This window comes from Agelaius tricolor, unplaced genomic scaffold (genome assembly GCF_023055355.1).
Source record: "Agelaius tricolor isolate 1412-34295 unplaced genomic scaffold, bAgeTri1.0.p SCAF_1, whole genome shotgun sequence".
In the NCBI taxonomy this organism is placed as follows: domain Eukaryota; kingdom Metazoa; phylum Chordata; class Aves; order Passeriformes; family Icteridae; genus Agelaius; species Agelaius tricolor.
The window spans coordinates 104,279,498-104,402,364 of NW_027269261.1; the positions used below are offsets into that span (position 1 = coordinate 104,279,498).

The 122,867-nt window shown below is 37.0% G+C and overlaps 1 protein-coding gene across 10 annotated transcripts; it reads left to right on the forward strand.

The window, feature by feature from the left end:
• Positions 1-14,025: 14,025 nt before the first annotated feature.
• FUT9 (fucosyltransferase 9) lies at positions 14,026-119,416 on the forward strand. Of its 10 annotated transcripts, none has more exons than XM_071446006.1 (4): positions 14,026-14,216; positions 87,359-87,452; positions 89,705-89,862; positions 110,316-119,416. In XM_071446006.1, the coding sequence occupies exons 3-4, from the start codon at positions 89,820-89,822 to the stop codon at positions 111,401-111,403; spliced, it is 1,131 nt and encodes a 376-aa protein (XP_071302107.1). In that variant the 5' UTR covers positions 14,026-14,216; positions 87,359-87,452; positions 89,705-89,819; the 3' UTR covers positions 111,404-119,416. The 10 variants fall into 10 exon arrangements, with proteins under 10 accessions (XP_071302107.1, XP_071302089.1, XP_071302117.1 ...); XM_071445997.1 differs by lacking the exon at positions 14,026-14,216 and adding an exon at positions 15,399-15,442; XM_071445988.1 differs by lacking the exon at positions 89,705-89,862.
• Positions 119,417-122,867: the final 3,451 nt, after the last annotated feature.

The window sequence follows — 122,867 nt, forward strand, 5'->3', positions numbered from 1 at the left end:
TCTGTTTAGTTTAGAAATAATTGGTTCTTAAAAGATTTTCAGTTTTCTATTTATCAGATACACGAACGTATGTTTATGCATACACTCATTTTATAGTAAGATTGTCATTTGTACTTTCTAAAGAAAGAATTCTGATTATTTGCCACAGTCAGAATTCTGATTAAAAGGAAGCATGACATATCAGAGTCTTCATTGCTAAAAGTCACTTTATTTTCATTTTTCATAGATAAAGACTGAGGCCAGTATGGGCTGACTGAAAGCATGGCCAGTGTTTCTCATAATTACATTTAAAAAAGAGCAAGTGCTTAATATTAAATTACTTTTGTTTTCCTTGTAATATTTTTTACCATTTTTTGCCGAGAAATAAAACCAGAAAGGTTTCCAACCTTTGACCACCACCATGCAACTAAACCATAGCACTAAGTGCCACATCCTGTTGTTTCTTGAACACCTACAAAGATAGTAATTCTGTGCTGCCCATTCCAGTGCTTAATCACCCTTTCAGGGAAAAAATTCTTCCTGATGTCCAGCCTGAATCTCCCCTGGTCCAGCCTGAGGCCATTTTCTTTTGTCTTGTCACTTGTTGTCTTTGAGAAAAGGTCAACCCCCATAAGCAGTCAGAATCAAAATTGTTATCAGATGAGGGAGAATTGGTGCACTACTGGCAGGACTAAAGATTCCCAAAAGGAATGTCTCACAGCAGAAAGCCTTTTGTTCTGAGAGCCAATGTCTCAAACTGGGTATTGTAAAGAGAGAACATGTTATATCTTCAGTAATGAGACCCATGAATAATTTCTCTGCGTGTAACTGCAAGGCTTTTTCTCTAACTTCTTTCATCTGGAAGGCTGTGTCTGGGAATTGTTTCTAGCACAATTGTTTCCTCTTTGTACCTGCAGCACTCTGGGCCCTCATCAGAACTGAGCTGCTACAGGTACAGTCTTTATCTCACATTTTAAATGCTGATCCTAAAAGAGAATTTCTGGGCGGAAAAATAAGTTCAGGAATCAAGAACAGGGATTTTGGTCAAACAACTGCTTCTTCAGGCATTTAATATTTAAATTGCCTCATGAAAATCACATAAAGACCTTCCTTTTTGTCAACAAAACCCCTATGGTACTTAATTACTTGATTCTGGGCCTCAATGAACAGTTCTATGTTTCTTTTGTGCCTACATCTCAGTGTGACTCACAGGTATCTTTACTCTTCCTTAGCTGTGGCACTGTGCTCTAGAGCATATGCTCTAACCACATGGCATAAACCCACAGGAGAAGGCACCCCTGACCACTCAAAAGTTAACATGTTCACTTTGTACTGATCTTGAGCCAGAAAGACTGCACTTAAATTAGTAGACAAAAAGTTTGAGCATTGGCTTGGAGTAAATATTTAAAGTATTTACAGAAATCGTGTCACAATCACCAGAGATTAATGTTAGCATTTCACATCATATCCTGCAGCTTGATAGAAAAGATGGAATGAGAAATGGGGGTCGAAATTTCCACCCGCTCTGTAGGTGGCTTAGCCCTTTACACAAAGTTCAGTATGTAAACCTGGGAAAGAATGAATGAGTGCACAAAGGTGTGTCTATCCAGATTGAATTTAGGCTTCTTTGTATCATTGAAGCCAAATTCTTCACTTCAGCAGCTCCTCCTAATTACCTTAGAAATTTTGTGCACCGAGTTTTGTGAATCCTATTTTGAACTACCTTTCTGGTCATTAAAGTATTTCTCTAATCATTGTGTGCAAATTGTATTTACCTAACTTGTGGCTGGGGATGCTGATAAGTAGAACTAAAGAGGCAGTTTGCCTCACTGCTGCATTGAACAAAAATTTCCTGAGTCCAGGCCCAAGAGATTATCATTAAGCAGGAAAAATCCTTTTGATAAGCTTGAATAAGTCCTTTCCCAATTAAAATATATAGATATTAAAAAATAAGTGTTCACATTGCTACTAATAGGAATGTAAGGAAACAAGAAGAACAGTAGTTTTCTGAATTAATAAAAAAATTTGAGTTGCACAAGAGGCTGTATGAGTCCAGTATCAGCCAAACACATATTTCCTTATTTCCTTTATTCTTCTGTACATCACTGAGATTTTAAAGTAAGTTATTTCTGGAGGTTGAAAGGGTTTTCCTAGTGATTAACAACAACATAACTTTGGACGTATTCCAAAACTATGGCAACTAATAGATATCTTTCACTATCTCAGTTATGCTCTGAGCTTTTGAGCTAGCTCAATGTCTAAAACATGCTCTAAAATACTGACCCAAACAATGCAGTTTAAGGTGAACCTTTTATGACTAGTATTACGCTTGCCAATAACTAAGTAGTAAAGGTAAGTGACATCTTGAAATTCAATTTATATACTATAAAAAAGAAAGGAAAAAACCTTCACCTTAGTACATGGTACATAACTTTGCCCAAAAGAAGTTTTATTCTGCTGACACTTACACTAAAATAAATAAGTAAAGAAATGAAAATACTAAGATAATCAAAGAGTCATCATAAAATAGATCAAAATCATATTGTGAATATATTTATATATATTCACACAGTACATACAGTAGCTGATTATGAAATAGTAATGGAGTGAATTTTAGCACTTCAGTGTCTGTCAGAAGATCCAGGACATAGGTCTCTGTCACAAAGAGACAGTCCAGAGACTGCTTCAGATGAGTATCTGGCCTATCACACTAATGTGATGTGATGTTACATGTCCAAAGGAACAAAAATAACTGTCACAGAAAGTTGCCAAGGTCATTTGACTCCCTGCTGGAATTTGTTTCAATAAGTTGAGAATGAATGGAGTATCAAAAACTCAGAGATGACTTAAGAAAATCTAATTACACCCAAGAAACTGTTGACCCCTCCTGTTATCAAAGCATAAAGATAAATTCCCAGCTACCCTGTGAAACCTCCCTTATCAATATTCTGAGGTAGGATAAAAGGAGGCTCCTATTGAGTAACTCCTCTGTCACTCTTGCTTCAGTCCAGCACAAATAATTTAATACAGAAAAAAAATAACTGATACTAGCCACAGAGCCACTTATCTTTGATTACCCTACCCATGGAGTGGTTTAGAGTTTGAACTACATATGTTTGAGTTTCAAATTAATCTCTGGTCTCCCTGATCAGCAAAACTGCCACCCTCCCATCATCACCATCCTTGGCTTTTGGCATGTCATTATTAACAATGGTGGCTCAAAAGCTGTCATTGAGTATATTTCTGGTAATTTCAAACCAAGCAAAAAGTCCTTTCTATGGCTGTATCCTGAGTAGAGAGATATCCAATCAGCTCGTAGAAAATGCAAAGGAAGGAGTGTCAAATTTTAGACAAGCTTGAAAAAATTTAAACCTGATTTTTGTACAAAAATGCCTCCTGATTTGGCTATCAAGCAGAGTAAAGCAGAGCTTAATTGTTTCAGTGTGAAGTAATGCAGTTCTAAGGTGAACCTTCATTTAGTGCATCATTGTTCTGTGGTAAAATGGTGATCTTCTGTCAAGTAAAGGGATTTGATTGGAAACAAAAAACAGTAAAATGAGCAGAAGATCCAGATTAAAGCTCACAAAGAACAGATAATGTTCAATGAATGTGGTTAACAGCCTTTCTTTGACCAAAACACCAGGTTTGCATTTCCAAAATGTATCAGAAAGCATTCTTCAACAGCCAGGAACCTAAGCTATTTTCATTAAAGCTTCATTTGTGATATGAATGCTTTTTGTTAAAATATGTTAAATGAAGAGAAGTAAGTGTTATTTTCAATCCTCAAAAAACCCCAAGAAATTGCAAAGCTATGCCACCAGTCCTTCCCGTGAACAGATTTAAGAGATGCCTGCTGAATAGTTGTCCTCAGACTTCCAAGTCTCTACATATATTGACAACTTCTTCATAAGGATTTATGATATGTTTATTTCTCAATAATCACTGCCTCCTTTAAATCATGTTTTATTACTATCATGCATACCAAAAGATTGATTTACAGAAGATATCCTGGTGATAGTGGAGCCCTGGAAAATGCTAAAGATAGACTTTGAAAATGTTAGGCTTTGTGTTTTCTCAGATCACTGCACCTGCGTAAGCAGTATGATAAATGATATAATTGTTAGATGTGGTGATTGTTTAGTAACTAAATATAATTATTGTATAATCATAAGAAGAATCATGAGAAACTATGTTAGAAACTTAAGGGGGAACCATGAAAGCTATGTTTAGCTGAAATCTGTGTATACAATAGAACAATATAAGTTTAATAATTAACATGAAAGTTATATAACGATAGAGTATAAAACACCTTCACCTCGAATGTATGGCCAGAATCAGATTTGGGTGGAAACTACCCCAATTCCCAGAGCTCTTAAATAAAAAGCACCGCATATAATCGCTTATGTGATTATGTGTTTTTGAACGCTAACACTGGTGGTGTTCATGTAAAATGTGTAAAATGTACTTCTTAATGTCCCTGTGTGCCTTCTGCAATACCCATTCATTACACAGGAGCAGCAAATGTTGCATATGCTGTATATTGTTACAGTATAAGATGGTGTACAGTCAGTGCCATCAGCTGGAAAGTGTTTGATCTCTGCTCAAAGGTTTGCTAGGGATTGTGTGATCCTCGGGGATTTTACGGGTTCGCCAGATTTGAAATACAGAGACATTTTACACAGGGCTTTGTGGTGCCTGCTGAGTGGTTTTCTGCAGGTTGCATCAATTCACTACACTAATCAACAGATGACAGTAAACAAGAGTCATTTAATTACTATTAAAGACCACTTTCTCCCTCTGGATATGAATGAGCAACTGCCAGTGGCTTTAAAAAGAGGTACTAATCTGAACCTGGGATCTAATTGGTTTCACTGCTAGTCCAAGAACCTAGATCATGTTTTCATGTGTCTGTTCATGGCTCCAGCAAAACTACTTTATCAAAACTCTCTATCAGCATCCTCATGGCCTTATGCCCCAAATGCAGATGTTTTCACATACTGAAATAGCCTCAGCATACTGGAAGGTTGCCATCAATAAAGAAAACTACTACATTCCACATGCAGCCTGGACAAGGCTACAAGTGTGAAGATTGCTGCTGCTGATCCTCCAAATCAAAGTCTTTGCAGGAGTAACACGCCAGAACTCTGCACATATTGCTCAGTTTTCCCCTTCTAAAATGTTTCAGTGCTGGTGGAAGTCTCTATAAACCCTTAAACACTGTGGTTGACATGAAAAGGTGGAGCCAGAGACTGCCCACACCCTGACAAGCAGGAAACCACACAGATGCACCAGCATGGCTTACACCTCTTCCTGCAAGTGATCCTCCTTCTCTTGGTCTCATGGTCCAACCTGCATTTATCTAATAATTTATAGCAAAGCTCGGGCCAACATTAATGATTAACCAAATCATTCCTTAGAGTCATGAATTTAGGCAAAAGAAAAAAAAGGAAATTAAAAAGCCAATCTAGTTGGTGAGATGTAAATTCCATCTCGCAACTACTGCAGTAGGACTTTCATTCTTGGAAATTCTTAGGAAATTATTCAACAGTAGGTATTAAAATATTGGAGAGCTCATTATACTTTTAAGATTACCAGCTATATTTGATTTCATGACTGGTACAACCCAAAGAGCTCTGAAAGTGTATCTTTACCATGATTAGTATGTCAGGCTCAGGAACACACATTTTGCTCCTCACCATTGGTAGTAGCCTAATCCTAGACCAGCTGTAGCCTGGTCTCCAAAGACTAGATTCACCTAATCTAATTTTAGATTCTAAAATGAGATAAATAGTTGTCAAGTACATGCAGTATCCCCATGGCTAGCAACAGATTACAGGTTTTTAAGAACTGCAAGGGCTCAGGATGGAGTTTTTCTGACTCTTCCTGTCTACTCTTGCCTTTGCCAGTGAAAAGGTTTATTCCAGCTTATGCAGTTGAAACTGCAATTGCCTAATGACCAAGTGGACATCGCCTAATTTATTTTAGCCTTTCTTAGTTTTGCATAATTTTGTGTTACAGCACTTATTGCTGTTATAATGTTGATAAATGTCCTGTAAATAACAGATATTGGTTAGAGGTAGCTATTCTGGTAGTTATTCCAAGTAGAACATCTATGGTTCCAGAAAAACAATGTGGTGTAGAGCAATACAAGTGCACAGAAACGTGGCTGGAGCACAGAGGCTTCAGGGCTCTGCACAGCTTGCCTGTTATCCACCTCTGAGCACTAAAGGAATGAAGCTCCTGGAATGAAGCTCCTGGAGCTCAATGAAACTGCTTTCAGGAGTCACCAAGAGCACAAGTGGTGTCTGGCATATACAATATACACCATATAGAATTAAATTTAGAAGTAATTTGAAATTGCAAGTTAAAGAAGAAAGACCTAAATGTAGGATTTCTTGGAAAGCCACAGTAGGCCTAAATTTACACTTGCCTGAGGAGGAAGAAACTACCAACATCCCTCTTGTCATGGCAAAGGACTTGAGATGCTGAGTGTTCAAGTAATCTGACTATTGAAATAAAGAGGAAAAGCAATGGCACACAGTGACTGGGTGGGGTGGGGGTAAGAGTTAATGAGTAAAAGATAACTTAAAAGAAAGAATTTTTGTAAGTTTTCGACCCAAGACATATGGAGTCTGATTTATAACAGTGCTGAGTGTTCACATCTAAAGGCAAAATATACTTGACCAATGTTGTATATATACAAAGTTCTCCAGCAAACCTAAGTATTGTGACACTAAGGCTACAAGGGTGATATATTAAAATATTATATTAATTTATATTTATATTAATTAATATATTCAGGTACCAAAAATTGTGCCTATAGGGATTTTCTCAGAAGACATGAGAAATTAAATCCTTTACACCCATGAGTCAGGGTTAGCATATCCTTAGGCTAATGATATCTGCAAATTAATTTGCTTACCTACGCTTTTAAAACTTAAAAAAAAAAATCTGTCTCTGAATATGTGAAAGTTAGGAGTTTGAATTTATATTTTTGACAGGGCTGTCAGGAAGAAACATCAAACTAAAGGCTTTGAAACACTCAGAAAAAGAGTGGGAAAGCTATCAAAACATCCTAGCACCTGATCATGGGCAGGTTTACTCCACAGTAGAATGGATAATGCAGAAAAAACACAGCTCAAGCTACAGCTAGTCAGGAAAATCAAGCCTGTGAAGAGAATTTTGAGGGACAGGATATGTGTTTTTCTTCTATTTTCTTAAGAACCTGTAAGTACAACTAAAAAAACTTATGAACAAATGTATGATATCCTTAAGAAATTCTTCCAAATATCACTCAGCCAGAGTGACTTCAACACCTTGAGAGACTTATTGTCAGGTTTTCTATCCTGATTCACAAGCTACTTAGGTGTGTCAAACAGAAGTTCAAAAGGCAACTTGATGACAGTTCATAAGAACTCAGAGGAAAAGACTTCAGATTTTTGAGACACTTTAATCTGAGAGACAGCATCATAAAAAGATTCAGATTCTGGGTAAGTTGAAGATAGAAAAGTAAAAACTGGGGAGAAGAGACAGATTTTAGGAAGAGCAGTAATTAATCATTGTTGCAGCTTGCCAAGGTAAGTGGAAAATTTATCATAACTCAGTCTTTAATTCAAGATTGAATGATTTTCTGAAGGATGGGAAGCAAACAATAAATCTTGGTGCTAGATAGCAAAAAGGAAAAAAAACTTCCTGAGGGAGAATATTTTCTGTCCTGTGACATCCACACATCCAGGCTAAGTCCATGGCACCCCAGGCTGCCTTTGATGATGAGCAAGAGGTGGACACATACCACAGGATCTACAGCATGCATTCACTGAACTCAGTATGGAGCACTTCTCTTTTGGCCTTGCAGTGTGCCTTGGGGTTTTGTTTTGATGTTTTGGGGTTTTTTTGTTTTGTTTTGGCTTTTTTGGTTTTGGTTTTTGTTTTGTGGAGTTGTTTTGTTTTGCTGCATTTTCCCCCCAAAATTAATTACAGGTAAATGTTATGAATCCTTTTTTTCAACATTATATATCTGCACTGTTTCTTAATATGCAGAAACTCAAACGCTGTCCTAGACTTCTGTTCTATCATGAATTGAATAAAAAACTGATCAAAGATTGAGGAAAACTACTGTCTAGTGTGAAAATTGTTTACATTCAAGAATATACAATGACATTCTTGTTTTTTACTTCTGCTTGCATTTGCCTTCACTGTCTTTATTTCCAAATATATGCATGTTTTAGATGTTCCAGAGACTATATTCCTTATCAGGGGTAATATAAATAATAAGAATAGATTTTATAACAGACTTTCCTCCCCCAGAATTAAAAAAAAAAAAAAAAAAAAATATATATATATATATATATATATATATACACATGTAGAAGTAAAAGAATATGAGCCACTAGTTTGGAAAAGTTTGCATTATTTTATATCAACCATAAATTTACATGTGAATTGGATGTTTCTAAAATTCAGTGAAGCCTAAAAGATAGTTAGGAAGCCTTGACAGAGAACAAGTCATTCTAATTGAACACTCCCTCAGGGATATTTTAGTCAATTAAGAGTGGTCATAATTGAGATGGTAGCAACAGAAGATAGGGGAAGAGAAGGTGATATGGGAGTGCCACTTCTCTTCCAAATTTATCAGTTAGTTTTGCAAGAGACATTTCCTTTCTCCAGAGACGTTTCCTCTCTTACATCCCTAGATTATCACAACAGTAATTCTGCAAATTAATACTTTTTTTTTTTTTTTAATATTCTGACTCATCTTGTGGCTTGAGGTTTAGTAGAACCTCCTAGGTTTTTGGAACATGTTTCCTCCGGAGAGTGAGTTAAGCTGGAATATTGACATCCAGTGTGACTGATCATGTTTTGAACACACAAATGAAGTTCTGGAGTTTGTAAATGCTCAAAATACATTAATTACTGTATGGATTTTATTGAAGTGGGTCTTGGTGGAAAAAAATTAATCATTGTGCAACTTGTTCTTCAATCTTACACACTCAAAAAAAAAAAAAATGGAAACTTTTCCAAATGTACTTTCTTAAAAGTTTCAATCTTTGTGCCAGCAGATTTTGTCTCTATTGTTTCTCTAATGATTCATAAAGTATACAAGTGATATTATCTACTTAAATTCAAACAACGTAATTCAACTTTCTCTGCAAATTTGCAAACAATATTTAAACACTAATTTACCATTATCTGTCATGAAAACCTTTGACATTATGTATACTGGAAGTGGAGGTTTCCTAAGCTCCGAATTCTTTTTCACCACATCTCCTGCATCTCCAGTGCTCAGCACAAAGGCAAATCCCTCTGTGGGCTACTAACTTTGGCTTGTCTACATACACAAACTTTTCACTGCTGCTTCCCACTCCATTGCATATTTTGTCAATATCAAAGGGATCTGAGGCTTTCCATGTGTCCCAGCTGTCTAGCCCACACGATTATAGAATTTGGAGCTGATGCATTGTTGTTATTACTAGCTACTGGGTGGAACTATACGGTGGAACATGATCCTATTGTCCTAATTACTGTAAAAAGTGAGAACAAATGATGGTTTGTGATTCCAGGTACCTCATAGTCCTTCCAGACAAATGAGAGAAGACAGGAATCTAAGAGAACAGTGCAAAAGAAAGAGTCAGGTTTATAATTAATTTTTAACAGTTGCAACTGATACTGAAGAAAAACACTGAGAGAATAGAGGATTAACTCTCACATGGGCAAGAAGACTTTTAAAGTTTAATATGTCCCTTCAAGGACACTGTAAAATGAGTTACTATGGAGTTAAATGTCTGTACTTCTCTCCGTTAGTTTGGTCACATGTATAGAGATCAGCCTGTTCTAGTGGAAAATGTCCCTGCCCAGCCCAGGGAGGGTTGCAACAGATCTGTAAAGTCCCTCCCAGCCCAAACCATTCTATAATTGTCTTTATGTTTCAAGTAGAAAACATGTCCATTTTTCTAACTGTAGGCTCTGCCCAACCAGACTGGGCTCTCACATGAAAAGGCTGTGTTTCTATTCCCTCAGTGTTAGCAGTAAAAATGGCCAGACCAGCTGGGTCCTTGTTTTCTTCCAGTGATGCACTCAATAACAGTTACTATATTCTGCTGCCAGTTGCAACTTGAAATTCAGCTATGCCTACATTGCAGACTTCTGTGGGCATAGCCCTGTGATCCACTGATATGGAAATGTCTTACAGAAGCTCCTCTTATAAGCATACCCACAACTAAAAAAGAAAAGCTAAACAAAACAACCCACAAAAACCAGAGCTTTTAGCTGTTAAGTTTGTTCAGCTGCTTAGCTTGTTTAATTCAGAGGTGATCAAATAAAGTATGCAGTACATAAGTTTCACAAAAGAAGGTACATCCTTATTTAGAAAGAGTTACTACTATGGCACATTAGTGTAGGAATAACTTTAAATCATTCCTAGTGAAGACATGGCCCTTAATGAAGAATTCTGTTGGTGATACACAGAACAGACAGAGCTTGCAGTGTAGTTCTATTGACTTGGTAGCACTGGGTAATTTTCAAAGAAATTGGTAGATTCTTTGTTTCCAAAACCACCAGATTTAACACTGAACTAACATAGAAACAAATCTGTTGAAGTTTTTTGTGCTCCCTTTTCCCTGTATTAAGCTTCCATTTAGTGTACCACCACTGAAATATTTATATATGAAGTATCAACAATATAATACTGGTGCACAAGATAAGAGTCAAGGCAGGAAAGAGGCAGGAGAAATCTATAATTAGATTTTTCTCAGTGCATCCATCTTCATTTATCCAAGAGGCCAAAGTCATTATTATTTACTCAAGAATCTCCTTGGAGACTAGAACTGTAAAGATCTTCTGCATATTATGAGAATCTGTAAGCATTTTGAAGCTCCTTAGTTCAATTATTTGTCCCTTTTACACTTGATTAAAATGGGAAGGAAGTTATACCAGTTGTATACCATATGTTTGGTTTCTGATTCTATCTTCCCTCTCCTGAGTTGTTCCTGTAATAGAAAAGGGGTAGCTGTATTTCAATTCTTCTCTCTCACTTTTTTCACCAGCTGCTATAAGCTTCCCTGTAAAGGTTTTTGTGTTTGGAAAGAGAAGATGACCAAATTTGTTCAGAAATTCGTGACAGAAAGTCTTAACTAGAATACTTGTAGTTTTCACAGCCATCCTTTGAGCTCAGTGGAGTTTGAGGCTTAGATGCAGCATGGTCCCTTTAAAGATAGTAGTACCTCAGACCATTCTGGATTTAAGAATCAAGTCCTTGCTTTGTCTTGGCCTGATAGAGCAAAACACTTTTTCAAGTCCTATGAGTCATAGTGCAGAGGCATTTAATTTTAAATTTTAAATCTGATTATCCTGTATAATGTGGAACTGCTGCTTATCAAACAGCTTTGGTTAACAAAAATGGTACTATGCACATACCCAAAAACAAAACCCCAAACCCAAGCCCAAAGCCAAACCCAAACCCCAAAGCACCCTACTTCACAGCAGATTACTTATTCTTAATCTTGGGCAAATAAAATTTCCTGTGAATAAAAGAAAGCAGTAATATAACCTATTATCTACATTTCCATATAGAAAATATTTTAGTTATTTATTTATTTTATTTTCTCTAAATTAAAGACATTAACAGACAGTTAATGTGGCTAAAAAGAGAGACTTAAACCACTCAGAGTGTGTTCTGAAAGCATACAGTTCTTTCTCAGATTCAATTAACAACATTGTGTGTTGTTTGCTAAACTTAATCAAACCCAAAGCCTCACTCTGGGTTCAGTTCTCACGGTACAACCCAATTCTGGTCCCAGCCTAGGATCCTACTCCTTGTCGCCAAGTTTGCAAAGTGCATCAAGCCCCTGTGCTCGTCAAGGTCATTCAGGCTGATTGCATAGCTCCAGGTGCTGGCATTGGGCAATCCAGGCACAGAAACAGGGCCAGGCCTAAGGCAAGCCATGACTAATGAATGTCAAGAACAGAGAGCCAAACGGTGATAGATTTTTAAATGATGCACTTAACCCCTAATCAATTGCAAATACTTAAATGCACACAGGACTCCCACAGGCATGGGTTCTGGATCCTTTAAAATAAATATGGACAAAAAGAGGAGGCCTATCCCTGCAAACACTGATGGGATTAACTTTATGGAAACAGCACCAGTGGAAGAGCACACATTTAGGTACAGCATGTAAGAATTTCAGTAAGCTCTTAAATATTCTTCCTTTAAAAACAACTCGTGTAAATATTCAGATCATGTTAGATTAAAAATAAATAATTTTCTTTTTTTACATGATTTTGATAAATAATCTACTTTTACAGTTGGAGAACTGATTGAGAATGGAATTATTTCTTTTGTTTTATTTTTGTAATATTGTTCTGTTTCTTTTGACCCTGACAGTATCGTGCTTTTTTACTTTAAAAATATCTATTAATATCCACATTTCCCATTATGTGGGTAAAACCTATTACTGTGCTCTCAGAAAATATTTTGGAACCTTCAGACAGAAGACAGCATGAGTGTGTTTCCAGTCTAAGGTGGCAAGCTCAGCAGCCAGCCTTTGCAAAGGCAATTTATATAGCAACACTATCATCACAAAAAGCTTACATTTTATCTTCAATGAGCAAAAATATTTACTGCAATTACAATGGTTTTATAGAAGAGATGAAACCCAGTATCTAAGACTAAACCAGTTCACTACAATGACTTTGAAATGTAAAGGTTAATATTTGTATTCTTCATAAGCAAAATTCTGCTATAATTTAAAAACAGCTAAATCATTGTACATAAACATAAATCCTTGCACAAATATATAAAGAGCATGCAAGAATCTGAAGCAAGCCCTGTAATTTCCTGAAGAATTGTCCAATTGCCAACAAAATAATTTTGGTGAAAAAAACTATTCAGTGGGCACATACAAGCTTGCTTTAATGTAAGCTAAAATTGTAGTCAAAGATAGGAGAGCTAAAGCCATTCATCTGAGGAAAGACAGGACCTCAATGGTTCATTTCCTATTCTGAATCTCAGTGAAAAAAATGTGTACACTCAGCCTCTCATTTCTCAGGAATGACTCTAACTACCAGACTACTATTGTATTGTCCCTACTGAAGTCATTCATCAGCAGAGAGCAAGTGAGAAACAACAAAAAAAAATCTAATTATATTAAAAACTACATGAAATATTTTAAACTCCTATCTTAACTATGTTAAAAAATATAAGCCAATTCCTTTGCCTCTCATACTAGATAAGATGATGTCATTATCTATACAGAGCCCAAATCTTTCCCACTGCCCTATCTCCCTTCTCTGACTACTTCCATTTCTCTTAACAGCCTTGATCCTGTGCTGGAGAAGGCAAAGAGGAGGGGTGGAGGGACAAATACAGGCAAAATAGTAAAAATCTGCAAGTTAGAATGGTGCTTAAATCTAATCTCAGGACTGAGACCAGAGAAGAAAAGCACACTGAAAGATTAATTTGTTGAGTTTCTTTGCAGGCTGCAGTGGTTCAAAATGAAACATTAAGTTCTTCTCCTACTGACTTTAGTGATGCCCAGAGCTGGACCTGTAATTTCCCTCCCCTTTCATTTTTGTATTTGGTAGCTTGGTTGAGGCTACAGCAACACAAGACATCCTCCAGCCAGGGGCTGTAACCTGCCTTCTAGTACATATATTTTGCCAACAGCTGCAGGGAAACAGAGACAGGTCCCTGACCTTCTCTCAATAATCTTATGAAAAAGATGCATATTTTAGTACCTTTTCCTGCTCCCTGGGAGTAATTTTTCTTGTTCCCAGGGAGTTCTCACTAGAATAGCTGCACTCAAAAATACCTTCACACCAGCAGCAAGCTCACAGGGGTTTAAACCAATTCCCACCATGGTTATAGAAATATTTGGATTGTCTACAGTAAATTTAGGGTCAGGCCTCTCTTTCTGAATAAACCTGCTAGAAGACCAGACCTACTCTCTAAATGACTCTAGCCCTTACAGCAAATCAGCAGTTTGTGGAGCTACGTGGAAATCTACCCAGTCTCTCTCTTTCCTGGCTTCACAAGTGGGAGCTGTTGATACCTGCACAGCTCCTGGTACAAGGCAGAGCAGAAGAGCACAGTAAGTTAATCCACAAGCCATTCAGAAACGTCTAGGACAGAGACAGTGACACCAGGGAATCATATGTCTGCACTGAAAATCGAGTAAATTGTTTACTTGGAGGGTTGATGAGAAACGTGCAAATGAACCTCTGAAGCAACTACTTGTCAGGTAAGGATACTAATGTGCTCTAATAAAAAGCAGAATGTTCTCATCATTGCAGTATCTTTTCCCCAAATGTACTTGCAGCAGTTTATCAACATTATATAATGCAGGGAGAGTTCAGGACGAGGATAAAGAGTTGATAGGCAGCTTTTGGTGTGCTTGTTTTTTTTTGACTCACTTGATTCATAGGTCTCATCTTTACACAATGTGCTTTGAGCTGTTTTTTTCTTTTATATTTAATGATCGGTATTATTTTTGATCCTAAATAAACATCCAGGAAATCCTTTAGGTTTCAGGAGGAGGCTTGAAAGACTGCTTTTAAAAACTAATCTAGTGTAAGGTTGGTTTCTCATACAGTCAATGATTATTGTATTCTATGTTTCTCCCTTGTTTACCCCCTTTTTCCCTACCACAGAACCGTTTTTTCCTCCGGCCGTGTAGGGAAAAAAAAAAAAAAAAAAAAAAGAAGAAAGGAAGAGCAGGAGAGCAGGATAGGAAAGCTCTAGCAGTGCTTTTTCTTTAGGGATTGTGGCGGGAGTGGGGGAGCGGGGCTGGGGATCTCCTGTCCTTCAGAGGAGCAGGTCGCCCTTCCCGGGGGCAGGAAGAGGGAAGGGGGAGTGTGGATGCCCGCGGGGGCAGCATCACGCCTGCCGTGCCCCGGGGAGCTCCGGGGACACCCTGCGGCGGAGAGCGCGGGGAGGGGACCGCGGGGGGACGGCGGCTCCGCGGCCGGGGAAGCGGAGGGGCTGAGGAATGGCGGGATGGACGGATGGATGAGGGATAACGGGTGGAGGGATGGAGGGATGAGGGACGGAGGGTGGGAGGATGCGGGATGCAGAGATGAGGGATGGAGGGAGAAGGGGTAGAAAAATGAGAAAATAAAGGCTAGGGGACGAGGGGACGGAAGCGCCGAAGGACAGAGCGAGAGCCCGAGCTTCCCAGCTTCTCCCCCTGCGCTGCGCGCCCCCGCGCCGCTCCCGGTCCCCCCCCGCTCCCCGCTCCGCCGCTGCGCGTGCCCGCGCCCGGGGCTGACTCTCCCTCGCATCCTCCTCCGGCGGCGGCGACGGCGGCAGCGCCGGGGATGGGCAGCGAGAGCGCGCCCAGGAGCAGCCCGGGCCCCGCCGCTCGCCCCTGCTCCCGCGCCCGCTGCTGCTCCTGCCCCGCAGCCCCCCGCGCTCCGGGGGCAGCGCCGCCGCCGCCGCCGCGCCATCCGCAGCCCCCGCCTCGGACGGGTGAGTGACCGGGCCCGGCGCCCTCGCCCCGAAAAGCACCTGCCCTGCATCCCCGCTCCCGCGCCTCCCATCCCGGAGCGGCCCCGGGGGTGAGTGCTGGGGGAGCGGGGCCGCGGGGGAGGCTCCGTGCTCCCGCCCTGCCCCCGCCCTGGGGGAACGGAGGGTCCCGGCCCGGCCCGCTCCGCCCGTGCGGAAGGTCCGCGGGGCAGCCGGGATGTCCCCGCCGCTCCGCCGGGATGTGAGCAGCGGGGCTCCCGCCCTGCTGCCCCTCCCGGGCACCGCTGCCCGTTCCCAGGGGGATCTCCCATGGACGCCCCGCAGCGCCGCTCCCAGCCGGGGCCAGGAGCCCCCGAGCCCGCACCCCCGGGCGCCCGGGGCGGCTCGGAGAGGGGGCAGCGCCTTAACTTTTGCGAGGGACCCTTTGGAGGTGGGGAGGGAGGACCCAGCTCGGCAGAATCGGCGGCTGCCCCGGAGTGGCCCCGGAGGGAGGCGGCGGAGGGTCCCGGTCCCGGTCCCGGTCCCCCTCCCGGAGCCGCGGCCCTTCCTGCGGGGCCCGGGGGCGGCTTCGGGCAGGGCTCAGCGCTCAAATGGACTTTTCTAACACTCCCTCCACCGGCATAATTAAATAAATAAAGTGACGGGGGCAGGGGGGTGGCGGTGGAGGGGCTGGAAGTCTCCGCTTGCTCTTCTTTCGCTGCCCAGAACCGCGAGTGCAAACGGCGGGATGCTGTCTCTGAAAAGGGTTTTCTGGTTTTTATGTGACATGATGCACACGGCTGGTGGTAGCTAGTATAGTAACTATCTGTATCCCAATAGTTCCCTGTCGAAGGGTTGTTATGGCAGCAGCGGTCCCCGATGCTTTTTTTTTTTTTTTTTTTATCTCTGGCACAGGGTAATGTTAAAGACCTGGAAACTGCCTTAATTCAAAAGGACAAGAAAAAAGAAAAAAATTATCAAAAAGATAAATAAAGCAGCCTCGTGCCTCTTTGCCAAATAGACAGCAAGTACAAATATAAGATTCACACTCAATCTTCACTCCCTTCTCCAGAAGCGGGTGCTGTGATAACGCTAATGACTGGAGGAGGCTGGGGGAAAAATGTCTTCCCCCCGGCACCTAATTCCTGCTTTTTGCTAAATTTTGTTGTAATTTTAGCTTGATTATGGCTTGTGCTTTTTCATGTGTTTCACTGATACTTTTTCATAGTGTTGTTTCTTACTTGCAGAGAATTTCTTTAGTCCTGCTTTACACTGGGTAAAGGGATTCAAGTGTTCTCACATACAAGTAAAGCACATCATTTGAAAAATCTTGTAACTGTAGATTTTGCTTTTCTGTACAAGTCACAGGATGAAAGTTTTCTCCTTGTAATGCAGAGAGGAACCTCTATGAGAGTCATCTGAATGATTTCAGCACATCTTACCTGCCACAGCTGGTGGCAGTTTGAAACAATAAGATTTAAATGTTATTATGGAATTAAGTTTCTCTATCACCTTTAATGGTCAGCCTATTCTCAGTCAAAACACACATAGTTCTAAGGGAAACACTCTGATTCTGATATCAGTTTAGTCGGGTTTTTTTGGACACAGTGTTTAAACCCTGAAACCATTGAGGATGGATGTTAAAACTCATAAAATTGGTAGTGGACTGTACTACTTTGACATTTTTTACTCTGCACTTTTGTAGATACCATTTGTTGTCTTTTACCAGAGTTTGCTTGGGTAGAGATTGGGCAGTAAATGATAGGGACAGAGAATTTTTTGTCCTGGTAGCTCCTGCATTTTTATTTCCATCAGAATATTTGAAGACTGATATTGATATTGCAGAATGAAATGTTATTGAATTGTGATATCTTGTTTCCAATTGTACATTTTGAAATGTTTGGCTTATCAGTAGGAAAGCAACACAAACATGTCAATGTTTATTTAAGGATGAAAAAATGCTATCCCAGGATGATTCATGTGTAGAAACAGGCTAGATTCAGGTTAAATAAGTGAACTAAAATAATGTAGATCCATAGTTAATTTTCACTGCTAATCATGAAAACAGGCACTCTTATCTTCGAGTTGGAATTTAGAGATGCTGGAAGAGAGGAAGAACAGCAAAATACATATATTTAATGACAGACAGAACTCTTGAATAAACATCAAGTATTTCTGAGGGAATGCAAGCCCATTTCGTAGTATAACCATCGTCATGATTCTGATCCCAGCTAACTCAGTATGAGATTCTCCCCAGGCACTGCTGTGAGCAGAATCAAAGACAACTCTGCTATCCATTTTTGAGGAATGGGGACACAAAAAGATCATTTGTATTTTTCCCCATTATCATAGCTGGAAGGGTTTATTTTGTATCTCATATGGAATATTCCACACTTTACCCTCCTAAGCAGTAGTCAGGCCTACAGCTCTTACCTGCCCGGACAGCCCAGCTGAGATAATTCTTGTGAGAAAGAATACACGTTTTGCTAGGGGCAGCTATATTGTGACCAAATAATAGTCATGTTAACTGGAAAAAGGTTTGACTTTGAATGATATTTTCATATCTAATACCACTAAAATTTCATATTAGGGAGTGGGAATAACACATTTCTTAAAATGGCATTATTTGCTTTAAGGTTCTGACACGAAAGGACTAGATTAATTTAATCAAGATGAAGGGTAGATGTTTCTATCTTTAGTGATTAAAAATATCCTTAGTGGTTTAAAAATAACTTTAAGTCATAATGAAGAAAAGACAAATTTGGACACTCTGAAAAGGGTTACAAATAAAGTTATTTGATTCAAATGAACCAACAGATTGCACTTATTTAACACTAGACAGTAGTAAAATGGAACAAAAAGGAAAGCTGGCAAAACCAAGACATCATGGGAAAAGCACAGTATAAATCCTGAAAGAGTTGCAAAAATTGCCCAAGAGACTCCAATGTTGACTGTTTGAGTCCCTTATGGGAGTCAAATGGAAAAAGCCCCATTGACTTCAGTAAACACTAATAGCATGAGTGTATGCTAAGAGAAGAGATGGGTATTTCAACTAAATACCACAAGAATTCAGAGTGATAGTTGCTGAAATCAGATTAGAAATGTATGGGCTTTCTTCAGGTGGAATGAAGTCCTGACTTTGCTGAGAATGAATTGGAGGCTTGCTATCTATTTCTCAGGGCCAAAATGTCAATCTGAGAATTATGTTTCAAGTGACTTTTAAAAAACGTGGCACATGATAGTTAATCTGCTTTTAATTTGTGTGATATTCTATTAAAATGATGTTACCTTTGCCAAGCTCAAGTTATTAATTAGTTATTGGTACCCATTTTCCCTTTCTTTTTGCATTTTTTAAATGTCAGTTTTGCAGAAATGGCAAGAAATACAAAACAGTCTTCCTGCAAGACTGCACTTATAAGCCGAATAATTCAAAGCCTGTACCGTCATAGTGCAATCAAATTTTTAATATGATGCTGTCAAAGTCATAAAAAAAGAAAATCAAATGTGACATCATAGAAGACAACCTATATAACTGACACGACATCCAAATGTTTTAATTTCCCCACGTTCTATTTAGTGGTTAATGAAGATAGACTTTTCTTTCTTCCCTCTGAGGAAACTCCTAATACAAGATATTAAATGTTCATTAAAAAACTACTTTATTTTCATATAAACATATGCAAGTTTTGTGAAGATAAGTCCTGAGCATAAAGGAGATGCAATCGTTTAAGAGATAATGTAAAGCCTTCCCTTGGAAACAGAACTGAGATAATTTTTGGATGATGAAAAAAATATTATCAGACAAATTTTCTATAAATGGTAGGTATGATCTCCATAAACGACATTTTATTAACTGCTCCTAACTATGGATGAACCTCTGTCTAAATAAAGAGACAAAGTCACCCTTGCCCTCAAAAATATAGTCATTTCTTTCTGCTGGAAGAAACATTTTTCTGCTGTTTTTCTCCCTAAATTAAGTATAACTAATGCCAATTGAAAGTACAAAGTACTAGATTACCAGAATTGGAAAATGAAACTCTTTTTTCAGCCAGCCTTTGTGGGGCACAGGAGGCAACAGTGCAGTGTGGTGACCCCAGAATGATCTGCCATTTCAGCCTGGTTTCACTAGCTTCTTGACAAGGAGAAAACATTTGCCCACTGAGATCTTCCAGGTGCCTAAGGACCAATTTGCTCCAAGGGATCAATGTACTGAGGAAATTCGTCTGGAATGGGATTTTAGTTGATAACCTCAGCCCTGGTTGTGACTCTGCGGGGGCCCGACTGGATCCTGCAAGGAGCTAAGCATCAGTGCTTTCACAAGTGCGAGTGCCTGCTCAGGATCCTCTAAGAAATGGAGTGAAATTCCAGTTCATTTCACACAGGCCACAAACCAGCTTTCAAATCTCAATGATTTTCCACCACTACTGCATGTTGGCTGTATTTGAATCAGTGAACTAGAGGTGAAAGGCTCCAAAAATGTGATTACCAGTCCCCTGGGACATTTAGTTCTTCAAGGAGAGCTTACTTGAAATACTTATTTGTATTTCAGAGACTGGGGTAGAGGAAATGAATTAACTACACACAAATATTTTTCTTTTGTTTTAAAAAGTTTTTTCACAGATTTTTGTTTGGTTTGGTTTGGTATTTTTTATTTTGTAGAGAGATTATAAATGCCAGATATTTGATTCTGGAATACATATATAATCTATGAGCAAACAGCCTCATAGATTTTTATTTCTTTACCAAACAATGCTTCATTTTTGATTTGATAGTAGAAAATTATTTAACCATACACTTCCATACCTGGCTAAATTATTTAATCATACACTCCCATACCTGGCTAACACTAATGTTTGGAGGTTTGGGTTTTTCTCCCCATATCTGCCACTAAAAGATCAAATAAATACTTGAATGTAAAAACAAGTGTAGAGAAAATAGACATCTGTTTTTTATCATGGATCTTTATGTAAAATGGCTTATTTTGTCTAATTTAAGCCTAGTACTCTTTTGGGGGAAAAAATCAGCTTAAAACTATTGTAATCATTTTATGCTACAGTCCAAACCCACAATGTAAATAATGCTACTGAATTAAGAAAAGCCACCAACACTGAAAATGAATATTTAATTAATAATCCACCTGTTCAAAGGTCTCTTGTCTTCTCTACAGATGTCTTCTTCCTCTTAGTTTATCCAGGACAGCTACTACAGGAATTTCAAACTGAGAAAGTGTGTTAGAACTGAAACTGCAGGAAAGCCTGTTTTCCCATGCCAGTGTTAGAACAGAGGTGAGAGGCAGGGATCCATAAGGTCTAAGCTTTGAAGGTCACAATGACATAAAACATATGCTTCCTTCAAAATTATTTTTCTCTTTGAGGCAATGAGTATGGGCTTTTTGAAATATGGAATGGGGGGGGGGGGGCAATTTGTATTTGTCAAGAGCCTTTATTTTTAAAATTAAGTAAAATTAAGCAGCATTAACTCCCTGTATATTCAAGGACTTTCTTCACATGAGTCACCACATCTTGTGAAGTCAGGTACCAACAGCAGTGCCCAGAGCAGATTACTGACCAAGGACAGATGGACGCAGGTGGCAGGGAGACCATGCCAGACACCACGGGGTGAAGCAGGCTCACAAAGCAACAAAACCAGTTTTCTCTGTGACATTTCAAATTTCAAATCCCTCCCTTTGAAATAAAAGGCACAAATTTAGAAATCCTCAAAAAACAGTTTATTCACCAAAACGTTTTGGATAGAATAAAAGTTGTTGTATGTGTGTTGTAATACACATACCAGCATATCAGAAACAATTTAAATATTCTGGTTTTAAATCTTCTTTTTTTTTTTTTTCCTTTCAAACTAAACCCAGCAAAGTTATTTCAATTTTGGAAAGCAAAATTAGTGGAACCTGTATTCTGACTAGATAGGATTTCAGTAAATTTTCTTCCATGGCTTAAACTAGAAAAGAAACACCTTCCTTAAAATTAAAGTTGTGGTGAATGAAGGCATCAGTCCTAAAATTATTTGTGAGAATGCAGAGCACAGGGAGTGTGTATTCCAATAAATTGACTGATTTTGCATATCAAGTTACTCATGTGGCAAGTACTTGAATTTATCAGAATTGAGCCCTTGTTTGGCAAAGCAGTGAAAATATTGTCTTAGAGGGAGAGGGTAGAACTTTTGGTAGAAATTGAGCTGGAATTCTCCATTAAGATTATTTTTCTATGGAAATAATTCATGCTTTGAAATTAGAATTGGCATCAGTGTGGGTCAGTAACAGAAGACTACTTATTTATCTTGAAAAACAGAAAAACATAAAGTTATGCAACTTAGAATTTGAAATGGTAAATATTTTACAGCCACTGCTGCTGAGTATTGCATTTAAATTGAATAAGAGGACACCAAACTACACTTAAAACAATTAAATTATTGCCTGTATGTTATGTTTAGAATAAAATTTATCAGCCAAGCCTCTCGACCTAGGCTATACTGATTTTATGATTTATTTAAGCTGACAATAGAAGATTTTCACAAACTAGCTGCTTAAGACTGTTGTTCAGCAGTTCTAAATACCCATAGTTTAAAGGCCAATGTTTAAGTATAATGAAGTAAGATTGCTCTGACACAAATGCTAATTAGTTTCTTGCAACTACCAGACTTAAAAAAGAGTTTTTAAGCAACCTCGTTTAGATGAATGGGAAAAGAAAATGCAGTAGTATCCAACAAATGGCTTTTGGGAAGGTAACAAGCTTGCTAATTCTAGAACTTGCAATAATTAGGAGAATTTCCAGTGAGAATGTTTGCCACAAACACCTCAACCAGCTACACCGAGACAGCTGATGTCCTACATTCAGTATTAGGACTGGTATTAGAGTTGGAAGGTAGCAGCTCAGGGAAGGGATTGAGCTTCACTGCTTGGATGGTCTCCATGGCTTCCCTACAGATGCTCACCAGCCACCCTTTCTGGGCAGCTTGCCTGGTGAGCAAAGGAAGGACCAGCTGCCTCCCCAGCAGAGCTTCCTGGGGAACACAGACAAAATCTCCAATTATTTGACCTCACTGAGCCTCAGTACTGTGTACAGAGCTTCCTGACCTGCTGGACCTCCAGCACTGGCCTGCATGCCCACCTGCCACAAGCTGACGGTATTTGAGATTCAAACTAAAGTATATTCAGGGAGAAAGCTATGAGAAATTTTAAAATGACATTAAAATATTTTGGCAGTTAAAATGCATATAGCTAGAAGTATTTTTCCTTAAGGCCCCATTGAGATGAAAAGTCTTCTTTCCACAGACATCCTAGAGAAGGCAAGCACAAATGGATGAGAGCATCTGTATTTTTAAAGCAATCATAATGAAAAAAAAAATATAACAACAACAATTACATCTGTTTTAGAGAGCTTTCCAGACAATAGACATTTAAGCCTTGCATGGCAAGTGATTCCAATGTTCAATGGGAAGGAACTCCAAACTACTTGCACTGGAGTGAAACACAGCAGCACTGCAATGAAACTCAAGGCTGAGAATTTTTATACAGTCGATAAAATCCAGCATGAGCTTGAAAATAATTTAATTTGATTCAATCAATGAAATAAATAGGAAGATGGCTGCTATGTGTTTGCACATGCAAACTACAGTATGAATGAATCAACTCAATTCAATAAAAGGACAGAAGTAGAGTCTGTTACATTATCAATGAAGCACTCGGCCATTTGAAAACATTATTTCATTTATGGAAATTTTACAGTTTAACCAGTTCTCCAAAAGAACAAAAACAAATTGAATGTTTAAGAAGTGAACTTTTTTTTTTTCAGTCAGCAATTCTGCTTTAGGTCAACTAAGTGGTAGATAAATTTAAAAGATTGATGATAAAACCAAACCAATTTGTTACTTTAAAATGGAAAAAGACACTGCAGTGGAAAGGTATTTCAGAAGAGAAACCTTACAAATATACCTCTTTCAAAACAACATTTTCTTGAAAATTGCACAGCTCCAAGATTTTTTTTTTTTTGGTGTAAAAATACCAAGCTGTCTCTCATTCTTCCTAGATAAATTCATGCTTTCGATCTTTAGATGCTTTTAGAGCTTTAGATCTACAGGAATTATATAATGTCCTACTAGAAGTTACTGGAAAACCTGCAGTTTTCTGTGTTAAGGTGTATAACACCAGTAGTTTAATCTGATGGAGAGAATCACTGTGTCTTAACCACATAATTGCTTTGTGTATATATAATTCTTTAGTGTATACATACATAAATACACATACATATATAGATACACACTTACAAAGGAATATGCATATATATCAAATTATACAGATGTACATACACACAAATATATAGTTCTGTTCTTCCTGGTCTGCAATAGCAGATGATCTCCTCAGGCACCCTGCCTGGTTAAAATCCTCCACCCTGAAACTCAGCAGCTTTGGGGTTTTTTGTTTCCCAATAGAGCAATCTGCTGTGGTGAATTTAAAAAGTGATTTTTTTTCTTGAAATTTTTTGGATTTGCCTAATTGATTGGCCTAATTTGTATTTCTTTTTGCTCACATTGCTATGCAGATATTTGTTCCTTTCTTGTTGTTATAGAATAAGTAATTTTGATGTTTGTGCCCTGTTTTTGTAAGTGCTTAATGCCTTGTAATGGTTATGGATTATCTATGGTTTTCAGGTAGGTAGAAAAAAATAACTCCAGAATTATCCCTCCCTGGAGGTCAGAGAAGCACAGCTACAAATGGAAGCCAAGGCTCTAAGTTCCCAATTCCCAGCTTCAGCCATGCCTCCTCATATAGTACAGAATCAGTTAAGCATAGATTTTCCCTAAAATATGGACAACAATTTTGATGCCATGAAGGGGAGGCAATGTGTGATAATCATGGGCTATTTCACCAGCAATGAGTAAATGCTGGTTAGACTTGGGAAGATAGTCTCTGATCAGTCTAGATAGTTGTCTACTGGTATGTATACATTTGAATGTACAAAAAAACCAATCTCTCTCTATATATGAAACACATATTTTTTTAAGCTTTCTACAAACTATTGCTTCAAAATAGCATTTTCCTCCTGATTCATTACCACCTGTTTTTCTTTCTAGTTTGTTCCCTCTTAGTCATTACTTAACATTTCCTTACCCTCTGTGAAACTTTCTTCCTGCATTTTGTTCCTCGTATTTGTTTTATTTCAGTTCTTAATTTCCAACTTGTCCTTTGTATCATTTCCCCAATTATTCCTTCTTACTTAATTATTGAAAATTTCTTTTTTTCACCCTAGGGAAAAATAAATGGGGGAAATTTGAAGTTTTCACTAACAATTACCTGTGATGAACAAGAGCAAAAGCCACACAGAGACTTACAGCTCTGTAGAGGTTTTTATGCAGCAGAAAATGTGACTTGGGTGTTTTTGTCTGTATTAGCAACTAATTCAGCCCAATAGGAGCCAAGCAGTAGATCAAAGCATCTGGTATGGAGATCCTTATATTTAAGCATGATCAATATGTTTTACCACAGACTAGATCCAGTTTCCTGTCTCAGACAAAATGCTATTACCCTGAAAGTAGTTTGAGGCTATTCAAAGGACTAATTAGTTCAGAACCTTTTGTCCCCACTGCAGGTTACAGTACATTTGGTACAGACTGTAGGCAGAGCTTCCAGTTTACTTTACTTTACTTTACCAGCTGGATTACCTTGGGCATGGATTTAACTGCTCCCAAACCAAACCATTGTGAGGCAATTGGGATTCACTGCAAACCATCACCGTGTCTCCCTGTCCAGGGGCAGTTTCCTAGGTTCCCAACAACAAACTCCACCACCTTGTCCTGAAATTGCACATTCCTAACTCAGTTCTTAGCCTTGAAATTTTTATTTGCTCCTGTCCCCAGAAGATCCTTAAGTCTTCTGAATATTGAACAAGCCTGAGAACTGTAAATATTTCATTGTTCTGGCTCACTGACCAAGGACTGCAGTCAGTTACTCATTCCTTGGGCAGCTGTGTCCGGCACTAGACTAAAGAGCCATTCACCCCTACTGTGTGGGCAAATAAATACTCATTTCCCCCATTCTGATCATGGTTCCTGCAGGTGGGGCCAATGTTTTATCTCGGTACAGTCTCTGGGAGTAGCAGTGTCACAACTACAGCCAGGAATCAGCAAAGTTGAACTCAGACTGTCAATATTTTGGCCAGCAAATCTAATCACAATATCATTAGGAGAACATCGGCGCATCTCTTATCCTTTTATTTAAAAAGAAAGCTTGATTCAATTTCTTTTTACCCTCCCTCCAGTTTCTAAAAATAAGTTTACTTGGCTAACAAAATCTGAAGTCTGAACAGATAGATGCATCTCTTTTTAATCTTATACAGGTTGCTTAACTTCTGGCTGGCTAAAATTTAAAACAGACTTTGTGATTAACACTCTCCTCTGTATCAAAGTTCCTTTTCAGTGCCATGACATTACACAGCTCTCTGGGTTTCCCACTACAGTGTGTACTGCTTACCTTATGAGGGATGCCCATACACCTCATAAACACTAAAATATGGATGCTCCATCCAGCATGGGGGCAAGACATCAAAAGTGATGTGTGGATCAGTCTGCTTTTAGCTCCCTAACACTTCTTTGAATGCAACCATCAAGCATTGCAATGTTGATCTGACAGGGGCTTTGTTTATAAAGATTTTCTCTACCCTGAGTTAGACTTCCTGCTCAAAGCACAGGAGATAGATTGCTAAGAGGGGCAACCAGAGAAATCATTGAGCAGAAGGAAGAATAGCTTCAAGAAAATGTCATGGGACAGTAGTAATAGACATAAAACCTACACTTTTAAGGTACCTCCTTTCGACACTGGGGAGGTCTCTACTGTACCCTGAAAATAAATATATAAGACCAACCTGCCTTTTTTCCAAAATTATTAGAACATGCTGCTAATTGATGCCCAAATATCCAGTAATTAGAGCACTTACTACTGAGGTGGATGACCTTTTAAACACATAAACACACTCCTGAGTTGAGAAAAAAATTTCACTCATAGGCACTTTCAGGTCAGAAATGTGCCCTAGCTACTCACTGAATGGTTATTTTGGGATGAAGTTAGTGACTTTCTCCTCTTGAAACCTTGCCAATTTGGATAATTGATTAAATAGCTAATGGAGCAGGAACTTAAACCTGACCCCCTTTCTTCACAGAAGAGCAGACTAACATTGGTCTGTGGAGTGAGTTGCTTGCTATTTGGCTGAATAAATATTTAAAAGCAAACCGAATAGTTCCAAGAGGGGAAAATTAAAAAGTTGTCTTGTCAAATAACAAATACTTTCTGCTTAATAGGAACCTCCTGGGAGGCAGACAATCTTAATTCTTATACTCTCTGTAGATCAGATAAAGTGTCAGTTTCCTGAGAGGAATTTAATTTTCTGCAGTTTCAGAAAATTATCTTTTTTTTTCTTCCTCCCATGCACGTGGCATCTGCTCTGGCAAGTGTGTTCTCAGAAAAGATAGTGGTTCTCTCTGTGGGGTTAGACTGTGAGACTGCTACCTCTTGAAAACAGGTTTGGGGTCCAAGAACCTTGGCAGGGTCAGGGTTTGAGGGAGCTGGTGCATGAGCACCCTGAGCTGGGACTGTGCTGCACTTGTCTGGAGGATGGAAAGTGTTGGTGGTGTCTCAATGCTCAACTTGGTATTGAGCAAAATGGCAACTGAATCCCTTGATAGAGTTGGTAGTACATTTTAGGGCATTAAAAAGCAACACTTAGAAATACAAGAAGGTACTAATAATTGAAACATTTTGTAAATGTAACATTTTAGAGCAAGATCTTAGTATCCAGTTTGGGGAACTAAAGATCTCTCTCCTTTCAAGTAGGAGATAGAGTGAGTGATAATATAGCTTTCCATTATTACTTCACCACTTTGTCACCATTTATTGTCAGAAGGTATTCAAATGGCAAAAGCATAAAATAAGTTAATGTTCAAATGAATAAGTTAATGTTTTAGTTAAGGGAATTAGGCTTCAGATGAAACTTGATATCACTTCCCGTAAATAGTCCATTTTGACAGACTATTTACTCAAAAGGGCTTTACCAGTCCTTTACCAGTTGCTTCTCCTATTGAAGACTTTTAAGTCTTCATGGGTCCTGTGTCCCAGAAATCACCTCTGGATTAATTTGATGATTCAACTTAATCTAATATAACTATTACATTTTTATTTTACATAGGTTTCTGTAGCATTAAAACTGATTTGCTGATGTCCTTAAAAATATAATTTATTCAAATTCAGCTAGGCATTCATAGTTCCTAATGCTCCTTGAGGAATTTTCAAATTACAGATATAATTCCAGAGAAAACTCTAATGTTTGTGGTAAATCTTCCCTGATATGGAAAATGGAAGAAAACAAATCCTTGGCATTTATTATTCCCTGTTTAGAAGAAAACCTTTCTGAAGCAGGATTAAGTTGACAAGATCATTAGAATTTCCCAAATATTTATTTTGTCAATGTCTGCAAAAATATCTGCAATCTGTTGGTGGTAGGCAGGCAGTAAACTGCCTTCATGCATTGACCTTTTACAACTTCCTCTAACCCAGTACAATGTGATTTCATGCAAAAAAAAGGTATCTATGTAAGTTTTAAAAAGTTGGAAAATGTTATTTTTCTGATTATAATGTGTAGCTTCATTTTTACATGTGTAATTCTTGGATAGACCAATTATTACTTGTGTTTTTTCCTGGATTTACAGTCCAATGACTAGAATATATCTATTCCGCAATGTGTTAATCTTTCAGATTATTCTTGGGTTTATGTCTCTGTGAGTTCTGCAAAATCTATCTTTTTTTTCTGAAGCACAGATATGCCAGAATGGTCATTGTTTCCTGCTAGAGTCAAATCCTCAGCTATGGATTGAGTGCACATTAATATTTGTGGGAAAGCCAACTTTAAATATTTGCATTTCGAAATCCCTGAGTTTTCTTTAAAGTCTGTGAGTTAAGATAGAGGTGTGCCTCTGTCAGTTAAGTATTTAATTAATTTGAAAGACAGCCTAACCTTCCATATGAAGCCACTTAAATTTTAGGTTTAAGTATTTTAATCCCAGGATTTTTTTCCTCCTTTTTGTTGCTAGTAATCTGCACCTTTCTCATCTTCTGTACCTTCCCATCTTTTCTAGCACTATTCTATCACTGAGGGTCATGATCTTACTTGTAATGTTATATGTAATTGACCCAAAGTTGTGGGCCTGAAGAGGTTCAAAATGCACTCATGAGGGATTTTTCCCTCAGGTAACTTTAGCCACCGAGAATTCAGCTAACCTTCCAGAGTTCTGTAGTTAGTTGAGAGAAAGCCATCCCAAGAGGGCAATTCACTGCACTTTCTGGACCTGTCTCTTAGACTCCCTCCCTCTATAAAGGAGAGAGTCTATTTAGCACTAGAGAGGGGCTTCAGTGAGTCCCATGGAGAATATGTACCATAGAGACTTCTTTTTAAAATATGATGGCATTACTGAAGACTATAAATTATACTTCTACAAGACTTTCAGTTTCCAGTGTGGTTGATGTGTAGAGAGCAGGAAAGGAGCCAGATGAGCTTGCTGTGCCACCCCTGCAGTTGGGAAAGTGAAGGACTGTGGCACACAGATATTTGAGCTGCCAGCACAGAAGCCGTTGTGGAGCAGCACAGCTGTGTTCATGCAGCACTGCACACTGTGTAAAGAAACACTGCTGAAACCAGCCTAATTCACTGGCAGAATGCAAAAAGTCATTGGGAAATTTTTTAATAGCAAGCAGACTAGAAAAGTCCACATATTTAGCAAGTTTCTTCCAGATTACCACGTTGTTTCAGTTTCTAACTTGGTTTTGGACAGACCACCACAAACCTTCAGAAACATCTTAGATACATCTTGTACAAGCTATTTGCTGCTACAGAGTACATGCTCTCCTGAGAAGCAATGCAATCATTCCTTCATCCTCCGATTTCTACATGTATGCACATCTATATTAAAGAACATGTCAAGAAGGAAAAAAGTGAGAACATCATGATATTCAGTTCCAGAGGAGTAATTCAACTTAAATAAATTATGGAAAAGTCCTTTTGTTATTTTTTGTTAATGAATTCAAGCTGAATGCTAGTAGACAAGTGCATGTTGTTACTCCTAAATCAAAATACACAACCTAAATTTTGCAATAAATGCTTACAGTGCCCTTCCAAATAAAATTTTCTGAAGATTTTCATGATATATAAATACTTCTTTTAGAACTGCAAGACTATGGAGGATAAAACTGCAATTTTGCTGAAAGCTGGCTTTCTGTACAGTTATTATCATTTTACCAGCTGAATAGATTTCATTTAAGTTAGACCTTGTAGTATTAGTGCTTCATAGGGTTTTGCAAGAGAAAGTATTTTGACTGGATAGAATCAAATCTATGTTTGCCAAGAAAAATATCTACATTTGAATAGACTGGTCTCTGTTTTGGTTTACTACTCTTTGTCACAATATAACTCTGTTGTTTCACCTAAAAGTACTTCTAGGTCAGGAAATGACAATCTGTGTGTAAGGGGTTCCTAAACCAATCAAATCAGAGCTCAGCTAAATTTACAGCTGTCATTCTCAGCAGAGATGAGCTGGGAGCTGTCCTGCTCCCAGGGAATTGCTGGTGCTCCTCCCTGAGAACTGTCAGGACAGCCCGAGCATGTGAACCTGTACCCTGAGCTGCCTTTGCACCAGGAGAAAAGCATGGAGACAGCAGGGGTGAGATCCAGCTCTGGCTTCTTGGAGCAGAAAGCTGACTTTCATTCTTTCACATTCACATTGGTTTCTTAATGGACTTCTGATTTAAAAGTAACAAGCACACAAAATAATGAAACTAGAACAGGTTTTATAGCAGCAATATCTTTACATTGACTCTACTCCTAAAAATTCACTGCATAGTTTTCTTACCGCTTATGGGCACATGAGAGGGCTGGTGATACCTAATCTCATTATTCTGTGATATATTCTATGATTTTTTTCTCTTAATGCTCCAACTTAGAAAATTATAGCCCTGCATGAAAACCTCAAATGCCACTGGACAGGGAAAAAATAAAAAAGAGAGAAAGCTAGAAATACACACACAGTAATAGTATACTTTTTTATGCAAAAACCTTTCTAGCTACCTTTCTAAGCATATTATTGTCTTCTCAGTTCTGTTAGCAAACAGATACCATATAAAGCATTTAGGTTACACTAGATATTTTAACCTCAATGACAAAATAAATTATGAGCATGTACTAATGTGAGAAATTGAACTTCTGGATCAGAGAAATTATAATTTTCAGGTGACAGGATGAGGGTAGATAGAAGTTAATCAAAGTAATCATATCTGTAACCAGAGCATGATGAAGGATGATGTGTTTCTGAATCCTTACTTTCTAAATATCATGAATGTAGACAATATCTTCAAAAGGCATCCTGTAAGAAAAAAACCCAAACAAATGGAACAAAAAAAAAAGTAAAGCATATTTTAAAAGCATTCATGTGTCTTTCTTTTTGATTCACATAATTTTTGGGAACACCTCATAGTCTCATCTCATTTGAGCTACTATTTTGAGCTCTTTTTCAGTTCTACAAAAAAATCTATGCTACTGGGGTAATTCAGGTGGAGCCTGGAGAGTGATAATGAATTTGAGTGAGTACACTGAAGTTGGATAAAACTGTGCTTCAAAAATGAGACGGGCTTTTTTTCTACTTTATACATACTCTTTATGTAATTTGACACATTTTTTAGTAATTTTATTTTTCTTGACCCTTGTCAGGACTATGAAGTTGTGCAGAAATAAAGGCAATTTTTTTGGCTTATAGAAGTTTCATTTCTTGTAACAAAAGGAAGGACAGCAGGAATAAAATCAGTCCACTTCTATACAAAATAGTTTTCATAGGCAACCTGTTAAGAAATTGTCTTTTTGATATATGTAATTTGAACTATCTTAACCTTGGTGAATCCTAATCCAAATTTATTTCCCATAGTTGGATGATCATGTACCTGAGCAGGTAGTACTGTTGACACCAGTGTGCCTACTCACTGTGGGAATTTAAATCAGGGTGAGTAATCAGCATGGAAATAACTAATGCTGGGATTATAATCTTTCACAAACTAGTAGTCCCCTTGACTGTTCATCTTGCTTCATAACTGAAGAGAAGCCTTATGCTTGAGCCTTTGGTTAGCCTGTGTGTTTTTTGGTTATGGGGTAGGGCGTGGGGAATTGGTGATGATGACTCACTGTGATTTGATGTCGTGAGCTGCAGCTCTCCCAGAGCAGCTGCTTTTTCTGATAAACATAATGCTCTACACTAGGCCTTTGATTTTCTGCATATTTTACTTCCTCATTAGGGCTTGCTCTTTATATATTACTGCTTCATTAATCTCACCTACTCTACTGTACGTTCCAAGATGGTCAAGTATTTCCATCTGTGTTTTTTATTTTTCTCCAGCAGAAATTGCTGTAGGTTTTATAAGCATGAGTGAATGCAGGTTTAAATTATACCTCAAGAAAACAGTGGGAGAAAGGTGTGACTGTAACAAAAATAGCTGGGTGGGGGACAGAATACTGTACACTTTTCTACTGCAGTTTTGAGAACTAAATCAGTTGTACAAAGAACTAAAGGTCTGCTGCACCATGAGTATATGCCACTTCTTGGAAACTGTTCCTCTGACTATCACTTTCCCTTGGAAAGTACTCAGGTCCTTGGCTGCATGCTGCCAACATCCATTCTGGGCTCTCCATATGGACAGAGGAGGCATTGTTTAATATCTTCTGTATCTGATGCTTGTCCACTTTCACAGGAGAGGTTCTTGTTTGAGTTTTGCCAAAGAAAAAAGGTAGTAGTAATTCTATCACTTAACACTTCATGTTTACTAAGTAATTTCTTTTATCATTAATCACAAAAGATTGTATCTGAAATTTAGCTTTATGTATTATTTATGTTTTAGGAACTGTTAACTCCATAAGCATCTGGATTTTCTTCATGTATTATCAACATTGTTCTGTAACAGATTAAATATATTATCTAATGTATAATTTTAGAAATTAATGTGTTTTCCTATTTTCCTTGGTAATACTCACAAACAATAATAATTTTCATTTTGAATTTTAATCTCAGACTACATTCTAGAGCACAGTATTCTAAAGAATTATAACATCAGTCATTTAATGGCCCTATGAAATACAGCATTTTGTTTCTAAAATTTTCAGGAAAACTTCTGGTTTGCTTTAGGTTATTGAATTTTAGGTCACACTGTGTTTGATTTTGGTTTGGGTTTTTCTTACAGTCTTATTAAAAAGGGGTCTAGTTCACAGAACTTTTTTCCTTTTTTTTCTTTTTGACAAATGGGTTTTGGAAATGGAAACCCTCAATTCAATTTATTTATTGTGATACGTAACTACTTTGTAGGCCACCAGTGTATCCTCTACATGACTTAGGGATCACAGTCCTCTAGTCCTATGCAGATATATATTGATTTCTAGATGGATGTCACTCTTTTACTTTTGGTACAAGACTGAGAAAGTCCTTGAAGAATTTTGAGCATTGGGTTACCACCCTTAAGAGCCAGCTCTTATGTCACTGGATGAGTTTGAGAAGATTAATACTGGAGCACAGACTTCAGAGAATATTCACTTTGGATATGTATTTTGGAACGTTTTATCATCTGGATTGCTAGTTGAGGTTTGCAGTTAACACAATTATGCTCTAAGCTCTGGCATGTAGTATTAAAGGAAATGTTATTTCGCTTCGCGCTCTTCCTGTTGTTTCAGATTAGAAGTCTTGCATTTAGGGAGCCTCACAAACACCTGGAACAAGCATCAGGCCTCCAGGGAACACCTTCACAGCATCACTCCCACTGCTCTGTATATGACCCAGTTGCCTTGTGCAAGGTCAGAACATCACAGATGTGTTGGAGCATCCAGAGAAATAAACAATCCATGGTGTTCTAAGGATTTGCTCCTCCCTGCTGCTGTGAAGCTGGAAATGCTGGGCTGCAGCAGCCAGCACAGCTCCCTGGGTACCCTCCAGGCTTGTCTGCAACCTCTCATCAGCTGGGGAACTGTCACAGGGAACTTACCACAAGAATAAAGGGAGACAACCTCACAGTCCTTCACAACACCGTGAAAGGCTTCCAAAATAGGCTTGGAAGATCTGGAATAAAAACAGATCTCCTTCTTCACAGACACCACAGAAAAAACCCTGCTTTCAAAGGAAATTAAAGGAGTTCTGTAACACCTGTCCTCTGAGAAATCCTGAGCATACGCTGTTCACACCTCCTGAATAAAATTGTTTTCTAAACTCTTTTCTAATTTAGGAAATGTATTTTTTTTTGCCCAAATAAAAGAAAACCTCATCCCATAAGATTCCACCATTGGCATTTGTCATACTTGTTTAAAAGGATGTTTAAAAGACCTCAAGTGTTGCATTCAATGCAATTTGATTTCTGTCCATTATGGTCACTGTAGTGTTATCAGTCCATTCTCCAGAACTTGCCAGTTCTTGGTAAAAGCAGTAAATTTCAGTACTTGGTAATGAGCTTAATTTTTAAAACTGTGTCAAGATGAGTAAATTGGATCTAAAAAAATAGGTTTTCTTTATATAGATTCGTAGTGATGCTAAATGAAACTGAATTATGCTGATTATACATATATTTATTTTAAATAATGTGAAACTGCATGCATATCATTAGATCTTTAATGCTAATTTTACAAAATTGCTTCAGTATGGTCAGCATAATCTATTTTTTTATTGGCACTTCAAATTTATTCTGTTTTTGAATCTTACTATCTCTTTACAGCATCAATCATTTTTATTTATTTAAGAAAGTAATTAAACACAGTTCAGCATATATTTTTAGAGGCAGTATAAAAAGCTCTTGCTGTGATACTAAATATGAGACATCTTTCTGGGTGAAATTATTGCACTAATGATTAAGAATCTATTTTTTTATTCCACATTTAGAACTTTAATATCTATACAAATAACATCATTTAAAAAAACTAAAACAGTTCCTTAACAAGTTCCTTTGGAGTGGAGGAAACTTATTCTGCTTATTTACACAGGCTGTGTTCCTAAAAATATTTAAACTCCATTGATTGATAAAGAAGAATAAATAGAATTTCAATATTTAAAAGAATGAACATTTTCTTACACTTTATCTGAGATTTGGGAGAGTAAATATGTGTTACCTTGGCTTTATTTCAAGGCACAGAATTTGTAGTGAATAAAAATAAGTTTGGGATGTGACTTTTCAGTTGTCTGTAGTTAATCCTGGACTCCTCAAATTTTACTGTAGTTGAATGATTATGAACATGCCTGCATTGCCATTTCCTCAAGGAGGGAGCATTTCCTTGTGAACCCAGCCTCAGGAAGTTTTGGGTTGGTTTGTGTGTGTTTTTAACAAGATTGAGAGAAACTTTTTTAATGAATGATAACTTTATGTCCAAGAGGATTTTTCTCTCTATGATTAAAGATTTTTATCTTTAGAAAGAAATTATGGTGAACTGATCATTCAGAATGGGTGATTTAATGATCTCCCCAAGTTGTGCTAAGATGCAGGGAATAAAGCTTTTTTTAAAGACTAGAAATAACAGCAGCATGTAACAAAGTGAAAATGTTCATCCAGAGAAGGGTCATAAAGGAAATAGTTAAAGACAGCAAAATTAAATAAAACCCTTTTATGCTGAGCAAAGACAGAGAAGGAAAAAGAAATGTTGAGGACTGCAACAGCCACTGCAGATAAATTGTTGAAAGCACAATGTCTGCATTACACAAATTATTTCTGAATGTATTTCCAGTTAGAGAAATAGAAGTTACTTTTAAAATTAGCAAGAAAGGGAAACACATCTGTAAAAATTAAAGATTTTAATAGAAATTCTAAGGGACTGGTGATAGTTACTAAGACAGGTGCAAAAAGCATGGTTTATGCAGCCTGATTTTTGAATTATTGAGGTGCAATTTTCCCCCAAATTCCATCCAAAGCCTCCTTATGAGGGTAGTCACATATTAAGTGCTTGAAAAGACTGAGCTGGACTTTGCTAAAAATAAAAATAAGACTGGTGTGACTGGCAGCAAGTGGTCATGTCCAAATCCATGACATTTATGGCAGTATCACCCAGGCTACCTCCTTCTACAAAGAAAATCACTTTCCCTTTGGCCTTTCCACTTCTGAGAATGGGATCATAACTTATATGATAATTCCATTTTCCGTCCAGACATCAATGAGATGACACTTATTTCAAATATTTAAAAATGATTGCTTGCTAGCTACCTTGCTTTGTATGTATTCCTTATTTCTCTTTTTCAAAGGGAATAGTTGAATTAGTTTTTTTGCTCAAAGTGGGTTGTTCATCTTTAAGAAAACATGGAAGTGGGCACTGTCAGGCAATAGGACTATATATAATTTCCACTTAGATAGATACCCTTCTTTCATGTCTGTAGGTATGGACTGCTGCCAGTTTAAAATGAAGTCTGTTCTCTTGGCATGCACAGAGCTTGATTAGCTAAATACTCCACAGCAAACCTGTAGGGACCTGCAGTATATGGAGTCCAATCATGGGCTTCAAAAGACCTTCCCAATTCAGGAACCCCAACAATTTTCATTGCTCCATAAAATTTAATAAATACTGTCTCTTCAAATATATTTAAGAAAATCTGTTCATGATCTGGTGTAGGAATTATCATACTGAAGGCTGTAATTCTTGTGTCCTGCTCATGAGTATGAGGAAAATGTTCAGAGCGGCTGAGGAAAACAGAACAAGAGGGAAATGGCCAAACAAGGGATGGTATTTGACCCTATGAAATTTTATCCTTGAGCTCCTTACAACAGCACATAACTCTATATAATTAAATGTGTCCAAAATTAATAAATAATAAAATGGCTCTATTTAAAGCCAAATATGGCAGGTAGAGAATTGTTTCTTTTAAATCCTAAGTAAGCAGCCAAATTAGCTCGAGGTGGGGGCTGTATTTGGGTACTGAATTAAGCAAAATAGTGATTTCTAACTTTTAAATTATTAGCAAAGGCACTAATTTTTTCATCTTCATTTGAGTCTTGCAGTTCTTACTATCAGAACTGTCTGCCTAATGTCTCTTCTGCACTTATGACATTTCCAGTCTTCCTTGTTCTGTGTCTTTTTTTATGACATGATCTTAAAAACAGAGGAAATATTACATCATCTCTCTGGACACACCTTCTTTTTATTGTTTGATATTCAGCTTTATTATCTCCTACCTTTAAAGGGTCAATGCTGCAGCCTACAACCAGTCTTTCAACTTGGGAAATCTGAGGCTCTGTTAGGGCATTCTGTTTTGTTCTGTTTTGCTGCCCTTAGTTGTCACTAGGTAAAGCTTTTCCCATCCCTGAGAAGCACAGAGCCTCCTGTGAATAGTTCCTTTATAAAAGCGCCCTTTGTCTAAGGTCTTCTCACTCAGCAGAATCAGCAGTATAATAAAAATGTCAGTTTAAGTTTTAGTAGGAAATGCTTGACTTTTTTAACAAGAGAGGAGCACTCAATGTTGAAGCAGTCGAGAAAGAAAATGTCTTTTCATGACCACTGGAAATAGAGGGCAGGGACAGTGAGGAAGAAAGCAAAGGGTGGGAAACTGGCTTTCTTCCAAAATGAGAAAAGCTACATTTAAGGACATAATTGAATGATTTGGCATTACTTTGAAGGAGTAATACAGCATATCCTTTTAAAATTAATAAAATCTAAGTGTATAATAATCCTATGTGAAAAATGCATAAATGTTTGAAGTATCAGTGGATGAATTTACAAATATTTTAAATGGAGAAAACAAGTGACAACACAATTGCCATCTGAGCTTAAAACTACAAGGCCAATTATCTTCAATGAAGTGACGTTAGAAAAAATAAATGAGGAAACTTGAAAAAAATTAACATCTTGTCAGCACACTGACTTCACTGCTTGCTTAATAGAAAAGTCTGTTATCACTTTTATTTCCTCTGAGGATAGCGAAGAAGCTATTACAGTGTAAAATCCCTCGTGCCTATGAGAAAAGAGCTGAAAATAGATTGAAAAATGTGGGGGAAAAGCAGGCATAATCAAAACTAGTTACTCTGCAGGAACACTTCATTTTTCTATATCCCAGCTAATGATACATTCTGCACATTTTTCTGTTTACCTAAAGAAGATGCTTATAGTATTTTATGTAAGCACAGAAAGGAAAGAAACTGAATTATAGGTGGTTTGAAGAGAACACCAATAATTGCTGCATAAGGCATACTTAAGCAAAGATATTCAAACCCAATAAAACTGGGCATAAATAAATACTAATAGTGTCTAATTACCAAAGAATCATAGCTGAATCTGTGACATACCGCAAAGGCTAAATATTGTTTTGTGTGCCTAGAAACATGTGTGGGAGGAAAGAAAAATAAGAGCTGTTCATCACAGAGGCACAGTGAAACTTGTCAATAACAACCTCGCAAAGGGCACAACTTTCATCATCTCTGTACCCAATGGCTGCATAATGTAGGATGATTAATGTAAGGCATGGCTCCTGGGGACGGGGGTTTGTGCTTACGATAGGTAGACGTGACTGTCAAGTGACTGGTAACATTTTTCTTGTTCTAAGAAATAGTTTTTCTTTCCCTTTTTGTGAGCAGGCCTGGCATAGCTCTGTGCTCCCAAATATTGAAAGCCTGTGTGATGGCTAGATTTGAGAACAACAAAATCAAGACACATTTCAAGCGGTGGTCAGCACCAAAATGGGAATTTGCATCTATGTGGCCCAGGAGGCATAGATGCCTCTGCTACTGATTAGGGCTTTTTACAGCAGGAATAAGACTGGAGTGTTGAGTTATTTAGCAGGGAATGATAAGGAGAAATATTTGGGATGTCATGGAAAGGCACATATAGCAAGAACGCCAAACTTATTGTTCTCAACTAAGCCTTCTCACTTCTTCCTCCAGGGCTTCCTGCATGAGGAAGTCAAACATAACAGCTGGCTTAATATAGATTTTTTGTATTATTGTCTTGGCTGCTTCCTGTGGCTGCTTTCTCCATCTCTTGTATTATAATATATTTTCACTGCAAAGTTCACAATACAGCAGGAAACAAAGCACAGCGGAATGTACAGCATAAAAATTGATTGAAAAGATGTTGGCAATGAAAAATGGAACAAGTCAAGCTAACATAAATACAACAATAAGCAGGGAAAATTAGCCAGAGAGCTGATAGCTGTCTTATCAATTGCTATTGAATAAAAAACTTATTTTGATTGGAAGTGCCAAGAAACCACCACCATTCCTCAGGGAAATTCCACGCTGTTTGCTCTGTTCCAAAGAAGAAAGTATGAAAATACTACAAATTATTTCCACTTTTTAACTTTTAATGTTGCTTTGCAAGTGCTCATAAGTTTCAAGTTAACACATGGTGGAGTTCTGCTTTAGTCTGTTACAGCAGAATGGCAACACACTTTTTTGGTTATCAAGTACAGTAGGAGCTGAGTCCATCATCTTTGACCCAAATTACAATAGCACAATTTCTCTGAGCAAATGGAAACACTGCTGTACGTAATGGAATCATAGAATTGTGTAGGTTGGAAAACCTCTAGGATCACCAAGTCCAGCCATGAACCCAGCACTGCCAAGTCCAACACTAAATCATGTCCCTAAATGCCACAGATGCATGTCTTTCAAATACCCCAGAGTCTGACTCTACCACTTCCCCAGGAAGCTTTTTCTAATGCTTAACAACCCTCTCCATGACTGAATTTTTTAGGATACCCAATCTAAGTTTCCCTTGGCACAACATCTGGTTGGACCTGATCCCCTGGTTGTCCCCCACATGCCATGTGATGGCTCTGAAGATCATCTTTTTGTGAGGAGAAGCTCCTCAAATAAACCAACAAAAATACATAGTCTAAAACAGGTAAACAGACCAAAAAAAACTCTTTAACAGGCAAATATCTACTACAAAGTGCCCTGAAATTTTATTTTACCATGCTTTATAGAAGTCATCCCCAGTTCACTTGAAATGAAAGCAATCACATCTTATGCAGAATATTATAAGATATATTCCCATTCATAAATATCTCTGTTCTACATTGCCAAACTTTCGGTGATTAGCACATAGTTTTAGGTTAATAACTTATAGTCTTGTTTTATTATAGCATAAAGATAAACAAAAACTAAGACAAAAAAAGGCATCTTTATTACTTAGTTTTCAGTATCTTCTGCAGCAGAATGTTCCCAAAGAACCTGTTTTGCTAGCATGGTAGCAAGGTCATGGTAGACTCCATGTATTTTAATAACTTAAGATTTCAGTTTTAGAGGAACCTGAATTCCACGTTAGATATGTGACAAAAGGAAGGATAAGTACTCCTCAAAACCTGGAGAAGCTATTGTTTGATACAGAATGAAACAACCTAACCCTTGCCAACAATATTTTTCTCCTTCCTTTTGCAAAATGAATTTTCTGCAAAATTCAGATTCATCTGCACTGCTTGCCTAATAATAGCAATTGTCTGTGTAATTGGGAGCATAAAAAGAGGTGGGTAAGCCTTTGAGGAAAGCCAGCTAAGCATGCAAATACTGCTTGTAATTGGTACATAAATTTAGATGGTCTAGTTGCATATGTATTTCCTATTTAATGGCAATATTTAGAAACTTGATACTTGTTCTGCTTCCCAACTTTCCAGGCCCTAATCCTTCGATGCATTTGATTTAACATAGCTTTTACAAGACCCTAAACCCAGAGCTGGTTCTTAGAAATTATACATATTTCATCCATCTGCCTTTTGCACAAAAAGTAACAATGAAAAAGCAAGAACAATACACATGTATGGAATGATACTTGGCAGATCATGCACTGTTATCTCTTGTGTTGTTTCAAATTTAGGTTTGAGCTGCTCAGATTGAGATTTGTCTGAGCTGTCCTCTGCAAAAAGTAGTTTTGAGGACAGATGTGACCGCTTATAGACAATGTATCATTATTCTTTTTCAAAATACAGGTTCAAGGTTGCTTCCTTCCATAATTTTCCTTCATTCATAGCACAAAACATGTCTAAGTGGTTCAAATACTCAGAAGTTTCTTCAGATTCTATTTTCATCAATGAAATGTATTTAATTAGTCTTCATTGAACTCATCAGCATCTTCCAAAACCAGATAATTTTTATTCTGATGCTAACTTCACTTTGTTCTTACTATCTGGAACCCCATATCCTTCCATTCCATCCTTCCATTAAATTAATTAATTAATTCTTCTCTGTCCTTTTTATCTGTCTTTTCCCTGCTCTTTCATATTTCTTTCAATTTCCCAGATCATTTTCATATTGATTTCCTATTTCTGTCAATACTATTTCCAGTTTATCCAGGTCATTGAGCTCTAGTAAGTCCCAAACCAGAAGTGATGGTGAATCCTAGAACATTGATAACTGGTACTATCCTCACAAGGTAAAAGATGGTAGCAGTATTTCTGAGACAGTGACTGCAGGTTCTGGCTCCATTTCTGGGCTGCACAGGTAAAGCACTTTCTGTAGAATTTTGCATGGAAAAGCAATTATTTGGTGAAGCCAAACCCAAAAAAGATATACCTGTCTGTTAGCCAGCAATCTGAAATTGTGTTCACACCTCTTCTTATTGAAACCAAAGCCCATACATACAATAGAAGATTTGCAGAGAAAATACTAAATTGGGATGCAGTAAATTGGTGACAGTGCTGATGACCATCTTTATCACTATTTTTTACAGGTAGCAGCAGTTACATATTTAGTCCCCATTGTTATAATTCTTGACTGTGATTGTCCCACTCAGTTTGTGTGCAGGTTTTAAATTGAGACATTATCAGTTGATGAGTACATGTTCCACTAACATCTCAATTATATCCACTGTCTCCACATGCAATCATGAATATAATTGTGTGCATGAATACTGGCATTGACATTAAATTGTGTAAAAACTTATAGCTTAGAAAAATAACAGGCTGCCTGTTGTTTTATTTTACTACTTTTCACAGCTATTGTCACTCCAGGATTCTGGACTCTGCTAGGGTTCACAGGAGTTTTATTTTTTGTAGCATACTGTGGCTGAACCATTCTATGTGGTTTTTAGTTGATTTAAAAAATACTTCCATGTTACTCGATTGTAGCATAAATTTTAATTTTCTGAATAAATAACATAAATCTATGATGTCTTTTAGAAAGACAGAATCTCATTTTAATGTTGAGAAATGTGTAGGAGAAAGGAAGAACACATAGAGGACCGATAAGACAACTCTTTATTCATAAGCTTAAGTGAAAAGAACCCAAAATATGTTATCATGAGTAATATTTGACTGAGTTCTTGCAAGGGCTTTTATGTAGCACAAGGTCATGAGTCAGGTCCAAAGTTAAAGCCCAGTTCTCAGCTGCACTGAGAGAAACCTGGAACCTCAACAGAATTTTTTTTTATGATTTAATTAGGTATATGATAGCATATTTGAAGAATTTATTGATTAAATTACCAATGGCTGTCACCTTTCAGTTAAAGTATTTTTTATCTCCCATTTTTACTATGATGTATTTGTAAAAATTCACCACAAGCCCTCTTATTCTCATCTTTATTAGGCCTCTTAACTTTTCCTAAAAAAGAAATAACCTCCTTCAGATCATCATAGTATTGCTTGTTACTTCATTTTTCTGAAGGAATAAATTTTACCTAGATGAAAGGAAAGAAAATTTCTGTCTATAAAAATTTACCAAGGAGAATTTTATTTCCTGAGATAGAAATATTTTCTGATAGTAATGGGAAAAAAAAAAATCATTAATTACTTTTTAAACTGGGACAGATATGATAGCAAATTTCCTGATGAAAGAATCTAACCCAAAGATGATAGACAAATAAACATGTGAGATTTAGATGCTGTCAGATGTTACATAGACATTACAAAAGATGCTATCACAGGAAGATTTTGAAGGTGGCTGTTGTAAAACACACCCCAGTGCAGATAGATTTTTATGGGATTAGTCCTCTGAGACTTGTGTTGTTACAACTGGTATAAATCAACTGAGAAACAGGAGAGAACTGAAACAAACTTGTTTTTATTCATTCTAATGAGAATGCAGTTAAGTATAAAGGAGGATCAGAGAAGAGGACAGCCAGGTAAGAAGAACAGCAGCAGATTTCCAATTTTTTTTTTTTTGAAGGTGGAGTACTTTTGACTTTTCCTCTTACATATTTCCCCAAGTAGCCATTTTTGCATTTGCTCTATGGCAGCGATTTCTGTAGCACTGAAGTTTTCAACACCTCTGTTCACTCATAGTGCCTGCAGCAACATTATTTAATTAAACCATGGGACCCATCTGCTATACTGTAGGGAATGATGGGTCCTTCACTGTCATCATTTGATTTACTTGTAACTTACTGATGAGATGAGAAAAACTTCCATCTTAGAGGAAAACATCTGCCAACATAAAAATGCATTTAGTGGTACAAGAAGGCGTGCAAAGGAATCTTAATTTGCCTTTATATATCTCATTGATTATATTTTTATAAACATAGGACATAAAAAAAACCACATTATTTTTTTCTGTAGTGTAGTGTAGTATAGCACACAAAAGTTTATTTTTATATCCTTTCAGAAAAGCAAGAATTTCAGATTCAGTTTTGACAAACTAAAATATCTATTAAAATTTAAAGGAAGAGCAGAGAAGAAAAAAAGTGTTAATCTCTTAGGGTAGTCATAACTTTTCTCCTGAAAAATAGTTGTAAAAACCTGATTGATCCATTACCTTCTCCTTTGTGTTTTAAAGATAATTGCAAGTTGCAAAGGAAAAAAGACCAAAAAAACAACATAAAACCATGAGAAGCTGTTTGCCATCTGAAAATGAAGACAAATAAGAGCAGTATGTATTAATGAGCACTGATCCACTCATTGCTGCATGTAGGTAGTCTTTTCACTGAATTTGCTAGCATCTGCTGAAACCTTTTATTTTCAGTTTTGCAAATACTGAGCCTTATGGCCATTCCAGATGTTTTAGCCTGTGCACATGGTCCTGATTGCTGTAAGGCTCATCTCCAGAAGTTATGCCAGACCTTCAGAACTCTTTATGATACTGACTGTTACCAGGAAAGACATTGTTATTGCTATGAGAAACATTATGTGCTATAAATATAATATAAAATACACAGTAATGGCAGTAATACAACTTAAGTATAAAAATGCCATAAAGAGTGAAGTAAGAATTTTATGATGAAATTTTACAATTTATAGAGTACAAATAAAATAAAGATAAAATTGAAATCAATATCTCTTTTATACTTCCCTTTTACAAATTTGCTACAGATCTCATTAATTATTAAACAATTCTGCATTGTATTGAAAACTTAGCAAAGGTATTTCTTTCAATAGTTTTCTGCAATATATCAAAATAAACCAGACAACAAATCCCTTCTTTTCCTTTCCACCAGCAATCTGATTTTCCTGTTGGGGCCTGTGTGCTGCCAATCCTTGTATTTTTCCTATTCAGAAGCTTCCTGTACAAGCAAGCATTGCTCCCAAAACACAGGCCATCAGAAAACCCTGTTGCTGAAAGTCAATCCTGGTCACCCTTGCAGGTCACAGCAAGGGTATGTGGCAAGAGGAGCAATCTTTGTGGTAGTAGCCTGGTGAGGAGTGGGGGATTTCAAGCTCTTCCAGCTGACAAACAACTGCTGTGGTTTACAGAGGGTGATTTCCAGCCTCACAGCTACTGAATTGGATTCTAAAGTTACACTGTGGTTTTTTGTGACCAGCACCCAGGGTATCTAAACTGAAGGCCCAGAATGAAAGGAGTGATTGACGATTTTGTTCTACCGGCAAAGGAAAACCTTTCCAAGGACGATAAATCTTATTAAATAGAAAACAGTGTTTTTGCTGGGGCCAGTCTGAGATTGAGAAATCGACTCATGCAGGAGGCAAGGTCCGGAACAAGTTGAGTGCCATCCTCCTTTCCAAGTTCAAATTAGATTTTCTTAACCTTTCCTTCTGCAACATAAACATTTAGACAAACAGTCAGACAAGCATTATATGTTGTATAACAAAACATTACACAGTAGACACATCTTCCCCTGGGGAGAGGAATGAAAGAATAAACATGTAACAAGCATTAGTCACATTACTTAATGCACTACTGGAAAGCACTCAAATATTCATTGTGAGTATGCTATAAAGAGATATATGAAGTATAATAAGTGTGCTATATAGCTTGTCAGATAATTTACTGCACTCTCCATCAGCCTGAGTTAAAATAAATTTTAAGAGTTGTTCTATGTGCAGTTGAGAAAAGCATCAAAATCTTGTCAAAAAAATTTTGCATTTGTCTTCCTAAGTGTGGGTGGGAAAAGCATTCCTGATTTTTTTAAAATGTAATTCTTTAGCAGCACCTATAATTGATAAATTGTCAAAGGCCATCTAGATTGAAAAACTGTAGAGAAATATCCTGAATAAGGGATACTGTCCTCCTCATCACCATCATCTGACTGTTTCCTAGCAACCTTTCAATATCATCTCAGTTTATTTCCATTTCCATAGGGACTGAGAGAGCAGCAGTTAACAACTACAGCATGTAGATACAGACTAGGAACAGAGAGCAGCCAGTGGAAATTGAACAGAAGGAAATCAAAGGTACTGCTGTGCTCAGCAGAAAGTTTTGGGAAATGCATGGGGATCCCTTCTAACTTTGAATATTCTATGATTCTATTATTCTATACATAGATGAAACTTCCATCTCTGGTTGAAAGTTCATATTTGCAGTCAGTCACTTGCAGTCTATGGTTTATAAGCACTATTTTTAGAAAAGAATAGACATTTCAGTTGGAAACACAAATTAGTTCTTCATACATATAAACTGGAGACAGTTAAAAATAAAAATCCACTGTCTTGAGTTGTCCACACCAAGACAGTTGATGGTCTCAGGTATGGAATATTCAAGACAAGTGCATTGAAAATTCATCAGCAGTCAGAGATTCACTCTGTGATCTGCTCTGCTGCCAGAATTCAATTTTCTGACATAATGAAAAAGTTTTTGATGGAAATAGCAGGTCTGCAGTAGATTCTAAATAGAAACAGTTTTCTAAATATTTTTATTTGGGTGGGGGAAATTGTTATTAATTTGTTTGCCTATTTATTTTGCTTACATGGAATATTTCTCTGTTTCTCATCATGTCTTACCCCCTGGCATGGGATTTTCAAACTGCATTAGAAGGAAGTCAGCTCTGTCATAATTCCTTCTTTAGACCAGTCAGTGGTGAGAGGTGAAGCATATCACATCTTACCAGGAGTGAATCCAAACTGTCCTAGTTTTCTACTTTTCCTGTCACTGGCTCATATGTTGTCATCTTGAATAGACTATAACTTCTAATGTGGGTTCCACTGCAGGCACTGCAAGTTGTTCAGTATCTCATTGTGTAGGAGTAGCTGAGACCGTGAGCTGTGGCCAGAACTGGACAGCAGCTCCATGTGGACAGGTCCAAAGTGTGCAGCTAAGTGTGCTTCTCTGAGCATTTCTGCACTCTCTGCAGCATGCTGGGAATACAGACCTACCCTTTTGGCTGCAGAGTTTAGGGGCTCACCTCTGTTTCCTAGGTCAGAATTGCAGAATTTTATATGGGGTCTCCAGTACCCATTTGATTCAGTTCATTTGGCTTTATTGAGTGGTTGAGGAGACCTGGCAGAGTTGCCATTGCTGAGGAAGAATCTGGATGCATCATGCAGCTGCAGTGCTTCTTTTCACTTCTGAGTTCTGTAAGCTGTGTGTTCAGTTAATTACTCAATATTGTGGTGCTGATGGTGCCTTAGTGGTAACACAGGAATTTGTCCAGGCTAGGCCCAAACTTTTCTGAGGCTATGGAAAAGAATAATATGGAAAAAATGGAAAATATGAAAAAAATATGGAAAAGAGTAGATCAGCAAGCACACTGTCTGCCAGGTAAGATGCATACACTAGTAAGACAACTTGCAAGTGAAGGGGAATGGGAGGAATTGATTCATTACAACACTTGCAGATGCACTATAGGAATTCCAACAGATATGTGTAATGACTCTTACACAGTAAATTATTTACTCTCTTGCAGAGAGTAAATTATGCAAAGCTCTGCCAGTGTCTAACCTTACACAGACTTCAGTGGTTCCAGGATTTAATCAAGTCATCTCAAGCACCACAAAATTAATGCTTCTCTTTGAAAATCAGCAAATTAAGCTTTGAGTACCTAAAATGTTATACCTCTCACTTGTAATGCATGAATTGAGGCACTAATTTTAGCCTTACATTTACCTTTCCATTAGAGTTAAATCATTATTTATCTGTATATGTTATTTATATCAAAGATGCAATCCTGAGAGTGAGGTTTTGTACAAAACTGTAGGCTAAAGTAAACAACCTTCAACTTCTCTTGCAATTTGGTCAATTCTGGTTTTATTTCTCTCTTTCACTTTGGAGCAAACTTTGAGCATCTTCTTGTACAGAATCAGTGAATCCTGTAGATGAGAAGGGACCTCTTGAGAACAGATAGTCCAATTTCCTTGCTCAACTTCCCTTTACCATAGTCGTTATTACTTTCTACCCTCTGCTCCAAGCACTGCAAGTACATCATCCACAGCCATCTGAGCTTTCTTCCATTGTAAATGTTTGTGACTCAGCCACAGGCAGCCATTGATTCCACATAGGAGTTAATCCAGTTTAGAGCCTTTCCTGAGAGCCAGGAGGGAATGGTGCTGCCACAGGCTGACACCTGCTGTCCCCTGGGTAAAGGCAGGCAGTATTAGGTGCATCAGATGGACAAACCATTTCTCAGTGGGTGTGCAAACACTGGAGGAGGTGTGAGGCAGGGGAAGCTCTGGGTGCAGAGCTGAAGTCTGGGGGCCGTGGGATCTTTTGTCTTCTTGGTGCCCAGCTCAGGGCCCAAAAGGTGTGAGCTCACTGACAGGGTGATGCCCAGGCCAGCATCTTCCTACAAGCAGGGTGGTGATGGCAACAGACCCTGATGACAGGTTGATGAACACCAGCCAAAAGCCAGGTAACAATTCAGGGCCAAGGAAAAGCCAGGAAATCAAAATAAGGGGTCAGGAACAGGGCTGGAGACCCTGCAGCACCTCTGAAGGGTCTAAACTGGGATCCTGGGCTGTGGGTTTAGGGCAGCTAGGCAAGGACAGTCAGGTCCATAATTCTTTCACAGTCCTGCAAAGGTCTCTTTTTAGTTCCCAGTCTACTTTAGGATGTGTTGTGAATAAAAATTAAAAATGACTACTGCAAAGTAAAAAAGCATTCACTGAAAGCTGAAAAAAATTGAGCAATGCCATTTCATTTTTGTTAACCAAAAAAAACAGCTGAGAAAACATAAATTATAAGAAAATGGTTTGCACTGACAAATAAGTGATACCACTGAAACTGCAAGGTCTCATTAGCAGCATGATATTCTACAAGCTTTGCAAAACAAAAGTATTATTTAGAAAGTTAAAATATATCTCACTTAAAGCGTACTGGATTTTGCCCTGATACTGTATTCCCCAGGAAGCTAAATTATTTGTTGATTTGTTAAGGTGAAAAATTATCTAAATGCAAGAACTGAAGTGTATGAAATTGAGGTTCAAATGGAGGGTCATTAACCCACTCACTAAATTTTAGTGCAGACACTTAAATTGTTCCAAATATAAAAATAAACTCTTTTTCAGTATGAGCCTTTCCCTGCCAAAAAGTACATTTTAAAAATGAAAAAACTTTGTTACAATTTTTTGTTTTAATATCTCACTCTGAAAGAGCAATAAAAATTACTTTTAGGATGACCCAATACTTGCTTACTTAAGATTATAATCTGAGACTGTATTTTAAGTACTGCTATAGATATTATAATTCATTATTGCAGATTTTCCAGCATGTCACATTAGAGCACAAGCTCCAAAGGAGTAAAGCAATGGACCAATTTCAAGGCCAGGGAAAAAAATGTGAATCAGTATGTTTTGTAGTCTGAGCATTGGGAGAGTTCAGCACATTGTGACTTTCAGCTGCAGTCAAGGAAAGAAATTTATTGTAAATTATATGCCTTTAACCTTTGAAAGTAACTTTTCCTTTACAGGAGTTGTATTCCACCAGCTCCTTATTATACTTTCAGTTCCTCTGACTAATTGAGAATGTTAAACTGCCTCTTAAAAATTAATTTCTCTTGCTAATAATGGGAGCATGCCTGGTCTCCAAATGAATAAACTGTACTTGAATTGATTCAGCCTGGAAGTATTGCCTTCTTCCAGTGCTGTTTTTTGTGAGTAAATGATAAAAAAGCATTTGAGCTTTTAAAATTGAAAGGGTTCTCATCTGTTTGAGTTCTGCAAGACATAATTAACTGAATTCCTAGTTTGAGCACTTTCTTTTCTTCATTTCTTCACTCTTTGCAGGTTGGTATCCCCCTGAAATGCTTGTGAGCCCCATAATGACATCACTCCACAGTAATCATTAATTGTGGGCTTAAGTATGCTGTGCTGTATGTATCATTCATCCCTGTGTTTTCATCTGCAATTCCACAGGTCATACTTTTAAATATTCTATGAGGAAAAAGAACAAATGCAAGCTCATGGTATGGTGTTATCAAAAGCTTTCCTATTTCTAACATGTATTCATTACCCTTCCATCCCCCTCCCTTTTCTGTTTCCCTTTCAAATCTGCCTCTTACTTTGTGCTCTTGTGTGGCCTCTTTTTTCCTTTTCTCTTCATATGTGGTTTTCTCTGTTCTTTTTTCATTTTCTTTGTCTCTCTCCAGGGTATCTAGTGGGAATATTTATTAGCAGTAGAATTTGGACTTCCTCAGCTGATTTTGCTATAAACTTGACAGACATACATGGAAATGCTCTTGTCCATGATCACACAAGAGGTCATACTTCATTGTAGCAGTTCTAGCTGGCATTCTTAAAGTATCAATCTCCTGCTTATTTGAGGAAAATCAAATGACAGTTAAATAGAAACCTGGGATTCTGACAGTTCAGATCCAATTTAAAATATTCTTGTGTGTTAACAGAGATTTCTTTTGATTTTTTCTTCTATTTATTATGGATTGATTGCATCTTGTAGGTCCTTTCCTTATCTTTAGTAAAGGATAAAACAACTGTATATTCCACAGGTTACAACTGTGTTTGACTGGTCAAAAAGTCCTGTGGTCTCAAATCTGGCTATAAGACGCTCATGTCTTCCATGATTTCTTGTGGGTATTGAGACCGGCACTAAACCAAGATATTTTGCAAACATTTTAAGAAACATATTTTCAAAGATTAGATAGGAAAAAAATTCAAACAATATAATCATTAGTCAATTATTTAATTTATCGATATCTAGATATGGGATATTTGCTTTATTTTACTTTATTTTTGACTCTTTAACACACTCCTCCCAACGTTCATTTTAAACACATGGGTTACAAAGTCCGTGTTGGATAATGACATTCTTAATTTTAAAAGCCAGTGGATAAAGGGTCATTGAAGCAAAAATGTTGTGACCTTGACATCCAGTGTACAGTACAGTATTTTCAATTTTGAGTGAGCATGGAATTCAGCCACAGGAACTGTCCTGAAAAAGCTTGCTATCTGCAATACTTTGACCTTAGAAATATTTAAGCCTATCTTGAAGATTACATGAGAACCTAGAACCTGCACTGCAATAATTGTCCCTTCAAACACTAAATTGTGTTAGTTGATGTGATCAGCTTTTAGAAAGTGAGCCCACTTCTCTTCTATTCTCCTCAATTCTCTGCTCAGTTTCTGCAGTTTCAGTACAGCAACAGAAAACAGGATAAAAAAGCCCAAGTCAGCAGTGACACTTCTATAGAGTAGCCCACTAAAGCCACCATTTACATTTTAGTGTGGGTAACAGGAGACATTGGGATTGCTGCCCTAAATAAAAATAGATTCTGAAGAGTACAAAACTGCAAAACATATAAGCAAACTGAGATTTTTTTTTTTGTCATTTTTCACTCTACTTGTATCTCCCTTATCAAGATTATAAATTCCATGAGCCATGGCAGGAAAACACGATTCAACAATAAGTATTATAATTTATTGGGAATTCATTAAAAAAAGTGACTTTCTGCAAAGATATGAAGAGCTTCCCCTAAACTACAGATAAGCCCTAATGAAAATACATCTTACTTCTTTATTTCTAGCTTAGTTTGCAACCTCCTAGAGATTCCTTATCCTTTGCCATTCTAGAAGAGCCATTCCTAAATAATTACTTCCTCCGGCCAAACCTATGGAAAATAGATTAGTACAGAAGGAAAAATTCTAAAGAAAGTGATTAGTGAGGTCTCCTGATTTCTGGTGACGTATTTTAAGAAATGGTCATCCCTTTTTATTTGCTCCAGAATTTTTCTGCCTTAGTAGAAGAAGTGAATGTATATTATCTTCTGGATCATGACACCCAGAAGACATGTTTCATCATACCATTTGAAACTGAAATGTGTGGCTTCTGTGGGAGTTTCATAGGTTGTGAACAGTGGCAGCTCAGAGGGCAATGTCTTTTCATTTTTTTTTATCAGCTACCAGGAGGCCAATACCTATAGGAAGACATTAAAATCTTAAAAAGCCACTGTTGACCAGTTAGAGCCTTGGCTCCCTACTGGTAAAATGAAATTAAAATAAGGCTCACCCACCTTTTGCAATGGCTCACTATTAATACAGACAAGTCAGCATGGGCAGCAAAGCAGTAAAAGACTCTTCCCATGAATAAGAACAGAAGGGTATTGGGCATCTAAGACCAAAATTACCTAGAAAAGGAGAAGTGGTGTGTGTCTCACTAGCACAAAACCATAAAGCAGACAACTCAAGTAGTAAGACTAACAGAGAAATGTGGAGAAAGATGCAGCTTTCAGACAGACATCCTTTGTCACCAGTGGGTTTCCTGTATCCTTGAGCATCTCAGCTGAACTGCTATTTTAGAGGGTTCTGTTGCCAACTGCTTCCATGAGCTATCATAACACATATGTATATTAATTGCCAAAGGTGTTAAACAAATCTTTCTGCATCTTGGCTTTCTTACACATGACAGCCTACACAGAATGGCATTTTGCTTTGTTACAGCCTGCTATACTTCAAGTGAAATAATATGCTGGACTTGTGCCATTGACTTACACCCTGTGCATCCTACTTATGCCAGTAGATTTATGCATTACTGACAGCAGGGACAGACCATAATCATCTATTTCCCCCTTCCATTTTAGTGGAGAAAAATTAATATATCTGATTAAAATATCTTCACAGAATGACAGGAACAGCAGTATCCGTACAAGGGAAATTCTCATTGTGTTTAAAAATTACCTGAGGGGTTTCAGATGGTCTTTTAATTAATTTATAATAACTTCTGAGTATAAATGACAATACAAAATCAAATCATTGAAACAAAATGCCTGAATGACATTTGAATTTTATTTGGTATTTCAACAGGCCTGCTGAATTGGGCTTGCCTCATCATATGGCAAAGATTCAAAGAAATTTCTACATGGAATAAATGACCAGGATGGCACTTTGCACATTAAAGTACTCAAGACATTTACCTATTGGAATATATCTATTACTACAGGCCTAATTCTAAAGACTGTGTTCTTGCACTTGTTTCATCAACACCTGTACATTTGAAAGATAATGCCCAAATTACCATCTTGAGTACATTTGCTGGCAGGTCTTTACACCCATTTTGGACACACTGGAGGTGTCTTCACAGTGGTACCAGTATAATTATACACTTAAAGCAAATAGCGAAAATGTTACATGTGCAAATTTATTTTAAAATTAGATTTCTGGCAAGTACATGAGAAAAGACTCAGAGTATGTTAAAATATCTGAAAATAATTGCCACTAAGTTTAATCAGTTATGTGAAATGTGAAGTCAACCCAAGGTCACCTTAAAAAGGAAAAGAACTATTTCAGCAGCCATTGCACAGAACCAGATGGCATGACTGGGAGGTTAAAAACAAGAAAGGACAGAGTTCTTCAAAACTGTGTAAATTTGTTAATGTATGCAACTAGAATCATGTAAATGAAAGATTCACTGATTATTTACAAATTAAATTCATTAACGTTATAATTGATGAAAAATTGAATGAAGATAAGAAGCTTAAGACACATACAATAGTTTCCAATTCATATGAATAAAAGGCCCATATATTTTCTTTGAAGGATTTTATATTGTTCATAGACATCTCCTGCTCTTCAGGCTCCCCCTACTCATTTCAGGGTGTAAAGAAGATCAGGCAGGCTGCATGTCTCCTCCAGCCAACCTTTCTACAGAGATCTTCAAGGTTATTTCTATTTTCTATCTTTTTATCCTACATTTTAATAGTGGTAGAAAAATAGTTATCTAGTAATTAGGCATGTATAATTTATCCTAGGCTATCAAGTTTACCCTTCAGACTATCAGTTCCCCTCTCACATCTTTACTCCAGATAATAACTTTACATACCTTTAAACTATTATTGACTTTGCTGTTGCTTAAGACACTTGTCTTTCATGGTACCAAAGGCCATTGCATTTGTAATTTAGCTACTATTGTATTAGTTAATGAATAGGTCATAGTTGTAAGCAGCTAAAAGCCAAATGCTCGTCAGAGACATCTAGCAGAGTACTGGACCTGAAGGCAAGTACTGCTTTGGAAGCAACCATAGCTATAATAGATAAATAGGCACTGCTTGAATAAAGCATGACCAGCAGAACCATGATTCTTAGCTATTTCATCTGATTATAATGAGATGCAGAAGGACAATTTTCAAGGAAGACTCTATGATTAATGTGGAGTCCAGTGTCTATAGAAAGCAGGACAGCAACATTGCTCTGTATCTCACATCCCCAAGCACAAACAGGGACTTAGAGTAACCTTCTGCTCTTTGAGATAAGTAAAATTGGCATAAATACAGCTCAGAAGCTAGCTGGAATGTGGCTTCATGGTTAGTGTGTGTGTGAATGTGTGGGTGAAGGAGGAAAATATCTAAATACCTATGACAGGAATTTACAGAAAATGGCTTCTCCAGGGGAAAAGACATGGTCACTACTACAGGGGTGAGACTAAAGAAGTGGCTTGTCATTTAAGAGTCCCGTGCTATGAATAGCATTATGATTAGCAATATCATCCTATCAGGGAATGTAAATGGTGGTAATAAATGGAGATTTATTACCACCATTTACATTCCCTGATAGGATGATATTCCTGTTTCACTGGCACCTTAAAAACCAGGCCTCTTAACCCAAGAAAGGCTCCTTCCATAGCACTTAGGCAGCCTGTGTGGGGGACAATTAGCTATTATGAAGAATTAAAATCACGGCATCAAGGATGGAAGAGTCCTCAGAACATTTATCATCCAACTCACTGTTTTCCAGGGCTTTATCCAGCTGGACCTGGGAAGCCTCCAAGGATGGAGACAGCACAACCTCTCCACACAACCTATTCCACTGTTTCTATTTACATCTAGTCTGAACATTTCATGTTTCAAGCTATGCCCACTGTCTCTCACCCTTCCATTGCTCACAACTGTGAGGGCCAGCTCCACTTTCTCAATGACCACGAGTAGCTAACAGTGGGCTGCTGTTCAGTCTCCCCAAAGCTGCCTCTCCTCCTGCTGAGCTCCTTCAACCTCTTCCTAAAGGACAAGTGCTCCAGCTCACTGTGCACCTTGGTTGCCCTTGCTGTGCTGTCTCCAAGTTACTGATGCCTTTCCTGGACTTTGGGGGTTGAGGGATGAGAATTGCCTCCTCCAGGTCACAGACAAAAGTGTTGAGGAGAAGGGGTACCCAGTTAGACCCTGTGATGATCCCTTGTTACTCTCCTTCATGTAGAGTATGACAGATTAAATGCCTGCCCCTCAGTCTAACCCTCCAGTCATCTTTCTATGCTTAGATTTTCGACTCAGTCATAAAGTCCTCACTTGCATACAATAGCATTGAGAGAGACAATCAAAAGCCTTGCTAAAACCCATGCTAGTGGCATCCACTGCTCTATCCTTGCCCACAGGATAGAGGATTTCACTTTAATATGGAAGGCAATAAGGTCAGTCACATGGTTTACCACCTGCCTTCATGGACTACAAGTTTACATGCACTACTGCCCAGATTAGATGCTTTTATGCTGCAAAAATAAGGTTTAAAAAATCCTAAAATTAGTCTTTCATGGTTCTAGGAACTTTTTATTTATGATGTCCATTGCAAACACAGAACTGTTTCCATCACCAACTGCTTGAACACCGTCTGTGAGTTCTTACAGCAAATTAAAGAGGTTTCAAGTGACAAAATCATGGCATTGCTGTCAAAAAAGAAGGGTTTTTGACAGACAGGATGGTAATTGCAATATCAGGTATCCTGCTGTTTTAGGTTGGCTCCTCAGTACAGCTCAAGTTGGCAGAGTAAACATTGACACAAAAGCTTATTAGTTATGGTTAGATTTTTTTGGTCAAGATTGCCATTTAATCTTCCATTAGAGTAATTCATAAATCTTCCATTGCCTTCTGTGGAAACTAGGTTATGCCATAAGAACAATCCAGAAAATCTGGTTTGTCTCATTTGGTTTTGAGATGCTGGAGAAGAGCAGCTTATACTGGAAATTGGGTTGTTCTGAAAGAAGAGAGAAAAATTTGCTCAGAAAAAAGAATATTCAGAATCTAGAAACTAATTTCCATATCTAGAATACTTCATTGGCCCTAGTCAAATAGGACTTCTACAATACATTTGTGGAACATGAAAGGACATAAAATTACCCAGTGCATTTATCTGAGGGGTTCTTAAGAATATTTCAAGTTCAGACCTAATTTTTAACACTTAATAATAAAAACATCAACAACCCCAAGGAACAAGCTAACAAACTAACAAACTAACTAACCTTGCTAGCCACACACTAACAAACCACACTTTTAAATTTAAAGTGTCTCCTATCCTAAATAAAAAAATACATATTTTGCATTTCTAGCAATGTTACATAAAGATATTGCTAGTGCAATAGGTGTTATAGTCAAGAAAACATCATGTATTTTGGCACCCTCTTACCTCTTTCCTCCTGGGAACCTCTCTTTCTGCAGACCATTAGATAGTTCAGACTGGCAAGGAAGCCCCTTCAGACTACATAACTTAAATATAGTTTATTTGCTTCGTATCCAGCCATCTGTAAGTGCTGTCCCATTTGCCAATCTGCAGGGGCTGTTTCCATATTAAGACATAAAATTGCAAGATCCACCATCATCTTCATAAGATTCTTTGATATTTTTTAAAATTATTTTTACATATCCAGCTGAGTGGTTAGTAAGATTCAAAACCTTATACTGTCTCCACACATGAACTAGTTCCCAGTTTCAAGCAGTAGTCTGAAAACCCAATTTCTAGCTGTTTCTCAGAATGAATCATGGGACTCAAAGGCCCCCTCACAGGCAAATACTCAAGGGGACAGTGTATCCATGGGGAGGAAATAAAGAGACTGACCTATAACATAATAATAAGCTAGGATGCAGTAGGAGAGGGCTAATGGATGCCATGTTATTTATAGCTACAACAAAACTCACTGCCTACAGTTTATATATAGAAAAATTCAGAGTGGAAATATGAGACATGTTTCTACCAGTGAGAGAAAATAGCCATTGGGCCACTTTATGAAGGAAAGTAGTAGATTTTCTGTCCATCATGCAACATTTTAAAATCAATAATGGGTTTCTTTCCAGAGATGTACTGTATTAAACCATAAATTATTGGATTTCATATGGATGTCATTGGTGGTGTTTTACCTCCTATGTCACATTATGTGTCAGACTAAATGAGTGCAGTGTTCTCTCCTGGCCTTAAAAGCTATGAAGTGATCAATGTCTGTTTCAGGACCACAAGCATGGAAAAAAGCAATTATTACTTATGGCTGAAGACACCATGTGTCCTGATTGGCCTGGTCAGTCAATGCCAACCTATGGAGACTCCCAATACTCCTAAGACAAAAAGTAATCAAATATACCTGAACCGTGCTTTCTGCTCTTTAAAAATTCAGTAATTTATCATTTTTGCTTTCCTGCATAGGATGCAATGGGTTCTGTTAAGATGTCATTTCATTTCATGGAAAGATGCAAGTACTCAAATGAGTGGCATTCTAATGTCTATAAACAATGGCTGTCCTTCCTGTAATTTTCATCACTGGTCTATTTTACCCTTTTTCTGACCTGAATACCTCCTTTCCATCTGAATAGTATTTCTCAAGTTTTCTCCCTGCTCCCCCTAGCTGGCTTTGAACTAATGAATCATTTACACCTTTGCATTTATTTATGATTAAGGAAAAGGTGGCTGAAAAAATAGAAGGAAAGGACTGATGAAAAATAGAAGGAAAGGACTGATGATTGAATGATATAACTCAGCAGGAATGAAAGTGCATCAGAAATTCATTATTCTTTGCTTTCTTAAATATTTTGTATATATTGTGATGCAGATAAGTTTTGTTTTTTTTAAGAACAAACTTAAGAACTAATGCTTTGTTCAACTGAAAAATTCTGGAAAGACCATAGTCTTATCTTGTATATTATCATAGTCAAAGAATTGCAGAATGGTTAGGGCTGGAAGGCACATCACCTGGTCCAATCCATCTGCTGAAGTAGGTTGCACAGGATCACAGCCAGACAGGTTTTGAATAACTTCAGAGAAGGAGACTTTACAACTTCTTTTGGCAACTCTGTCAACCTCAAAATATAGAAGATTTTTGTCATATTCAGATGGAAATTCCTGTCTCAATTTGTGCCCACTGTCCCTTGTCCTGTCGCTGTCCTGAAAATGTGTTGTTTTATTTTTTTGTGCTATTAATTATGTGCTATCTTAATTAATTTAGCTCTAAATTAACCTTCGGGATTTGTGTGCAGTCTGTCTAGAAGATCACTAGAATACCAATGAATTCTTTTGTCTTCTTTAGCTATTCTGTGTACAGTAGGCTGTGTGGTCAGAAATGACTGAACTTCCTTTGAGACATTTACCTCAAAACAATTTTTCTTGTCAGAAATATGTATTACACGGTGTTCAAGAAAAGTATGTGGTTTAAAAATATGAATAAATTCTGGATACTACTTATGAGGAACCTTCATTTTGTTTTCATGATGAAAATCAATTTCTCCTATTGAGTGCAGAGAACTGTGACAAGATGCTAGTGGAAGATGGATTATGTATAGATAGATATAGATATATAGATATGGATATATAAATAGTTCCATGATCCTGAGAGAAAAGGAGACAGGAGGATGGAAGGAATATCTCATAGCTGTCTGCAGCATCATGTTGTTGGATGGGGAAGACTCTTCCTGTCCCAATCTCATTCAAATATTTTGTTTCAAAAATTGAGTGTCTGGGCTACACCTCTAAGTTGATGCCTTTTCATGTTTTGTACCTTACAAAAACATTTCTCAAACAGCTGGCTAAAATGTTCTTGTACATGCATGGGAATTTTGTGAAAGGGATTAGTTTCTTATCATGATGTACAGTTATAACAATCCCACCAAAATCCTACCCATCTTAAAAGAGCTGAAAATTCAGATTTGTAGAAGTGCAGGTAAGTGCTACAGCCTTATTCTGTGTCATTGTATCAGCAATGTGTAAATTAAATGATTCTTAGTATGCTTTGCTATAGTACAAAATGACAGGTTTTCTTCTAAGGATTACAAAGCATTGTATCACTCTGTGCTGTTCCTGTCTATGTAGAGTGATATGCCTTTAAACTGCCAGAGTAAGATGTAGCTCATCTTTTGTACACCAAAAGAATTGATAAAACTCCATGAGAAGTTGAACAGCATCATTTTGCCTTCATTTAATTGCAAATTCCACAATATGTACTGGGGAAAAAAAAGCTACAGAAAAATGTTGCCTTTGTATTGGTTGATCATGAACCCATATAGCTCAAATTCTGAAGGACTAAATTTAAAAAAATAAGCGTGAGAATATTATCTGACTAATTATTCTGAATTTTGTCTAAGTTTCACTGGCAATTGTAACATTACATAGCATCTGTAATAACGATTTGGGAAGAAAAATAGAATCAAAGAGCTGTCTTCTGAGAGCTGTTGCTATCCAGTATATCAAGAAATTTAAAGCCTGAAATTTTTGCAACTTGTGTAAAAAGATCAAAACAAATTCCTCTTGGAAGAAAAAACAATTTAAGAAAACATCTTCACATCTTATTAATTAGTAGTAAGGAAATATTTTAAAAGTTGTGCAACCAAAATGCACACGTGGTTCAATAATTTGAATATATTTTGATACCCAGTCTTAAAAAGCAGCTTTAGATGTGGTCTGATCTCTGGAAGTAGCATCTAAAGCCTAATTAGAAAACATTGTCTCACTATGAGCAAGATCACTTACATCAGCAGCAACAGCAGCTTAAACGATATAACTTGTTATATTAAAAACGTTAATTGCATATAAAAGTTTAAAAAATATAATTATATTATTTTATATAGAGATATAAAAGCTTAAAACTTATAATTCAAGCATCACTTTAAACCTTAAAAGCCTTATAAGTGTAAAACTAAAAGTGCTTTCAGTCCTGAGTGTTTGGTTTTGAAGACACTGGTACTCAAAGAAGAAAACAGCATATGCATCCCAGCCCTGTAGGGCAGCCATCTGTGGAGGTTCCCTGCTCCAACAGGCAAGCTCTGGAATGGGAAGTATCAGAGAGGCAACATCCATGTTAGCCAAATGCCTGAGTAACCATCACTGCAAATCAGGAAAGGAAAAGCACCTTGGGGTATTCTCTGCTATTTAAAGACAGAGAAGGATAGCAAGAGCACTAAATAAAAGAGAGAGGTGAGTCACATGGACGTTTGATGACTTGCCACAGATTTCTCTATAACTTGTGTGGAAAACTAAGCTGAGACCTTTCCCAGTACTGACCTTACTGTGGTGAAAACTAACATAACAATTCTTCTCACCTGCTCAGATGCTCTATTGCCAGTGCCTTTGTACCCAGGGATTCAGAGTGATTGTACTGAAAGGTTGAGCTGATCTTCTCAGCCCTTTTCTATTGAGCGGAAATATTTACATTTTGCTGAACTTCTGAAAATTATAGCCCTGAAAATGAAGGGAAGACTGGAATGCAGGACACTACATCAGCATTGGCTAAACAAGCAAGTCATTATCATCATCTTACACTGGTTAGGTTTTAGCATGTTCCCTGCCTTAATTTTCTCTGGAGCTAAGAAATGTTGAAACATGGTTTGGAGTCTGGCAAAATACACAGAGTCAGTTTTAGCCAGCAATATTGATAAATCTGCCCCACTTCAGGAGAAAGAGGTTTGTCCATGGCCATGTGGCATAAGTTACCCTCAGGCCCTGCCTTGGGTTTTGACCTATAAGTGTGATCCTAAATTCATTGCCATCAGCCATCTTTCTTTAATCAAATACTTGAACTGGGTTTCAATATCTAACCTCAGCTCTCTCTAATCCTATGTTAAATATCATTTACACAGGAGGAATCTGGTCATGCTCATGCCTCTGACCAGAATTTTCATAACAGAAAAACAAAACAAACAAAAAAAAAAAATCGTTGAATGTGTTGTTTCACCAATTTTGCTTCTGAAAACTCGTGATTTTCTTATATAAAAATATTGAATCCAAATCTGCTCCAAAGATCTCCCTGCTTTGTTTCAAGAGCAAAACATTTTTACTTTTGAAATATAGGTTTTTCCTTCTCTCTATACATATTTACACCAATTTTATTGTGAACAGGAAGTAAGAATTTATTTTACACTGTTTTGATCTTTCAATCACAGATTACAAAGTTCTAGGTATTACTGATCAGTCATGGCTCATAATTTTGAAAAATGAGACAAAATATATTAAGTCTTGACTAATGCTATTTTAGGACTTAGCATTTAGACACACCCAATAGTCAGAGCCTGGCTTTCAAAGCTTTTGCAACACTACCACATCCTAACATAAGACTTTGTTGAAGCCATAGATGTATGTTTAGATGGGCACCGCCAAACATTATTCCAACATAAGAAATACTAGTCCAGTCCATCAGCTGCTTTCATTAATCTCCTATATTAATTTAGAGCTCATTCCTCTAGATATCCCTGGTGCTGAGATGGTGTGTAAGGACAGCATGTTTATCCATCAGTACTAGCAACAGACAGCATCCAAAACAAAGCAGAGCATTCAGCATAGCTCAGCCTGGCAGAACATAGCATAGAAACAGAACCTTATGGACTTTCACATCTTCACGACCTTTAGCTCTGATACTTCCCAATCCAAATATTGTGGAACTTATACATGGCTCAAGGCCTCAGAAAATACCCAAAAATGGAGAATTATGAACACATCCTCACAGTCAAACTCAAATTGCATTTTCATATTAAAATGGTACCTAACAGCATGTGTACTTTGGTTTCATAGTCATGACTTTTATCAGTACACGCATTTAGAAAGTACTAAAGCAGAGCATATATCTCAAGCATAAGAGATCAATTCAGAAACTGAAGTTTCTTAAACAAATTTTTTATTTTAACACTGCTAGGAATTTACCACATCTACTGAAGCAAAAGAAGAATTGCCTTAGAGTATCCTAAAAGCAATTCTGTAGGCTGTGTCAGTGAGTAACTGGGGGAAAATGAGGAGAATTCAACTTACAAATCAGAACAAGCCAAAGATTTAAATGAGACTGAGATGAAATAATAAATAATGCATTTTAATTCATCAGTCATGGCAGTAGCTTAATTCACATCGTATTCATACAACTAGAGCATTCCACAGCCTCAGAACTATTGATCTCAAAGTTTTAAGATGTAGAACTTATATTTTACTTATTTAGAACTTAAATTCTATTTATTTCTCAGGCAGCTAGTTTACTTGAAATTTACTGGTAATATTGCAGGAGAACGTTGCAGCTGATAATTATATGCTGAAACGGATTATTTTAATAAATTTTTTTTTATCAAAATAAATTTTATAAAATACAGTGTAAATTAATCTAGATCAGTTACACCTATAGCTGTTGGCTCTGAACTGGAAAAGAACTTCAATAGCAATAAAAAGAACAGCACTGAATATAGAATACACAGCACACACACTGCAATTTAATTTAAAAGGATGAGTGGTTTCTCTCTCGTTGGTTACCCTTTGGCATGTTCAACTAATGCACTTCCCTCTCTGCCTGACCCTTTCACTGTTCAAGCTTTTTCTCCTGATGCAGAATGAAAACTGCAAGGCTTTTTGAATAGTTAAGTGAGCCTGTTTGACAACAAGTCTAAAATAATTCCCAAAAATACACATTATAAAGGAGCTCCGCTTCTTTTAAGTTAGAAATGCATAGTTTGTATTCTAAGCCAAATGGAATTAATTTTTGAAATTTCATCCAATGCACGGAATTTAGTAGGCATTTAGCTTAGTGGGTATTAGGCTATTAACCTAAGGAACTTCAATTTTGATCCAAACTTAAACTGTCTAAAGGAAAGGTCTTTGTCTCCCTTCACCTTTATTACCATGTGTTTACCAGTGCAAAGTAAAAAAAAAAAAAAAAGACATAAACCAGCAAGGCTCTGATGTTTTTATACCAACTTAGCAGACTTGTGATTGGTTACATAAGATATAATATAGTGAGAACAATCCTGAGATTACCAGACTGACATTATTTCTTGTGTCATACAATAAAAAGGGAATAAAAAACAAGACCTACCATCTTTATTACCACTGCTACTTAGAAACATTATGATAAGTCCTGAGGCTTCATGTTTTCATGTTTTGAGGCTCAAACAAGTCTCTGTGAGATCTGGACAAAACACCTAACTGAGAAAATCACATACATTATGAAAGAAAAAAGAGAGAGAGAATTTCTTGAATCTTTCTCTAAGCTCTATAGCACTGCTTAAAAAAACCAAGAGATTGCCTAGCAGATTCCTAGAAATCTGCTATAGAACATCAATTCCTGGTTCATCTGTAAGTGCTTTAAATTACAAAGGTTATTTTTTCAACTTTACTCTTATGAATGAATAGTAAAGAATAAGTAAGCCTGAATAAGTAAAGAACATAAATGTGGATAAAAGTACAGATGTGAATTGAAGATGAAGGATTGCCCCCTTATTTAATGATCACTAAGTTAAATGAAGCCACAAAAAATAAACAAAGATCATTTTGGAGTCAAAATGCAGCAACAGATTGATGACACATGACAGCAAAGTAGAGATGTTAAAAGGTGAAAAAGGAAACCCATCTTTTCCAGCAGAATTGCAAAAGCAATATAGACAGGAATTACCCACATCTAAATTGGCCAAGAGAACAATATTAAATTCATAAAACTCAGCTTAAATTGAACCTCTTTCTGGATACACCTTAACTTGTTTTTAGTCATTATTGAGGCACTCGAGAAAATTTACACTCAATAATTAAGTGCTCAGTAAATTGCTCAGTCCGTGTGACATGTTGTGGTCCAGAATTTGACTTAAAGAGGAAATAGAATTTCAGAGCTTTAAAAAAAATGAAAATTTGCTCTTGAATTATTTAACAGTGTTATTTCAATTAAGAGGTCTTACTTGCTGGAACCAAAGATTTGGGGCAGGTGTACAGAAGGGCTGGGACAGAGAACCAGGCATTCACTCCACACCTGGGATTCACTGAGCAGATTAATAAATTCATCCTCATTATAGTAGCAAAGCAGAGTTGATTGCAGAGTCCAGATAGGTATGGAAATGCTTGTTTGCCTTCACAAGATCAGGTTTTTGACCTAAAAGAACACAGGAAATAGGACTGGCCTTGATAAAGTCTTTTCTTTGTGTACTTTGTAGGTCACTGTCCTCCTATTAGAAAAAAAAAAAACCAAAACAACTAAATTATTTGAAATTCAATATTACAGTTGTAAAAATACCATACAGTGAAAACTACTCATCCATGGCAGAATAAATACATTGCAAGATTTGTGTATTCTTGTAATGTTTTGCTTTAGAATAAGAATGCTCAAATCAAACATTATTTCAGGCACTATTTCATCTTCATCGTCTTGGCAGTCACTTATGATGCCTGCTTTTAGGGGACAATTTTATTCCATTCCCAGTAAACTATTTCTGTGAAAAACTTCAATAATCAGTCTGAAAGTGAAGCACAGCTCCAAGTCACTACATGGAGCTGTAGAGAGTATCTATATGACAGCACACTTTAACTACAGAGAGCAATATGTTTGGAAATAAACTGTATCTTCTCCAGAGCTATTTTCCTTGACACAGCTGTCTTCTTAAAACATGAAAATTAAATAATGCTGTGCCTTTGCACCATTTCTTTCTGTTTCTGTTTTTGTCATACAGATTAAAAATCTATGAGTGCTTGTCACTGTATTTATTGTTACTCCTTCAGTTCTAATTCCTCTTTGCCATTGCCAAGGTTTGTGCCCTTTTTCACTGCCATTAGGATTATGCACATTTGTATGCTGTCCATTCTACCAGCCAATCCTCCAGGTGCAGATTGCAGTGGTGGTTCTGCTGGCACACTCTGCAGGCACCTCAGCTGCTTCAAGGTGGGTACTTTACCCTCAAGTTCTTCTCCTTTCTCCCATGACCCCTTCTTTCCCTTATGATCTCCTTTTACATCATTCTAAAACACCTACAGGGCTCCTACTCTTTTCTTTAAAGCCCTTCTGATCAGCCTGTTCTTCTGTGATGCCTGCAAGAATCTCATCAGTCATTTATCTACTTGGATGTGTGGTATCTATTTATCTAGATAGCATAATAAATAATCCTGACTTGGATCTATCCTTCCAAACATTAGCATAGTTGTGATAAAATATGATCCTGTTATGCAGGGAACTCCTCTGTTTTTACTGTACTGTCCTTCTGCCTTCATTCCTCAGTCTTATATTCATTATGCTACATGTAGCATAATTTGGTATATTTTCTTTGAATAAGGATCTTTGTGGCTCAGCACAAATATTTGATCATTATAGAGAATCAAATTACAATATTATTTAAGGTTTTGCAATTGGAAACACAAACATATTTTATCCTGCAGAGGCAAAAATGCATTTTCACTCATTTTAATTTCTCTAATCATAAATATCATGGTAAGGATGTATTTCAAAACACTTTTCACTCTTTAGATAGTTTAATAACACTTATTGGGTACTTGGAGAAAGCAGCAGCTAATATTTTCAGTCTAGAAAATAGATAGCAAAGAAAAAAACAACTATATTCAGGCTTTCAACTATACAAAAAAGAAGAGTTATCAAATATTACATTAATAGGTTAAAAATCAGATATGGATTTACTCCTAAAGAGAAATATTTTCTGCTAATGGTGTAATAAATGTGCACACTGACAACCACTGAAACACAGACATGAGAACAAAGGAATGATTGCATAAAAGCACAATCAATATAAATCACAAAAAATGTGATTTGAATGTACTTTGAATGTACTTTTGAATGTACTTTAAATAATGAAAGATAGCAGCATCCTAAAAAGTGGGGGAAAAAAGGAACTAAGAAAAATAAATTACATAATTACAAGGTCAACTCACAGAGTTGCAGGTATAGTAGCATTTTATCTGAGAAATGGCATGTGATCTTACAAAAGACACAAATTATGGTACTTCAGAGGCCACAATGAGAATTTTAGCATTGAACTCCAAGAAAACAATTCAAAATCTAAAAGCATTTTTGAAGTACTGCTTCATCTCGTGGAGAATTTTCCTTTTTGGGATCACAAAATTCTAATCAAAACGTCTGCGCCTGCACATGCTCCAAAATGTGTTAGGAATACAATTTCAAGAAGTAAGTTTCATTTTAGTAAAGTATGTGCTGGGTCACACAACAAATGTCTCTTTCCTTACTCTTTGCCTGCCTTTTCTTAGCGTGGATCACCACTAGGGTCTCTCTACCAAAATCTCTTATTCAGGAGGACAGGACCTGCCCCCTCCTCCCCTGCATTGCCAACATCTGTGTCATCCCCAGTGCCTTTGAGGGAAAAAACACATGGAAAGAAAGGGAAATTGAGATATTTTAGACCATCACATCAGCAGTAGCACCTGCCAGAATACCAGAACCCCATGCCCAAACAGAAAGTGGAGAAGTTATTGAGAGTCTGGGATAATTTGTTTATGACAGTACACACTGATATCTCATCTTCCTCTTCTTTAAAGGTGTTCATAGAATATTAATGAATGGAAAAAGGAAAAGATGACTGTTAGAGGTCTTAAAAACAAGAGCTGAACAGCATATATGATTAAGGTCTTTTGTGCAGGGCAGTTGTTTGCAAGAGTCTCTGTGGAGCTGTACTGTGTTTTCCATTCTGAGCTGTAACTTTCTCATTATTCTGAGAATTTTATGTTTAAAAAGGTTTCTGTTCATGGCATATTATCCCAAACCCTCTCATGTTGTTCTTTTTTAAAACCAAATTATATTCCTGCTGTGAAATTTCAGTATTGTATGGCCTAAACAGTGTACCTGTATTGGGCAGCATTTCTTTCTTTCAGATATGTGCCTGTCACTTTATTTTTGTTGAAGCATGATCCCAAATTCTTCTGGGGAGCTGGGCTAATACAAGACCATCAGAAATAAGGGTTTATATTACACCCATGGCAGTAGGGCATGACCACCTATTCTAAAAAATTGGCCCAAAGATTAAAAGCTTTTTGCCTGAACATCAAACTTGGAAAAAGACACATCTTGTTTTAAAATTACAGCAGGTCACTGTTTTGGAAACCGCCAGTCTGAGACAAATCACACATGGTGACTTATGCAGACCAATAACATCTGTGTTTCTCTAACTTGGTTTATTTCAATGTTTTCAAGAGAAAGCATACAGTATTTCTATAATATTTTATATGTGACATATAAGTACTTTAAGTCCTCATAAAAAGTAGCCTTTTTTTTACACTCCCTGCAAAAAAATCAGTTCTTCCTATACTGACTAAATCTTAGTAATTTTTTGTATTTTCTGTCAAAATATCTTCATTATTTGTGTCATTTATGCATATTATCCTTGATTGCTTGATAGATTTTTTTTTTTAAATCCCAAGTTATATAGTTGGGAAACTTCTCACCTTTAAAAAAAATAGATGTTGCCATCTTTAATTCTTGAATGTGATACAAGATTAATTTCAGTCTCAGAGAAGTGATGTCTTTTGTCATGTTACAGTCCAGGAGACAACTCTTCTACTGTAATTATTTATATGTGTGTGTATGTATGTATATATGTATATTTATATGCATGTATATATATATATGTAAAACTCTTCTAATAAAGCCTATAAAAGCATATGCTTTTATAAAGCATATAAAACTCCTTATATAAAGCATATACATATTGCATATGTATATATATACAATATTCTGGTATTTGAATATAATTCCAGAATCACAGTTTTAGTGTGACTTCTGAAGATAGTTTGATATCTGGCTTTTTGTGTAACTTGCAAAGAATTAAAGTCTTGTTCTTAGAATGAAGTTAAACAGTGCCCTGATTTGTGTACTTTTATGATTTCATATTCCAAGGGGATGCATTCCCCAATTAGAAATTTTTAGCATTTTCCACAGCCAATTTAATTTGCACATTTCTCATTACTTTAGGATAGTCACAGTAGTTTCTTAATTATGCAGACTGTGGTGAAAGCATGCAGTTGTTAATGGAGACAGTCTTTAAAAAGAGATCAATTCTGATATCAAAATACATTGAAAGGAATAATAGAGATTTTCCATCTCAGAAAGCAGAAACACAAAGAAGGGAAATATAACAGCAATGATAGTGCCTGTATATGTATATATATGTAACTTTTTTTGTACAATGTGACATTGCCTTTCTCCTCCTTGTCTTGAACATCACCACCACAACAGCTGCTCTTTGCTGATGATGTTTAATTGCACTGCTCTTCCATCTATCACTCCTAGACTCCTGATATCTAAGGTGCAGTGAGGACTGCCCCCCTCCCATACTGAACTTCTTCAATTCCTCTTTCAATAGGCTGTGTGCTTCTGCCTCATGTCTCATGAGATATTACAGATTCCATGAGGTCCTCTTTTAAGAGTAACAAATGTCAAGTCATGGATTGGAATAAGAAGGGAGACAAATGTGTAACAAGGAAGGAGAAGGAAGCAGAGAGTTAGAGAATAATTAGAGAAGAAATGTGCATTTCAAACATAGAGACAACTTGGAGAACTTCCAAAAGGTAGAAGGAGGAAGGAAGACAGAAAGGAAATATTCACAATGTAAAAGGAAAATTAATAGACAAAAAAGATAATTTTAAACCATGTTTATTAGTGGTATGGAGACTCATGACCCAGCACAACAAACATAAATGGAAATATGCATCCACTCCAAGTTAATACAGTTCATATAAAATTTATAACCTTTGTTATAATATTAATGTATATTAATATAGATAATGTACAGATTTTAAAAGTAAATTTTCCAGGTATGCCATAACTGTCTTTCATTTCAAATATAATATTTTTTCAGCAGAGAATATAACCATGAAAAAAAATCAGTCGGCTAGGTATAACATTTGTAACCTTGACAAAAATAATTATAGGACAAAATTGATGTCTTTGTATTTTAAATAATTTTGATTGGCAAATCAAGCAAAAAATCCATAACATTTATAGTTTCTGTAGTATGTTGTTTCTTTACCTCCAAATCTTTACTTAAACTCGAAATTACTTCCTTGCTTGCTCATGGTTGGGCTTTTTGGATTAAATAAATTAGATTCAAAATGAAGCCTAAGGATCATGCTGCTGTATTGTCAGTCACTTGAACATTATTAACTTGCTTTTTAAAATGTTTTGGTAGCATATCCAGACTTCTGTATTCCTTGATTAAATAATAAATTGAATTATTAGAATTATTCTTTTTCTAGGGTTCAATCCATTAAAAAGTTTTTTGTGGTTTTTTTTTTTTCTTTTTGCTAAGACTTTTTGTTTGTGGATTTTTATAGATTTTATAAATTATACAGGTAAACAAGAAGAGAGCTATATGAATTCCATGTGCCGTTCATTTTCCCTTGGTTGAGCACTGTATCATTAGATTTTATTTGTTAGTGTTATGGGACATCAGTGAATGTACTCATCTTTGCACATGAAAAATGTGAACAAGCAAACACTTAAGTCACTGTAACTGTGAGCAGAAACTGGCTTACTCCTTTTTTTCCTTTGAGTGGGTGGTACTGAAGTGTTTATGAAATCTGTGACACATTTGAACAGATTTTATATTAGGTATTAAACCTAGTGCTCCAGTAAATTTGTTAGCTACAGTCCCCTCTGATTTCAGTTCAATGCAGTATTCTCATTTAAAGCCTTCAGTAGATTACAGCTGCCTAGACCATGCAAGACCACCCAACTGGCCTGGCAGTGTCATTGAGTAAGAATCCAAGAGTTACTGAAGTGGAAATGGACCTTGCAACATTTCTAGTCCAATGTCCTGCTCAAAGCAGTCTCAGATCTGAGATCAGACCAGGTGTTCAGGTTTGTGTCCAGCTGAGTCTTGTAAATCTCCAAGGACAGAGACTACTTGACATGTCTGACCAGCTTGGCTGTCTTCAGAATGAAAAATTTTCTCTATTTTTTACATTTTTGTCCATCATGTCTTGTTCTCTCTCCAGGTACCACTAGAGAGGATCATGGCTTTAGTTTTCTCAGGGACCACCTTGTAGGTTTGAAGAGCTGTTGTGTCCCCAAAGCCACCTCTTCCCCAGGCTCAAAAGCACTATTCCCTCAGCTTCTCCTCACAGGGCATGCTCCAGCCCCCGAGCATCTTGGTGGTCCTTCACTGACCTGACTCCAGTTTATCAGTCTTGTGCTGGGGGACCCAGTACCTTGCCACAGGATCTGGGTGTCATCTGAGCACTGAGTAGTGGAGGTTAATAATTCCCTGGATCCCCAGATGGTGCTGGCCTTTCCTGCCAGGGCAGAGATGGCTCACATCCTGTCTGCCAAGATCTTCAGCTCCTTTTCAGCAGACCTGTTCCCCAGTCATGACAGGAGGTCTTCTTCCCAGCTGCAGGACCTTGCATTTGTTGTGGAAATTTGCAGCCTTTTCTTCTGGCCCATTCCTCCAGCCTGCTTAAATCACTCTGAATCATAGCCCTGGCCATTAGCCCTTACCCACTAACTTGGTCACTAAGGCAAAAAAAAAATCTTACCCAAAACACTTTTTACCAAGAGACATCTTAGTTATCTAAAGACAAAAGCCTATGTAAGATGGTCACTCACAAGTCAACCTAGAAGTGAGAACAAGAGAGCTCATGAAAGCTAAGCCATTCTTAGTCCAAATTAACCTATTTTTTTATTGAAATGGTCATTTTTAGTGCCTCATGTGACCTTCACTGCTCATTTAGTGCAACTTTGGCATTTTCTTAGCTTCTGAAAAGGTCTTCTTGAGAAGAACACATGATCTAAACCACCTTTGTTGAAAGCAGTACCAAGCTTGTTTGAATTGTCAAATAATACTATTTTCAGTCTTTCCTTATATACTAAATCCCACTCATAGTTTTTTCAAGTGGCAGAAATCCTGGAGCCAGGATTATCTTTAGCAGACAGGTACATTCATAGACATGCTGTGCTTTTTTTCTTCACTAGACTATACAGGGATTTTCGTGTCATCAAAAAGAAAAAAAAGTAAACATATTTCTGGCTTTCTTCCCCTTCAGATGTACAAATCAAACTCTGTAATTCATATGGTAAACTCAGGGGTGCCCTTTTGGAGGCAGGTATTAACACCTTTTCATCAACTCACACACCAGAAAATTTCTTCAGTATTTCATTTATATATTCATATATAAATATGAATATACTTCATTTTGGGTCAACAAGAGTTTCTTTCCAGTTGGATGACAGTGTGTTTGTGGTCACTAGGGTGAGGGGTCATTGCTCACACAATGGCAGATGAGTCAGTCACTATTAAGAGTGATCAAGGTTCAATACTTTCCACAGCCCCATGCATTGAATTTAGGCTGAATGAATATCTTGTATATATCCTGCCCCATAAGCTGCTTAGCTCCATAGACATACATGATCCTTACATTTTCCTTGCCCAGTGTGATAGGGATAACCATGGAAAAAAGAGGATATAGGCTGAGGACAGCCAGTATAGCAGTCAGCATGGCCAATTCTTTCTCCCAGCTCTGGTTCAACATTAATATGCTACTGAATTTGAAATTAAAAATCTAGTTATGTTGTCTCTATCACCTGTATTCAATTACTGCCTTTTCTATTTCCATTGCTTTCAAATGTTACTCAGCCTACTGAGCTCTTTTAGATCATTTTGGAATGAGATCACTGGGCTGTCAATCCCCAAAAACCCCTATTATTCCAGGAACATTTCCCTGCATGCCTATAAAGCGTGCCCACATCCATTGCTGTCTTTCATCCTCAGTCACTGATTAGCAATAGATTTCTTTTACCTTTCTGATCTTTCTCATAAATCAATGCCTCCAGGACTCCTTATCACTTTGTTTCCATTTCATGGTCTTGCTCTCTTTTCATCAATATCCTCTGAAGCTTTCCTGTCCAGGACTGTGTCCTCCCACAACTGCTACAAAGAGGCATTGTATTTTTTTTCTATCTGATGATGCCTTTACAAAAAACAGTCTATGTTATTTCACTTTAATTTAGTTTATTTATGACTATCTTAGTCTGAAAAGAAAAAACTCTGAACAAATACTGAACTGGAACATATTTCCGTAGTCCTCTGGTAACCCTGGCAGCGTCTATTCTCTTATGGATTGCAACCTTGTTATTTTCTTTTCAAAGTAAACACTTTATTTGCTTTATTTGTTTGTTGACTGGTCAAACATGTTAATAGCAACTCAGGAGAACATTGCAACAGTAAGCAAAGTTATACAGATTGAGAGCTGAGATAGCAGAGTTGATTTTGCCATGAACATTCTAACCTGAATTTTGCAATAGCTCTCAATCAGATTCTAGAGACCCTAGACAAATATCTAACACTTGCTCACAAAACTCAAACTGGAAAAGAAACCTGAGACTTCTTCCCATTTAGATTTGGAGGAGTGGCTGTAATTTTCCAAATTTTTTTTCATTTTAAAGATTTACCGTTTGTTTTTTTTTTATTAAACTGAATTTAAAAAAAAAAAAGCTCAAGTGAAAAATTTCAAGGGTCTCTATCATCTTTCATGATCTCACTTCTCAGTGATTAAAAAGAAGACTGTGTTAAGGGTCTGAATAGAAATCAGAACAGCTAGTTCTCTATTTTGTTCAAAACACTACTCCCCTTGATATGAATCTTCTGGTCACAGCAATGTTTCCCTAAATCTACTTGCACTTTGTTCAATTTTTTTATGTTTGGAAGGCATTGTATAGGAAATTCTGAGACTATTCCTGCTGCAACTTTGAGCAGATGAGAGAAAGTGTACCTCATTAGTTCACAGTGACAACAGGACGTTCTCAGGCACTCGAATACAGTAAAGCTAAATTTTATGCAGTGCCTCACAAAATGAAAGAAATGCCATGTGTTAAGTTCTTGTCAATTCTTCTACCAAAGATAATGATTTTACAATAATTTCTTCCCAGTTTAAAGTGTCACCTTTGTACTCCTGTTTTAGAGCTCTTTGCTGCTGTCCATTTTACATATGCCATCAGTATCTTTTCATCTTTGTCACAAGCTCCACACCTCAGTCATCTGAGCTCCTCTCAGGCAGGAAAATTTCTCATAAAGCCACAAGGGACCTCTATGCAGTTGATGAGGACTTCAACAGCATATTTACTGCTTTTAAGTGTTCGAAATCATGGCCTTAATATTACTCCTTTTTTATGCATTGTGAAATTTCAGTGAATTTAAAAAAAAATTTAAAAAAAATCAAATATCATTTATATCTGTTAATGTTTCTTTCCTTTGGTGCTCTATTTTTATCTTCTTTTTTGTGTTTCCTCACTGCATTGTGTTTTATTGCACATCAGACACAATAATGGTCATATGCCTCATACCTGACTATTTCTATGCCCAAATTTGTTGGAATATTTACTGGAAAGTTTCCAAAATCACAAGGGCAACAAATAATAATCTTCATCAAACAGAACAGATGGCAGAAAACCTTTGTATTCCTTATGGCATTGTTGCTTTAGAAATTTACAGGTCCAGATGCTAAGAAAAGGATGGAGCTTTGTTCACTGAGACCAATATCTGCTGCTTGTTCCACACTGTGTTAAAATTATGGTAAATATGTCATCTTTTTATGACCCAGTAACTTGGGTTTATATGTGCAATTGCCTGTGGGCCTTTGTTTCCCTACTTCATTTTAATAAGAATATTGTGGGCTCAAATGCAATCTCAGAATTGTAGCAGTCAGAAAAATCCCATCCTATTCATTCTGTTCTTAGCTGATGACTCGTATTGAGTTCATATCCATCAAGCCAGGCTAAGTGCTGAGAACTGAGCAAGAGTTCTCACCACTCACACCTTGAGGTCTCAGCTTCCTTAAGGCAAGATAGATACAATGGCAGAATTGAAAAAGAAATGGAAGATTACATGATTCCTAGGATCTTGTTTCCACAGATATTTTTAGGAGTATATTTTTTACTTCAGCAAAGTTTCACCTGACAGTCTCTTTTCTACAAAAAACTAGTGTAGCCCAGTACAAGCATACAAGAATCCCTCCAAAGTTGCTATTGCCCTGTTTTTAAACTACAGTATCCAAACACTGATCTACTGTAGACTAACTTTGAAATCCAATGAAGTCTCTTTCCTTTACCTGCAGACTGAAGATATCAATAGCTGTAGATAAACTTACCTGGGAGGAAGATAAATAATTACATGCAATGATAAAGAGCAGAGGAGTTGCCTCAAAGGCATGAAAAGATATAGAATAACATGATAATGCCAAGTCAATGCTTTCTGAAAGCAAAGTAGGGAAAGTTGCTCAATCTACTTGATGCACAATGAATTCACATTTTTTGGAAAGTTGTGCAACACTTGAATTTAGTTCAGACTATCCTTTCTTTACTTGAATCACACTTCCTACAAATGTTAACTCACATACCAGTACTTCACCCACAAAAATAGGGTAGAATAATATTGCTTGGGTTGGAAAGCTAAAACACAGAGCAGGGAAGTGTCAGAGTCAAGGTTTGTCACGTCAGTCTGCCCTCGTGTGAATGTATGCATTATATCTTTAATTGCATACTGGTTTTCCCAAAGAACCTTGCCTTGCTGGTCACAAAAGTTTGAAAATTCTCAGTGAATGGCAAAAAAAGGGCTCAGCTATTCAAAAGACACTTCTGCTAAAGGAAAGATGAAGACTTTTTGGCCAATAGAACAAAACTGATTAAAAAGGAAGTTACTTTCACTTTATAGAGGTGAAGCAGGTGAATATATAAGGTTGGCATTAAAGTGTCTAAATACTGGTAAGTTTTTAACATGGAAGTCAGTTGGAAGTATCCTGTTTCCTTCCACAATTTTAAAATATTTAGGTATTTAAATGCCAAGAAACTTTAAAGGAACAAGCTGTTTGACTTCTACTTACATTAATAATAGCTGCCCATGCATTCTTCAGCAGCAGCACAAGTTTTCCTCCATATTGCATTTGATAATAGAGATTATAATGCACAGTTTGAAACAAATTATAAGATGGCCAGATAAATTGCACAGATAAGTTATGAAGTAAGCAAATGTTTTTAGTTGTGTTTAATTGGTAGTCAGTAGAGCTACTGGAGGAAAAAAAGTTATGCTAATTTCAGTACTAGGAAGATAGCAACAGAAGGATGAGAATATTGTGGATGATCAGGTAGTTCCAGCATGTGGAGCATAGTTGGAAGATCATTAAGAACAGGAAACCACACTGCTCCCACTCAGCCTCAGTGTGCAGTGTTTTTCTCTGATTATAATTTTTTGTCTTTCCTTATGATTATTCACCATCTGGAAGAGTCTTTAGCTGACCAAAACCAGGAGATGGGAGGCAAGACCTGAGGAAGAATGTCAAGTACTTAGCTCACATACTCCAGAAGAAAAGTTAGATGAATCAAAAGCAATCAGTACCATCACTCAGGACTTTTGACCATGTTCTGAAGACAAAAAAAAGAGAAGTAAAGTAGTAGCCTAAATGTTATTTTCCAAATGCTCAAAGCCATGGTATTTTTGATAGCCAGAGTAAAAAGCACAAAGACAGTCTCTTTTGGGCATAATGTTTTCTAGGTAAATAATCAAGTTGAAGGATTGATGAGAATAAACAAAGATTAATCCACTTTCTATTGTTATATCTATTCCATGAACTGGTGACTTCTAAGCAATTAGATACCATGTCATCCAATAAAGCTCACTTCTATCTGTAGCTAATCAGCAGCTTAAGCTCCACCATAGACAGGCCTGGTCAAATTGATTCTGAGTGCCTGATATAAAATCTGACTACTTTGCCTTCAATCTACAAAGCAAAACTCCCAAATCAGAAAGTCAGTTTTAAAGGCATTTACCTTAGAGTTCCACCTAGCAAACCAGTATGGTATGAATGCACAAAGTAGATGCAAATGAAAGGAAGAAAAATCTTCAGAGGAAATACAGTCATGTGGTAAGATTCATGCAAATGATTTGAAATATAAAGTGTATAAGACTCATTGGGTTGCCTGCACTTTAAAACTCTGTCTGAGAAACACAGAAACATTTTCCCTGTGTGTGACTCCATAACTTATTTTATGTCCAGTTATGGAGCTATTACAGGTTTTAACAAATAGCTATTTTATGCTTTAAATTGAAATATCTGGGCAATCTTTTTTTTGTGCAATTCATAGGCATCTAATCTGCAAGAAAACAATTTTATTTCTGCCTTTCCAGTCTCATTCTAACATTTCTTATGTGTGTGTTTAAATAACTCTCAGTTTTTATGAATTTCTACCTGACCTGTTGGTTTGACTTTATTTTTCCTGAAAAAATTTCCACCTGCTTTATTTATTGTGTGTTTTTTGTCAAAAGCAGCATAGCTAGCTTCAGTTTTATTTTGATAAATTGCTAAATAAGTATAGGCTTGAACTACAAATTCAATTACAGAAGGTAGGATGAAAAACAGAGCACTTAACAAAGCAATTACAGAAACAGATTATTAAAACAGAAAAGAAACTTGACCTAGGTATGTCATGTTTTTACTGTAGCTTGAAGTTTGAAGCAGCTAAGCTTTGATCCTGCAAAGGCATGCTCAGAGGCTTGCTTTATCTCACTAAAATCAAGGGGGCTCTTTGCAATGCAAAAGAGCAAGCAGGTGCATCCATCTTTCTAGTACCGTAGCATAAATGTGCCAGTAATGAAAAGTGTGCATGGAAGCCCAGTCTCACTGTTTAACAGTTTTTAGAGAAAGTAATGGAAATTATGTTAATCTGAACTCCACATTGTTCTTGATTTGTATTGTATTTGCTAAAGATAAAAAAAGACTGAGTCTGAAGAAAAAAAAAAAAATAGAGTACTAAAGAGAAAGAATATAATACTGAAGAGACAATCACCTTCATGATGTGCTTCCACACAAGAATTGCTCACCACAATGTGACTTTTGATTTTTTTCTTTTCTTGAACCATTGTCATTACACAGAAATTCATGCAAAACTAATTTAAATCAGGCAAACCATTTACTCTTGCAAACTTTGGACCACTGAGGAAAAATTAACAGATCCACTTCCAAGAAAAGGAGCCTTTTATATTGTTAAGAACTTTGCTGAAAATAGGGCAATGATTGTCACAGGGTCGATTCTGACCATGCTTAGTCTCTGCAGTGATTTTTTCCATCTGATCAATTCTCAGCAGTTTAATGGTACCAGATGGCTTCGTAGATAAGACGAAAGATTTTCTCACTCAAGTCTGTGGGAAAACACATATTTATGCTAGTGAAATTAGGCTTTGTTTTGGTTTTTAACTTTCTCTTCACTTCTGGCCCAAGTAAAAAGAGATAATCTCTTGGTTTATGAAGACAATGAGACTCAGGTGGTGTGATTACAAAAAGGTCCAAACCAGCATTTCATGCATCTGCCAAACACTTTAGATGGTTAATCTACAGCTTAACAGGACACCATGAATACTGATGAGTTTAAAGCTATGAAGAGATTATCTATAATCTAACAGATTATCTATTATCTAATTATAACAGATTACCTATAAACAACAGAAGATATTATCTGTAACAAACAAACTACATTTGTTTAAAATGCATTTCATTATTTTATTTAAAACCAAGCATTCTGTCTCTAAATAAGTTGGTAGACACAGAGAAATGCTGTTTATTGGTGGAATTGCAAACCTGAGTCATAGAGATGTTTACTGCTAGTTCTTGTAACTGATGTTTTCATTATTTTGCAATTTTAAAAGTGAGCTGATGATTTAAAAATATTTTAGCTTAAATATAAAGTGGTTTATATATTCATTTATATATTTATAAATATATTCATTCATATATTTACTCATATATTATATATTCATTTATATATTTATATATTTGATTTATTTCACTATTCTTTTTGCCATGCTCTGCTACCAGATGAAAATTAGTTACCAATTCAGTTCTTTGCCCAAAAGATTGGGCAAAGAACCCTTTGAAGTGGGGTTTTTTCAATGGTTTGGTTTTTGTTTTAATTGTGGCTCATCTCCCTTACCCATTTTGTTCCTATATTTGAATTTGGATTCTTCTGTAAGGCAATAGTGTCTTCTTTGGTAGTGCAGTAGTGTCAGTAGGACAACTTCACAGTTCTTTTTCAGTTTTCATAGTGGTTGGATATTCTAATTCCTGTGCAGAGAAAAAAAAAAACCAAAATATTTTTGCAGTGAAATTATTTTGATTCGATAAATGTTCAATTCTACACTAACTGTGACACTCTTTTGGTGGCATAAATCATACCCATGTGAAGTACACACCAACAAAAGGACAAAAATGAGCTGGTTAGAACTGCCCATTTGCAACATTAAGGACATTTCACTTCAGAGAAAAATTCTATACAAATGAATTACATATTTTATAATTCTCTGGAAGAGAAGTCTTCTGCATATAAAATCTATGCTACATCACCTAATTTTCTTAAGTGGATGAGGGGGAAATGCAGCAAAAAGTCACTTATCTTCTACTAGTTCAACTATTGCCAACTCATGTGTGTCAGTTTTAGGAATAATAACTGGAAAGACTGAGCAGGGAATAGCTCCAAGGTATATAGTTTGCCCTGATACATACAGATGGAAATTCTAGGGCCAAAACAGGTCAGGCTTGTATGACCTAGCACTGCAGAAATACACTGAAAATATAAAGTTGCTATATATTCCCAAGACAAGAGTTCTCAAATGGTAAAATATTTTTACCCTAAATTTCAGCTTGCCTTCACTCTTTGTGTATTCTTTCCCTCTAAGCACTTGTAACCTTGGATACTTTCCAGCCTGCTAGTAAAAATCCTGATCATGCAATCCTTATTCAAACAAATCTGTTGTTGATTTTTATTAAGCCTGTTCTGCTCTCTTATATTTACCTACACATTGCTACAGTGTCTCCAAAGGACACAGGATACAGACATATATGCTGGGGAAAACATAACTCTCGATTTGGGAATTGATCATGAACTTTTCAATCAAGAACAACTTACACAAGAAAAATAGCTTTTTCTTATTTTTTTTTAACCTATTGGCCAAGCTACTCTGTTATTTTCCCACATTACAGCTGTTGAAGGTAATGTTCACTTTTTATAGATTGAGATACAAAAAATTTTGTGCTCACGTGTAGGTGTGAGGAATCACGTGCATGTGCCTTAGTCTTGCCTTTTTCAAACCAAAAATAGGGTGCTTGAATCCAAATTGCTTCAGTACAATATTCTCTAAATAACTACCCAAGATGATCATTATCTTAAAATTATTCCTGGGAAATGCTTTTGCCTGTGCTTAACTCTCTACTCGTGAGTAACAGCTCAGTAGAATTATCAACACACATTAATGAAAATTACTTTTATAGCTCCTTTAGAAAACTAGTACAATAAGGAATACCAACATCCTTAGAATATTTTGAGTTTTGGAGAAACACAGAGTGATTCTAGTTTAATACAACATGTTTGGCTTATATTGAAAATTATATTAAAATCAGTTTTGTGTCTTGAAGTAGGTAAATTAAGGAAGTACAAACTGCCCTTTCTGCAAGTGGAATAGACTTATATCACAGCTAGTTAGACAAGAGCATAAGAAATAGTTCAAGAAAAATTATGTTGTCAACTAAGATGAATAGCAAAAAATATCTTCTAGGAAAAAAAAATCACAGGATCAGATTAAACTGGGACAATGAAAAAGAGACAGAAAACTGAAAAAAAGAAAAAGTCAAATTAAGATAACCTATGGATAACAAACACGCAAAAAAAAGCCCTGAGATACAATGAATGCCATTTCATCTGGAAAGATAAAATAAGTTATCTGATGTTTTAAAAGTTACAGAGAAGAACTTGTGGTGGAAATGGCTTCCTCAAATCTTTTGATGAACAAAGTGGATTGACTGTCAATCAATTTAACAGCACAGGAAGAGAAACTACTTGAGGCTGAAGCAGCAGATTTGTATTATCAAAAGACTAGACATTCGCTTTAATACTTTTTTTTAATTACTTATTTTTATATATGAGTTGAATTTGCAATCAGCAAAAGGAGATAAAATGTTAAAAAGTTGTGAAACATTTTAGTTCTAAAGACAATTATGTAGTATTTTGTACCTTTTTGTAATAGAACACCCGTAAATTTTAATCCGTTTTTCAATACTATTTAGATACTTACTGGTATTTTTGTGCATATGTGAACCAAGAAAGAAATTATCAACAAGCAGCACTTTAATGTAGGAAGGCTTTGAGGTCTCAAGAGACTAGCTCTGTTCTAGAAAGTATTATGCTGCCTAATTCCCATGAGGACAACTTACCTAGTGTAAACATCAGTAACCAATAGGCTTTCTTGAATGAAGCTGGAGAAAATTTAAAAAGGCTTTCAAGATTTGCAAAATTCTTTCCCAAAGAGAAGAGGGCTTTCCCATGAGAACAGAGGCAGCTAGGTACCCTGTAATTTGGAACCAAAGTAGCCATGCTGGTTGTATATATGGGTTGGCAGATAAGGGAGACAAGTTTGTACAAACCCAGCCGGGAACTTGGAAAATCCCACTTCCATTATTAAGCATCATATATTTTACCTCATGTCCATACCATCCAAATACTTTGTTTGTGCTCAATGTTAAGGTCATGAGTAATTCTGCTTAGTTTAAGTGTGAACATTCAGGAGGTTCAGATGGAAAAAATAATAATTTCCAAGTCTAAATTCAAAGTAGCATACGAGCTTCATGGGTGAAGCCTCTGTTTTGAAGATGAGTGTTTTAAACCAACTATAACTATTCTGGCTTTATGCCTTCTCAGCACAGGAAGAATTTATTTCTTATCTTTTCAATTATCTCCAGGTCAAACATTATATTTACTAAGGACCTACAATTGAGCATATTGGCAGGATTCCTCTAGAACACTCTTTCTTAGGTGTGTGTTGTAACACAAAGTTCTGCACTGGTGAGATGTGGAAAAAACACAATCCTTTTGGCCTCCATTCTTTTCATATTCTTGGCTGACAAAATGCAACAGGGGAAAAATAGAAGTTGTTTCACCAACATCTTTCCACAATGAGTTTGTTGGTTTGTTGGCTAGGTCACTCTTCTGAAAATACTTGCTTTTACTTGGATTTGATGTTCTTGAAGGTCTTTTCCAACCTTAACAATTCTGAGTGCTGTACTCTACAATCATATATCCTTCACATCCGAGAAAGGAAAGGCCACTTAACACCTTATTTGGTAGCCAAGGGCAGGGGCTGGGCTTCAGGACCCTTATTCCTGTTTAAGAGACATGATGCCTACCACCTGAAGATGCCTGCTTGTAAGGAAAATGGAGTTGTAGATTGACCCTGCTCTGGACTGGTTTAAGCATCAAACTGTTTCAGCTGCTGATAAGTGCAAATCCCTCTTGTACACATCTAGATGTTCCATTTGTTCAAGGGAACAGGGGCACCTGATTTTATATTGCAAACCCAACTCCAAGTGCTCCCCTTCTCAGCAGCACAATGCACTCCTCAGTGCAAACATTACACTTGGCTCCAAGTGTGGAAGTTTTAGGCATTGCAGCATTAAATTGTATCTGCATGAACCCTTTCCTAGTTCTTAAGACAAGTGAGTCTGAGCATGTATTCTCACATTCTTCAATTTCCTTTCATTAGAAAAAAGTTACAAAATTGCCACAAGATTTAGATTATAAGAAAAGGCAGAAAACCCAGAAAAAAGTGGCCATATGCTGCCTGCATAAATGACTAGAAGATGCATATGAGTTCAGAGCAGAGGAAATTATTCCTAACACCTGTGAAGGATGTATTTCGAAGAGTGTTTAGGATAATTTCACTTTGGAGATTAATGTTAAAAGGGAAGTGAGTGGTTGCAGGATGGAAAGACGATTTGTGAGTGTTATCTGGGATGGAATCTTTCAGTTTGGGAAAGAATTGTAGATGCCAGGGCAATCTTAGGGCTATTTTGCACTCAGATATCATCCTTGTAATTTGATGGAGAAATGATAGAAAAATGGGTAAGGAAATTATTTAACTCAGGAGCAGTGCAGTTATTGAGACATATTTCATACAAACAGCATCCCTGTTAGTGGCTATAAATGCCTTTTGGCTTCTACTTGTGAAGTATAAATGCATTTTATAACCCTCCCTCCTCACTTGTGTTCTGAGAGGACATATCCTGTAGAAAAGGTCTCTTCTTTAAAAGGATTAAGGGGACAGAACCTTCACTGTGGTAGTCACACTGCAAAAGGAGAAAGAGAAGACAATGCTTGCCTCTGTGGCAAACAAGACATCATCCACTCAAGTTCCACCACTTCAGAGGCTAAGTGCAGAGTTAGTTGTCTACTCAAAAAGATAATAAATAATGCAATTAGATTTAAAGATTTCAGATTATTCATTCAGAGTATTCAGCAAGCACTGAGGAAATAAATCAGCCTGGAGAGACAGAAGACCACACTGGAAAATATTTGCTATACAGAATATTTTTAAAGTACACGGGAAAGAAAGGGAATAAAATGAGGGTCAGCAATAAGAACATTGACTTAGTGTGTGGACATAGGAATACTCTGTGTTTTTCTTACCTAGATGTTCCATCCCTTCCCACCATTAGACTGGATTGCCATGAGGCAGTGCTTGCAGATTGTTCAGGTAATCCAACATTAAAAACCCAGCCATGCCTTAACTTGCAAGAGAAAATTTTCAGTTCCTCCTTTTCCATTGCCTTTATTGCCATGAAAAAGCCATGTGGTTCCTTCAGATGAGCTTATACCATGTTTTCTTTTATTGCTGCTAAAGCCCTCCTCTGCTCTCTTAAGTTTTTGACCAGGCTCCTCATTGCTCTGCTCTGCTCATGTAAAATACAGCTGCCAAAATAGTCATGTCAGTTGATATTGCAGGTTTGCTTCTGTTCTGAAGCTCTTTCTCCTTCTCCTGTTTCCTACTACATCAGAGTCAGCCTTTATGTTTTTGCCATTGTGCTCACCTTGGAGCCTGTCCATCTTCACATCATTTAGCTGCTGTGGTAGGAAACACCTTTCAAGTTCCCTCTAGGTTGCCCTTTAATGCTACAATAGGCTCCTCAAGTTGATCTTGCCATTAACAACTAAGGAAAGAAAAGTTAAAAAACACCAAAAAAAGAAGATAGCACTCTGGTATGAATTCACTAGCAAATAGGATGACTGATATAGATCAGATACTTCAAGTTTTCTAAAGCCATTGGGACCTGCATACTTAAATGCATGATCTTCCTTTCTCTATTTTTGTCTTATCATTCTTCTCCTCTTTTGCTGCCATCATTTACTGTATCTTGGCTCAGGCAAAATATTTCTTGTGGCAAGTTTTCCACCTGCAAGGGAATGTTCATAATACAAACACAATTGAATTTTGTTTTGATGGAGCCCTCTAGGAACTTGACAAAAGATATGTTATTATTATAATATTTTAGAAGCTTCAACTAAGTGTTACATAAACCAGTTAAACTACATCTTTATAAAGGAACAGGTTCTGTGGTCATATAATTTTGCAAAATATTAAAAAAATTTGAGCTACCTGATGACACAAATCAAGTCAGTTTGAAGTAGGCTCTGTCCATCCTCTATTAAGCAAGACATCACTCCAAACACAAAAGTGTAAGTCAAATTCCACTGAATAATAAAGTGTATTGTATACAAAAAAAGTACTTCAGATTTTCAGTTTGAACAAAAGTGACAATTTTTCTCATTATATATATCATAGTTTAGAGCCATCAGGAAATAGCAACTTCCTTTTTAGTCTTAACTTTACTATTTTCCACATGTTTTATAGTACAGCTACCATTTACATGTATTTAAGTATTTCTCTGATAATGTAATACACTCTAACACTATCTTTTCTATTTGAAGTAGCTGAAATTTTAAAATAGCCTTTAAAACAACAGCAAAAAAATTAATTAAAGCTGAAAACCCAGTTTTCCAGATGTAAGAACCTTACATCAAATTATTCCATTTAGGATCTCTAGAAGCATTGAGCAAGCTCACTCAGTCCCCAAGCTCACATTTGCAAGAGGAAATTCAGAAACAGCTGAACAAATGCATATGTTAAGCAACCTGACCTTGACTCTGTGCTCTGTACATGATGCTAGTGATGTCTTTGTGAGCTGTTGTTTCAGCTGAGCTAATGAGTGCAATTCCTAGACAAGATCAGACTGAGAGCTCAGGAGAATGCAGGTGACTCAGAGCTAATGCGATATCAGATGGAGCAAAAAAAAGAGCAAAGACACACACTTCTGATTTTTCTGAGGGGGTAAACAGAAACACTGAAAAAAAAAAGTCTATTGGAAGAGAGGGAGTGGGAAAAGATGCCTTTGGTAAGTGTAGGGAGTTAAGAGGTTTTGTGCTGCAATTCATTTTCAATATTTTGTGTAAAAGAACTGCTCAGAGCATCCTCAAGAGTCTCTCTCTGGGAAATCTCACTGTAGCAAGTAGCTGCTAATTCCATTTTAAATTAGAATGTGTTCCTGAAGTACAACTTTGGCCTTTTAAGAACATATCTACTGAATGCTTTAAGCCAAGTGTTCTTCAGCTGCTTGAAGGTAAGGGTGTGCAGCATGCTGGTTATCCCCTGGAGCTGCTCTCCAAGGCCTGCTCTGTGTTTGGTGCAAGGCTTGTTTCATCCTCAGCACACCAGACAGTTTTAATGGAAGCTACAACACTCAGCTGAAATCCTTACCCTACACACCAGCAAGTTGGGAATACTCAAAAGCCTTTGACCCAGCTTTGAAGGAGAATTTGGCATACTGCAGAGGCTAATCAGGAGGAGTTTAACTGAGAAAGTCAATGATAGTGAACTAAGAGAAATCTTTTAGTGCATGAACCAGGTAAAAATCAATTTTTTTTCACTTTTTTTACCATTAAAAAAACAAGAAACTCTTCTATTTAGATCTGAAAATACCCAAACTACAACTGAAATATTAAATGGATTTGAAATAGCTAGAAAAGGACAAAAAAAGGCTGTGAGTATAAAATAAGAAACCTGATGTTTTGCGTGTTTGGTTCTTTACCCTGAAGGTCAGATTGGAGAGGTGTGACAAATACATGGGAAAGTTGGACAGCAGTAATTCAAAAAAGAATAAACATATTGTGCCTTTTTGATATTCTAATTGCATTTCTTCCTTCTGCTTCTTCAAATCACATCTGACACTTATATAGTTAGATTAATCTGATAGATTGTAAATGATTCCAGGGTTGTAAAGGTACTTGGCACATTAAAAATATGATCATATTGGTCAAAAATATCTGCATCTTGTCCTTCTAAGGGCATTCAAAATTTTTTTACCAGTAAGTTGTAAAGTTTGCACTCTTTGCTCCAAACATTATTTAACATACTTGCTACATGGTTTGGATTTGTCATTTTCACTTGTCATGGCTAGTAGCTCTGATGTCCTTAGCATTCAATAATATGAAATAGTACTTTTTGCATCCCTGTATTATTTTCTGTGAATTTAAGACCTGTCATATTAACAAATGGTTAAGTCTATTCAACCCTGATAGGAGACTATGATTCTGTCCTGAAAAAGCTGGTTTTTCTCATCACAGGAAGATTTATTATATTTTTGCATGTTACTGATACCATTTTAAATTACAAAGATTATAATTTCAAATAATAAATAAATAAGTAAATAATTACACAGCAAACTTTATTCCATATTTTATAATTATATTATTTTTTTATTTTCTAATTATTTTATTGTGTTATTTTCTTTACCACAACACTTTCATAAACCATTTTTGGATCTGTGTTTATTGTGCACAGACTTTATTTTCTTTTGGGTTTTTTTTGGTTTCATTCATTTTCATGTTTGTAACGGCATGATGGAATTTATATCTTGAGCTGCTGCTTGCAGTTTTCAAATAAAATGCTCTTCACAGTCTGCAACATCCTAGGTAGTGATACCGCCCTTAAGATTTTTATTTTAAAAAATCCATTTCATTTTAAAAAATCTACTCTTATTCTAAAAGAAGGTAGAGAAGACATGTACAGATAAGAGTTTTATATACACTGTTTTGCACCCTGTTTATAACAGTTCAGGATCTATAGTTCAGCTTATTCTATAGTCAAGGTTTAGAATGTTTCTGATGTCATTGCATTTTATATTACTCTATATTCTCATATATATATATACTATATGTATATGAGAATACATCTATGCGAACTCCACAAAGCAAGATTAAATGTAGATAGGAGAGAGTACTAATTTCCTGGTTTTGTTGTCTTGTTACATATTTTGTGTGGAAGCATTATAATTTTCACCATGCAAAATAAAATTATTTTTATAACCAGAAAGGATACATGCACCCTCTCCTAGTATATGCTGACAAATCAGGTTGGAAGTTCCACTTGCTTAGCTGCATCAGATATTTGAAGTTGAAGACCTTTGTCCACACACCCCAATCCAAAGTAACAATACATGAAGTAAGACCAATAACAATAAGAAAATGTTTTCATAAAAAAGATCATTAACCTCTTTCTGTTGAACTATGTAGGAAATTTTTGAAAGTATTTGTTGGCAATTTCTTTTTGCTTCAAAGTAGCAGTACTTGTTCATCACAAGCACTACTCTGCAATTTCTCTGAACAATTCACCAACCATTAGAGAGCATTTGGTACCTATGTAGCCTTTTTCTTGTTAGTTCTGCTTGAGAGGTTTGCTTCATGTTCTGTCGGCGGTCCCCAGATCCAGCAGCTGTGTGGGCCAGACCTGTGCTTCAGGAACTCATCACCTGCAAGACAAATCTTGTCTGTTGCCTACGAGCAATCAGAAGCAGAAAGCTGAGGTTTTTTCCAGTCTCCAGGAAGCTGCATGCTAAACCTGCAGACAATGAGTTCTGTGCTGATTTGGGGGGCTTTAAACCATTAAATTGCGGTAAATATATTTTACCTGGAAGACATTCTTTCCTCATCTTCCTGTGGAACTGGCAGGTACAATCAGTGGAGGTAGACTGTTATTGTTCTCTATTGCTTTTGAGAGTAATTTGGGCACTAATTACATTTAAGAGGCATGAGAAGGACTTCATATTTGTTGCTCAATACATTTCAGTCAGGGTGGTTGTTGGATACAGGGCTATAAAAAGTAAAGATTTTTGTATGATAAAATAGCTGGGCAAAAATATCAGAGCTTGGTAATAGCAAAAGAATGCTAATCATTCATCACATTCTGCAATCCTATCTATATTCTCTCAGAAGATATAAATACTAAACAATTAAGGCCCACAATCTCTCAGCAAGTTGACTCTTATTATTTCTGTTTTGTAGAAAAACTGCAGGGTACAAAAATGAAACACTTTGGTTAAGGTCACAGAGTAAGTCTGCTGAAGATGTACAAATAGATTCAAACTCTGCTGATTCTTTTTTGTTTTTTTTACTGAACAGGTTTTTTTCTGCAACATTTCTCTCACTCATTAAACATCTCTTGCATAGTTTAAATTAAGAGCATCATTAAGAAGTGAAGTTAATTACCTTCTCTCCTTTTAAAAACTATTTGCTGATTTCTATATTGAAAAGATTCAAGCAGATTTTCTCATGTGTTTATAATGGAAAAATATCTAAACACAAATATGAAAATAATCATGCTGCTTTGCCATGTTTTCATGATATAAACAGCCAATAACACCCACAGCAACTTTATTAAGACAAAGATTAGCAAATATAGGAGTTTAATTGGATTTTGTTTTCAAACATATCAAAGCCCTAAAAAACTTGTATTTACACTATATTTCTTCATTATAGGGAAACCTGATGTTATGAAAATTAGGTCAGTGTTTGACACAACAAAATTTCTGCATTTTTCCAGTGAAATGGGAGGGTAGTTTTTCACAGTATGTTATGAAAGAATTTCTAAAATCTCATTTTCCAAAGCATGTACAAGGCATGGAGAGGACAGAATTTAAAAGTAGGAATGTTAACAGCTTAATAGAATACCCAGAATCTTTAGTAAAGATTCTCCCTCTGGTGTATTATTTGAATTTTCAGGTCCTTACATAAAAGTAAAACATTTAACCTACAGGCACTTATGGAAATATTTCATATAGAACCTAGAGAGTCAAAGTCTCATTGAAGAGGACTTAGGCAACAGCCTCATGTTACTAAGTCCAAATGTTAAGGCACCTGTGGGACATTCCACCCTCTCAGCAGCCGTGTAGCCTTGCTGTCTCTGGAGACCTCTTCATCCAAATTGTTGATGGAGTCTCCAGCATGAAAATCCAGATTGGCTGCTTGGCTCTGAGGAAGCCACAGGCCTTTCTACTGTGACTGAGCTACCAAAAGCCTGGGGACATGTCATTACCTCCTAGGATTCTCAAATCAAAACGTGCTCTCCCTATAGTACGTCTCACCCCCTCAGGATTTTTGGATTTTTATGTGGACTGAACTTCACATAAGTCAGCATGGAGAGAGAGGAAGGATAGCTAATTGACATGTAGCTGAAAGCACTGACTTATGATGTCACAAGATGTCCTTAAAATGTGTTTTGTTTCATTTTAAAACAGATATTTGCCCATTCTGCAATCTGTCACATGAAGCTGCTGTATTCTAGGATGCATCACAGATGGAAGATTTTGTCTCCACAGCCACAATGTTCTGGTGAGAATCACATTCTGTTACAGTAGTCAAGTATTTAAGTCTCACCTGTGATGCACAAAGACCCTTATTTCTGAATTCCTCCTTACAGCTTAGTTGTTAGTTTTCTTTCCTGGAAGATAAGAACCCAAATCAAACACAGAAGGAATTTGGATTTTATTCTCCGATTTTCTAGGATGGCATTTAATACATGTTCCTTACATTCGCCACCTGCCAACCCAGAAAGATTCTACTCCTTCATCCACTTGACTCCAAAAGAGGATTAATAACTACATCCCTAGAGGAAATAAGAAATAAGCATCTAGTCTTCCTAAAAGACATCTATTCTGTGAATTACTTACTTAGTAGTCTCTCTCCTCAAATATGAAAATAGATTAAACACCCAATTTAGAAAATATGCCTAACTTTTACAAGATTGAAGTCGCAATTAAAATGTCTAGGTTATTTTTGAAAACAGGGATGGTTTTCTGTCACATATGGATGTCAGGTGATTTTTTAAAGTGGGACCTTATTCCTTCCACAAATAGGATGCGTTTCACCAAGTTTACTCTTTTGACTTGGGACTTTGTAGAATTCTGCAACATCTTGCTTAAGATTAAATTACACTTGTTCTCAAAACCATTAGTATGTACTAAATCAGGAATTTAATGTGGCCATCATCATTAGACTCACATAGTGAGAATTAACAAGTTTTTTGTGTGTAAAAGAGGTAATTTCTTTAAGATTCTTTATATTTATTAAATGGCTAGTCCAAAATTAGGTGATTTATTTATACTCCGTGTAAAACAGTTATAGAATACTCTGTAAGAAGCTTTAAAAAGCTAATTTTATATATGTCTTTTCAGAGAAATGGAAACACTTGCTGACACTTAATATTTAATCTTCTTATTGTCACAACACCTTTTTTAGCTCTTTTTTCTTTAGCTCCCACAGAGAATGGATTCTGAAAGAAAATAGAAATAAGAGTCTTCATTCATCCTTATTATTCTTATAACTAAGTTTATAAAGCAATATTATGAGCTTACTAAGAGCATATTAAAATTATAATACAGAAAAAATATCTGTGATCACTGTTGTAATTCATATGTCATTAAAAAGATAACTCTGAATTGAAAATCATGTTTTGGGAAAATAATCTGAAGTACCTGAGAGAAGAAAACCGAAGAAGGAATTTGAGGTAAATTTTGCTTCAGAGAAAATGGGACAACCAAAAACTTTTAAACTTTCTCAAAAATAACCTTTGTTAACTAATTTTAATAGCAATGGGCTACAATGGCATAACTACACTGATAATGCAGCAAGAAAAAAGAAGGTAACATGGGACAGAACTACATAAATACTTTTGTTTTTTTTTTTCTAATGTGTAACTGTAGTAGTCTACTTCTTCTTATTGATTTCTTTGGGTTTAGATCCATGCCACTAAAAAAGCATTTGAAATATCTCTGAAAGTAATGAATAGATTAACAGGGACTGCTAATTCTTCTCTACTACCAAGCCTCTAAATATACAGTATATAAAGGCAGACAAAATGTAATAATAATAATAGCTGTACTGCATATCAGCTTGGGGTATATTTGCCTAGTCTGCTTTTCCTCTCTGCCCATCAGTGTTATCCTTCTTCATAACACCTCGAGGCTAAAAACTGCTTTTTCCAGGCTTTGAAGTCATACTAGAATAGAAACTGTATTTTCTCAGCTTAAAGAACTTGGTGTCAATAAAGGAAAGTGCATGACAGTCTTTCAAACAGGAAATCCTTTACACACAAGGTCCATGCAGTGCATTACTATTACCTGTACGTGCCTCCTGTGAGCAAAGTTCTGACCCCATTGCCCTTTGGTGTAAAGTAGTAGGAGTGCTAATGCATTGTGATTCATAAGGACTGGCACAATGTCTATGCTGTGTAAGATCTTTGCTGCACAGTGGATCTGGCCATACTCAAGAAGTGAGTCAGCTCTGCCCCGTGTTGTTTTGCAGGGCACCAGTGCAGCCAGCCCCCCTAAAGCCATACTGAAATGTTGGATACATCAGCTCAGGTAACTTACAGCTGGTGCTCCCATGATATCCAAACTAAAATTATTTATTTTGTTCTCATTTGGAAAGCAAACACATTGAGGCTATGATCTGGTGATCTGGACCTACCAGAAATGCAAATCAGAGTTTCTTCTGCAATTACTACAACCTACTATGTGCACTTGACATGACACTGAGATTAGGAAGTAATCTGATAGATCACTTTTTGATTTTTGCTTTTCCAGTCTGCTGAATCTCATCTGCGCTGATTTGCAAGCCCAAAGCTGTCACAGACCCCAATTACTCACTTAACAGAGGATTCAGTCAGTACAAGAGAAACAGTTACACGATATTAGTTACATGATAATTTCTGTACCTACTTTCAGAATGCTGTACAAAGAAGGTGAGTCTCTTTAACTCCATTTTTTGTTTGAGGAATCTAAATCAAGGCATAAGATCTGACTTGCCATTGTCCCCATCAGCTCTTTCAACATTCAAGCAGATCAGGTAAAATGTCATCAACACTCAAACTTATAATAGGTCACTCTCATTTCTAATTTCTGTCAGAAGTGCCATCACGGCTTCTCTTTTATGGCAATCTGAAGTTAGTTGTCAATGTAAAGGAATTAAATTATACTTTTAAAGTGTAAAGAAGTTTACAGTGAAATAAACTTGTTCCTTTTGGTGTAGAGGGAGATTTTATTTGAGTAATAAAATCCTTTATAGCAAAATTAAATATAAGACTAGTAATTATGCTTTCCACAATCTCTTAAAAAACAGGGTTGTTTACAGGTAACATATCTGGCTATACCAAGATTTCCAAAGCCAGGCAATTGCTGCAACACTCAGCAATCCTTTGGGAGCAATGCTGAAACTGGTACCTTGGTTAAGTAGTGAGATTGACAATCTGAGGAAAAAACTGGGAAAGAGACTAGAATGTGAATGGGAACTCCACGTGCATTTGGGAAGACTTGCTGCAGATCAGACAGCTTTGATGGTTCAGGATGAAGCTTTAGCTCAAGAACAGATTCTAGATCTGAGAGCTCTGCAAGGATTTTTTTTTTCTTTAATAACAGAATAAGGAAGGAGACACTTTTGGTTATTTATAGCGTAAGTAGTTCTGAGACCTTCTTTTAGACCTCAGAATATCTTTCCCTGGCGGAATAAAAGCTTCATGTATTTTTTGCACAAAATAAACATATTCTTCATATTTCTTCATATTTTAGGAGCAAGGACAGTACTGGCATACCACAGTCATTGCTTTCTTCACCAAAAGTGCAGACAGCAATGTGTATACCATTATCAGGGAAGAAGCTTTTGTTTCACTAGTGCTCTCACTGGTAGAGATGTCAACAGAGGATAGGAGGGTAAAATTCATGGATCATTTTAGGAGAAAAGCAAAAAAAACGAAAAACACCAAAATTTGCAGAAAATACTTCACCACACGTGCTAACTAACATAGACCTACCATGCAGTAAAACAGGACAGGAGCATCCAATCCGTGGCAAATTTCTCCAAATTAGAGCAATTATTCTGTAACAGTAATAGAGCTAGAGATATTCAGACCATATTCATTCCACACCTCTCATGAGTTCCAAATCACAGAGAGCATCACTCAAATATTTTTCTACTCTGGGTCTACACAATTGCTAAACCAGTTCCTAATGATGCGTTGCAGCCAAGTGTATCCAGCACAACTTGCTACACTTTTGCTCCTGACACAAAATAGGCTGCAGTCATGGTTCAGACCCATGTGGCATCAAAAGAAAAACAATCAGAAAAGATAGAAAAGAGCATTTGTTCAAGACTATTTTAAACCTTCCACATTAAGGGCTCTCTGCCTTGAGAGAACAAGCAGCAAGCTCTTTATACTTTATTGGAAATAGCAGTGAAACTCAGGAGCTGCTTTCCTACAGTCTCCTAGTAGGATTTTTTGCAATCAATACTGTATGTTTTGCATCTTAGTTTTTGGGGTAGAGCACATTACTTTTTCATGCTTTGCAGTACTGCTGTGATTTCTAGAAATGTACTCCTTGGGAAAATGGAATCTCTGTGTATTCACAGTGCTGAAGAACCCAGGAACCTCAGGCTTCCTGGATTTAGGTTCACCATGAAATTGAAACAAAACCGATGGTAAAACATTTCAAATAATTTAATCGTGTGGGACTTTTTTCGTGTGTGTGTGAATTCATATACATATATGCAAGCACTCAGGAAAGATACTAAGAGGCAGAAATTATACTGGTTATGCTCTTTCTTTACCATCCTTCAATGTTATAGGAGTGAGGTGCACTGAAGTCTGGCAATTCTCATCCATGTTTGCTGCTCCTCAGCAGCTGTCTAAGCCACAGCAGTTCACAGCATAGGTGTATTTCCTGCCATGTTTAGCTGTTCAGATCTATGTTCTGTAGTGTGTCTGGGAAGTTGAATGAGCTACGATTAGAGATGCTGTTCAGCTGTTTGATTGCAATAATGCCACTTCCCTCATCACAGATATTTTGATTGGAAATCTGCAGTGAGAGTCACAAAGGACAATGTTGATGTAATTAGGATGCTAAAATGACAGTGACAGCATGTTAGTTGAGCTGTGGGAATGACATCCAAATAGTGGGTTTCATACTCTGTATTTACCACCGAAATACACCTTCAGACTTGTGACGCACGACAGCAAACAGCTGCCACCCCTATTACAGAGAAAGTGGAGTAACAACAAGGAGGTTATTTAGGGAGTAATAACAGCTTTCAAAGCAAAAGGCAAAGTGCTGATCAGTGAAGACCAGGAAAGTCCATATTTGTGCTTCACCTATCTTTTTTGCCCTTACAAAAACATCTATCCATTTCACTATTCCTAGAAGCTCTTTGGAATTATTCTCCTTAGGAGACTTTTCCATTAAAGTTAAAAGGGAGAGGGCTAAGAATTGCCTTGTATCATTTATTTATTAAGCTTCCCTTGCTTTGCTTTGTCAAAGTGATTTTCTTCCCTGACAGCTACAGAAGGAGTTACTTTAGTGTGTTGTACTCAGTTTGATAATAGTTATACTCTATATCATTCTGTGGTTTTGTTTATTATGCTGCTTTTTGTGGCATCATAATTTGACCACTTTGGTGTACAGATAACTTTATAGCTTAGTGGTCATATTTATACTGTGGCAAATCAAAAGGGAAACTTTGAGAGCAGTGATTCCCAATTACATACACATATCGAAAGCTTACAAAAGTATATACAGGTATATTAAAAGTGAGGTCCAGTATGGAACCTCACTAAAGATCAGAACAGGACCAGGTAGATGTTGGGCCAGATGCAGGCTCTGGATCAGGCATGTTGAGGGAAAAAGAAGCTTGGTTGAGAATATCATCACTGGTCACAGTGCTGTCACCTGCAGCCAGAGTCTTCCAGAAGATCTGAGAAGCAGGACATTGAGGAAATGGGGTTTGGGAACAGACAGAACTGAACACAGACAGAACATAATAGAACATAATGCCTGTTATTTCAAATTAGATATTTGTGGTGCTTTAAATTTTAGCTTTCATATTTTTTTAGATTCTATACTGCTTTAGTGTGTGACTCTGAACTTCATATATAGTGTTAGCAAGTTCTCTTCACAGTTTAGTTTGACAAAGCAATCCTTTTCCAGGTTGAGAACCAAGGACACCATTGCAGCTTTAGGCTCAAGAAGTGTAAACAGTGGTGAATTGAGGAGAGCAATCTGGAAGGATGGGACTTCATAACATAAAGCTGTAATTGGAAAATTGACCCCAACATGTAAATGGACCAAAACTTATAAAAATGTGAAAATTCATGACAGGTTGTGCATCTTGTGTCCACCCTGGGTCCACTTCTGGCAGAGCCATGGCCAAGCTCTTGTACTGCCCAAGGTGTATCCCTTGAAGGCCTTTCAATAAATCCCACTTTATTCCTTTGACTCTGTCTAGCCTCTGTTTCAGGTCAGCCTCTTTAGGCATCATTTGCATGACAATCTACACAAAGCCTGCAATCACAGGTCCAGAAAGTGTGTGCAAAATAAAGTGTTGTAACGAAATTAATGGGATTTTTAATTCATGCTCATTAACTGGGTAACAATTACACCTGAAAGCGTCAGTGATTAGATCCTGCAGTCATTTTTAATTTGGGGTGTATGCTGCTGGGGTAACAAGGTCCAACCCTAGTAATGAATTAGTAGAGTGAAGTGGTGTGAAATGCATGTAAGATTAACAGCCTACACAAAATGTCAGGGATGTAATGCACCCTGCACCTTGTCTCCATGAAAGTAACTGTAGCACCCTTAGTGTAAACATGCATAGGCATGGAGATTAATTCTGCATAATAAATAACACAACAAAGCCACGATTCTTCAATTCTGATTCAATAAGGCAGAATAAATAGCACAGTAGGATGTATATATATTATGTCTTTAACAGAAAAATAACTCAAGAAACTGCCTCTGTTCTGCCATCTTTACTCTGGATGAGTCTGGTGATCCTGTCTCTCCTGCACACTCTTGAAATCTTAAGGAATCCAGTTCTTAAATGTTCCTTGTCTGACCACTGATAATCTTCCCCCTTTCTCAGAGGAACAGTACACAAAGAAAAAAAAATGCAATGCTTCCAAGTCCTTTCCTCCCAGTCTTTTCGTGGATCTTTATTTCACCAATTTCCATGTATGAAATAATTGTTGTTGAATTAACATGCTGGACCCTATAAAGAACAATCAAAGTTCTGCTAATGTGTCTTAAAATATGTAAATGTGCAGTAAATTAAAAGACTCTAAATGAAGACAAAGGCTAGGAAAAGAGGCATTGGCAGTGTTATTTGGATACTTCAGTGAACAGGTTTGTGTATTGCTGGAGCTGACAGATTTCCTTAGTTGTTTCTAATTCTGAGAAATTGAAAGGTTCTGACATTGCCCCCAAAAGAAAAGGAGTAAAGATGAAAACAGGGTCAGAAGAATTATGAAGAGGGAACAGTGGAAGGGAAAACATAACAGAGGGGCAGTTAAGAGAGCAGGTCAATCTGTTCGTAGGACACAGTATCTGAGATTATGACCATAAGGAGAAGCATTGCATTGTAGAAGCATTGTACATGTGCATGTTCAGGTCCCAGCTCTTTAGGACAGGTCCTCTGAGGTGCCCTTACCTGAAATCTTAGGGGACACTGGGAAGCTCTGGGGACACTGGTACTCCTGTGGGTGCTTGTTGCTAGAGCAACAGTTGCTGGATTGTCTCCTGATTGAAACTACTAATTACTCAGGCTATGTCTGTATCAAGGTGAGATACATTTCTTCCCCTCTTTCTTTCTTTTTAGAAGGTAATTCAGCCTTACAGCTCATGAGAGGGATGTGAGGCTGTTGTCATATCCCATCCTGACAGCATCCTGACGTGTGAATCTCTCCTCCAAGCTTGACAGCAGAAGAAATCTTCCAGCCATTAAGGGAAACTTAATGATAGCTGGGATGACTTTTTGTCCTCTGCAAAATTTTGTGATACTGAAATATTCCCTTTTTGTTCAGAGCAAAATTAAATATTTCAAACTAATCTCTCCCTAATGAAGTACACTGACATGAAAGCATCTTTGCACTTCCCTTAAAATTTGTTTGAAATATGACAAAAAAACACCCTTGAGAAAATGTTAGCAAACTCAACTTTCCCAAGGTAGATTTTTGTGTTGACAAACTTATAACTGAAAAAAGAATTAAACATTCTGTGGTTGAGTCTCTTTGAACTTTCGTAGATCAAAATATAGTTTTGTGCACAATGCATCAAAAAATCATTTTAGAAGCAGTTTATGAAGACAGAATAGGGAACAAAGGACCCAATTCATCTTGTCCAATGAAAATAAGAAATTCATTTCCACCATAGTTTATAGCTTCTATCCAGTAAATCTGAGTTTGTCCTTCACTGGTAGAAAACAGGTTATACGCTGCAGGATTTTGGAAAATAAATTTTAAAAATTTACTCTTCACTTCAAATAATTATTGCAGTGGAAAGGTTTTTATTGTTCTTAAATATTGTAAGTCACTATATTGACTTAGTCAATAAAGCTAAATTCTGATCTATATTTTTCTTCATGCTGTTATTTTTATCTAATTTTCCTTCTATGAGGCAGATAAATAAAACAGTGATGTAAAATCTGAAAGAGAAAATAAATCTAGATGGAATAATCATATTAACAACACATCAGCTCTGCAAAACTCTGTTGTGCTTCCCTGCATAAAATGACAATTTAAAGTATCTTTCCAGAAGTTTCATGGAGATTATTGTATTTTATTCTCTATTTAGGTTTAAAAAAATCTTAGACAACCTATTTGAAGTCTCCGAGTGAAATACTTACAGTTCAGTTCAGCATTACGTGCCAGTTTCAGAGAGGTTGAAGTGTAATTTATTTCATTTTACTTTCATCAGCAAGTCAAGTTCATCCATCCAAAACCAGCTTTTCTGGGTACACACATTTCATTTGTTATCATTTTAAGTAGCACAGAGTGCAGTCAAATTCCAATATCTGTCAATCGCACACAAGTACTGTTAAGTAATCTTTTACTTTCTAGTTAAATGCTTACACCATAAACATTGAATAAATGCTTGCTTGGCACTCAAACAAACAGCTTAAAGCAGCAAAACTGCCTTTAAACTGTATAGAATTTTCTAACTATTTGATGGGTATCTGAAAACTCTATTTTCCAGTTAATATTAAATTATTTTGAATCTATTAAAAAGTATTCTGTGCTGTAGTTACACCTCAAAAAATCCAAAGTAACTCAATTTTTAAAAATACTCCTCTGATCTTCATATCTTTCTCTTGATTTGTTGTACCAAATTCTACTTACATTTTAATCTTCCCTTTTGGCATTGCAGAGCATTATTTCAGAACAATAAATAATAAAACCGGGTGCTAAGGTGTTGAACATGACATAGGAACCTGAATAACTCAAAAAACAAACAGAAGATGTGTCGAAAAAGCCTTTAAAAGGCTTTATCCTAACATGTTCTTAGAATTTTTTATTATTTTTTTAAACATGCTCATAAATCTTAGACATCTGTATTGACAACTAAAATTAATCCACTAAAAATAGCTTGTTGAAAACAATTGTGTTTGTCTTACTCATCACTAAAAACCTTAAAGAACAGAAGCCTTGAAAGAAACTGGCTGGTAATAAAAAAGAAGTTGATAATAATTGCTGATGCTGAAAATGCAAAAGGAGACAGAATATGAATGCAACTTAAATTGGAATTTAAGAATCCTTTATCTTTAAAGCTTTCTATTCATGTCAGCTGTATCAATAAACATGCTTGTTTGCTTAATGGGGAGTAAATTCACCCAATTCCCCCATGCCATATTTCATCAGAATTCTAGTCTAAGCAACTGCCTTCTGCTCCTTGCTAGACTTTTTCCAGAAATCAAAAGGCAGATTTCCCATCTCCAGTAATTTATACAGAGGTTTCATACATCTCATGCTGTAAATAATCTTCAGGATTGCAAGATTCAGCCTGCTGCTGTGTTTCCTGATGAAATAATTGTTTCAGAGCAATAGGTTCTTTCATGTTACCTCTGACAAAAGAGTTAAGGCACATAAGAATGAAAAATATTTTATTTTTCCTATAATAATATTACCTGTCTCTACTTTCTGCCTCCTTTTCCCATCCACCCCTCCCTGGCTCAGTGCCCCTGTGAATTCAGTGCTCTCTTTCCCTCCAGCACAGGAGTGGCAGTGACTCCATGGCCTTCTGCACCCACTGGCTGTCACATTGCAGCACATCTCACAAGGAGAGCACAACAGCAGCACCTCCCACTGGGACACAGCCTCCACCCAGGGCCAGCAGCTTGGGCAGTGGTGCCTAAACATTCCTAAGTTCATCATGTCTGGGTTTGTTTGCATACCACATACGTAGAGAGGATACAGAGAAATATAAAGCATAATTGATAAATCACATGGCAGGGAATCTAAGGAATTCAGTGTGCTACAAATACCACATATATAGTGTATATATATATATTGGTATTCATAGAAGTATGTATTTATAAAATACAGCAGGTGTGAAAACAGAAACATTTCAAAAAGGTGATTAAATCTTTCCTGAAGTTACAGATTGTGGGTGATTCTGTTATGTGCATGTGTAAGGGAGGGTGTTTATTATTTGCACCTTGTTCCAAATTTTAGATATTCCCTGTACTCTAACTTATATCTGTCTTGCTGTCTCCTGAGTTACCTTAGGATTTTTATTTCTAAGTTAACCTTAAGGAACACAAAGGAATAGCTTTTGAGCTCTCTTTTTTTTTCTCTTCTTACATGGTGCTGCAATCCATTGAAAGAACAAAACCCTAACCATACTGAAGCTAGTAGGTTTTCCAGTGTTTCTGTGAGCAAAATTTCATCTCTGATACTTCTTGTCTTTCAGCAAATCCAGCTATGCTTGTAGAATTTCAACTATAGCTCTGCAAAGGGTTGGGTTTTTCTTATTTTAAAGATCAAGGGGGTCACTGACTTTAATCTAAGTCTTCCATTTCTCTGTACTAATTTACCTCAATCAAAAATTTTGAATGTGTTTTCAGAGATTTGTAACAAAGATGCATAAAAAAGATATCTGATCTGAATAAATGTGATATGACTACCTTCAGGTGAAGCTTGTTTGAAGAAAAAATTCTATCCCACAGATTCAACCATTTTGATGCAAATTTAAGTCATAGTTGTCAAATAGTTGTTCAAATTTTCATGATATTGTGAAAATTACTTATCTTTCCCCGACTTGATCTCCACCACTCCTTTACTCCACATAGAGCAGTTTCAGGAATAATTTTCTGACTGTGGCTTGATTAAAACTTTATGCTTGCAAAAGTCCAAAAGATTCTTTAGAGAAAGACATTTCAAAAGTGAATGTATTGTTTTTACTAGAGCACCATTTATTTTGCTTCTATGGTACTCTTAATTGGTAGATTTGAAAGTATTTTATTAAAGGAAAGGAGTCTTACACTTTGGGTATCTATGAGACAAAGTGATTTGTGCCTAACTCAAATTAAATTCTGCTCAACTAAACTCAGATTAAACTGATAAAAGAGCCAGGAAGTTCTCTACCACTTTGTTCTGTGTCCTGTGTATGAGATTTGTCAGGGTATCAGCAGGCTCTAATTGCCCTGGTAAATCAGTGCTGTCCAGCAGAGCAACATCCTTGTCAGTGAAATAATGATTTCCTAACATTATTATCATTGTTTTTGATTAAACTTCATTTAGGAGGACTTACAATAGACATATATTCTAGCAGAAATTCCATTTAATTTGGCTGGGAAGAAGTCTTTTTGTACTTTAACATTTGTTTTTTGTGATATTTGACCACAACTAACCACAGAGATCAAAGGCTGTCCTCAACATCCACCACCTGCTGACCAGTAGCAGGTCTGGTTGTTAGCCCAAAAGCTTCCTTAGGGTTCCTGGAGCACCTACAAAATCTGGACAATCTGTTGGGCACCTACGAGTGCAACACACCACAAACAGTGAAAGAGGCTGCCCAAGACAGAACTGGGGTGTGCCTTCCTCCATCCTTCACCAAGACACTTTCCATGCTCTAAAGGATTGGGTCCTTCTTGGATTCAGAGCTGGGAATCCTCCCTCAAGAGCAGGGATCTAGTCCCTTCCTTTATGAAGAAGTTAGGAAATAACACCTTTTGAAGCGCAGCCAGAAAATTATTCACCCAAAATAAACACCAGGTTTTGTGTTCTTTCCAGCAATGGAGATTTAAACCCTCTCTTTAACCTTCTCTTTACAGCGTTGTAAACTGCATGGGAAAGGAAGCTGACTCTACCTTCTACTGCTGCAGATGTGCCCCTGGGCATAAATCATTAGGGAGTCAATAGGCAGGAGACAGAAAGAGGTCATAAGAAAATAGTATTGTCTTGATTAGCACCTAGGCCTCCAGTGAGGGGAAAAGGATTGCTCACCTCTATTCCTAAAGCTCTTCACACATTGTAAAATCGACAGATATTGTTGTCTAGGAGCTAGAAAGCCTTTAAGAAAATTGAATCATCGAGATCTGAATCGCTTGAAGTTGAAGAAAGATTCATATCTAAATAGGTCATAGCTTCAATTACTATATAAAGGGACTTCATCCTCTGCCTGTTTCCTTTAAGTTCAAACAAACAAAAAGCAGCTGTTACCAGTGCATTTAAGATGGAGTCTGCTCTTGTAGGCACATCTATTTCCTTAGGGCTCAGAGCTGGGGTAATAGCTGGTTTATCGATTTTGAGTGGCCCTTCCTCATGAAGAATGACCCCCTTCTGGGGATGTGCTGGCACCAGGCAGCTAAGAGCACAGGAGTCTCAAAGGCAGAGGGTCAGAGAGAGTTTAAGCATGACCAGCACTAACAGACAAATGAACAGAGGTTTTCAGGGTTGCAGGATTGCAACATGTCCCCTGATCCCCACTAGTAGAGCCTGGTTTCTGGTTTGGGGCTGCTTAGGACACTTAGGGTAGCTAATCAGCTAGGGATTTAGGTTCCTCTTAACATTTTTGTCATCATATTAGTCCTACCCACAATTGCTAAACTGAATTAACTGCATGGATTCTCAGTCTGTTTGAAAAGGCAGCTGCTTGCCATCACTTTTTTTACACCAATTTCCTTAAAGTAAAGGAATCCAGCATTAAGTGCTGCTGACCTCATATCTAGACCCATTTTTTTAATCTTTTACAGCCTATTTCCCTTGCTCTTTTTCTTTCTCTCTGTGTTTCCTCCTACCTATCTCTCCAGATTTTCTTTAGAAAGTTACTTTCTGAGTAAGATTGCTATATAAAGTCTCCCTTGCTTTGTAGGAACAAAGGAAATCTCTTTCTTTCCACTTTTTAAATGCCTAGTTTTAATAAGCAGTCAAGTTGTGCCAGAGAAAGACTATGGATTGCAAACCTTAAGATGGGAAAAAGACTACTTGGCAATTTGTATTACTAAGATACAGTAAATAATTGTACATTGAATTGTTACTCTAGTGGCAAAACATTCATTAATTCATTATGGAACCTTTTTCTCTATTAAGAGTAGAATAATGTATGACACTAAAATCCAGTAATTGAACTTTAGAATCAAGAACAAATTGAATATTGGAATTAAACTTAGACTTTAATTAAACTTCTCTTTTTAATATGCTTAAAAGGAAGACAATAAGCTAAGAAATAGCAAATAACTTGAGCCTTTTCATAGAAATATGATCTCTGGACTAACTGCTGGCTTTGTGCAGGTTTTTGTCAGCAGTCTGTGCAGAATATTCTTCATTGACATGTTCTAACCTCAAGTTGCTCTCAGAGGCATCAGTGTCTATGTTAACCTGGAGAGTAAGTAGTAAAAAGGAAACATCACCTTAGAACAGGTTGGTGTTTGCAGCTATTGGAGGATTTTTCCAGAAAATTGTTCCTTGGACCCGTTCCTCTTGTGTATTTGCTATTTCTTCACTCAAGAACTTCAGGTTTTTTCTTTTCCACAGAAAAAGTCTCTTCAGTGATTTTGTTAAGCTTTGTATTCTCAGCTTGTTATACTTGTAGTTCCAGCTATCTGCTCTTCCTTTTGTTGTGCACACAAAGAGAAAGTTATGCACACTCCAAGAAATTAACAACTGCTTTCTCTCAACTGCAATTTTGTTTTCTCAGAAGAGTGTACAGTTTGAGAGGTTGAGGGATTGTTAGTTTTGCTGGTTTTATAGTATACACTATCTAAAATATATATTGTTTTTTAAATATGTTTTCATTCTTGTTTTATCACACTTTAGGTTTTGGGTGATTTTTTGTTTCAGTTTGTGTGCATGCATATGTTTAAACTTCTTAATAGGAAAGTTTCTGAATTTACTTTTTGTGGATCTTGCTCTTTCTCCCTGTGTTTGAGTAAAAAGGCACTTGTATCAGATCTTAAAAGAGATCTATCTGATCTCTACTGCTCATGTTTTCAGTGTCCAAACTTTACAGTATAGTATAACCTTTATAGTGAATTACTAATCTTGCTCCAGCAAGACAAGTATTTAATTCAAGAGTCTTGTTTTATAATCACCTTCTATCTTACACTTAACAGCTTATTCTTTTGAAATATTTGGTACTACCAACAATCTTGAGAACATAGCTGTCGGTGCACAATGAAAATGATTGGTGCTGGTTTTCTTTCCTTCCAATTAGTGCTGGTGTCCTCACACACACAAGTGCTCTACAATCCATCAATTATTTGAATTGCACTTTTCCCAGATGGAAAATAAGCCTCTGTTGTTTTGGCACTCAGTATATTACAGTATGAAGGATTTGTATTCTCTATGCACAGAATCTAACCTGAAGTTTTGAGTCCCTGATGGGCTTTTAGGAAAGCTGGATTAGTGAGGAGTTCTGCTCAAGGCATCTAGACAACTAGCAGCACCTGGCTGAGGACTCTTGGCTATCCTGAATCCTCTTGACAAACATTTAGTTACTTCTTAGCTCAGAATAGTCCAGAAACCCAGTTCTGTTGATTGTATTTTTAAAACAAATGCCCATCCTTCCATTCTGTGAGGGGAAAAAGTCTCATTTGCAAAGAGTATGGATGGACATATTTTAAAAAGTAAGCCTATAAATTATCACCTCTGTTATCTGTTAACATAGTAGTAAATGGCATTCTCCAATTCAGCCACAGAGCAATTGCAATGGATTTCAGCAGTCCAGTAGCTTTTTTTTCTCTCTAGGGCAGTTGTTGTCTCACTGGCAACTAGGATCCACAGCACAGATTTTTCAAATTAAAGCAAGAATATTGACCTGCATCCTAAAAAAAACCAGTTCTATCAGTACAGATCCCAAACCTAAAGGTATAACAAGTCTCTTAAGGAAAAGGTGCTAGGCAAGCAGAGAAATGAAATGTTAAACAGAAATCAGATTATGGGGAATTTATGGTATTTCTTAAAGGCCTCTCAGGCTTCCTTTCCTGGCTACAGAGCTGTCTCAAAAGTTGTGTTGCCAGTGGCAAAATCCTCAGATCTATGCAGGTTTATCTGCACAAAAGGCAGCATTAAACCTCAATTAAATTTTTTGAGCTTGCTTATGCAGCAAGATAGGGTGGTGTATTTACTGCACCTAGCCTCTAATCATATCTACACAAACAGCTGGTGCTCAGAGCTCCAAAAGCCTTGCTTTGCCACAGAACTAATATACCCCAAAGTGTTCAATATTATAAGTAGGCATCCTCTGTTTTTTCCTGATTCTGATTTATCTTCTTCACAGGAAGAGGTGTTTTTCCACTATACAGGGGAACTACATATTAGGAAATCAGTCAGAAGCAACCGTGATTGTTTGATGGGGAGTTTAATTTACGTGCACAGGAATGCCTGTGGTTCTTCTCCTGCCACTTGATGCTCTCTCTCTGTTTGGCTTTGCTCACATCATTTTCACAGGCACTGTGAGTTAACCAGGGCTTTCTGGTGGGCAGGTGGCCATCACAAGCACACAGTTTGTGCAGGTATGTTATTCATATTTCAGCTGGCCGGCTCCAGCTTTACAAGCCAGTCACAAAGCTGCTGAAGAGCTCTTTCTGCAATTCTGGCAGAATCAGAGAGAACAGCAGTTTGCTGTTCCCAAACCACATGGAAAGAGGGGAGGAAGAGACCACTTGCTTTTGGAGCACTTTTCTTTGATCAGCTTCATTTTGTGCAGAGCCTTTTCACGGCTTTTGAAAGAGGCAGGGACTGGCTTGTGCTGCATAACTAGGATGAGCTTTATATTCAGAAAGATAAAAAGCTCTTTTCTAGCAAGGCAGATAAAATTTGCTGCTAAGCTACAGTGGTGAAAAACTCCATTTTCTACACCTAGCACAGTATGGAAAGCCATCACCCCTTTCACAGATTGCTGTTGGTCATTAACTAGCTGTGATGTGGACAAGCAAACGTGGAAGTTAAGGTAAAAAAGGTTCTGTCTGCATGCTACCAAGGCTGGCAATGCTGCTGAGGTTCTGATCACTTTGCATGTCATTTATTTTCCAGTTGTGCCAAGGGAAGGAAAGGGTACCTCCTGTACCCTCTGAGACCAACTCATAAGCTCATGATTAGAAAGCAACGCTGCTGCCATGTGGAGTGTCCTGACACCGACTCTGGATTGTCTGGAAAAGTTTCTTGCTGATAGGACTGTATTTTTTTTCTTTTATATGTGGTAGTGTTGGTGGACATACAGTCACTCTGGTATGGACAGCAGTGCTTTAGCCATTTTCCCCTGCTGTTCTGAGAGACTCTGTGTCCCTGGCTAATGCCTTTTGCTGTACACTGGATCACAGTAAGAAACCACTGAGCTGTTGCATAAGCAGCTGGAGAGTGACAGTGTGTGACTGCCATGGAGAGAAGGAGAGGATAGATGACAATCAGGGGGAAGGCTGGGGGCTGCTGAGCCATAGCAGGATGCTGTGCCTTGCACAGCAATTTGGAGAAGGAAGCTGAGAATAGGATTTTCTTCAGCAAGGGGGTCAGGATTCAGACATTCACAAAAAAAAGCAGCTGTACTCCATCTAGAAATCTACAGGAAGATTTAGGTTTAGCCTTTAAAAATAGGGACTTTGTAATTGCTGTTGTCCACATAATATTTTGCTTTTCTTCACATTTTCACTCTGTGCCATGTGGCTGCTTCATAGTTTGCAAGACAACTTTGAGGATGGGGGATGATTTTATACTTTTATTCTGCAATTCTTTGCAGTTTTTGACTGCCAGTTTGTACTCTTATTAGGTTCATTTTATAAGAATCGGTGTTTACTGCCAGGAGCACAAGGCTGGAATGAACCAAGTGAGGTCATTGTAGCCCAGCCCTAGGACCTGGGGGCACAATTTGGTCTCTCATTGCTTAGTGGTGCTTGTCTAACCTTGTTCTTGCCAGTCTCCAGTGATAAGTTCTGCACCATTCTGAAGCAATCTATCTTAATGGCTACCTGTCCTCGGGGTGCTTTTAGGTAATTTTTTTTAAACTGTTCGAAGTAAAATTTACCACCACTGAATGAAATGATTCTATACTGCTCTCAGAGTGCAAACACACAAAATTGGAATCTGTGGAATTAACAAATAACTCGAAAACAAAGGAGGTGGAGAGGGGAAGAAAAAGAATGTTGTAAACAGTAGAATAAAAATATGCAGTCTGAGATCAGCAGCTCATTCTGTTTTCAGCCTTTTAACTCTGTGCAGCTCTGTTGAGCCTTTTCATGCTGGGCTGTTTTCAGAAATCTGTGGACAGGCATGGAAATGTGTGGAAACAAGCCTGTGTTTGGATGTTTGTTGGGGGAGAAAAAATCCGCTGTTCCAGTTGCAACAGAGGAAGCTTAACTGGGAGCAGTGAGTTAATTCCAATAAAAGGAGCACTCCTCAGTTTCAGAGAGCTAAAGCAAAAGCCCCCGGGGGCATGTGCATACAGCAGTGACTTGGAGATAAGAAGTTACACACTGGCTATCCTGAGGCAATCAGGGTTTCTTCAATACTGCAGGTGAAAAAGCTCTAGCTAATTGGAAGTGTGCTTTAAGAAAATCCAGCTTTTAGCATAAATGCAAATATGCCCTGGCCAAGGGTGGTAAAATATGCCAGAGGACAGGGAAAGCAATCTCAGATGAGCTTTCTTTCTAAGAATAACAATTGTTTGCTTGTGATTCCTATCAGTTCTCACTGCATTCAGCTGTCCTTTTATGGCCCTGAAGTATCTACCTACATTGTCTGCTTCTAGAGGGAGCTACCTCTGGCACCTCTGGTATCCTCAAAGTCCTTCTGCTCTTCACCCACTCTGATGCCAGGAGTGATCCTTGAGGATCTTGAGGTTAAGTAGTTCTACCTGAGGAATCCTGAGACCAGCTGGTGGTGAAGACAAGAGTTAGCCTCAAACACTTAAGAATTCTAAGGTGTGAAAAGTATTGTGATTTTTTTTCATGATTCAGTGTCCATGCTTTTAAGAATCTTGGCTTCATTTTCATTTTAAAATACTATCCTTTCCCTTTGGAAAAGCTGAGTACTAGACTAGTAATGAAAGTTATGCCTCTGCAAGTAATGATATTTTTTGGGCTACTGGCAAAACCTTGAGAAACTGAAGAAATCGGTGCAAAAAATGCCAGAGAAAAAGGCATCAATATTATTGACGAGAAAGTTCATATTTTCTCCCCACTGCAGTATTGCATAATCAGAAAAAAACCCAAAACATATCTGTCCCTTCTGGAATGACTGAGAAGTCCCAGTTGCAAGGAAAATATGATAAAACAGTTTCCATAAAATTCAATTTTATTTCTTAATAAACATAATGCATTCAAAACCAGACATTTTTTTGCAAGCCTTGCCTGGTAAACTTGGGGTTAACAGGGCTGATACCCCATTACTATCTCCCTGTTTCTGTTGCTGCTAAATGCAGTTGCTCCCTGATGGAATGCCAAGATTTGCACTTAAAAAGAAGCCTTGCTAAGTTTTGTACTGAGAAAAACAGTCTTGTACTGATAAAATACTATACTTTCAACTTGGGAAAAAAAGCACCTAGAAAATACTTGCTACTCCACAACGCTCTGAAATGTACTTTATAACAAAACTATCAAAAGTACAGAATTCTTCCAGCTGGCAAAAATCTCAGTAAACACATCTCTTTGACAAAGTTCTCCTTTCAGACTCAACATGCATGGGGGAGGGAATCCACAGAAAGGAAATTTGTCATTCTGGGGTGGAAGAAAAGCCATGAAAGGGGAAGGGTGAACTAAGGTGACTTGCATGGATGGCTTGCAATAAATATCTCCTTAGTGTCACCTTTATAGTGAGAATTACAGTCAGATGTTAATGGTTATCTTGGGCACAAAAAAGAAGGACATAAATAAATATGGAAAAGAATCCTCATTTTGGAGATTATTATGGAAAAAATGGTCCATGAATTCTAGTGCACCATAACCTTTATGTCCTAGTAGTACACACAAGCTAATTCTCAAAATATCTCTTCTAGCCCAGACCATTTTATGATGCTATGCAAATAATATGTGTCAACAAGTGCCTAACACATGCCTTCACTGCACTTACTGCTGCCTGACTGTGCCCAGGACTAAATCCCAAAAGCCATGAAAGCAGAGTTTGCTGGTCCATTCCATGGGTCCCTCAATCTGCCTTGGGAAGCACAGAAATTATTGATTCTGTTAGTACTTCCTGACGAAAAATCACCACTATTCCCAGTATACATCTTAATAGTTATTACTGTATTCCACAAAATGGAATACAAAAATAGAATTCCATGAAAAAACCCTGTCCAGCTCCTCTGGGTATGGTTAAGTGGTATTTTTAGGAGTCTGCTCAGTTCCTCTGCTTCCTTGCAAGACTCTCATTCAATTTTTTAAAGGGTCCTGCTATTAGAACCCTTTTCCACCATCCCATTAGCAGTAGTTTCAGAGCAAAGCATGACAGTGATGCCAGTACACCTAATGGATCTGTGAGACTGCATAATGAATGGCTGGTTCTCTGAATCCAAAGGATGCAGGACTATAAAGGGCTATAGAGCCTGGATGTAGGTTTGTGTTTTGGTAAAAGGCAAAAACTAAAAACCATGATCCCATATCAGAAGGGGGACATGCCTTCACAGGCCAGCAAAACCAGGAGGAGAAATAAACCCAGAAGAGACAAAAATTGGCAAACTCATCTGTTTAACATGGTCAGATGTTAATATTGGTACTTGGGGTAGCACAAACCACATTGGCTCTACACTTCAAAAGCTTCTATACAAATGCAAGAGTCTGGACAAACTAGAATTTCAGGCAGAGGACAGAAGATATAATATCTGGTCATTTCCTATGCAGTAAGAATTGTCATGTGATGATGCAGGGGTTTGTTAGTAGTTAGCAGAAGAGCTTAGTGTAAAATAATCCCTGTCAGAGACTTGAGTCAAAAGGCTTATAACTGGAGGGTGACTATGTTACAAGGCACAATGTTAAAATCCTTTTCTGATTTTTCATCATCCTTTTTAATCCCTAGAAAATTATCAGCTCCTGTGAATAAATGTGTCCCAATCTATTGTTCAAACTCAGCTGACACTCTCTGTTCAGTGATAAGTTATACCTGTGCTGTGTATCACTTTCAAAAGCACAGAAACAAAGAACAGCTTTACATGAATATCAGTTCAGCCTCTTGATTTTTTTTTTTCAGCTGCATCTCCTAGAGCTGTTCAACCTAAATCCCTTCTTCCTTAGAGGTCCCATTCTTACTTTCTCTTTAGTAAGGCAGGGAAGCAGTCTTAGGCTCTCATAGGACATATCCTTCCTTCTAGACATAATTTCAAGAAATAATCAACACAGGCTAAAAAAAGCCAATGTAATGTTGCTGTAAAGCCTCGTTTTTCTTTCAGAGGGATTTAAACTGATGTGGATAAGTGGAAAAGCCATGGACACACCGTTCCCCTCCTTTACTCCCCTCAGGATCATTTTGCTGAAATCAGAGGGGGCCTGCTAAACTATGTCCTTCAGTAAAAGGGCCTAGACAAAAGCACCAGACTCAGCATTCCATATATTTTATATAATTGTAGGAGGTGTTTGTGCCCAGGCACTGGCAGCAGGGACTCTGGACAGCCTCTCCAAAGAGCAGCCAGGGCCACCCCATGCCAATTCCAGCATATCCCAACACACCCACTGCAGGGCATGGCTAAACCCTGCAGCCAAGGTGCTGGCACCTCTGGGAAAGTGTATTCAAAAGGCACAAGTAATGGAAAATTAGGGGGAAAACGTGAGAAACAGCCTTGTGAGCACCAAGGTCAGAGAAGAAGGACAGGGGGACATACTCTGAGCACTACAGCAAAGACTTCCCTGCAGCCCATGGTGGCCTCGTGAGGACCTCACAGGAGGATGTGTCCTGAAGCATCCCATGGACAGCCCACTCAGTAGCTAAGTTTTTTTCCCTGAAGGAATTGCATCCCATAGGAAGGACTCATTTTGGAGGAAGGGAAAGGCGTAAGGAGGAAGGAGCAGCTAAGAGGAATAGTTGTGGACTGATCACAAACCTGTATTCCTATCCCTCTGCACTGCTCAGGAGTGGGTAGGAGGTATAGGAGTTGAGAATGAAGGAGGAAACTGAGTCTGGGAATAAGAGGGGGGAAATTTATTTTAATATTTGTCTTTGTTTCTCACTATATAAATCTATTTTAAATGACAATAAATTACATTATTTTGCCCCGAGATGAGCCTGTTTAGCTTATGAAAGTAACTTATAAGTGACCTTCCTGTCCTTACTTCAACCCATGAGACTTTCATCTTTTTTTCTTCCCATATTTTGTTGAGGAGAGATAGTGAGAGAGTGTCTGGGTGGGTCTGACAGCCAGACAAGGTTAATCCACCACTATAACTAAAACCAGAATTAAAAACATCCATATACCCAAAACCAGGAGATATTGTGACAAATTCCCTTTTCTTCAAGATACAGTGTTAGAGTAAAGCTAAGTTAAGGGATGTTCCCTCCTTCTTCCTTTCCTCAACAATGAATGTGAAAACATTTATGTTGTAACTGCAGTGCTACACTCACTACACATCAGTTTTTACACTCACAAAGGCTGCAAAGTTATGTGCTATTTGTGGACATCTGAATCACGTTCTATCATGTCTTCATTCTGAATTTATTGATTTATTTCATAGTAGGAAGAGATGAGCTATGGAAGTGGTTTTAAAGGCCTGAAGTTCACTTTCTGCTTTCTTTGATTATGATTTTTATATATATATATATATATATACATCTATATAATATTATATATTTTCCTATTTATAGGGGTGGGCTTTTTATAAATTTTTTTTGTGGCACTATCTAGCCAAGGAAACAAAACACAACAAATTGAAAGATGTGCAAAAAAAGGAAAGTCAGACAACATTTACAGTAATTGTAGCACATTTACAGTGTGCCACTATGTTCAGAGTACTTTTTCCTGGTAACAGACTTCCATTCCTTTTCCCTTGTGTGCCATGGTGCTGCATGGTTGACTTTTCTTAGTTTTAGAACATCTGTGAGTTCTAGGGCTACATTCAGGATCAAAGGTTAGCAATTAACAACCCCTAACTAGGGTTGTTAGGTTTTGCAAGAACCATATGGTAGAGTAGTTCTGGAAAGAGATTGATCACTTCTCTCAGGAGGAAACAAGTAGAGCAAGGACATAGGAGGCTACAGGAGGCTATATGAACTTCTCAGCCCTATCTCCCCATGGGAAAAAGAGGATACCTCATAATGATGCAGCATATCTCTACTTTTCCTCATTTTTAACACATAAAAACATAATTAAATATATAAGAACATATTTTATATTAATTTCTCTTTATTTTTTATGTGGGAAATATGTGAGATCTGTGGCTGCATAAGGAAACTCTCTATTGGTGCTTCCTCCCCTAGGTATTTTAGGAGTTCCCTGGAGAAGGCATGAATGTTCATCCCTATGTAGCCATCAGACATGAACTAGTTTTCTAATAAAAGTCTTATTGATTAAACAATTAAAGTTCTAGTCCCTTCCTTTTTCAATCCTCTAATCCTATGTCCTCCACATTCACAAAAATACAAATACAACAAATCTGCAGCATGTTGTCCTTTACACAGACGCAGGGATAGAATTAAAGGGTAATTTTTTCTGTCTTCTGTGTTCCAAATGCTTGGCCTAGGTTCTGAGCAAAAGAACTTCTCAATATGTACTGATTCACCAAGTATGAGACATATTAAAATCTTGCTTTTGTCAGTGAGCTTTTAATGTGAAGAAGAGAAATATTGTCACTTTGTCACAGAGTGCAAGAAACCATGCCCTCTCCATTCAAAGGAAATTTCTGAGGTTGCAGTTCAGTGTTATTGAAGTTCTACCTATTGTGATGTCTGATTATTTTAACAAGACATATATATGTAATTTAATACCCGATATTATTTTCTCTCTCTTCCTCTTTTTTTCTCAGAGCAAATTATGACATCGACATCTAAAGGAATTTTCCGGTCATTTTTTATTATCTTCATTATCCTTGGTTGTTTCATGGCATTTATATTGATTTATATAAAACCAACAAATAGCTGGATTTCTGGTCCTATAGAATCAGCCAGTTCAGTGTTGAAAATGAAGAACTTCTTTTCTTCCAAAACTGATAATCTCAATGAAACTACTGTCTTGATCTGGGTTTGGCCATTTGGTCAGACATTCGATCTAACGTCCTGCCAAACGATGTTCAACATCCCCGGGTGCCATCTGACTATTGACCGCTCGCTCTACAACAGATCCCACGCTGTCCTCATTCATCACAGAGACATTAGCTGGGATCTGGCCAATTTACCTCAGCAAGCCAGGCCACCGTTCCAGAAGTGGATTTGGATGAACTTGGAGTCTCCAACTCATACTCCACAAAAGAGTGGCATCGAACACCTTTTTAACCTGACCCTGACTTACCGACGTGACTCAGATATCCAGGTGCCTTATGGCTTCATGATGGTTGGCACCAGTTCCTTCACATTTGAAGTACCAAGTAAGGAAAACTTGGTCTGTTGGGTTGTGAGTAACTGGAACCCTGAGCACGCTCGAGTGAAGTATTACAATGAGCTCAGCAAATACATTGAAATCCACACCTACGGACAAGCCTTCGGAGACTACGTCAATGACAAAAACTTGATTCCAACTATCTCCACGTGCAAATTCTACCTTTCCTTTGAAAATTCAATCCACAAAGATTACATTACTGAGAAACTCTACAATGCTCTTCTGGCTGGATCAGTACCAGTTGTACTGGGCCCTTCCAGAGAAAATTACGAGAATTACATTCCAGCAGACTCTTTCATACATGTGGAAGATTTTCTCTCCCCCAGAGAGCTAGCAGAATATCTTCTGATGCTTGACAAAAATAATAAGATGTATCTTAGTTATTTCAACTGGAAGAAGGATTTTTCAGTGCATCTTCCTAGGTTCTGGGAATCACATGCATGTCTTGCTTGTGATCACGTGAAAAGACACCAGGAATACAAGTCCATTGGAAATTTAGAAAAATGGTTTTGGAATTAATTTGTGGGGGGTGTGTGTGGGTGTGTGTGGTTGTGTGTGTGCATTTTTTTGAAGAAGCCAGAAAGGACTTCAGTCCAAGTGGAGAGGAAAAGAAAAGAGAAAAAAAGGAAGGAAAAGAGAATCTCACATCATGGTTTATCAGTTATTCTCTTTTGGCTATCCTATTTATATTTTGTAAGAAATTTTAAAAGATCAGCAGAAGCAGTCATCAGTACTCAGTTTCAAATTATAATAGATATACTAATTATGTGCACTGAAGAGTATTTGATTGCTTATTATAAATTTAAAACAAGATTTTCAACATTTTCTGTGAAACAAGTCCCAGTCTTTCACTTGAAGCAGTAATTTTTAACTTTTTTTTTATTTTTAACATTATCTTTGTTGTTTAACCTATTTTGAAAATGAGGAAACAATTTTTAAATGTCAGAGAAAATTTTAAGAACGTAATTTGTGGTTCCAGACAGAAATGTGTGTAACAGTTCAAAAGACAGTAAAGTTTCTATGTCCATCTTGCATTTAAGAGCACAGTAGAGTACATTACCTAACATTATGGAAGTGTGACAAATTGCCCCCTTTTTAAGGGTAATGAACCTAGAACTATAGTTTTTTAAATGTATTAGAATAGTGGATAGTCTTTGTTTCTAAAAAGGTTTCCTAACAAATGGTCCCATTATGTTGCTTTAGGAATATATCTCTTCTTACCCTCTGAAGAAAAGAGAAGTCATATTTAGAGAAAATGACCAATCCTGGTGACCAAAACCCAGATTCATCAAATTTTTGAGTGTATTCAAATGCAGCACAACCTTGGCCTTCAATATGTCTCAAGTATTTTTAACTTGAACCAGAGCTTTACATAGTGTTACACTGAGATAAACAGATTTTTTTAAAAAGGTGTTTGATTACATCAGCCTTATGCACTGAATTCAGCTGGTAATAATGGATTTTAGAAGCAGTTTGCTGAGAAATTTTAGAAAGCTCTCTCATATAATTTCTTGAATAATATTGAATTTTCCCCTAATTCTGTAAAGATCTGTTGAATTTTAACTGTAGCTGGACAATTTGATGTTATGACACATAAGTGCGGGGAAAAATTACTAAGCAGTCAATTTTCTGAGAGAAATTTGCTGAAATTCAGTAAATAAGCTATGAGGCTATATAAACTTTCAACTTACTAAGCTAATAAATTTGGGGGGTTGAAAATATTGTGTATGAGAGGTATTAAAAATGAACTCTTCAGAGCAACAACTGCTATCAATATTTGATAATATAAGTAGGTTTTAAAGTATCAAATTTGCTCTAATAGCAAAACCAAAATTTTGATGATTGTCATAATTTTAAGATGTCTGCTTCAAACATGTATAATTTGATTTTACTACTTTCTATCAGCTAAGACAAATTTCTGATTGCTATATATATTCATATGTACAAGGTTGGTTTAATGACATAAATGCATAGGTATGCTTTAGTATCAAATGAAAGCAAATCAGCTTGGATTTTCAGGTCAGTGCTGCAAATCACACCTGCTACCAGAAAAAAAAGAAAAAAGTTAAACTGGAAAGACTTCTGCTTGTGACATGAATAAGACCCTGATCAAGCAAAGTAGTTAATCGAGTAACTGAGACTAAATTTGCAGACAAAAAAGTTACTGCAGTAAGGAAATGAGAGATAAATTATAAATATTTAGCAAAAGACAGTGGGACTTAATACAGGCTGGAATAGAAACACAAAAGGCTATAAGAGTAATTAGTTAAATTTATAGGACTCAAAACCCCATGGAAAAATTATAGAATTACTTCTGCTCTGCCTGTGGTTTCAAAAGCTGTATTCTGATCCAGCTAGCTTTCAATATACTGTGAATCACCTAAACTCACCAGCATTCTAGTATGCAGCAAGATAAGCTTACCTTGAACATTAATGCAATACAAGGAAACTGAGTCTTCTAAAAACAAACTTCTGATGTGCATGTAATATGAGTAGTATCTTATCATTTTGAAGGCAAGTTTCTTTAGCTTATAGTCTGTCCTACAGGACATCATAACATTTTGTTTTCAGGAGGACTGTGAAATTCTCGGTGACTGAACATACCACTGGTTTGGCTCAATAACCTGATTCCCTCAGTGCTGGAATTTGGAAGTCCTTTGCATTGACCTCAGTGAAAGGTGAATGTGTACAACCATTCCTCACTTCAGATCGTGAGAGCTGTTCTATGTGTTAGAAGGCCTTAGGTGGATTCAGACTGGTTCCTTGGCAGCAAGTTCAGCTAAGTCCTTATAGTAATAACAAGCAAGAATTTATAAAATATATGAAGTGTGAAATATTGGTCAGTGTATACACAGGAAAGTTTTGAAATATACTCTGAATTTTAATCCTGTAAGTAATGTTTTTACCTCTGTAAGCACAAGATCCAGCCAGCATGGCTAATCTTAGGCTGAATTTTAAGAAATGGAAAAGTCTTTTGATGGAACTGGAAGGAGTGAAGAGTGTTGTTCTCTTCACAAGAAGAAAAGCTCCACACAAGGTTTGTATATATTTCAATCAGGAAACATTGCTAAAATTGCTTCAAAGATTAATAAAACAGGAGAGAAATCTAATTCAGAATTGTGCATAAGAATCACTACCAAGTCCTAAAAAATATACATGACCCTAATGCCTCACTGGCATTCTTGAAGAGTAAGTGCTGGAACAAAATTGAGCCAATTTTTAATGAGGATTTTAAGGTGATCTGCAAGTATCAGACCTTAAGCAGTTCTGGATTGAAATATCTTTGTTGACAGAAGATGAAGCAATTTTGGGCATGTTCAGCCTATGTAGTAAATGATGTGAAGCAATGGATACAAAACATCTGTGCTCAATGCATGCATGAAGGCTGCCTACCTAGACCTAGACACTTAACTCACCTAAGGCTGCTTCCATTCTGTATCTGATATTCAGCTTTGTGAGGTCTGTGCTTCTTTTGTGATCTACTCCACATGGGCAGCAAGCATAGACACTCAAATAACAAATCACTGTGAAAGAAAATGAGCAAACTTAAGCAACTGTGGAAGGGACTAGACAAAATAGGTTTTGTGCTTTGGTACCACTGGCAAAAGAAGATAATTAGCTAAAAAAAGTGAACTAGAAGTTGGGAAATCACACCAGCCCTAATTGTTTTTTCAAGAAATTTCTTTCAGACATTCAATTTCTTTTTTTGCTAGCCCACAGCAATCTTGAGTTTACTTGTCCCAAGTTAACTAAGCAGTCCATGAAGACAGAGGGTAATCACCATCCTTTGTTTTACTTTGGATGATTTTAGGCTCTCTGTCATGCACTGAGCTATCAACACTACTGCTTTTCTCAGTGTGGAAAATAAGACCCAACCAGATAAAATACTAACTGCACATCCATTGCTACCCAACTGAATGTGGACAGTATAAGACAAAACTGGAAGCAGATCCTTCTAAAGTAGTTTTCCTTTCATTTCATAGACAATGTCCACAGCAGATCTTGCTTAGTATGAGATCCCCATTCCTTAGGGAACCCTGTTGCCAGTTTCTTTGAATGCCTCATTCCATATGTCTATACCACAGTGAGCAGCAGCCTGAGTGAAGCCCACTGAAATTGTGAGACATCCAGCAACATATTTGTCTTTTAAGAAACAGATCAAATAAAATGAAAGTTGGACTGAGAGAACATCAATGTGGGGCTTTGTATAGTTCATGCAGGCTGAGCAAGACATGGGAAATGGACACCACTGAACACAATAAAGAACTACTTGCTCTCTCTGGACACTCACCTTTTTTTTTCTCAAAATAGGCTTTAAAAAAAACACATAATTTTCTCCCATCTCTAAACAAGCAGTTAAGTAACGAATAACTGCTCCTTTTTATTCAAGAATGGGACTCCTGTTAGCCTTGTATTATCTTTTTTATTAGATGCAGAATAACATTCAGGAGAAGAGAAAGGTTTGTCAGTAAGATAATTCTATTTCTTATCTAGATTCAAGGATCTTTATTCTTATTTTCTTATTTGATTTATAAGCCTTCATGCAGCAACACCTTCTGGACACGATACAAAAAGGCATTAAGAGCATGCAGATGACAATGAGACTTAAGTGTGTCCTTAATTTTAAGAGCATCTTAAATGCTTTAATGCACTGGGGCTCCAGAGAATGTTTTCATTGCCTTTAGGAATTGTGCCAAAGAGTGGAATTTATAGACATCAGCAACCAATTTGTGCAGCCTCTTCTGCATCATGTACATAGAGAGTAAAGATTGGCTGAATAGTCCACACTGAAAACCCTGGATTCATTCTGATTTGGTGTCTAACCAATAAATCTTGGCCCAGCTCTTCTGCTCCTCCACCACCTCAGGCCATCCCCTGAGCACAGCACCTCAGCTTACAGCCTGCCCGTGCTATGCAGGGTCACTGAACTTCCATGTGACATGAGGAAGCCAGAGAGGCTGAGGATGCTGAGATAGAATTTCAAGGCCTGTCCAAGGATGAAAGCATAAAACCTGGTCATGTCCTGAAATCTGGACTCACTGTGCCCTACAGAGAGTCAGTCTCAGCCACAGCTGATTTTCCTCTGAGGAAAGTATTTGGTTCATTCTAGGTGAGACTGTGAGTAATCACTGTGTGTGCAAAGTGGGAACAAGAGGTGTCTCTGTGTAGGCTGACAAGGAAGCTTCTGACCTATTTAAACCTAGCAGTGAAAATTAAACAAGTACTCAAGTGTTTCCTTGGTCTAAACTAGTGTGTTATTGAGAACAGAGTCCAGGGGAAGTATTTGCATACCCACCTACCAGCTGGTGGGTTTTTTCATTAATTTTGGCTGACAGTTCTGTTTTAGCTTTTTTGTTTGTTTTTAATAAAAGTGATTTGAAAATGTTAAAAATCAATCAATATGATTCATACAAGATAGTTATTTCACGTTTATCTTTTGCTTCTTCCTTGGGCAAATCTTCTACCAGAGTTAGCAGGTGATTTGGGAGATTCCTATGCTAGTAACAAAGGATTGAGCCAAGGATGAATGGCTTGGGTAGAAAACCCTGTCTTGTTCATTGAAATTCCCCTTCTGATTTTTGAATGTGCAGTTAGTGCTATGGACAATTCTACATTCAGAGAATCAATGTAAAAAGCATACTGGTTAGAGATGCTCATAAAAGGTACAGAAATACCAATAAATTGATTAAATAAACTATGCGGTGGCAATTTTAATTCATGGCACTATTGCTAGAGGGTGATACAGATGATAAAATCATCAACTTGTGAGAAATAACTTGGCCTAGAGACATCATCCAGCAGTTTTCGTACTGGAGGAAGTCACTTCATTACTCCATCGCAAATGTAATTAATTGGCAATCTTTAGTGTCACCAATTGACTGAAAGCAATCGTCTCTGTGCAATGAATATCTCAGAGGTTTGCTCACGTGGCAGAGAGCCTCTCACCCCCAGGTTAACAGCCTGAATTAAGAGTTGCTTGGTACAGGTCACTGTTTGGCAGCCTCTAGCAAAACCACAGCAGGTGGTTCTGTGGTCGCAGGTTTTGCATTGCTGCTTTCAGCCAGGGAAGGCAAAGAACAGAGCTGAGACTCATCTGACACCCTCTTCATGGCACACTCACAGAGGGGTTTAAGACACTCTCACTCCTGTGGCCTATACCCTGCCTGCCTATGAGAATGCAGAAGACTTTGCTGTTCCAAGTAATAAGAGAATTTTCATTTTTTTGAGGTGTGGTGTCAGTCTGTGCAAATGAATTATTGATACTTGGGGGAACTCCTCATTAACATTCTTAAGTAATTAATTAGCAGGAAAATAATTTAATCATTGCAAATTGGCAGCAAAAGCAACTGTTTGTTATTCTTTATTATGAATTAGTCCAGTGGAAAAGAGGATTTGATGAAACTTTATCCCCCTGGCTTGATATAGCCGAGTTGGATCCAGATATAGAAACATGTTTCATAGCAAAATTTGAAAGATATATGGTAAACCAACACATATATATAAAGTTCGGACAAATTTCCTACAGAACCTTGAAACTATAAATAAGCACTTTAGCAGTCACCAGACAGAAAATGTTCCCATCAATCCATTTCTTTATAACATCATAAGAAAAGCCAGCCTGATATATGCTGTTTGGCAAATAAATTAATTACAAAACCTACATTTTCTTTGCTGCTTTGTAACACACATAAGAGCTGAGATTAAAAAGTTTGGAAAGTTAACTCCCTTGGTGTAATTTAATGTTTTAAAGAATCCATGGACATGCTGAAAAGAAGTGAGAAACTTTTCCATCTATACAAAATTCTAATGTGCCAAACTGTTTCCAGTGAATGAACAACACAGTTAAGTATATTGACTTTTTATTAGGATTTACAAAATCTTCTATTAACGCACTGTAATTTTGCACTATTTTGTAAGAAAATTTAAAAAAAAGGAAAAAATAAAAAAGGAACTGAAAAAAGAAACAGAAAAAAAATCTAAAAATAGATGCCAAATGTATAGTTTGTAAAATACTATTTTTCTGATATAAGGTGTCATTATATTGTGAATCTAACTGTGTTATTGTAAACTGTGAAAAATGTGATGTTCTGTTGTGACACAGCCTATGAAGGGCCATTTCTAACACAGATAATTCACCTGGACTTGTTTATATGAAACATATTCATAAATCTGAGATCACTTTTATACTTATTTTTCTTAGACTATTTTTCCACATTTGCAACACAACTGTTATTTTATATCAAACATTAATTTTGCTTTAAAATATTAGTTGAATAGGTGGGTGAGCGTCTTAAATGTGCCAGAGATTCAAATCTGTAACAGAGATAATTCAGAAACTATTCTTTGCCAAACTGTAATGCTAGTAAAATCAATGATGTTTTGTTGAAAAATGGGCACACTGTCAATAAACATAAGTTTCTAGTCCAATAATGATGACAATGTCACATTTTCTAGGATAAATGCCCGATAGTTACGAGCTGCATTTCCCTGCTGTCTTTGTGAATGTTGAGGAAACAAAACTGTGTGCCATAGCTGAATGTCATAGACATTCAGTTACCTAAATAATGTGCCATGGATTTTACCTCTGAGATACATTAATGAGGATTAAGAGGAAAAAACAAGCTGTTTGTCCTGATTCAAACTCAGTTTCTGTGATGGGTCACATGAAAATGGGGTGGTTGTCGAGGCAGGACTGGGACAACCTCAGCAGGGAGAGTTCTGTGTGTAGAAATGTGTGGGGACCTCATTTATTGTGTTAGTGCAAGATCAGGACCAAAGTCCCTTTCTTTTACATTTGAACTTGCACCCATAACACTGAGTGAGATCTGATAGGAACCCTTTCTTCATGTTCCCAGCTAATTATATTCCTTGTACTGACAACTTTTATGTGTTTTATATAATATATATATAGTGCATAAATTCATGTGTAAGAAAGAGTAACCATGGCAAATTGAATCTTAATAAAAATAATAGAAACCATTCTTACCTGCAGGCACATTCTAAGATGCCATGTTGAAAGATCCTGTAAAAAGTGTATTTTTTATTTATTAGTGATTGTATATTTTGCCCCATGATCTAGACATTTTATATCAGGGAGGCTACCAAAAACCATTTTTTTCTTCCCTTTGAACACTACCATCACCCTGAGATGCATCTGGAAACTGTAGAGGTCAACCACTGATGTTTTGTGGTAATTTTTTAGTAGGATGTTGTTGTTGAACTTTCTTCTGATTACCTATAGATATGTTCAGAGTTTTCAACATAATTTAACTGCAGACTGAAGATACCAACTGAATGAAACTACAGGTTACCATAATTATTTCAAAGACTCTCACCATTTATGTGAAATTAATATTTCAGAACACTGATTCCAAGGTGGTTAACGAGCAGATCATTGACTCTTATTTATTGAGCACTGGAATTCTCCCTAAAGGATAAACACTGAATCATGTAAATAATAGTGCTCTATATAAGCTTAACAAAATATTGTAATAGGTATATTTAAAATAAAAAGAGAACATTCCAAGTGTACTATAGTCTCTGATCATTATTTTATAGGTCTGATATCACACTTTTTCTTCTTGTGGTACTTCTCATTAAGAGCCTGATCTGAAGATTGCTGCTACTCATAACCATGACTTCTAGCAGAGATCTCACAAACAGAATTTTGGTTCTTTTTAAGCTGTTGCACACAAAATTCCTCTAAGTGCTCAAGGTCAGACTGAATTCATACAGACTGTCATGTGAGTTTACTATGCACAGCAACCAGCACAGATGAATTAATATGATATTGTAATTAACGTTACTTTGCCTTGTTTTTAACAATGATCTTTAAATTTTTTCTGAGGAGTGGAATAGTAATTTACATGGTCATATTTCATTGCTTTATCTACCATACAAATAACCTACATTTGCAGAGATTAACTGTATCTAAAATAGCAAATGGTTAAAACAATGGTGTCAGATTTATTTCTAAATATTTATGCAAAAATGGAAATAGCTGCCATTGAAATAAATGTAATGAATAATGCAGTATTTCCAGTAGGAAAGATCATCTCGTTACAGAAATTGCAGGTTATCCAAGACATAATATTATGTCTGACTGCTGTGCACCTTGAATAGGTTAGAGGTCTTCAAAGAACCTTTTCCTTTCTATCAGACAGGAAAATTTACTTTACTTCTGAGGTAACAAACCTTTGTTAACTTGGATACATTCTTTAAAAGTTTATTTAACTCTTGCCATTTACTTAAAGCAAGCTTATCATCATCTTGAGCTCATCCTTGACAAGTACAGGGACAGACTGACTTTTCAATAGCATGTGTGACCGAAGTCCCTGCCTCATTTCACTCACACACACAACCCTTTCACATTCTTACATTCAAAATCCACTTTAAAAATTCAATCTAGGGCAGAACATACAATTTTCTGTCTTTAAAACAGGCTTTTTTACTTAAATTATCCACTTCTACTTCCTCTCACAAACTTCCCCTGGATATGCCAACAAAGCCTTGTGTGTTTGGAAAGCCAGGTCCCTGCCCTGGATGTCAGAAGCAGTCAGCTTAATGATATGCTTCTGAAAGCACAGCACTGCAGTGAAACCTGAAAGAGAAAAGGGTCAGGCACAGAAGGTGTGCAGGTTTCTAACCCTGACAGCAATAGCGTGCTATTACAGATGCTGAAACTACATCTCTGGCTAATAAGGCTGCTGTTGGCACAACTTCTTCCTGCAGTGAAACAAGCAATAAGCTCTTCAAAAGCTCTACACAGGCTGATACTATAGCACAAAACACTTCATTGAAACAAGTGTGCAGCTAGTGAGCCTGAGAGTAGGCAGCTACCACCACTCAAAATACAAAACACTCCATGTCAATTCTCACACAGACTAAAACAGAAGCCACCTTTCAAGAAATATATCATCTCAACATATATTTTCATTCTGATAAACCCTTTGGATGGAATAACAAATCTTTAGACCAAAGACCTGGTGGTAGTTTAAGATACTTCAGAACAGGTTTCTATAGATAGGTGTACAGAGGAGTATTGAATTCCTAAATTTCCAGTATACATAAGGTAGTCACAAGTCTGAAAAAGTAAATGGGGTTTGAGAGTAACTCAGCTCACCTACTCAGAGTGTTTTCATCTTTAATCCTATCTAAGATCACATTAAAAAATCATTTAATGACTTGCAGTTCAATAACAATTGTTATTACAATTGATTTTGATGTACAATGAATCAGAAGAAGGAATAAAAGTGCTTGTGTTGAAATGTGAAAAATTATCAGGTTTCATTTTCCAATCAAAATTAGTTGTGATGTTATGATTGATGGTTTTTTGAAAGATCAAAATTACTATCAAAATTCCTGTCTTTAATCAAAAACCTAAGATTCCAGTAATTGCTAAATGAAATTAATTTGAGAAATTTCACACTAATTTTAACACTTTTTTCTGAAATGGTTCTTTTTCCTAAAGGGGTCTGTTTTTCCATGACAGAATTCTTGAATGAGGAACATATCACTAACTGCATTTTCATTCTTCTCTTGTCTTCTGTCATCTGAATTCTCTCATGTATGAAGAACAGATACTCAGTGGGATATGGTTAATCAATATGGAAGAGTTGCAAATGGTTTCAAAATAATTTCTATATAGTCACAGACTGTTGCCATACCACAATTATGTTATTCCTGCAATCAGGAGCAATCATTTAATGGCTGATTTCCAGCTTTCAGACATACACACTGACAAGTTATGAACTTCACTCTGCTTTTTAAGCTGCCCAGTCCTGTTACCACAGTTTCTTATATTTGACATTCTGTTCATCTTATATCCATGTCATTTCCTCAGACATATCATTCCCTGTCCTTCTACACCAACTGTGTATCTTTACATCCTCTCTCTGCATTTTGACATTTTAAGAAAATCTATTTTCAGCTACAAATACAAGGCTCTGTAACCTTGAAGTAGCGAGCCCAGCATCCTCGTGCCACTGCCCCTTCCTTGTCACTGAATTAGATTTAACTCACATTAAGTTTAATGCACTGACATGAAGTGTAATGAGGTACATGGGCAATCGGGTGATTTTTAATCAGTTCTGCTTGTCAAACAAATATATTGCACTGCAATCTGCTGGATGTAACAATTACATCCCGAGTGGTGGCTTTACCCTTGAAACCTTCTACTCAAATGCAGATCTAGAATGTCATGTGGTTATACCACACCAGTCCCAGACCTGAGCTCAAAGACAGCAAGCGATGCTGAGGGCACAGACCAACACCACAGGATAATAATTTAGGCAGTTATTCAATAATCCCTGACTAATAGAAGAAAAAGCAACTAAAATGCATCTAGACATACCATAATATTTACTACAGTCATATCATCCTGCACAGGCTCAGTTTGTGTACAGCAGGGTTTATCAGCTCTGTCTCAGCACAGCCCTTGAGCCTCAGCCGAGGATCTGCCTGGCACTTCTGGCTTCTTTGAATCCACAGAACTCTCTAGCACTCTGGACAAGCTTCCCAGAAATAATAAAGTGCAGATGCATCTCCAAGCATTCCTGAGAGCTGGATAGCACTGCCTGGTGTGCAGGATTAGTCCTGTAGGCCACCTACTAGCCATATGAGAGCTAGATCAACAAGAGAATGTGTTCAAACATGCAGCTTTCTTTGTTTCCATTATTTTTCAAGTCTTTCATGTTGGATGACTGAAAAATTCTTTTATCTTCTATCTGTTTGATATTAAAAAGCTCTGTAAGCAATTGCACTTAATATGAACACTCAAAACCGCTTACAAAAATTACAGAATCAAACCCTTAATCTTTGTAGTGATCTTACATGACTCTGATGCATTAAATTTAAGTTTGTGTTCAAGATGAATGCATTTACAGATAAACATATTGTGTAGCAAGGCAGAGGTCATTTACTATTTTGCAAGGATCAAATATATATTTGTAAATTAAAAAATAGTTTATGAGGTCTATCTTAT

What these genes read in the sequence shown, in the direction of transcription:
- FUT9 (XM_071446053.1), top strand. Translation starts at nt 15,292, where the DNA reads ATGGGCAGCGAGAGCGCGCCCAGGAGCAGCCCGGGCCCCGCCGCTCGC. An exon ending in GCAGCCCCCGCCTCGGACGG is followed by an intron (nt 15,443 to 110,315) that starts GTGAGTGACCGG and finishes TTTTTTTCTCAG; the next exon opens with AGCAAATTATGACATCGACA.